Below are 144179 nucleotides of genomic sequence, written 5' to 3'. Positions count from 1 at the left end.
AACTCCCTCTTAAATATAGCCAATGAACTGGCCTCAACTACCCTCTGTGGCAGAGAGTTCCAGAGATTCACCACTCTCTGTGTGAAAAAAGTTCTTCTAATCTCGGTTTTAAAGGATTTCCCCCCTATCCTTAAGCTGTGACCCCTTGTCCTGGACTTCCCAAACATCGGGAGCAATCTTCCTGCATCTAGCCTGTCCAACCGCTTAAGAATTTTGTAAGTTTCTATAAGATCCCCTCTCAATCTTCTAAATTCTAGAGAGTATAAACCAAGTCTATCCAGTCTTTCTTCATAAGACAGTCCTGACATCCCAGGAATCAGTCTGGTGAACCTTCTCTGCACTCCCTCTATGGCAATAATGTCCTTCCTCAGATTTGGAGACCAAAACTGTACGCAATACTCCAGGTGTGGTCTCACCAAGACCCTGTACAACTGCAGTAGAACCTCCCTGCTCCTATACTCAAATTTGGTTTAATTTGGCATCCGGTTTGTCATGGACATTGCGGGCCTGTTCCAACGTTATACTTTTCTATGTTTCCTCATTGTATTTCACAGCAATTGTTATCTTTGCCAATTTTCTCCGCCATTCATTCTAAATTTGTCTCTATAACTTCCTCCATCTCGCCTCCTTTTAATTTTTCCTTAAGGTTAACCTGTTCAGCTAACTTTTCTATGACCCTTCCTAAAGTTTATCTTATCATCGTTGTAATCTGACTGTGATCTTTTGAAATACTTTGGCACACTTTGCTCCTTCACAGACTCAAGCATTTATTCAAATATTTCTGCCATTTTCCTTAAATTTGGAAACTAATTGTATTGCTTTTGCGGCAAGAAAAATGATAAAAAAATCTGCTTAAAAGTTTTGTAGCAAGATTCTCACATGGAATGTCTTCATTATATTAGTCAGCAATTAATTCTATCAGGATATGCAAAATGACAGATGTTTAGGTTTAAAGAACGGTTATTTCCTGTTTGTAACCACTGGAAATCTTACTCTAGATTACATTTAGACATCCAGTTATTTGTAAAACCTTCACACCTGCCATAAGTCAGAATGAACTTATTTCACACATTTCACTGTACCAATTAGTACGTGACAAATAAATGTATCTTGAATGAAAGGACATAGGGTGACATCTTACAATATTTAAACAATATAGGGAGGAGCAGCATAAAACTACAAAGCAGAAGACACATGTGTGGGGAGTTAACTTCCCTACGAGAAATAGCGTAAGTTCTGAGTTATCGAGGCACTAAATAACTCATCAACAAAAGACTGAAAACTTTAAGTCTATTCAAAACTAACCTTTTGAATAAAGGCCTTGTCTACTGTAACTTAAAACTATCCCTAATCTTTTCCAAATCCTTCAACAACTGTGCAAGATTTGTTGATCTGAGTTAAACCCCTGTCCCACGGTACGAGTTCATTCCAAGAACTCTCCCGAGTTTGCCCTGAATCGAACTCGGAGATTTACGGTAATGGCCACTCGTCGGTACTCGGGGCTCTCGTGGACATTTATCAACATGGTGAAAAATCTTGACGAGTCTTCCCGTGCTTACCTGCTGTTAGTGAGTCTTCCCGAGTACCTGCCGTTAGCGTTACGAGACGCTCAGAGACATCCCCGAGCTCCGACGTACCCGCTACGTTCATTCTCCGTGCTTACCACGAGTTTGATTTTTTTTAAACACGGGAGAGCTCTTGGAATGAACTCGTACCGTGGGACAGGGCTATTAGATAGTAAAGTTCATCTCAAAACTTTACTCAGAGATATAATTTTATAGCATATTCACAATTATAACGGACAAGATCATCTGAATTAACGTTCAGATGCTACACACCATGTTACATGCAATGCCTTATTGATGCGACTGAGTTTCATAGAACCTACCTACACACCATCTGACGAAGTGTTCAAGAAGGAACTGCAGATGCTGGAAAATGCATCTGCACCCATAGATGCTGCTGCACCCGCTAAGTTTCTCCAGCATTATTGTGCACCATCTGACCAATCCTTCTTTGCAGTGGTCTCATCTGCACAAGGAAAGTCACACGACCAGCCCTTACATGGCCATTAATGTTAATATTAAAGTCATCATCTCACTCTCATGTTCTGCACACCCCAATGTACAGCAGTTTTCCAAGTCTAGAGTTAGTTGGAAGGTACTTTGTGGTAGAAGTCTTCGTAGAGAAATCTCGCAGAATCAGTTGTTTGAACTGACTTCCAACACCAGACCACGTACTCTGCAACTTGCAGTTCAGCATGAGGTAGATATCCCACTTTATAATTAAAAACACAAAATGCACGATTAACTCAGTTGGTCAGGCAGCATCTCGGGAGAACATGGACAGGTGACGTTTCGGATCAGGACCCTTCTTTAACCTGGCAATTATAGAGTCAGCATTTGCCAACATCTGGGAAGGTGATTATAGTTATAGTCATACAGTGTGGAAAGATGCTCTTCAGCCCCACTCGCCCACACCGACCAATATGGTCTAAGGTAGAAAGAGGAGGCGCAGGAACAGTAGGAGGTGAGGAGAAGGTAGAGAAGGGGGAGATGGAAGAAGATGATATCGGGAGCCCCGTTTTTTTGTTGGAATGTCAGACTGATAGCACATCCCAAGGTGGCTTGACATGGTGGATGTGAAAGGACCTTTGCATTGTGGATGAGAATCTCTAATTAGGGGACACTGTTTAAAAAGAAGGAGTCATTCATTTAAGTCAGGGTTGAGGCAGCTTGGGGAACTTTTTTCTCTACCAAGAATAATGAGTTTTGGAATGTCTTCCTGAAAGGGAAGTAGAAACTCGGTAGGCGGCGCGACTCTCGTCAGCAGCGGCCTCTGCAGCCCGTCCGCGTTTTTATTATTTTTTGTCTATGTTTCTATGTAGTTTTTGTTATTTTTTGTTGGGGGTGTGTGTGTGGGGGGGGGTGGGGGTGGGGTGGGAGGGAGGGGGTAACTTTTAAATCTCTCCCTGCACGGGAGACCCGACCTTTTCTTGTCGGGTCTCCGTTGTCGTTGGGGCTGCAACGGGGAGCGGCCCCCAACAGGAAGACCGGGGGCTCTGGTGCTGACGACTCACCTCACCGTCACGGAGCTGGCCGAGTCCGGAGCGGGTGGAGCGGTGGTGGAGCGTGCTGCTGCTGCGGCCCGACCTCCGGAGATTCGGAGGCTGCAACTGCGGGTCTGGCGGACGGCGGCACCGGGAGCCCGCGGGTCCCTGGAGGGAGACCGCTTTTCAGGGCTCTCGCAATGGCGACTTCTCCCGCCCGAGTTGCGGGGTCGAAGAGCTCCTGGAGCGGGGCCTGACATCACCGCCCCGCGCGGCTTGGAATGGCCGCGGGACTCTGCGAGCGCACGCCGGGGGCTCTAACACCAAGACCCGGTGTGCGACCTTGCACCACCCGGCGTGGCTTTAATGGCCGCGGGACAAATCGCCATCGCCAGCCGGGGGCTTTGACTTTGACTCTGACATGGGGGGGGGGGGGGGGGGGGAGTGCAGTGGAGAGATAAGTTTTTTTGGCCTTCCATCACAGCGATGTGATGGATGTTTATGTAAATTATGTTGTGCCTTGGGTCTATTTGTTTGTAATGTATGGCTGCAGAAACGACATTTAGTTTGGACCTCAAGGGGTCCAAATGACAATTAAATTGAATCTTGAATCTTGAATGTTGAGAAACAGCAACCTTGAATATTTTTAATTCAGAGGTAGAAACAATGTTGATGAGCATGGGGGTGAAAGATTAACTGGGTCGGCAGGAATTCAGATTGAGGTTGCAATTTTTTTGAATGGCGGAACAGGCTGAAAGTGCCACTCTTGCTCCGACTTGGTTGGTTTGTATATCGGCATGTTCCTATCTTGTTTTAAGTGAGAAAATGCTTGAATTGAATTGAATTGCAAACATGAAGGAAATGGGGCCTCAAAATAGAGACATTATTCAGTACTGGACTCGTGTGACAAGTGACATATGCCCCAAGTTTGAAACAGTGGAGACACAGGAAACTGCAGATACTGGAATCTTGAGCAAAACATAAAATATGGAGAAGCTCAGACTAAAGAAGGGTCCCGACCCAAACATCATCTTTCCATTCCCTCCACAAATGCTGCCTGACCTTCTGAGTTGCTCCTGCACTTTGTGTTGTGCCCATATTTGACACAGTGCTTTATTTGTAGACAAAAAGATGCAGGTACACGTATTGGGTTAGATGTATCTCTTCGGGCTAAAGGATTCAAGGGATATGGGGGAAAAGCAGGAACGGAGTACTGATTTTAGATGATCAGCCATGATCATATTGAATGGCGGTGCTGGCTAGAAGGGCCAAATGGCCTACTCCTGCACCTATATTTCTGTTTCTATGTTTCTATTGCTCATTGCTGTTGTTGTCTATGGCAGATCATCGCACTATAAGCTGCTTGTGGGCAAAATTAATACATTTTACTTTTTCAATTTAGTCATCATTTTGTAATGTTAAAAATATTGAAAAATCTTATTTTTGACTTTTTTGAGGCACATACATGTGCACACTATCACATCAAGTCCATGTTGGAGACAATACTTGTTTCTTACAAGAAATAATGTAACTAACTTTCCTTGACATTCAACAGCATTAACTTTCATGAAGCCACGAAAGCAGTATTGTAGGAGTCACCGTTGGTCTGAAACTGAAACAAGACATCTATATAATTATTGTACAGGTAATTACAATGGTCAGTCAAAGGCTGTGTATTCTGTGACACTGATTTCAACTAACTTGCCGAGCCTTCCACCATCTACGTTATATAAGTCGGGGACGGCATGCGTTATTTTCTATTTGTCAGCACGAGTGCAGCTTCAACGACACAAGTACATTGGCATCACTGACAAAAGCCAGATTAAATGCACCCCATTCATCCACCTCACAAGATTAGATGCTGTTCAGAGCTGAACGCACTTCTCGGCATCTGCATACAATGGTGTCCGCCTTGTCGCTTCTTGTGCTTCTTGTGCGTGATGGTGGAAAGATTGGTGGAAGCAGGGCCGCGACGTGAACTCTCTTTCCTGGACGATGGTGTTAGTACCATGTACAGGTGTGCAGTCGTAGGTGAAGAGGGAGTAGAGGAGGGGGCTCAGCACACAGCCCTGTGGAACGCCGGTGTTCATGGTGAGGGTTGAAGAGGTGTGCTTGTCTAACCTAACAGACTGGGTGGGGTCTGGTGGTCAGAAAGTCCAGTATCCAGTTGCAGAGGGAGGGGTCGATGCCCAGGTCGATGAGTTTGGTGATCAGTTTGGAGGGGATAATGGTGTTCACTGCTGAGCTAAAGTCGATGAACAGCATTCTCACGCAGGTGTCTCTGTTGTCGAGGTGGGATAGATGCTGAAACACCGAGAATCTCACAAGCTAGTGATGAAACACCGATAATTTATGCAAATACATGAGTAGTTTCACGTTCATCAGCTGAGAAATGAGCAACGAGAAACTATTTGAGAAAAGAGTGAGTATTCCAACACATTATCCACTCCTGGTTTTGTAGGTCTTCTTTTATCAACCTATCACTCAGGATATCCTCACACCAGGAAGTCCACACATACAAGAGCGATCTCTGAAATCGCCAAGAACCACCTCACGCAAGTGTGTCTATTGCCCTTGTTCAAGGTGAAGGTCACCACCTCCCTGAAATACAGCCTCACAATTCTGCAGCCAGTAACTTATAAATCACTGCGGCATAATAAAGGTCAAAATATACAACCTTTATGGTGGGGAATTTTTGACTTTTTGGTTGATGTGACTTTATCATTCAGAGGGGGATCTGCATTTGCAACATTTCACAAAGCTCAGAGCACGCATTTGTGATCATACTGAAACCATACCATCTTAGTTTTTAGTTTTTAGTTTTAGAGATGCAGCGTGGAAACAGGCGTTTCGGCCCACTGATCCCGCGCCGACCAGCGATCCCTGTACACTAGCACCATCCTACACACTAGGGACAATTTACAATTTTTACCGAAGCCAATTAACCTACAAACCTGTGCGTCTTTGGAGTGTGGGAGGAAACTGGAGCACCCAGAGAAAACCCACACGATCACAGGGAGAACACACAAGCTCCATACAGACAGCGCCCGTAGCCAGGATCGAACCAGGGTCTCTGGCGCTGTAATGTCCTTGGACTAGGAAGATGCCTCCTCCACACACGATTCTACTCCAGAGAGTGTACGTTTCTCTGCCCCCAGGATATATCAACCCCTTCCCTCCCAACCCAGCACCAGAGAATTCAATCTTCCCTTGTGAACATTCCCTGCTGGCGGGAAAATTTCTCCACGCATTGTGGCAAGAATGTTGCCTGGGTTTCAGCACCTAAATTACAGAGAAAGGTTGAACAAGATAGGTCTTTATTCTTTGGAGCGCAGAAGGTTAAGGGGGACTTGATAGAGGTCTTTAAAATTATGAGAGGGATAGACGTGGATAAGCTTTCCCATTGAGAGTAGGGAAGATTCAAACAAGAGGACATGATTTGAGAATTAAGGGACAAAGGTTTAGGGGTAACATGAGGGGGAACTTCTTTACTCAGAGAGTGGTAGCTGTGTGGAATGAGCTTCCAGTGGAAGTGATGGAGGCAGGTTCGATTTTATCATTTAAAAATAAATTGGATAGGTACATAGACGGGAAAGGAATGGAGGGTTATGGTCTGAGTGCAGGTGGATGGGACTAGGGGAGAATAAGTGTTCGGCACAGACTAGAAGGGCAAGATGGCCTGTTTCCGTGCTGTAATTGTTATATGGTTATATGTGGCGTGACTCTTTAAAGGAAGTCAGAGGTGTAAGGATATATGGCAGATATACGAGGTTTGGGTAATAACGCCTTGTCTGCCTGCATGAAGCACAGCAGCATTTGATAAAATAAATCATCCCATAGTTTTCATGCAGGCACCAATAAACGCACTCCTGTCAGAAATGCTCAAAGCCACTTCACAGAGATCGCTAATAGTGATTTAACACTGAAAAACATTGTTGCAAAATCAATTCTAAGCTATTATTTTTACCATAACTTTTCTTTTATTTCTTAAAAACCCAGTAAAATGTCTTCAATAGATTTATTTTTAGTTTCCTCATATCCCTATTGTGAGAATTCAAGAAATATTTTTAACTGCTCTGCGGTTTTCTGATTTGCATTTAAAATGTCCCTTGCATCTGTCTTTGGAGGGCTCGATATTTCTTCAGCCACCAGCTCAATATACCTGTTAAACTTTTTAGTTTGTCCTTATTAATACGTAAGTTTTTTTTTTTACTTGTTAGTTTTTTCAGCCCATATTACTGTCACCATTCTTTGCATCTCACTTCATCTGTGGGTCTCTACTGCTTCTTGCACTGTTGTGAGCCAAAACTGGATTTATTTACTAAGAAAAATCATTGCAAGCTGTCCAGTTGTGGTTGGATGTATGTCTGAATTAATTTCAGTTGCGTTTTTTATTTTTAAAACTCCCCAATCAAAGGCAGCGGATCCAGCATCTGGTTTCTGTCTAAAGCTATGTCTTAAAATGGAACCGAAAATAGTTTGAAGCTAATTAAAGGAACAAATTCAAAAAAACAGGCAAAACACTTTGGTCTTTCATTTTGTGTGAGCACTCTGATCAGACTGCGTGTAGAGCCACAAGACAAACGGAAGATCAAAGAAGGTGAAGCTCCCAGTTATGAAGAACAAACAAGTACTGAAGCCTTTTGCAGCAATTCTGCTTTTCACAATTCTTGCAGCAGGTGTGGTGTTTAATTATGACATTTTTCATTGTTCAATGTGATGCATAAATATTTCCTGTTTTCTTAGCAATAGAAACCTCTAAAGTATAAAAACTAAAAAATAATGAAGACGTTTTCTTCCTACATAATGAGAAGCAACGACAATGAGTTGACTGTTTGTGGAGACAGTAGTACAAGCCTAGATTAGACTAGATGTGAATTGATTTGTGGACTGTACGAGCACTAGAGCGGCACAGTGGTGCAGCTGGTAGAGCTGCTGCCTCACAACACCAGGTTCGATCCTGACCTTGGGTGCTGTCTGTGTGGTGTTTGCACGTTCTTTCTGTGATCGCTCGGATTTCCTCGCGGTGTTCTGGTTTTCCCCCACATTCCAAAGACGTGCGGGTTTGTAGGTTAATTTGCCTCTGTAACTTGTCCCTAATGTGCAGAGAGTGGATGAGAAAGAGGGATAACATAGAACGTGTGATAGTCGATATATCGATGGTCAGCATGGACTCGAAAGGCTGAAGGGCCTGTTTCCATGCTGTATCGTATACTCATGCAGTCTCTTTGCAGATGAATATGATCGCCTCCGCATGCAGCGGTCCCAGTGATTTATGAATGATAACATTGTCCTTGCTGTGTATCCCGTGGCCATGAATGTGCATCTTTGGCATATCTTGACTTTTTTTAAATAGAAGTTACTAATTGTGTAATTCCTCCCAAATTTGAGCAACCACTTAAAATGAGTTTCTGCTACAGAGGTTTTAGTTTCTACTCACCATAAATTAACTCCAGATTACCGGTAGTTCCAGAGTCAATCTGTAACACATGGATCTAAAGAAAGGGAATATTAATTCCCAACTCATCAATTGAGGAGCTCGGATTCTTTATTTCCATTTAGTTATTTAAGCAAAGTGTCATAACAGGTCCTAAAGCATCCCATACTGATATCCATACCCAAGCAGATAGGACACTGCTATATTGGGCCTCCTTGACTATTAATTAAGACTTTTAGATATAAATAAAACTAAAATAAACTAAAAAACTTAATGAAAAGATTTAAAATTCAAGTAAAATGCAATTGTTGAATATAAATGTATAAATGAATGGTCAGATTCACAAAAGATGATTACAATTTTTAAAATCACATATAAAGCAAATTTAAAAACTGTTCTGTTTCCTAAAACTCTACTACATTTGAAAGACTCCAAAAAACATTATTTCATGATTTAATTCAAATGAACTAATAAATGAGTGTTAACTTTGATGGTACGTGCAATTTTTTTCATGTTCTTGCATTTATTACTTGACTACCCTCTACCTCAACCCGATCAATGCGAGTTGAACCCGGCGCCAAACGCATACTCACTGCCAAAAACGAGACATTTACGTTTCTAATGCCAGCCATTATAATACTATTTTTGAATAAGATAACCACATCTTTGCTCAGAGCGACGTCAGGAGTGCATGTTAAGTAATAAATGGAAGAAATTGAAAAAAGAATTGCAAGCATCATCAAGGTTAAAACCAAAAATCTAATTTTTAATATAAATGCATTTTGAAAAATAACACTACGAGGGAAGATCGTAAGAGATACCAGTGAGATTGTATTGAACACTAAGTGAACGGAGCACTTTTGAAATTAATATTTTATATCCCGAGGGAAATAAAATATCAACGACACAAAACAAAACGCAAATCAAAGGAAAATTGAATGAATGTAAATGGTAAAAGCTAAAGGAAAAACATAATTGATTTTTGGTAAATAAATCTTCAAGGCATGATGATTTTCACTGTAGGAATTTTTTTTAAATCTTAAGTATTGTAAAACAATTTATATCATTTTTCAGAGCTCTGCTATCACCACATTATTTTAGATGAGATAAACCAGATAACCACACATCCGTCAGCTTAGATATTATTCCGGTCCCCATGTTTGTGATGAATGTTTATGGCATGTTGGTGGGCCAGCACTCATCTGCCAGAAGGTACAGAGATCTGTGAAACAGAGTGACTGAGCAACTACTGTTCACATTCTATGTCCATTTAGATATCATGTAAAATCTCCACACTCGTACTTGCTACATCGCTGGGTAGCAATGTTGGTTGTGATGAGGGTGCAGAGGCTTCAGGAAAACAGGCAGGAACTGATTGTGGCAACATGTACATTTGTACACTTTGGTAGAAAAAATTGAAAGGTAGCGTCTTTTTAAGTAATTAAAGATTGAATGGCGTGATAGAGGAATCTGCGTGACCATTTACATGAATTACTAAAAGGTAGCATGCAGGCACAACATGTCTTGTGTTATGTTGGCTTTTATTGCAAGAGGATTCAAGTACAAAAATACAAATGGCTTAAAACAATTATCTAGGCTTACTGAGGCTGCATTTAAAATATTGTGTACATAGAAACATAGAAACATAGAAAATAGTTGCAGGAGGAGGCCATTCGGCCCTTCAAGCCAGCACCGCCATTCATTGTGATCATGGCTGATCGTCCCCTATCAATAACCCGTGCCTGCCTTCTCCCCATATCCCTTGACTCCACTAGCCCCTAGAGCTCTATCTAACTCTCTCTTAAATACATCCAGTGGTTTGGCCTCCACTGCCCTCTGTGGCAGGGAATTCCATAAATACATTCATACATACAAACATCAGGAAAAGAATAAAGAACAGGGGAGAGACAAGACTTTGCCTTCCATCACAGTGAGGAGGTGTTTGGAGATCCAATGTGATGGATGTTTGTGTAAATTGTGTTAATTGTGTGTCTTGTTTTTTTTTCTTGTTCGTACAACTGCAGAAACGACATATTGTTTGAACTTAGGTTCAAACGCCAATAAACGGTATTTTATCTTATCTTATCTTACCTTATAGTTTTTTTTCTGTACTCGCAAGCCAATTAACAGATGCATTCAATTTGCGCCTGGATTTGCTGGACATTGTAACGTCCACACTTATTATAAATGCTACTGATTCAGAAAGCTAATAACCATGTCTATTTTCTTACAGCTGATGCTGAAAGCCACCTTCTAGTTAAATCACAATGTAAATGCATGACTGTCACAGCCAAAACAGTTGTTTCTGCATTGCCTAATGGCGAACCTGTGGAGCAGCTCATGAGGGATATACACATTGTGTAAGTAAATGCATTTTTACATGTCAACTAGACCAAGTGCAGACCCGTTGGGTCTGTTTTCCCAAAGCGCGTTTGCAAGGGGGGGGGGGTCAATGTACCCACATGGTTGAAAACAAGAAAATACTGATTATTGGAGACTGTAGGCAATTTTGTGCTGCGGTTCATCCGATCCTTATCACTAAAAGGAGGCAATCAATATACATGTCGGAGTCAGACCATCTTCTTCCTTCGTGTGGCGTGCACAGCCTAAAGTTGTTGGACAACTTTTTCTATTTGATTTTCCATTTGTGTACGTCGAGTCGATTGCATTAGTCGAAACAGGGCGGACCATGTGAAGGTTGCAATCTTCCACCCCAGAGTCAGACCATAACACAACCCCTAACAACCATTCTGATTCCTTGCTTGAGTTATTTCCTGCTTGCTCTGTATTCCCCGAAGGCCCTGTCTGATTTCATCTTCCTGAACCTTACATATGTTTCCTTTTACTTTTTGACCAAATTTACAACCTCTCTTATCACCCAAGGTTCTCTTCCTTTGCTATCTTTCTCCCTCCTCCTTGCTGGAACATGCTGATCCTCAACTCTGATTAACTCTGATACTTTTTAGCTAAATACCAAATATCTGATGTGGACTTCTCCATAAATGCTGCTCCCAATATACTCTCCGAAGCTCCTGCCGAATAATGTTATACTCTGCTTTATCCAAATTTAGTACTTTTGTCCATTGGTCCAGATTTTTCCCTCTTCATAACTATCTTAAAACTTATGGAGTTGTGATCACAATTCCTAAAATGTTCTTCCACAGAAACACCTGGCCAGGTTCATTTCCCAATACAGGTCCATTATGGTCTCTCCACTAGTTGAACAATCCACAAATTGGTTCAAGAAACCCTTTTGGATGCACCTTACAAATTCTGCCCTGTCCTAATCTTTTGCACTAAGGAAATCCCAGTCAATATTGGGGAAGTTAAAGTTACTCATTATAACACCACCATTCCTATTGACTCTTCCCACAGTCTATCTACATATCTGTCCCTCTATCTCCTGCTGGCTATTGTGAGGACTATAGTATAATCCCATCAGAGTGATTGCAGGTTTCTTATTTTTGAGCTTTCCTCATATTACCTCAGTGGATGAGCCCTCTGTGCCATCTCTGAGTGCCACTGTGACATTCTCCCTGATTAGTAATGCAACTCCTCCACCTCTTTACCTCCCTCTCTATTACGTCTGAAACATTAAAACTCTGAAAACATTGTGCTGTCAGTCCTGTCCCTCTCCCAACCAACCAAGTCTCCATAATGGCCACAACATTATAGTTCCATGCCACTACGAGATGCATTATCCTGACATGCTCCAATTATTCGTGTTGGTGCTTATTTCTCTAAATAAAGTGAACACTGTCGCTGCACAAAGATAAACATTGAAAATAGTGGTATCCATAGTGAAGATTACCACAGAGAACTGAACATGTCTTCACTGAATGAAGAGTTAAGCCCCTGTCCCACTTAGCAAACCTGAACGGAAACCTCTGGAGACTTTGCGCCCCACCGAAGGTTTCCGTGCGGTTCCTGGAGGTTTTTGTCAGTCTCCCTACCTGCTTCCACTACCTGCAACCTTCGGCAACCACCTGCAACCTCCGGGAACCGCACGGAAACCTTGGGTGAGGCGCAAAGTCTCCAGAGGTTCCCGTTCAGGTTTCCTAAGTGGGACAGGGGCATAAGCTGTTGTTTTGTTTGCTGGGCGGGCAATTGATAGGAAAAGTAGTAGGGGTGGCACAGTAGTAGAGTTGCTGCCTTACAGCGCCAGTGACCTGCATTCGATCCTGATTACGGGTGCTCACTCTGTGGAGTTTGTACGTTCTCCCTGTGACCACGTGGGTTTTCTCCAGGTGCTCTGGTTTCCCCTCACACTCCAAAGTTGTACAGGTTTGTAAATTTAATTGCCTCCCGTATGTTGTACAAAAATTGTCACTAACATGTAGGATATTGTTAATACAGGATATGGGGAGATCGGCGTTTGGCACGGACTCGATGGGCTGAAGGGCCTGTTTTCTAAAGTAATGTCTAGTGACTATAAGAAGCACTAGGCTATGGAAAAGAATAGATGTATCTAATCATCTGTGAAAGACTAATCCATCCCTGAATGTCCTAACATAATGCAATACCTTTCTATTTCATTATGTGAAAGACAACTTCCTGGAATAATTTCCAAGAGATAATGAATTTACAAGCTGAATTAAAAAGTTCACTGCATATTATTTTCTGGAGCAACCTTATATCATCCAAAACCGACTCAGTTTCAACTTGGTATAGTCTTTATACTGGGTGAGGTTTGCTATTTAACGTGTACAATCATTATGCAGGATGCTGTTCTTTTCGATTGCTACAGTAATTACTACTTGGCCATAGGCAATAATCTTCAAATGATTATTTTAATTCATGACTTTCTTCCTTCAATTACTGATATTGCCTACTCACATCTACAATGGTGTGGTTCGACAATCACAGCTGTCCATGCTGTCAGCTGAAAGGTCTCCATGTGCAGAATGACTTCACGGCATTTGGCTGCCAATTTCTGGCAATGTTAAAATGGGTCTTAATTGTTCTTTTATTGCAGAGTTCCCACGAGGAGCAGAGAGAATATTTCAGATCCAACCTCCCCTCTTCGGAGCAAGTTTGTCTACAAAATTTCAGATTTGTATGATTTATATTTTTATCTCTTTTTTTGTTGCAATTTATAATTAGAGCAGGTTTCAGAACACAGCCTACACCTGACATCTGGGAAATAGATCTGGTATTCAAATTTTAATACGTGGTGTAATTCGGAACAACAGCTACAATCAGGCCTCCTTGAGCCATTTCTGAATATTCAGCAACAACTGAATAACTCAGGCTGAACAGTGGTGTCATTAGTAGAGCGGCTGTCTTCTGCTCCTCTGATCTTAGCCCCAGACCTCGGCTGCTGTTTCATGGAGTTTGTACTATTTCTCTGTGATTATGTGGGATCCTGAATATTCTGGTTTCCTCCATGTTTATAAATCATGAAGGTTGGCGGGTAACCAGGCCATTCTCTAGTACCGCTAATGTGTAGATGAGTGGTAGAATCTGAGGAAACGTTAATCGTGAATGTGTGGAGAATAAAACAAATTAGTGTTAAATAATTAGGATTTGTGTAATATCGGATGCATGATGGTTGCTGCTGACTAGGTGAGCCAACAGACCCATCTCCCTGCTGTTTTTCAATATGACTCCATCATTGTATGAAAGCTTCAGTTGGACATTTTGGCAAAAAGGAGATGTAAAGGTATATTCAGTATAGTTTTAGTTTTTAATATTGCCAGAAGAACCATCTTCTCAGATTGGGGGTTCAGTATTGATGTGGATAAAGAACTGGCTGGCAAACAGGAAGCAAAGAGTAGGAGTAAACTGGTCCTTTTCACAATGGCAGGCAGTGACTAGTGGGGTACCACAAGGCTCAGTGCTGGGACCCCAGCTATTTACAATATATATTAATGATCTGGATGAGGGAATTGAAGGCAATATCTCCAAGTTTGCAGATGACACTAAGCTGGGGGGCAGTGTTAGTTGTGAGGAGGATGCTAGGAGACTGCAAGGTGACTTGGATAGGCTGGGTGAGTGGGCAAATGTTTGGCAGATGCAGTATAATGTGGATAAATGTGAGGTTATCCATTTTGGTGGCAAAAACAGGAACGCAGACTATTATCTAAATGGTGGCCGACTAGGAAAGGGGGAGATGCAGCGAGACCTGGGTGTCATGGTACACCAGTCATTGAAAGTAGGCATGCAGGTGCAGCAGGCAGTGAAGAAAGCGAATGGTATGTTAGCTTTCATAGCAAAAGGATTTGAGTATAGGAGCAGGGAGGTTTTACTGCAGTTGTACAGGGTCTTGGTGAGACCACACCTGGAGTATTTCGTACAGTTTTGGTCTCCAAATCTGAGGAAGGACATTATTGCCATAGAGGGAGTGCAGAGACGGTTCACCAGACTGATTCCTGGGATGTCAGGACTGTCTTATGAAGAAAGACTGGATAGACTTGGTTTATACTCTCTAGAATTTAGAAGATTGAGAGGGGGATCTTATAGAAACGTACAAAATTCTGACGGGGTTGTGGACAGGGTAGATGCAGGAAGATTGCTCCCGATGTTGGGGAAGTCCAGGACAAAGGGGTCACAGCTTAAGGATAAGGGGGAAATCCTTTAAAACCGAGATGAGAAGAACTTTTTTCACACAGAGAGTGGTGAATCTCTGGAACTCTCTGCCACAGAGGGTAGTCGAGGCCAGTTCATTGGCTATATTTAAGAGGGAGTTAGATGTGGCCCTTGTGGCTAAGGGGATCAGAGGGTATGGAGAGAAGGCAGGTACGGGATACTGAGTTGGATGATCAGCCATGATCATATTGAATGGTGGTGCAGGCTCGAAGGGCCGAATGGCCTACTCCTGCACCTAATTTCTATGTTTCTATAAGTGAACGGGTAAAATAGTCAAAACAACTGAGTAAATCAGCAGAAAAAGACACAAAATGCAGGAGTAACGCAGCGAGTCAGGCAGCATCTCTGGAGAACATGGATAAGTGATGTTTCGGGTCAGAAGCCTTCTGCAGACCTTCTTGTATCTACAAGGAAATGAGCAGAATGTTTTCATATCGAGGGTTATCCAGATTAGTGATACATCATTATACATAATGTGAAAGAGCAACTTCCAATAACAATAGAAACTATATTTAAAGAGGACTCATTTGCAGAGTTTGGGAGAAAAAGGTGGAAGTGGGTATGAACTTCACATTTATGTTGAGACACCACAAACATGGCAGTCTGGATGATTTCCAATGTTCCAAAGTTGTGCTCAATGGCATATTGACAATGGTGAAAGGACAACAAAATAAGTGGTGATATGTGGTTTAGATTAAAACCAGAATGTTCCTAACAGTTCATGTTCTAATGGCTCAGATATAACTGATGGAAGTTGCCTTTAAATGCATAAGGGGATCTTTTATTTATTTGATGAATAGTTCCAAGACAATTCTCTGTCATGTTTTCATTCATTTTGCGTTGGTTTGACGGATTGACTTCAGGTGAAATGATAGGGAACACCTATATTTACACAGTTAAATATTTTTATGACTTTCTTCCAATGTAAGTATGAAGGACCCTTGGTTGACATGGGATATTGAGGCACTGGTAAGGAAAATGGAGGCATATTTCAGCTATAGGCATCTGGGATCAAGTGAATCCCTTGAGGAGTATAAGAGATGTAGGGCTATACTGAAGAAGGAAATCAGGAGGGCAAGAAGAGGAACTCCTGAATAGTAAGTTTGTGGACTACATCAATATTGATGATGTAGTGGATAATGAAGACAGTTATCTAAGATGACAACAGGAGTTGGATGAATTGGGGGAGTGAGCTAAGGAACTGCAGACGGAATTAAACTTTGACAAGTGCCTAATGCAAGTTAAACCTGGGCATGATGTACACAGTAAATGGTGGGACCCTGGAGAGCATTGTAGAATGCAGGGGCTTAGAGTTACACGTGCATTGTTCCCTGAAAGTGGCAACACAGATAGAAAGGGGGTGGGGGGGGGGGGATGAAGAAGGTGCTTGGCACACGTCTCTTCATTGGTTCGGGGCTATTTCCATTGACTATGGAAACGTGGACATCATATCACAGTTGTAAAAGTGGTGGTGAGACCACACTTGGTGTTCTCTGTGCAGTCCTGCTCGCCAAGCTACAGGAAGTATGTCATCAATCTGATAAGGGGATTGAAGAAATGTATGGGGATGTAACAGGAATTGGAGGGCTTGAGTTACCAAGAGAGGCGAAATGGGCTGGGATTTTTACCCCTGGATTGTCGGAGGTAGAGTGGAGACCTTATAGAGGTGTATGTGATCAGGAGGACCGTGAAGAAAGTGGATGATCACAGCATAGTCCCAGAGCAGGGATTCTAAAACTAGAGAGCATAGATTTAAGGTGAGGGGGGGGGGGGGGAGATTTCAAGGTACGGGAGGGATAGTTTTCATCCATGTAGATGGTGATGGGCTTAGAGAACGAGCTAGCAGAATGAGTTGTAGAGGTTGATATAGTTACAATGTTTAAAAACATTTGGACAGATAAGTGGATAGAAAAGATTCAGAGGGATAGAGGAAACTGGGCTGGCTCAGTTTGACATGTTGGTCAGCATGGGGGAGTTGGCATATTTCTGTGCGGCATAGGTCTATGACTGTGTTAATGAGAAATATATATTTGATTGATCGTATATTTTGTTGCAGCTGCAAGAATTGCAACCAAAAGCCAACTTTACCTGAAGAGCCCCAATGCAAACCCCCACCTCCCCCTGCAGACACCTGCTACGGCCGTGACATCTAGAGAACGCCAATACCGTAAATACACCATGGCAACCAAATTGATGTTGTGTGGAATCCCAAACTCCACTGGAATCCACAGCCTACAGCGCCCTCTACTGAAACAACACATGATTCGGCCTCCATGTCAGATGCTGTTCCCATAACTACATTGTGTTTTCTTAATGCATTTTTAGCTTTATATAGTTGCATTTGCTTTTTGTCTTCATTGAACATATAAAATGCTTCATTGCTCCAAAACTTGTTTTGTGCAAATCCCGTTCTTTGACTTGTAGCATCATTTCTAATTTGTCATAGTTTGCTTGTACTTTTTTTGATGACAAACAAACTGAAGGCCACATGTCAATGCAGCAGACCACCACTCAGTAGGTTTTGTAGATATAGAAATATCTTCACATATGGGCCTGAATCCTGTAATCAGCAGCAAAGCAAAAACACCCACTATTCCAGGGAATCGCTGGTAAGCAGGGTCTTCAAGCAGACAGATACTCATAAGTCTCAAACAGAATGCAAAAGGTGCAATTGGTGATAAGTGCTTCAAACAACATATAGAGCACAAATGCATCAGAGAAAAGCGTCAGTGAATTTTATAAATATTTTTTAAATATTGTTTTCATTATTCCTACGTATTCATACTTTCAAATACTTTGGAATAAACACAATCCAAAAATATAAAAGTAATTCTTAACAGGCAAAAGATTATTTTAGCAATCGTAAAGTTTACTATCCCATTAAAAATTTCATTATAACTTTTAATTTAAAAAACGAAACACGCTTGAGATACATTGAAACATAGAAAATAGGTGCAGGAGCAGGCCATTCGGCCCTTCGAGCCAACACCACCATTCAATATGATCATGGCTGATCATCCAAAATCAGTACCTCGTTCTGGCTTTTTCACCATATCCCTTGATTCCCTTAGCCCTAAGAGCTAAGTCTAACTTTCTTGAAAACATCCAGTGAAATGGCCTCCACTGCCTTCTGCGGCAGAGAATTCCACAGATTCACAACTCTCTGGGTGAAAAGGTTTTTCCTCATCTCAGTCCTAAATGGCCTGCCCCTTATTCTTAAAATGTGACCCCTGGTTCTGGACACCCCCAACATTGGGAACATTTTTCCTGCAACTACCCTGTCCAATCCTCTAAGATTTTGGTATGTTTCTATAAGATCCCCTCTCATCCTTCTAAATTCCAGTGAATGCATGCCCAATCGACCCTTTCTTTCATTATATGATAATCCCGCCATCCCGGGAATTAACCTGGTGAATCTACGCTGCACTCCCTCAATAGCAATAATATCCTTCTACATATTAGAAGACCAGAATTGCACACAATACTGCAGGTGCGGTCTCACCAAGGCCCTGCACAACTGTAGTAGGACCTCTTTGCTCCTAAACTCAAATCCTCTTGCAATGAAGGCCAACATGTCATTAGCTTTCGGCCAATTTCATCACTGCCAGCACACCCATGTCTCATTGCATCTCCACTTTTCCTAATCTGGCACCATTCAGATAATAATCTGCCTTCCTGTTCTTGTCACCAAAGTGGATAACCTCACATTTATCCACATTATACTGCATCTGCTATGCTTCTACCCACTCACCCAACCTATCTAAGTCACCCTGCAGCCTCATAGCATCCTCCTCGCAGCTCACACTGCCCCCCAGCTTTGTGTCATCTGCAAACCTAGAGATGTTACATTTAATTTCCTCGTCTAAATCGTTAATCTATATTGTATACAACTGGTGTTCCAGCAGTGACCCCACTAGTCACTGCCTGCCATTCTGGGAAGGACAAGTCAATTCTTACAATTTGCTTCCTGTCGGCCAACAAGTTCTCTATCCATGTCAATAACCTACTCCCAATACCATGTGCTCTAATTTTGCACACTAATCTCTTGTGTGGGACCATGCCAAAGACTTTTTGAAAGTCCAGATCTACCACAGCCACTGGCTCTCCCTTATCCATTCTACTTGTTACATCCTCAAAAAATTCCCAAATTAGTCACGCATGATTTCCCTTTCATAAATCCATGCTGACTTTGACTGATCTCGCCTACTGAGACTGCATCTAGAATATTGTGTTCAGTTATGGGCACCGTGTTATAGGAAAGATATTGTCAAGCTTGAAAAGGTTCAGAAAAGATTTATGAGGATGTTGCCAGGACTAGAGAGTGTGAGCTATAGGGAGAGGTTGAGTCGGCTGGGTCTCTATTCCACGGAGCGCAGGAGGATGAGGGATGATCTTATAGAGGTGTACAAGATCGTGAGAGGAATAGATCGGGTAGATGCACACAGTCTTTTGCCCAGAGGGGGGAGCGGCAAGAGAGGGTGTTGCAGAACGCTCGTCATTGAGAGAACTTCTCGTTTATTACATAGAAACATAGAAATTAGATGCAGGAGTAGGCCATTCGGCCCTTCGAGCCTGCACCGCCATTCAATATGATCATGGCTGATCATCCAACTCAGTATCCCGTACCTGCCTTCTCTCCATACCCTCTGATCCCCTTGGCCGCAAGGGCCACATCTAACTCCCTCTTAAATATAGACAATGAACTGGCCTCAACTACCCTCTGTGGCAGAGAGTTCCAGAGATTCACCACTCTCTGTGTGAAAAAAGTTCTCCTCATCTCGGTTTTAAAGGATTTCCCCCTTATCCTTAAGCTGTGACCCCTGGTCCTGGACTTCCCCAACATCGGGAACAATCTTCCTGCATCTAGCCTGTCCAACCCCTTAAGAATTTTGTAAGTTTCTATAAGATCCCCTCTCAATCTCCTAAATTCTAGAGAGTATGAACCAAGTCTATCCAGTCTTTCTTCATAAGACAGTCCTGACATCCCAGGAATCAGTCTGGTGAACCTTCTCTGCACTCCCTCTTGTTCTGGGACGTTGGCTCTCCGTCTCACCGCCCTGGAAAATCCCGGCTTCTCCAGTGGGGCCGATAACTCAAACACCTCGGAGCCACATGAGTGGCAAAGGTGATTTGTTTAGTAAGTTAGTAAAGTTAAATCAACTCGTGTTGAAACCAAAGTGCTTTACATAAAATAAATAATAAAGTTTTCCGTACATCCATTGAAAAATTAAAATGACACAACACATTATAGAATTCAACATGAACGTTCCCCCACAACAGAATCAACATTTTCCACTGTGGGGAAAGGCAACAAAAAGTTAAGTCCTCTTCCTCTGTGAATCACCTGAGGTCGGGGCCTATTTGTGGCCTCTGCAGCCAGTCCGATGTTTTCAGGCCCTCTTTGCCGGGAAGCTGGAACTCCGGCGTCGGGTGAACACTCCTCCGCGACTTGGAAAATGTCTGGAGCGGCCGCTCCCTCCCCGGAGACCGCGGCTCCCGTAGTCCTCAGGCCGCGCTGGTTGGAGCTCCGACTCTGTTGATCTTGGTCCCAGGCACCGCGGTGTTTTAAATCCAGCGCCGCAGCCACAGCGCCTTGATGTTGGAGTCGGCGGTCACAGCACTCCGGAGCCCTCCGCACGGCAACCCGGTAAGGCATCGCCCGCTCCATGATGGTGTCCCAGCGCTGCACCACTGCCAAAGTTGTAGTCCCGGCCTGTCTCGACAGGAAAGGCCGCTCCAGTCTGATGGTAGGCCGCGACGGAAGGGGCGAAGAAGCAGCTCGGAGGAAAGCTGCCTCTCCGACTAGGTAGGGACCAGGAAATAAAGTTTCCCCTTCCCCTCCCCCCACCCACCACATAAAAGACCTCCAACAAACATTTTGTTTTTAATAGGACTAAAAATAAAAATTAAAAAGGGTGAAAGGGCGGACTGCAGGCAGTTTAAAGATTGTTATGAACACTATGACACTATTTGATGGGGATACTGTGGATAGGGTGAGCTGCTTTAAATACCTAGGAGTCCACATCACAGAGGATCTGACATGGACATCACACGCTGCAGCACTCGTGAGTAAGGCAAGGCAGCGCCTTTACCACCTCAGGCAATTGAAGAAATTCAGAGTGTCTCTGAGGATCCTCCAGTGCTTCTACTCAGCGGCTGTGGAAAGCATCTTGTCCGGAAATATCACCATCTGGTTTGGGAACTGCTCTGCCCAGGACAAGAATGCTCTGCAGAGAGTAGTGCCTTCGGCCGAATGCACTATGGGAACTTCACTCGCCCCCCTGCAGGAACTATACATCAGGAGGTGCAACTCCAGAGCCAACAAGATCATGGGAGACCCCTTCCACCCCAGCAACGGACTGTTCCAGCTGCTACGGTCAGGCAAACGCCTCCGTTGCCATGCTGTGAGAACGGAGAGGATGAAAAGGAGTTTCTTCCCAGTGGCCATTAGGTCTGTAAACTCCTATCTCACCAGGGACTAACTTTACTGAACCATTTCTACTGTAGTGTGGTGTCTTTTTAAAATTGCTGTTTTGTTTTTTTTCCCTCCCACAAATATGTAATATGTGAATATGTGATTCTGTTCCATTCTATTTTGTAGTTTTGTTTTTTTGCACAAAGTCCGCGAGCATTGCCACTTTTCATTTCACTGCACATCTCGTATGTGTATGTGACGAATAAACTTGACTTGACATTATCTAATGTGTAGACATCGAGGATGTATGAAATGTTTTTGCACAGTATTTTGTATATATGTTTTATTTTAGGGAAAATAATCTGTTCTCACATTACAGGCATCACTTCTTTACAAAAATAAACTGGTTAGTAAAACATAAAGGGCTGGAGGAATGCAGCAAGTTCAGGCATAATATGTGGAGGTGGATTGACCAGGTGAAGTGTTGTGTCCTTTATCAGACTAATTGTCTAAATTATTGTACATGTGGGTTAATGAACAAATTAGAGAAAGTGAGTAGCAGACAGGTCAATGGCAGATCTTTTTGAAAACATGGCCAGATTAGCAGTTTGAGAGAAACGAGTGCTTAAAAACTGTACAACTTTGGGTGAAGGACCATTGCAACAACACGGTATCCTGGTGTTTTCAAAACACCAAACAAGGCCGTACCAATTGCAATGGCCAAAACAACATGATTTTAAAATGCACTCTCAATACATAAATCTATAAAGCAAAACATATTCTCATCTTCCTCATTTTTGTCTCGTCTTACCAACTTACCATCTGGCATCTAACGATGCGGCGGAGAGGTCAGTCAGGATAATCAAAGGAGCTCTCAAGCAACAAGTTCTTGAAGGGAATTCAAAATTCAGTATGTCACAGCAGCTAGCTAGTTTCTTACTGAAATATCGTACCACGCCACAAGCTACGCCTGGTGAATTTGTGAAAAGAAGGCTCAGAACTAGACTGAATTTGCTTCTACCTAACCTATCTCCTAAGGTTGAATGCAAACAATCTGATCAGAAACGTCATTATAGTGGAAGTCAAAAAGAATGTAGGTTCAATACATATGATCAGGTTCGTGTTCTCAGCCCCACTTACAAAGCAAATGGGGAGGTGGGAACAGTAGTGGAAGTGTGTGGTACCAGGAAATACTTGGTGGAAATTAGAGGACATGTTAGAAGTGTATGGCACATAAACCATATGATCGCAGTAAGGGATCGCTGAACTGGTACAAGAGCAAAGCCTAGACGAAGAAACAGATCTGTCAGAGCCTTGGTATTATTCCAAGTTCAGATGTAAGAGCAGAATCTCCAAACAAAGTAGAGACCAAGGTAAATAATCCTGAACTTGACTCTCCTTTAGAACAACAACCTGACACTCCCCCTAAACCACTCAGCAGATCAGTATGAGTGCGTAAACCAGTCGTCAGATTAAATGTATAAAATTATTCTTGGTTGTATAATTTACAAGTTATTTGACCTTCTAAGGGGAGAGCAGTGTGTGTATATAATGGTAACTGTTACTTTAAGAACTGAGTACTAGAATGGTATGATCTATGTCATGTGATATATTCTATATCTTATCAGTCTTGTGAATATGAGTATGTGCAGTGTACTTTTGTACAATAAAGACCGATACTGGCAACAGTGGAACTGAAAACCTGCGCTTGTTTCTATCTACAAGCTGAATCCGTAATATCTTACAAGACCTGAAATGTTGACCATTCCCCTTTCCAGATTCTTTGCTAATATGAAAATGGCTCTTTTATCCCAATTTAGAAACATAGAAATTAGGTGCAGGAGTAGGCCATTCGGCCCTTCGAACCTGCACCTACATTCAATATGATCATGGCTGATCATCCAACTCAGTATCCCGTACCTGCCTTCTCTCCATACCCTCTGATCCCCTGAGCCACAAGGGCCACATCTAACTCCCTCTTAAATATAGCCAATGAACTGGCCTCGGCTACCCTCTGTGGCAGAGAGTTCCAGAGATTCACCACTCTCTGTGTGAAAAAAGTTATTCTCATCTCAGTTTTAAAGGATTTCCCCCTTATCCTTAAGCTGTGACCCCTTGTACTGGACTTCCCCAACATCGGGGGCAATCTTCCTGCATCTAGCCTGTCCAACCCCTTAAGAATTTTGTAAGTTTCTATAAGATCCCCTCTCAATCTCCTAAATTCTAGAGAGTATAAACCAAGTCTATCCAGTCTTTCTTCATAAGCCAGTCCTGACATCCCAGGAATTTGTTAGCTAGTACTCAATCCTTGCTAATGAATTAATCACAATGCTATCAACTTTTATCATGTGCAGTTCAGGAGGGAAGTGTCAGCAAATTGTAATGTTAAAATGCCAACTAACACTATACATCAGAGCAATGTGTACTAAATCACTCACATTGCTGTACCGTGGAAACCCAGTGATTCTCCAATGCGTTGTTTAACCCACACCTACAGTAAATTTCTGTTAATCCAGAATGCTCAGTCTCGGGGGTGAACTAGTAGATTTTCTGGCCAATTGGATTTCTTTTTATTAATTCTCCGACACTTTCTTGAGACATTACACAGTAGAAGAATACATTTTCCAGTTAATAAGGTAAGTTCAAATGACACGGGAAACCAGGCCTGACCAAGTTTCAAAGGAGTGCTAAAAACCAAGCTGGGTGAGGTTCAAACGAATGCAGGAATAAATGCTGAGTTTAATGGGGGTGTTGAAACTGGGCACCGTCAGTGTAATTGGAGCGTTGCAACTGAAGTCCCACTGTGTGAAAGGGAGTGCATGCACCATGCCCCTGTGTGTGAAAGAGAGCATGGTAACCAGTGCTCTGATGTATAAAAGGGAGCTCAGAAAGTAGCTACCAGTGAAATGGATACTAACTCATCTTGATTTCTGAAGTGGGATAGCAGATAACAGGTTGACGCTGGGTTACGTAAGGTTCCATTTGATGAGGAACTGCATTTACTGATTTTTTTTTTAATATAATTTTTTTTGTCACTGCCCTTAACATAGACTTCCTATAATTCTTTTGCTTCATTGAATATTTTCTAGGTTCTCCTTAACATTTCCCATAATGTATCTGATGAAACATATACCGCATCCGGGTTATTAATGATACCATGAAATATATTACTATCTTGAAAAAAATCTTAAAAAATGAATGAGATAATTTTTCATAAAGGCAGATTTCCATAAATCAGGTGTTGCACAACCTGACCAGTCCCATTTCGGGGTTTTTTTTAAATCATAAGTGTCATACCTTCCCCCTTTATCCCTTGTCCCTGTCACACTGACTGCTATTCTCCAAGGCAACAGATCACCTTATCCCAGATACCAATATATTTATATTAAAAGAAGTTGAGAGAAAGTTTACTTGGGGTTGCCTTTGGAGGAGAAGTTGAGCAGATTGAACATACGCTCATTGGTGTTTAGAATGGGAGATGAACATACTGAAATGTGTAAGAGTCTGGGCTTGACAGTGTGAATACTGAGAGCGTTTACATGTTGGCGACCCAGGAACGAGGGGGAATTGCTCTAGATTATGGAGTCTATCTTTTAGTCTGGAGATGAGTGTATTTTCCTTCCACTCACGGAGCATTTGGAATTATTTAATAGTTCAATAATACTTTATTGTCCTGTGTACTGAAGTACAGTGAAATTATGTTTTTGGATACAATTCAGTGATGATTCCACTATACATTAGGCAACAATCTCATACTAAGTGTAACAGTGTAAGATAGACCCCAGTTAGACAGTACACTAGAGCCGGCATGTTTTAGTATCCTTCTTGTAGCTTTCAAATATTTAAAAAAACATTTACCCAAGGCAGCTGAGGTGATTGAGTCATTGAATATACTCAAGGTTCGGATAGATCACTTGGACATCAAGAGTTACAGTTTATGAACGGGTGACTTATGTACAGCCCATGCATACAAATAAACAATTGGATGACCGATTGTAGGTTTGGGTTTGCCAGCCGCTGCGGGGTACAGGCAACTTCAGCTGTGTGGGAACTCCGTTCACAGGCACATTTCCAAATTGTGAACTGTTGTTTACAGACAGTTTGAGGCACAGGACCCTGCCGCAACCTGGGGGACAACCGGTTCAGGGAATGGACAGCCAAGATCAGACGTTCTTATCAATGTAGATCACATTCAAGGGGTTATATCCTATGTTGCTGCTTATGCATGCGTCCATTTCTAAACACCCACTGACATCCATGTGCTCAGTTCTCCACCTTTCCAACTCCCACTGCAATCCACTAATGAATACGTGGACACAGTGGGAAAAGAATAAATACTAACTCTTCAAAGTTAGAAGATTGCTATCACAGAAATGAAATGAAATGAAATGAAATGAAATGATTCAATTTATTGTCATTGTCAGTGTACAGTACAGAGACATCGAAATGCATTTTTAGCATCTCCCTTGAAAGGGAGACACAGGGCGTCGCGGTGTGCCCGCGCCTGCCGCCGTAACACATATCACAGATCTCTCTTTGGGATGTTATGATGCAAAACTTCAATCACATTTCAATTAGTGTGATTTTACAAAGCATCTTGTATGTGAAAACTTGGCCAATAAACTTATTCATTCGTTCATCTATCTTTGCCATCGAGGCTGCAAAATTCAACACCTATCATTGTTCCATCAACCCCTATCATGCACGGTGGTGTAGCGGTAGAGGGCGGCACGGTGGCGCAGTGGTAGAGTTGCTGCCTTATGCCCCTGTCCCACTTAGGAAAGAAGCCTGAACGGAAACCTCTGGAGACTTTGTGCCCCACCCAAGGTTCCCGTGCGGTTCCCGGAGGTTTTTGTCAGTCTCCATACCTGCTTCCACTACCTGCAACCTCCGGCAACCACCTGCAACCTCCGGGAACCGCACGGAAACCTTGGGTGGGGCGCAAAGTCTCCAGAGGTTTCCGTTCAGGTTTCCCAAGTGGGACAGGGGCATTATAGTGTCAGAGACCCAGGTTGGATCATGACTACGGGTGTTTGCCTGCACGGCGTTTGTACGTTCTCCCCGTGACCTGCGTGGGTTTTCTCTGGGATATCCGGTTTCTTCGCACACTCCAAAGACGTATAGGTCTGTAAGTTAGTTAGCTTGGTCTAATTGTAAATTGTCCCTAGTGTGTGTGGGATAGTGCTAGTGGATGGGGATCACTGGTCGGCTCGGACTCGGTGGACCGAAGGGCCTGTTTCCACGCTGTATCTCGAATCTAGACTGTATTATTCAGAAATGAAACTGAATATTGACAGCACAAATCACCGTCCCAATTTTGCACACCGTTAGGGCCCAACTTAGATTGCAGTTTCTAACAGTTAATCTTTATAAAGCTTCATTAGGAAAGCACATTGCAATAAGTAGGCAACACAATCACTATTTGATGGGACAGAACTGACTTTTAATACTTGACTGAACAGGAGTTATGTGGAACGTGCAAATACTACAACACTTCATTTCAATTTACAGAGATACATCACTTTTGTTTACAAATGTAAGGTGATCTTAAAATTTGAACGTCCATTGAGCCGTTTAATAGTTAATGAGGGTGGATGCAGATGGAACGGTAAAAGAAAGCAATTACCATAGATATGTTACACAATGCCACCAGAGGGCGCAATAGACAAGGGGTGGAATGGACAATGAAGCCAAATTCAATCCTCAAATCCAAATGACCAAATTATGAAGACGAAAAAAAATAGACACTTTAAAATTGACCTCTTCAGGAGGTAAATCAGTCTTGTTATATTACACTAAACTCTAACACTTTTGCGGATGTGTAGTAACACCCCATGCTAATTGAATTACAAACAATAAGAGACTGGAATTCCTTAATCTGCCAATAGTAAAAAAACATTCATCTCAAGTAAATGGGGCAGCTTCAGAAGCAGTACCACCCACATTCAGTCTTGTCCGTTTCACAGGCAGTATGTGTGGCTGTTAAGAGATATAATGATCTCATATCTAACAAAAATATATATTTTTTTAGGTTAAAGTACCACCTGGAGAGAAATTTGGGTGTAACATAGCCCCATAAAAAACACTATAGAACGAGAGCAGGAAATGTCCTATACACCATTGCTCGGACAGGCACAGGCCTAACAAAGCAGTTGCAGACAAACGAGCAGCTTTCATGTTTAATGAGATCAGTAAAAAGCCAACTGCTGAAGAAACAGTGCAACATCCCCATATGCATACTAGCACAATATTCAATATAAGGATATCATTAACTACAAAGTGTGCGGCTGTTTCATGGCACTGCCTGTGTTCAAAATTCACCAGCCAACATTCGACATCGAATGGACTATCGTTGTGTTTCAGAGTAAGAACTCTACAATGTTCATCGGTTTGCACTCATGTGACTCCTCCAACATAGGGGCGACCAGAAAAAGTATCAATTCATATTGACTTGTCCCAGCTACATATAGTGGTCCCTTCGACCCTTGGTTCCAATCTCTATAGTCGTAATGAGCCCTTGGTGAAAGTGACTGAACACAATAGTTATCCCGTCCATGGAGTTTAACTAAGATATACCAATACTGTACAGAATATGCTATGCACTGTGTATTTATACACATTATTCATATCACAATACAAAAAATAAATTATTGTGCTGCAACTATGTAATCAAGTGGAAACTCCAGCCCACTCATTCGTCCACTAGTTTCTCTATACATTTCTATTCCTTAGCACCAGTACTTTCCTCCCTTAAAAAGAAAGTAGGAGCCCACCATAACTATAAATAGCCATCTTCTAAAAATTTGAAGATTTAATCTTGACATTTTAAAAAGATACATTCACCAGCTGCAGAGAGATATAAAGCTAGCTTAGCTTCTTGACATTTTCATGGAATGGATCAAAATCCATCACGGAGAAGCAGCACTCACACTTAATCCTGAAAATACCACGGATCGGTACTTCTTCCTGAGGAATTAGCAAATACGTCGCAACTTTACCAAACGCTGCTGAGATCTGGTTCGGCCTCTGTCGAATGGGATTATTATTTCCAAATTCAATTATCATTCCCCCCCACTGGATCTCCAATCTCTGCCTCTTGCTGCCATGTTTAGATGCGATAAGGCCAACAGGCTTTTTCTGTACATCAATGAATTTGTGAATGAATGGCAGGAGATTCATGTCTAAAAGGCAGAGCTGGTCCTGGCAGTTTCCTGCTCCATTTCTTGGTGCCACAAAGGATGGTTCACAAAGGGTAACTGATTCTTGCCGGCAAGACCCGGCATGTTTGACCAATGCAGAACACCAATACACACCAATGGAAAATCGAACTGCAGGCACACAAAGGGAGAACTTCCATTCGGGAAGGTCTACAAAGATTTTAACTTGCTACTGCCCTAAGCTCTACGTAATCAATAAAACATTTTACTTCCACTTCGATGATCTTTCTGGCGTTTTCTTGCTTCTAATGGAATCTGTGGCTGGAAGGTGTTTCTTTTCGGTTGATGTTTGCGAAGTGTTGTCGCCTGTGTAGGTGGACTGTGTTTTGCATGTTGGTGCCTTCTCCTCCTCTTCGGTCTTGCTCCCCAGTTTTTGGGTACTTGGCCGTTTCATGCTGGTATTTTCACTGCTCTTTGTATGGTTTGTCCCAACGTGCTTGGGCGTAGACTGCCTCTGCGAAGAGGTTCTGGTGAGGTTTGTTGCTTTGGCGGGCTGCGGAGACGTGCTGGGAATCGGTCTGGGATCTGTCCTCTGGCGTCGAGAGGAAGAGGCCACAGTGTTTCTGGCAAAGTTGGGAGTAAGCATTGGTGAGGCTGAATTGCTATTTCCTCCCGTGGACTCTGTTGTTCCGCCTGTATTTGTGCTGTGCCTGGGGAAGCTTCTTGTAACTGAGCGACAAATCTTACTGCTTTCATCGGGCTTTGGCTTGGGGAGATTTCGGACTGGCTTAGCGGCAGGTTTTCTGAGGGAGTCTTTACGCTTTGCAATGCTATTAGATGCGTTTGCCAAAGCAGCAGTCTCTTTTGTTGGCTTTTGTTCTGCCACTGGATAGCTGGACCTGCGAGGAGTCTTTGACAAACCGTCTCGCCACTTTGACCCTGAAGCCTTATGAGAGTGTTTTTGTTCATCATTACTTAATGCTTTTGCTTCTGGTCTTCTGACACTGTTGGATCTTCTACTTGACTTTGATATTGGCAAAACCCTCCTCATTTCCTCGTTATTAGGGTGGTTTGTTGTCCTTGAGGTTTTAGGAGGAACTGGACTGCTCAAACAATGCAAAGTTGATTTTGGAGTGGGCAATGCTTCCCCTCTAACCATACTAGGCTGCTTTAAACTGCAAATCTGCTTTGCTACCTTTGGTAAGTTCATTGTCTCCGAGGCTGCCTCAAGAGCACGGCCATTATTAATGGTTATATTTTTGGTAATGGGAATGAGAGAATTGTCCGACAAATCATTAGAAACTTCAGTGTGATCTCCTTTAGGGCTTCTAAATTGGTGTTGTGATTCTACTTGGATTTTCTGGCAGGCAGCTTTGACTTCACATTGCTCTGAAGGTTCAGAACAATCTCCACCTCCTGTATATCCCAAAACAAAAAACACCGTTCTGCTTTCCCTTGTTTAAAACAGAGTTATTCGCTGCATCTGAACTCTGGATGGATACTTCAGTGCCTTCTGTATTCTTTATTTTCTGTGGTAATGACCGAGAATCCGTAAAGCAGTAAGACTCACCATCAAATATCTTCGAGACCAGGCCAGAAAATGCACCAGAATCAGAGCTAGAGGATGTCTGAATGCCTACACTGGTGCTAGGCATCAGGGGACTCATATCTGTGTCACAGGCCTGCACACTGACATCTGTATCAGTAGTCTGCAGATTCTCCTCTGTACTAGGAGTTTGTACACTCACATCTGTACTAGGTGTCTGCACACTCACATCTGTACTGGGAGTCTGCACACCCACATCTATACTGAGAGTTTGCATGCCCACATCTGTACTGGGAGTCTGCACACTCACATCAGTACTCGGTGTCGACAAACTCACATCTGTAGTAGGAGTATGCAAACTCAGGTCTTCGCTGTACTCCAGGTCGGTTAGTGTAACATCATCACAGGTCGTCACTTGGCTAGAGTCAGTGGCACTGGTGCAATTGAAAATCTGTAAACCTTCAAGAAGCTCAAGCTGCTGTTCGGAGGCGATCATCTGGTTAAGGTTTGTGAGGTCTGTATACTTTGTGTGGGCATTATCCTTTATTATATTCTCATTGTTATTGTAGGCATCTTGTTCATGCTGACCAACTGCACTTTCAGTCTTTGTGAAGTTCTCTGTAGGAGCGGTCTCTGTATTCCTAGCAGTGCATGGCTCAGCTGAAGCCAAGCAGAGATAGCTGTCTTTTATAACTGTGGTATGAGCACAGCCCTGATTGGAGTCAAAGTGGGCACTATCTAAGCTTCCATCGTGGGTTTCTGACATCTTTTGCCAGGCTACCCTCTGTCTAGAGCTACGTGCAACAGAACGAGGGATACTGTTTGACTTAGCTTGTTCTTCTGTATGTGCAGCCTGCAAAAATGACAATAAATGGCTGTCAATAGCAGCACCTTCCGATGAGCGCAAACGTCTGCTTCTAGTTCTCTTCACACTCCCGGGGCTTTGAGATCTCGGATGAGTGAAAGCTATTAGGTCATGTAGTCCATCCTTGATGAGCAGTTTCACATCATTTTCGCTACTACTCCTTCCAAAGATACTCCGTTCACCAGCAGCCCACGAATGCCGTTTCTCATCCAATTCCTTTTGCCTTTGTTGTTGACAGAGTTCCTTAATTTCTCTGTCTCTGTTTTCCTATGGGGTACAGAGATTTGTTTTTCATTAATTCATTATTTTATTTTAATGCCAATTTCCCTTAAATAAATAAACGCAAAATCCCCACATTAACTCCCCGCTACCTTCAGGTAGAAGGTACAGGAGCCTGAAGACTGCAACGTCCAGGTTCAGAAATAGCTACTTCCCCACAGCCATCAGGCTATTAAACTTAACTGAAACAAATCTCTGAACATTAAGAGACCATTATCTGTTTATTTGCATTGTAACTGCTTATTTATTGATGTGTGTATATATTTATATAATGGTATATAGACACACTGATATGACATGTGGTGGACTCACTGTGGTGGATGTTAATTTGTGTTTATTGTATGTTTTGTTGTTTATTATTATTATGTATGACTGCAGGCATCGAAATGTCCGTTCATACCGAAAGGTGTGAATGACAATAAAGGAATCTAATCTAATCTAATCTAATCTAATATGTTCTGTATTTGTGCCTACTATATTCTGTTGTGCTGTAGTGCTGATGATTTCATTGTCCCGTCTGGGAATGAACTCTCTTGACTTGACTTGAACATTGAATGATACTTCTTGAATTATGTTGACATAGAAATTCAAAACAAAACTCCTGTCCAATTTGATGCACAACTTAAAATAAATCTTTCTAATCCTAGATTATGAATGATATTTTGGAGAATCCCTTGTGGCAAAAATGTCTGAAAACCACAAATACAATTCAGTTATTTTCTTCTTAGAATAATTTGTTTGGTTCAAACATCTCCCCTCTTCTGGAGAAAACATTGATATTTCCTGTATTAACTCTCAAAAGAGCCTATTATAACCATATAACAATTACACCACGGAAACAGGCCATCTCGGCCCTACAAGTCCGTGCCGAACAACTTTTTTTCCCTTAGTCCCACCTGCCTGCACTCATACCATAACCCTCCATTCTCTTCTCATCCATATGCCTATCCAATTTATTTTTAAATGATACCAACGGACCTGCCTCCACCACTTCCACTGGAAGCTCATTCCACACCGCTACCACTCTCTGAGTAAAGAAGTTCCCCCTCATGTTACCCTTAAACTTCTGTCCCTTAATTCTGAAGTCATGTCCTCTTGTTTGAATATTCCCTATTCTCAAAGGGAAAAGCTTGTCCACATCAAATCTGTCTATCCCTCTCATCATTTTAAAGACCTCTATCAAGTCCCCCCTTAACCATCTGCGCTCCAGAGAATAAAGACCTAACTTATTCAACCCATCTCTGTAACTTAGTTGTTGAAACCCAGGCAACATTCTAGTAAATCTCCTCTGTACTCTCTCTATTTTGGTGACATCCTTCCTATAATTAGGCAACCAAAATTGTACACCATACTACAGATTTGGTCTCACCAATGCCTTGTACAATTTTAACATTACATCCCAGCTTCTATACTCAATGCTCTGATTAATCTTATGGTCTTTGGGCAGGATGGAATTTACAAGTGTGATTCAGTGGGCCCTTCTCCATTCTATAGATAATAATTCATAGAACAGAACAGAACAGCCCAGGAAGGAACCCTTCAGGCCACAATGTTTGAGCCAAACATGATGCCAAGTTAAACTGATCACATCTGCCAGTACATGATCCATATTCCTTTATTTCCTGCACTTCTAAGTGTCTATCCAAAAGCCTCAAACACCACTATCATCTCTGCTGCCTCCACCACCACCCTTGGCCTTGTGTTCCAGGTCTTCCACCACTCTCTGTGTAAAACCTTGCCCCACATATCTTCATTATGGACACACTGATATATGTGGTGGATATACAAGGCTCATGGCCAATAGTGAAGAAAATCTTGGCAGTGAACAGGCTAAACATTACCCTCCCACCTTATAGCTATTCCCTCTAATGTTCATTGACCAAAATGTTATTTTAAGTTGTGCATTAAATCAGACAGGATGTTTGTTTTGATTCATGATCTGTAATCATAACTGATCTAGATTTTGTCCTTGAAGAATGTCTGTCTACATAAAATATTAGTTTGAGTCACTGATTAGCATCAGGACTGGAGACGATGGCTCCTTTCTCTCACCTGCAGCAAAGCCAGTAAAACACTGGAACTGCCCAGCTTGAGAAACCTCAGTCAACGCAGAGCGATGTCCAGTCGATGTTTCATAGTCGGTCCGATCCGGGGCATGCATCAATTGCAACATCAACCTCAAATGTTTTTCAAATGAAGGCTGATTTTTTGGTTGTCTGATACCGTACTGTCAAAGCTGCCACAGCCAGGCATAAAAACTGCTTTTTTTCCCCACGAGTAGTAGCTGTACTCAATAACCAAAAATCTGTAGCCTCCTTTTGCTCTGGTATTTTATTTAATTCACATGTTTAATCAATAGTGTTTTATTATTAATGTTTAATGTTTTATGTGCCATTCCTAACTGTCACTGTATGTCATGTTGTCACTTGCGGGCAGAGCACCAAGGCAAATTCCTTGTATGGGAATACTTGGCCAATAAACTTATTCATTCATCATTCTTATTCATAGGTTTACAAGGTTAATTCTTGGGATGGCGGGACTGTCATATGCTGAGAGAATGGAGCAGCTGGGCTTGTGCACTCTGGAGTTTAGAAGAATGAGAGGAAATCTCATTGAAACATATAAGATTGGTAAGGCCTTTGACACGCTAGAGGCAGGAAACATATTCCCGATGTTGGGGGAGTCCAGGGCCACAGTTTAAGAATAAGGAGTAAGCAATTTAGAATGGAGACGAGGAAACACTTTTTTCTCACAGAGAGTGGATAGTCTGTGAAATTCTCTGCCTCAGAGGGCGGTGGAGGCAGGTTCTCTGGATGCTTTCAAGAGAGAGCTAGATAGGGCTCTTGAAAATAGCGGAGTCAGGGGATATGGGGAGAAGGCAGGAATGGGGTACGGATTGGGGATGATCAGCCATGATCACATTGAATGGCGGTGCTGGCTCGAAGGGCCGAATGGTCTACTCCTGCACCTATTTGTCTATTGTCTACTCAGCTGCACTTACAATACATTTGGTTGTTATCTTATTTTAAGATTTGCTTCAGATTTTAGGTTTCAGAGTTATGAGAGCTTTCCTTTAGTTATTCAGTAAACAGCGCCATCTACTGTATATATTTGGTGACAGTGAGGCAATCAGAAATCCCTCATTCCAAAAGCCGACAAAATGGTTCACAGGCAGATCAGTGTAGTTGTGTTTAAGAAGGAACTGCAGATGCTGGAAAATCGAAGGTACACAAAAAAGCTGGAGAAACTCAGCGGGTGCAGCAGCATCTATGGAGCGAAGGAAATAGGCAACGTTTCGGGCCGACTTACCTTGACAGCTTTTTTGAATCTATCACAAAAGTCTTGGAAAATTTTGAAGCATTCTTCTAATTTCATTGTTTCTTTGTCTTCACAGAAGAAATCAATGAGGGTATTGGCTTCCCTCTGCAATTCCATCCGTTGTGCCTCTAATCTGTCCACTTCTCCCAAACCTTGCTGCAGGGTAAGATATACAGTACATCAGCAAACACGCAATGAACAGAAATAACATTGTGCCTTCATTCTCCATCGTTCAAAAAGTTCAAAGGTATTTTATTGCCATGTGTACCAATTAAGATACAGTGAATCTCTCACAAATCATTATCTGCAAACATCATACAGGTTACATTGCAATAATGTCCTAAAATCAGGTAATCTAAATGATGATGTTTTTGAAAAAATCTAGCTTTCTTGTTCTTCTAAATTATAGTTATTAAGATTTTAGAAGCAAACTAGACTGAGTGGGACCCGTTGGGTCCCATGTTCACACGGGAGGGCTGGTCCCCCGACGCAATATTCCACCTCTCCACCAATTACAATTCCAGGCTTTCTGGAGTGCTGGTATGGGTGTTGTGGGCTGAAGGGACTGGTCTCCCGAGGGCTAGTATGGACATTGTGGGCCAAATGGATTCTTGGGGTGGCAGCTCAGACCCTCAAGCCTGATGTGTTGGCAGCTCACTCACTGCTGGTGGGATGGCAGTTGACTCACGGCTATTCCTTGAAATTCCATTTCATGCAGGGTGCAAGGCCACCATTTCATGCAGGGTGCAAGGCCACCATAAAACCACACAAAACACCACACTCACAGTTCAGTAGACATTCAGTGTGTTCAGTTGATTCACAGCTCAGACAGAGTTGTGACCTCTCCCTCCCCCATCATGTAGGGACTGAGCCACACCCACACTTCCGTTTTTTTATAATCCCTCCCCCTCCCGCTGGAAAAGCTGTGGCCTTCATGGCGTGGTTGACAGGAGAGAGATTCTCAACATTTTTTTAAACACTGATAACACTTATTTTTCATTGACGGGCAGAATCCTCTGCACCTGATGAGCAGAAGGGGACTGAGTCAGATGGCCAAAAATCACAGCCATAAGTGGTAGCCTTTTATCTAAAATCAATATACAGTACAAACAGGAAGTTGTCAAGTTTAGACAAACAACCATTTGCAGTGCTTTTTACTTCAACACAAAACCCCCAAACATCCATTTGCATTGCTCTTTACCTCAACCCAAACCCCCACCAACTATTTGCAGTGCTTTTAACTTCAACCCAAACCCCCACCAACCATTTGCACTGCTTTTACTTCAAACCAACCATATTTTCATTTTCAAACCACATTAAGGACACTCAAGTTAAGTAAAACCACATTCACAGTTTAGTAGACATGTGTTCAGTGTTATTCACAGCTCAGACTGAGAGACGTGACCCTCTCAGTTCCCCCATCTTGCAGAGACTGACTGAGGCACAACACTTCCGGGTTTTATAGTCCCTCCCCCCTCCCACCAGCAGGGGCAGCAGAGAGAATTTCAACATTTATTGAACATTAATAACTCTTTTATGTTTCATCGATGGGAAAAATCCTCTGGTCCAGCTCAGCGGAGAGGGACGCTGAGCGAGGTGGCCAGAAATCACAGCCGTAAGTGGCGGCGTTCTTTCAGAAATCACGAAACAGAAAGTCAGAAAGTGGTCAAGATCTTAGTTTTAGTAATATATAAATGACACTAAATGACAGCCAGTACCTGTTATCTAGCGTGATCATTAATTTAATAATTAAAGCAAACAATGAGCCTGATGTATCTGGGTATTACTTTGGCCTAATGTGAAATAGCCTAGTACTTTCACTGTATCTATTCAGGGCCCTGATGCACACTTTACTTGTCCATGGACGAGTTAATGATCATGAGATGTGAGGAGGAGGGGGGGGGGGGGAGAGGTAAGAATGTCATTGTTCTATCTGGGACAAATGACAATAAAACACTCTTGACTTGACTCTTAAGAAGGAGGAGGTGAGGGAGTGGGGAAAATGAGGCAAATCATTATCTTATCATTATTAGATCAGCCACTGCCTTATTCAATAGTGGAGCCAGCTTGGAGGACCACAAGGGCAGCTCCTGATCCTATTACTTATGTTCGTGTTCAATGCGAGTTAAATTATTCAAGAATAAAATCACAAACTCTCCATCACTTTTTTTCGGAAATCCTACAACATCGAATCAAGTACCTCCAGGCCCACAGCCTTTGGAGGTTTTTTTTAACCACCTGTATTTTATGAGTACTTCTTCCCTAGGCATGTCTTACACATTATTCATTTCCCTACTGCTAGCAGAAATAGAATTCTCTATCAAACGCTCTAAATGATACATCCAGCAAAGGTTGAATAAGCAAAGATTCTGTCCTGTAGTTGGCACAGTTAAATCTTACTGATCTATCTTTGTGCTGTCATTAACAGAGCTACAATTTTCTAGCTCTATCATTGACCTAATAAGATTGGAATTTATCGTGTTACTTTGAATAAAGTCCAATTTTTAAAATGGCTGCCAAATTTTGTTAGCATAATAATCATGTTCTTTTTGGTCTCTTTCAAAAATTCTGAACAGTTATTTAATACTTATAATTATGCCAGAAACAGAATGTTCTTTGTTTAGGCAATGAATATAGATTTATTCCACACAAGGGAAGATGGCCACAAGTCACCAATGTATACACCAATTGTATGTCATTTGATCACCCCAGTTGTGGGATAAATATTGTACTCCAGAACTAAACTCTGAATATTCTCGATAAATTCAAACAAAGCGCATGAAGAACATTGGACATTTGAGATAGGTACAGTGTGAACATTAAGATTGCCAGCAGAGCAACAAACAGACCTGCATTTGTTAATTTTTCTAGCTCATGCAATCTACTGCAGAAGCTTAGAATGCCATGCTGTTTTTAAATAAACTGCAGTCATCTCACCATCTATATATATATAAAACTCAAATCAGTCCGCCTGCAGTACGGATCCCTTCCTGCCTTTCGATTCGTTGACGGCTGCTCCTTCCTCAGCTTCCAACACACTTCGAAACAATGTTGCAAGACAGGAACACTGAACTTTTCACTGCTGCAGCAGGCAGGGATTTTTTTTAAAGAGGCAGGGCAGTGCTGGAATCTTACTTTTGAGAACGGTTTCAGTTCCATTGGAGGAGACGGGTGCATGGTGGAATATTGGGTTGGGGGATCACACCATTGGGGGAGCAGACCCAACGGGTCTGCACTTGGTCTAGTAATAATTAAAACTCTACTCCATCTTGCTGTTATTTGGAAATGCACTAGTTTGTCTATTAGATACTGGCTCACCTGAATGAAATCCTCCATTTGATGAAATAGGTCAACGTCTTGCTTTAGATGTATTTGCATCGATTTTGTTCTACTGTCAAGTGAATGTAGGTCGGCATTAACGCTATCACTGGACAATCTGGAAGGAAAATATATGTTTAAAACATGTCAGAATTTCCAAATAAAAATGTTTGTTTCTGGATTGTCTCTCAACCTACAACAGATCCACAATGTAAGATGCAGTGTTTTAAAGGAAAGAACAACCAAGTCCATTGTTTAAATATGTCCATTGAGTAGCTATGGTGTTGTGTAGGAATCCCATTATGTAACCACAGCTAGCAATAATTATGCAAATGAATATATCTGTGTTTAATTTGCTTTGGAAAAGCAAGATTAGCCACAACAAATCAGTATTACTGTAATAAATAAAGGCAAGGATTGAACAATTCAGGAGTTAAAATGTTATCAAATGTTAACTAATCTGCTCAATGTTTTTGTTAATTTCAGAATTCCACTTCAGCATCTAAGTTACCTTTGAAAAATTTTGTTTTCATATTTTAATTTTTAAATACCAAAAATGTGATGTTAGCAACATGCAACACCTCCTGTCTTTCTTTTTGTGTAACCTTCTTCCCAATGACTACACAGATTAATGGATCACACAGTATGAGGATATTTGACATACTATTAAGTGTTTATATAATTTAAAGTATACTGTAATAAATTAAATTAGTTATCCTGAAATTACTGGACTCTGGAAATATTGTATGGTTAAATGTCAAAGCAGGCTGGAAAATAGAAATATCACAATTATGGGAAGAATATTAGATTGAAACCCCATAGGTTGCTATTGATTCCAGGCATATCTACCATACTTTCTGAAATGTAATGCGCATATTATGTCACCAAGCTCTCCAATGGCAAACATATTCACCTTTTTGACAATGATACAATCTCAATTTCCCACTATTTAATTCTTAGTCAAATTTACTCATGAATATTATTTATCAGCCAAGGAATGGTTTTCATTTCTATGGTCTATCTCATTTTTAGTTGTCCAGTTTTTTTTTAAATGTACGTTTTGGAACATGAGTTGCCTTTGTGAACTGGTGCTGTCATGCTGCAAAGGGTTATGTTGTAAGGCCCAAGTTTTAGACTTTGGTATAAGAGCAGTGATATATTCCCACGTCAGAATGATGTGCACTTTGGAGACTAACCTCCAGGTGATAGAAACAGGGAACTGCAGGTACACAAAATTACTGGAGAAACTCAGCGGGTGCAGCAGCATCTATGGAGCAAAGGAAATACGTTTCGGGCGACCCTTCTTCAGTCAGTCTGAAGAAGGGTTTCAGCCCGAAACGTCGCCTATTTCCTTTGCTCCATAGACGCTGCTGCACCCGCTGAGTTTCTCCAGCAATTTTATGTACCTTCGATCTTCCAGCATCTGCAGTTCCTTCTTGAACAAGGAACTGCAGGTGCTGGTTTACAAAAAAAAACAAAACACTAAATGCAGGTGTAACTCAGCAGGTCATATAACCATATAACAATTACAGCACGGAAACATGCCATCTCGACCCTTCTAGTCCGTGCCGAACACATAATCTCCCCTAGTTCCATATACCTGCGCTCAGACCATAACCCTCCATTCCCTTCCCATCCATATAACTATCCAATTTATTTTTAAATGATAAAAACGAACCTGCCTCCACCACCTTCACTGGAAGCTCATTCCACACAGCTACCACTCTCTGAGTAAAGAAGATCCCCCTCATGTTACCCCTAAACTTCAGTCCCTTAATTCTCATGTCATGTCCCCTTGTTTGAATCTTCCCTACTCTCAGTGGGAAAAGCTTTTCCACGTCAACTCTGTCTATCCCTCTCATCATTTTAAAAACCTCTATCAAGTCCCTAACTTGTTCAACCTATCTCTGTAACTTAGTTGCTGAAACCCAGGCAACATTCTAGTAAATCTCCTCTGTACTCTCTCTATTTTGTTGACATCCTTCCTATACTTAGGCGACCAAAATTGTACACCATACTCCAGAATTGGCCTCACCAATGCCTTATACAATTTTAACATTACATCCCAACTTCTATACTCAATGCTCTGATTTATAAAGGCCAGCACACCAAAAGGCCAGCACACCAGGTCAAGCAGCCTCCCTGGAGAAAATGGACAAGTGGCATTTCGGGTCAGGATCCTTCTTCCTGGTAGGAGTGGGAAAGAGAAAGCTGGAAGAGAGGAGGGGTGGGACAACGTGTGGCAGATAATAAGGGAACATAGGCATGAGGGGATGATAGGCAGATCTGTTGCCTTTCTCAAACCATCTGCCTATCAAACACCCCCCCCCCTTTGTCTGTGTTCACCTATTTATTACCTGCCACATATTGTCCTGCCCCTCCTCTCTTCCAGCTTTCTACCCACTCCCCCCACAATCAAGTGAACTGCTTTGCTCTAAATGGTGTTGAGCATCATCAGTACTGCTGGGGTTGCATACATCCAGGCGAGTGGAGTGTATTCTATTAAACTCCTGACTAACACCTGGTAGATGGGAGTTCACAGGTGCGTCACACTCTACAGCAGTGGTTCCCGACCTTTTATTGGCCATGCCCCACCTAATCACCTCTAAAATCCTGATGGCCCCCTCCCCATATAGTGATATATAATTCTTATCATTTAAAAAGTGAACTCCGTTTCAGCTGAAGAAGCTTAAAACGCCAATACCTTGGTTTAAACAAGAAACATAGAAACATAGAAATTAGGTGCAGGAGTAGGCCATTCGGCCTTCGAGCCTGCACCGCCATTCAATATGATCATGGCTGATCATCCAACTCAGTATCCCGTACCTGCCTTCTCTCCATACCCCCTGATCCCCTTAGCCACAAGGGCCACATCTAACTCCCTCTTAAATATAGCCAATGAACTGGCCTCAACTACCCTCTGTGGCAGAGAGTTCCAGAGATTCACCACTCTCTGCGTGAAAAAACGTTCTTCTCATCTCGGTTTTAAAGGATTTCCCCCTTATCCTTAAGCTGTGACCCCTTGTCCTGGACTTCCCTAACATCGGGAACAATCTTCCTGCAAGGGCTACAAGCTTCCTACAAGCTTCAAAAAATAACTACACAATAAAGACCTTTTTTACCCCCAAAAAAAGTTATTTACTCAAAATAACATCTGAAACATAAACTACATAAAACTGATGGAAAATCCAAAAAAATAAAAATTGAAAATTTGGACCCAGACCTCCTCAGTCGCGCTCAATTGACCCCCTGTGGGGCGTACGCCCCACGTTGGGAACCACTGCTCTACAGGATATATAAGGTGTGGGCTCCTACTGTTGCCTCGGTATTTATGTCGTATTATGTAGGAAACTGGTGAGCAAGTGCCAATGATACCTTCCATTGTCTTGCTGATGTCTGAGAGTAGATTGGCTGATAGTTACTGTATAGGAAGGAACTACAGACACAAAATGCTGGAGTAACTCAGCGAGACAGGAAGCATCTCCGGAGAGAAGGACTGGGTGATGTTTCAGGTCGAGACCCTTCTTCTTCACTACTTGAATGACTGCAGAGCTTTGACGTGACCCATCGCTAATGAAGTCACTTTGCCCTACAGCATGTTACTTGTGCTATTTAACACAGGCATTGGCCGACTTCAACTTTGTCGGGTTGGGGTCTTATATTTAGGTATCCCTAGACTGCTCTGGGCCTGCCCTGCTACACTTCTCATTGAACCAAGAATACATTCCCTGGATAGTAATGATGGAGCATGGGATATACAGGGATATGAGGATACAGACCATCAAAACAAAAAAAATTTGTAGATGCTGTAAATATGAAAGATAAACAGAAAATACTGGACGCGTCAGACAGCATAGAAACATAGAAAAATAGGTGCAGGAGTAGGCCATTCGGCCCTTCGAGCCTGCACCGCCATTCAATATGATCATAGCTGATCATCTAAAATCAATACCCCGTTCCTGCTTTTTTCCCCATATCCCACGATTCTCTCAGCCCTAAGAGCTAAATCTAACTCTCTCTTGAAAACATCCAATGAATTGGCCTCCCCTGCCTTCTGTGGCGGGGAATTCCACAGATTCACAACTCTGTGGGTGAAGAAGTTTTTCCTCATCTCAGTCCTAAATGGCCGACCCCTTATACTTCCATCAAGTATCCAAACCTAATTTTGATGCTGTTTTCGCTTATTTAAATGTTGGCAAATTAATACTGCTAATTAGTCACCAGTCCTTGTAGACAAGGTTTTCCTATGACCAGCTTATCTTGCAAGGATACTAACTTGTTTCCATTTTTGCTTTTTGCAGCCCCACTGTGGATCCTAAACAACGATAGATTATAAATTCAGCATCCATTACAGTATAACAATAAGGAAAAGCTAACATTTTAGTGATCTTCATTTTTAGGATATTATCCACTTGCACCACATTAGTAAACATAAACAAAGAGATGGTTAACTGAAAATTACATGTTATGGGTTAATCTGCAGAAAGGAATAGGAAGGTAGCCATCTGGGTCAAAGTCCCTTTGGCTGAACTAGGAAACTGCATGAGGAGCAGCACTACTCCTTCTGCCAGTTCCATTCCTACCATCTAAGAACACCAACAATCCTTTCAAGAGAGGCAGCCCTCCCAGTGGAGTGGGTGACGTTTCGTGTCGAGACTCTTCTTCAGTCTGAAAGAAGGGTCTTGACCCGAAACGTCACCCATTGTTTCTCTCCAGAGATGCTGCCGGTCCCGCTGAGTTACTCCTGCATTTTGTGTCCATCTTCAATTTTCTTGGCCTCGCTCTGGGAGTAGAAGTGGGGGCGGATCCGGACCGCAACGGCCGTGAGCCCCAGGCCGAGTTCGGCGATCGTTTGCCTGCTTCTGCTGCTGTTGGAGGTGAGACGTTGCGTTGTCTTGGGCCTGTCCCACTTTGGCCGTCAGTTCCGCGACAGGCCGTTGGCGCGCGAAGATTTTGTTCGCTACAAAAATTTCGGAGCCCCGCGCGATGTCGCTCACAACTACATACCCCTCCGCGCTTCTCAGTGGGACCGGCCCCGCGCGGCCACACGATGCCCGTGTGCCTCAACGCGACCATGAAGGTCGCGTAATTTGCGTGCCAAGGACACACAAGTGGGACAGGCCCTTTAGTCTCTACAACACCTATGCAATGGCCATTCTTGCCATCATACATAGATGGTCCCGCAACCGGTAGACTGATGAGAACAAAAGTAGGATTATCACTTGTTGACTACCTCCACAGATCCAAACGGGCAGGTCGATCCTTTAGTATTTAGCTAGCGTAGTTAACTCTGTTTTTACAGCAGAAGGGCGGTGAGGAGTCAACCGCAATGTTGTGGTCTACTTAAGTCTCCCCTGAGACACCGTGCCTCTCCCCCCCTCCCCCCCCACCAGCGTTGGGGTCCCACTTGCTCTAGTATAAAATAAGTTAAGATTCTGGAATTGAAATGCAACATCTCCGCATTGTAAAATTGAAATATCTAGCATGTTAACTTCTCTTGCTCATGACTCGACACATCTTGTTCATGACTCAGTGAACATATCAGGGATTGAATGAACATGTACTTTCTTGGCCAGACTTCACAAAGTGAATTTGTTAACAATGCTGAAGAGTTTATCCTGCACTAAAGTTGCTCAGATCTGAACCTGCAGTTTTCCAGCACAGACATTCAGGTAATAACAAAGCTCAGGAACACGAATGTTTAGATAGTAGACTGCAGGTACGTGATGGAAACAAAAAGATGTGACAAATACAAACATTTCAGTAAACTCAGCTGCAGGTGGGAAACTCTGTAAAGTGCGCCTGAACCAAAACAAAAAGGCGCATCTTCCAAAATCTGTTTGCAGAAAAAAAAAAATTCTGGATTCTTCAGAATATATTTGGGACATATTTATAATTTGATGATCATTCCCTACTGCTGCTGCCATCTTTGTTTTCCGACGTCTATTTTTGGTGCGTGAGAAGTGGGGAGGGGAGAAAGGAGATGATATAAAGACAACAAACACTCTTGTATTACCTGGCTGCTGCCTGAACATGTTTCAGCTTTTCGGGAAAAGTTGAAAGAGTTGCATCCTTTTTTTGTGCTTCCTGGTTGGAAAAAAAACACAATAATTGTTACTGCTACAACTGCTACAATTGTTGAATGTAAAACACACAATTAAAATGACATCTCATCTTCTATGGGAGTCAAAGAACTATTGTTATTTGCAATTAGCTATTCATATGTGCTGACAGAAAAGTGAATACAAATCTTCTGGAGATGGGAATGCATTCTATCAGCCATGAATTTTCAGTAATTCCTATTTTCTAATGGAAAATTATCTATTCTTGAACCAATTCCAGAAAACAATGAACCTACGAAAAATAGGAATCTATTCGCTCGTCTGTTAGAATTAAATCTATAAATGACTGTTGAAATCATTGATAGATAGATAGATAGATAGATAGATAGATAGATAGATAGATAGATAGATAGATAGATAGATAGATAGATAGATAGATAGAGAGAGATAGATAGAGAGAGAGATAGATAGATAGATAGAGAGAGAGAGAGATAGAGAGATAGAGAGATAGATAGATAGATAGATAGATAGATAGATAGATAGATAGATAGATAGATAGATAGATAGATAGATAGATAGATAGATAGATAGAATTTAATTGCCACACAACCAGGGTCGGTGGAATTTGGGTTGCCAGCAGCGGTACAGTAATAAAGAACACACAACCACAATAAAAATTTTACACAAACATCCACCACAGCATTCATCACTGTGGTGGAAGGCACAGAACCTGGCTAGTCCTCCTCCATTTTCCCCCGTGGTTGGGACCTCCACCCTCCACCGCCGTTGCTGCGGGCGTCCAGATGGTAAGGGACAAAGTCAAAGTCAAGGTGAGTCCAGGATCGGCTCTTCCCAACCAGAGACCGCGGCTTCAGGCTGGTGTAGGCCGCAGGCCGGCGGTCAAAGTTCTAAAGTACCTGCCGTGCTTTAGGTAATATTGGGAAGAATAAATATGGGGAAAATATCCAAATACTAACCAGAACGACAAAATGCAGCAAGTTCATTCCTGGCTTGTTTGCCTTTGTGTCTGCTAGTTTCAACAATGAAGATAGCTTGAACCCCACAGCATTTCCTGCATAACCTCCCTGGAGAGAAAGGAGAAGAAAACCATCAATAGAGAAGAAAGATACACAGAAGCTTTGTGGTATCAAAATGAACAGCACAGATCACTTACAGCATTCATGATGTTGCCCGCCTGTAGAACCAAATGTAAAACTGCATGAAGTTCTTCACAGGCCATCAGTTCTGCAAAATGTTAACAAAAGGTTCAAAGTTTAATGGGAGCTAAAAAAAAGAGCAGGAAACGCAACATGTGACATTCCACATCATATTTAGAACTTTACATGCAAATAAACTTATTTCTTATTCAACAACTTTGGACCCAAACCCTGAATAAATACCCAGTGTTCAGCTTCCTTCACCTACATTTCTTTGTGGGGTTTGATACTTGGGCATTGTGGTACCTTCCTTAAGTGAACATTATGTATGTGTGATTCTGTCAGAGTTCAGTTGATCGGCGACCACAGCTTCTTGGAGGTTCCGTTGAGATGACTCACCTTAATAGCCCTGTCCCACGGTGCGAGTTCATTCCAAGAGCTCTCCCGAGTTAAGAAAAAAATCAAACTCGTGGTAAGCACGGAGAATGAACGTAGCGGGTACGTTGGAGCTCGGGGACGTCTCTTAGCGGCTCATAACGCTGCCGGCAGGTACTCAGGAAGACTCGCTAACGGCAGGTAAGCACGGGAAGACTGGTGAAGATTTTTCAACAGGTTGAAAAATGTCCACGAGAGCCCCGAGTACCGAGGAGTGGCCATTACCGTCAATCTCCGAGTTCGAATCAGGGCAAACTCGGGAGAGCTCTTGGAATGAACTCGTACCGTGGGACAGGGGTTTTAGCTTCACTATACGCGAGACCGAAATTGAGCCCCGATGACAGGTCAGACCCGAGTCCGCGACAGCTCATATTTGAGCAATCGGACTGAACTTTCGCTGGAACGGAGATTTCTTCCTGTGTAGACTAGTTGAAGTACGCCATCACATTGGTCACTTTAGGGGGCAATCGCGGCACCAGGAAAGGGAATAGCAATTGCGACAGGAGGTTTGGAACCCCCGCCAATGGGCTGTCGAAGGTTCAAGTCTTCGACTAGGTACCTGTGGGCTGTGTCTCACGAAGAGTATCGGAAGGAAGACCGATGTGGGTAATGCCCCTGTCCCACTTAGGAAACCTGAATGGAAACCTCTGGAGACTTTGCGCCCCACCCAAGGTTTCCGTGCGGTTCCCGGAGGTTGCAGGTGGTTGCTGGAGGTTGCAGGTAGTGGAAGCAGGTAGGGAGACTGACAAAAACCTCCGGGAACCGCACGGAAACCTTGGGTGGGGCACAAAGTCTCCAGAGGTTTCCGTTCAGGTTTCCTAAGTGGGACAGGGGCATAAGTGTGGAAAGTTTACGTGTGAGTGTGAATGAATGTGATTGTAACTCAAATGAATGCCTAAAGGTTGTGGTGCTGTACAGCTGTCCTCACCCTTGTAATACTGTGATTGATGGCCGTCTAAAATATCAATGTGATCAATACAGCTCAGTGGGAGAAATCGTTCAGAAATGCATTCATACTTACACACACACTCACTCTCTGTCACACACACACAAATACATACACATCCTCTCTCACATACACGTTTTAGTGAGAACCAATGAATCACAGACAGAATCGATAACCACAGGAAATATTGCCCAGGAAAAGAAGACGGGTTTGAATGTGTAGGCTAATGTGGATCCAAGCCTCTACCATACAATGGATCAAATGTAATGTGCCATGTAAGAACATTAGTAATAGGGGTACCCAGCCTGCCATCAATAAGATCATTTCTGATTGTTTCTCAGTGCTATTCTCCTGCGTCCTTTTATTCCCTTAACATCTACAATTCTATTGATCTGCCTTGAATATACCCATCAGATGAGCTTCTATTGACCTGTACGGCCAAGACATTCAAAGATTCTGGTTGAAGAAATTTCTTCTCATCTCAGTCTTAAACGGATATCCCTTTGCTTTGAACATGTAACCTCTGATTTTAGATACTTAAGCTCCATCTTCTCTGTCAAGCCCTCTGTATTTTTTATGCACTCTGATTGTTCCATCTCTCAGCGTTTGGGACCACTCTACCTAACTCTGCACTGCAGAGGGTGGTGAAAATTGCCCAACGCATCACCGGTTCCTCACTCCCCTCCATTGAGTCTGTCCAAAGCAAGCGCTGTCTGCGAAGGCCGCTCATCATCGCCAAGGACTGCTCTCACCCCAGCCACAGTCTGTTTACCCTCCTACCATCCGGGAGGCGCTACAGGTCTCTCCGTTGCCGGTCCAGCAGGTCCAGGAACAGCTTCTTTCCTGCGGCTGTTACATTACTTAACTCTTCACCTCGGTGACTGCCAATCACCCCCCCCCCCCCCCCCCCCCCCCAACACTCCTTCCCCCAGAGAAATTGCACTACTACGACTGTATGTACGTATATATATTGATTGCTCATTATTCTATGTTCGCTCTTCTGGGGGAGATGCAACTGCATTTCGTTGTCTCTGTACTGTACACTACACAATGACAATAAAGTTTGAATCTGAATCTGAATTGAACAAACCTGTCACCCCAGGAATAAATCTGGTGATGTTTTACAGCAGTCCTCTCATAGGAAGTCTAGACCTGCACAGTGTATTTCAGATGCGTTAACACAAGTGCTCTATATAATTGGATCCGGATAGTTCTGCTCTTATACTCAAATCCTTTTACAACAAAGGCCAAGAACGATACTATTTGACATCCTAATTGCTGCACCTTAACTTTGCATACAGGAATACCCAGGTCCCTCTGAACACCATCATCTTTCTTTTTTTTTTTACACACTTTATCTTTCCATTTAAAAAATCAAATGTATGACTTTAACAATTTTTCCTGGGCCATGTCCTTTGACATTTCACCATACATGTCTATATACCTCTACAGCCTTTCTGTGTCCTCTTCTTAGTTCATCAGCCACCCAGCAGAAATATACAGCCATTTTACAGCCCCAAGTTGGCATGTACGGTAGCCGGTAGGCGGCGCGACTCTCGTCAGCAGCGGCCTCTGCAGCCCGTCTGCGTTTTTATTATTTTTTGCCTATGTTTCGATGTAGTTTTTGTTATTTTTTGTTGGGGGTGTGTGTGTGGGGGGGGGGTGGGGGTGGGGTGGGAGGGAGGGGGTAACTTTTAAATCTCTCCCTGCACGGGAGACACGACCTTTTCTTTATCGGGTCTCCGTTGTCGTTGGGGCTGCAATGAGGAGCGGCCTCCAACAGGAGAAGACCGGGGACTCTGGCGCCGACGACTCACCTCACCGTCGCGGAGCTGGCCGAGTCCAGAGCGGGTGGAGCGGTGGTGGAGCGCTGCTGCTGCTGCGGCCCGACCTCCGGAGATTCGGAGGCTGCAACTGCGGGTCTGGCGGACGGCGGCACCGGGAGCCCGCGGGTCCCTGGAGGGAGACCGCTTTTCAGGGCTCTCGCAACGGCGACTTCTCCCGCCCGAGTTGCGGGGTCGAAGAGTTCTTTGAGCGGGGCCTCACAGCACACAGCACCTCACCAGGGGCTCCAACATCAAGACCCGGTGTGCGACCTCGCACCACCCGGCGTGGCTTTAATGGCCGCGGGACAATCGCCATCGCCAGCGGGGGCTTTGACATTGACTCTGACATCGGGGGGGGGGGGAGAGAGTGCAGTGGAGAGATAAGTTTTTTTGGCCTTCCATCACAGCGATGTGATGGATGTTTATGTAAATTATGTTGTGTCTTGGGTCTATGTGTTTGCAATGTATGGCTGCAGAAACGACATTTCGTTTGGACCTCAAGGGGTCCAAATGACAAATAAATTGAATCTTGAATCTTGAATCTTGAACTTATGTAATGAATCATATCCATTACCTTTAGTGGCTGTCTGCATTGTATCCATTTCCTTGTGTAATGTGAAGCAGGCAGGTGTAAACTCTTCTTTAAGGATCATGGCTTCCATCCGAAGAGCATAGCTGCAAACCAACAAAAATTGTTCAAAAACAAAAGATCAAAAATGGGTATATTTTATTAGTACGTAGAAGGTGCATGACATTGCTTCCTTACCTTGGGACTTGTATCAATAGGATCATGAAGGAATCTGCCAGTGACAGTTTGTTCACATCATCTTTGAAGGCTTGTAATTTTTTTACCTTTAGGGAAATATCATTGAATTAGTGCCTCATTTTTGCTTGAGTTTACAAAGGAGAATAAACAAATCATTACATAGAAAATAGGTGCAGGAGGAGGCCATTCGGCCCTTCGAGCCAGCACCGCCATTCATTGTGATCATGGCTGACCGTCCCCTATCAATAACCCGTGCCTGCCTTCTCCCCATATCCCTTGAATCCACTGGCCACTAGAGCTCTATCTAACTCTCTCCTAAATCCATCCAGTGACTTGGCCTCCACTGCCCCCTGTGGCAGGGAATTCCACAAATTCACAACTCTCTGGGTGAAAAAGGTTTTTCTCACCTCAGTCTTAAATGGCCTCCCCTTTATTCTAAGACTGTGGCCCCTGGTTCTGGACTCGCCCAACATTGGGAACATTTTTCCTGCATCTAGCTTGTCCAGTCCTTTTATAATTTTATATTTGCCCATTTATATTAATATACATGTTTTACTGTTAATTTGGGGTGAAGACAACCGATGTAACAGCAGGCAGGACCAACCTGGGTCTCTTGAAAATGACTAACTGTGGTATTACAATAAATAAAATGGTGGCTACATGAAATAATCTTTTAATATCTCAATATATAGTAATGGAAACATGACAGAAAATTACGAGAAAAACAATATTGAGTTTAATGCAGAGATGTAAAAAAAATTAAGCAGGGTGAGAGTAATGGAAAGATTAACAGAACCAGTTGCCTTGTGTCACAGGGATATTAAAAAAATTGGGTGAGAACAGTAAATATATGAGCAGTCATTTTTCAGTTCACTTAATTCAGGAATCTTTTTGTAAATTATAAAATTCTTCCTATCACTCTTAATGCCTGGGCTGGGACGGTGTTCTGGCGGTGGTGGCCTGAGTCCGGGGTTCGGCCGCGGGCCAGCAGCTGCGTCTGCAGGACTGGTGGGCGGCAGCTTCAACCACCCCGGGCCGCGGTGTTTGAGCCGCAGGACTGTTCTTAACATCGCCCGGGGGGGGGGGGGGGGGTATCGCCCCAGCGCAGAGGGAGAAGAGGAGGGAAGAGACTGCAGACCTAAGACTTTTGCCTCCATCACAGTGAGGAGATGCTGGGTGGACTCACTGTGGTGGATGTTAAAATATGTGTTTATTGTTGTTTTATTGTATGGTATTATATGTATGACTGCTGCAATTTCGTTCAGACTTCGGTCTGAATGACAATAAAAGGCTATCTATCTATCTATCTAATTACGAAAGCTGAGAAACTGGGAAACAAAGGATCAGTTTCTGTATCAATCACTGCCGGGCATTTACTAAGTCATAAATAAGATCAAAGTGATTGCGTACGTGTATAGCAGACCAAAAAGACAGCATGGATTTGTAAAAGGCTAGTCAGGTTTTAGCAAACTCATAGCAATTTTAGAAGGGAAGACACAAAGTGCTGGAGTCATTCAGTGTGTCCGGCAGCATCTGCCAAGAATATGGATAGGTGATGGCTAGAGACCCAGGTTTGATCCTGTCCTCAGGTGCTGTCTGTGTGGACTCTGCATGTTCTTCCTGTGACCGTGTGGGTTTATACCGAGTGCTCCAGTTTTTCCCCCACATCCCAAAGACGTGCAGGTTTGTAGGTTAATTGACTTCTGTAAATTACTTTTAGTGTGTAGGGAGTAGATAAGAAAGTGGGATAAAATAGAGCTAGATTGGTGACATCGAGGCTACCTCCTGCACCCATGCAGAACTCACGGAATCGGTTAACTTCATTACTCATTTTCATCCTGCGTTAAAATTCATTTCAACCACCTCCGACATCTCCCTACCGTTTCTTGATCTCACCGTCTCCATCACAGGAGATGGACCATCAGCTGATATCTATTGTGTACCCACTGACTCCCACAGCTATCTAGACTACACTTTTCCCCACCCTGCCTCCTGCAAAGACTCTATCCCCTACTCCCAATTCCTACGTCTGTGCTGCATCTGCGCCCAAGATGAGGTGTTCCACACCTGGACATCTGAGACGTTCTCATTCTTCAGGGAACGGGAGGTTCCCCTCTTCCATCATAGATGAGATCTTCACAAGGATCTCCTCGATATCCTGCAACTCCGCTCTTGCTCCCCATTCCCCCCCCTCCAGTTGCAACAGGGACAGAGTCCCCCTAGTCCTCACCTTTCACCCCATCAGCCGTCAAATAGAAACATAGAAAATAGGTGCAGGAGTAGGTCATTCGGCCCTTCGAGCCTGCACCGCCATTCAATATGATCATGGCTGATCATCCAACTCAGTATCCCGTACCTGCCTTCTCTCTATAACCCCTGATCCCTTTAGCCACAAGGACCACATCTAACTCCCTCTTAAATATAGCCAATGAACTGTGGCCTCAACTATCTTCAGAGAATTCCACAGATTCACCACTCTCTGTGTGAAAAATGTTTTTCTCATCTCGGTCCTAAAAGATTTCCCCCTTATCTTTAAACACATACACACATAATCCTCTGACATTTTTTCCTCACCTCCAACGGGATTCGGCCACTAGCCATATCTTCCCATCCCCATCCATTTCCACGGAGACTGTTCCCTCCGCAACTCCCTGGTTAACTCATCCCTTCACACCCAAACCACCCCCTCCCTGGGTACTTTCCCCTGCAACCACAGAAGATGCAACACCTCCTGCATGACTCCGTCCAAGAATCCCAACAGTCCTTTCAGGTGAGGCAGAGGTTCACTTGCACTTCCTCCAACCTCATCTACTGTATCCGCTGTTCCAGATGTGGACTCCTATATATCGGCGAGACCAAGTGCAGGGGTCAGCAATCGTTTCTCTGAACACCTCCACTCAGTCTGCCTAAACCTACATGATCTCCCAGTTGCTAAACACTTTAACTCCCTCTCCCATTCCCACTCTGACCTTTCTGTCCTGGGCCTCCTCCACTATTAAGAGTGAGGCCCAATGCAAATTGGAGGAACAGCACCTCATATTTCTCTTGGGCAGTTTAGCCCAGTGGTATGAATATTGGCTTCTCTAACTTCAAATAATCCTTGCGTTTAATCCCCTCTATCCATCCGTCCTCCATCCCAGTTCTCCGACCAGTCTGACTCTCCTCCTGATTATATTTTATCTCTGCACGCTTCGTTGTCAACTTCCCCTAGCTAACAATGATCTACTCTACATTTCTCTTGATCCTCATCCTCATATCTCGGGTGTCTCCCCCTTCCCCGATTCCCTGTTTGAAGAAGGGTCTCGACCCGAAACGTCACCCATTCCTTTTCTCCAGAAATGGTGCCTCCCCCCACTGAGTTATTCCAGCATTTTGTGTCTATCTTGAACAGATGATCGATGGTCAGCATGGAATCGGTGGGCTGAAGGGCCTGTTTCCATTCTGTATCTAAAGTAAACTAAACTAAATATAGGCTATTCAGAAAGCATATCTTAATAGAAGGGTGTTATAAATGTGGAGATAGCTTATTCCAGCCCTCAATTAAAAACCTCTTATCAGATTGAAGGGGTGGACCATCACACTTCCTTTGTAACCACTTTGCACATCATAGGAAAAAAACTCATGTTCTACTGCCAGCTGTTGAGCTTTATCAGCCTTTGTCAAGCTGACCAGTTACAGCCCGTTTACGAGATTGTGTATGATATCCAGAATGAATATTTCAAATTAGTCCCCAACTGTGTAATCAAGTATTTCCATACGCTGAACCTTTCAAGGAACTAGTCCTCTTCAGCTCTCTGCGAAACAAGAGATGACAAGGGAGGGGCGTAACGTGAATCAATGTTTCATCTCCGAGACCAACATTGCATATATTCTAGAGTTAACTGTATGGGCAATTACATTGAACAGCAGAGACAGGAAGGTCCAGATGCTGGAATCTGGAGCAGAAATGAGGCACTAGAGAAACTCAACAGGTCAGGCAGTATCTGTGGAGGGGAATGGACGGACGATGTTTTGCGTTGTGATCCTCCTTCAGACTGATGGAGTAGAGGGGAGATAGAGAAAAGGGAGTGGGGCAAAACCTGGCAACTGATTGGTGGATACTGAGGGGGGGGGGGGGGGGTGTTGGTTGGGAGATGGGTGGAGTAAGTGACAACGGCAAGAAGTGAAAAGAAGACAAAAGGGAGCCAGATACGGATAAAATAGAACAGGAGTGAACTGTAAAACCAGAGGGAGGTATATGGGCGGAAGGAGACAGGGAGAGGAACAAAAATGGGGAACTCGGGGATGGGAGATGAGTGTGTGGATTGATAGGAGCAGGGTGACTAGGGTGGTAGGGGTCAGTGGGAGAAATCAGTGCGCATTGAGAACCCGGGTGGCAGGTGTAAACTAGAGGGTACAGGCGACCATTTCACTGATCACTTGCACTCTACAACCAAGGCCTGCTAAATCTCCCATTTTAACTTCCCTTCCCATTCCCATACCGACCTTCCTGTCCTGGGCCTCCTCCATGGCCACACACAAACGGGAAGAATAGCATTGTTTATTCCGCTTGGGTACCCAACAACCCAACAATGTGAACTTTGAATTCTCCAATTTCAAGTATTAGTATTAGGGGCATAGATAGGTGAGGTGGTGAAAGACGTTTCCTGTTAGCCGAGAGGTTTATAACCAGAGAAAATAAATTTAAGGCAAATGGCTTAGTGGAGATTGGATTAAAAAAAACATTTCGCTCAGCGAGCAGTTGGAATCTGGAGCACACTGACAGAGGAAGTTTGCCCTTGTCCCACTTGGGAAACCTGAACGGAAACCTCTGGGGACTTTGTTCCCCACCCAAGGTTTTCCGTGCGGTTCCCGGAGGTTTATGTCAGTCTCCCTACCTGCAACCTCCGGAAGCCACCTGCAACCTCCGGGAACCGCACGGAAACCTTGGGTGGGGCGCAAAGTCTCCAGAGGTTTCCGTTCAGGTTTCCTAAGTGGGACAGGGACATTACAATGCTACAACAGCAATGAAGTATTTAGTTGTGCACTTGTAACAATATGGCACGGAAGGCTCTTGATGGGGATGATTGGACACCGTGGGTCTCAAGGAATGTTTCCATGCTCTTTGGCTCTGGGAGTCTTTTGAAAGTTCCACAAGGATATTTGAACTTCCCCTTCAGAATATTAGTAGTCATCCATGTCAAATGCTGCTGACACTTGAACTGTACTATGTAAACGTTTCAAAGTAGGCACTAGGACACTTAAGAAGGCCTCCAGTGGCAAGCATAAGAATACAAGATGGGACACGATACTTTTAAAATACGATACTTAAAAGGTATAAGATGATCTCATTGTGTACAGCCTCCGAATAAATTGACTATTCTTTTTACAACTATAATCTTGGCACTCTTTCATTAACGTATGATTGTGCTTATGATTTTACTAGGCTGCGTGCAAAACAAAATATTTCATTGTATATATAGGTATATGTCACAATAAAGTAACTATTGAATTAATAAATGCTTCGGTAGTGTTATGATTTCTTTCCTTTTCCTCTAATGAGTATAGTACTTCAACTGGGGATTTTTTTGCATGTTCTTCATGGAGAAATGCATGAAGTTTTGAATGCTAACTACAAAGTTCTTAATGATCGTCATTTCTAGATGACAAGGTTTGGGTAACACTGCTCTGACGTTTGTTTGGTTAGCTCCTTCAAAGGTCACCTTCAATTTGACGATCATTGTAGAATGAATCATTGTGGCATCGAGGCAAATGCTTTACATTCCCCAAACCCCGGGGGAAGTTCTGAGGCAGGAAGCATTCTACAGGTGGTACAAATTTCATGTGAATAAGGGCAGTACCAATATCTTTATGAATACTAAAGGGAGAGAAGGAATGGAAACAATGAACGATCACAATCTGTAAAAGTATATCTGAATGTTATGGTGCAGGATAACCTGGAAGACGGTGGTTACAAAACAAACACCAATTCAGCAACTGAGGGCGGATTGTGTCAGGATGTGACACACAAAATGAAATAGACATAAATCAATTTAGGAAGCAGAAATGTGCGTTAAAACGTCCGTATGTCAAAGCATAGAGTTTTAAAACAAGATAGAGTTATAGAACACCTGGCTGGAGATAAAGGATTCACAGACAATTCACTCAACATAGGCAGGTTAAACATGCCCACTTAAAGCCCTGTCCCACAGTACGAGTTCATTCCAAGAGCTCTCCCGGGTTTGCCCTGATTCGAACTCGGGAGATTTACGGTAATGGCCACTCGTCGGGGCTCTCGTGGACATTTTTCAACATGTTGAAAAATCTTCACCAGTCTTCCCGTGCTTACCTGCCGTTAGCGAGTCTTCCCGAGTACCTGCCGTTAGCGTTACGAGCCGCTAAGAGACGTCCCCGAGCTCCGACGTACCCGCTACGTTCATTCTCCGTGCTTACCACGAGTTTGATTTTTTTTTAAAACTCGGGAGAGCTCTTGGAATGAACTCATACCGTGGGACAGGGCTATAAGACTTACCAAGCTGGAAGAGGGAAACGAGGAGTCCTTTTATGAAGGAAAACTCTATGTCAGGAGTGGCCACAAATAGGGCTGAAAATTGATAAAGATGAAACGCTGTAACTAGGCTAAAAGACAGGTGTGAAAAGATCCATGTCCATATGTATTTACCAGGGTCAACAACAGCAGCCTAGGTTTGGTAGCAAAGTGGTTAATAATAAGAGGCGTTGACTATCGGCTGCTAGAGGCAGGAGTTCAAATCCCACCATGGCTGCTAGTAAACTTAAATCCAAGTAATTAAATAAATTTGCAAATCTAAGATCAGGTTATGTTGATTGAAACCTCTGGATTGTTATAAAGGCCTAACTGCTTCTCGAATTTCATCCAGGAACATTTGAGGAGCCCAGAATGATTAAACTGGCTTGGCAAGAGGATGGTAGTCTGACAGGAGGGAGAGGAACAAAGGTGAAAGTGGGAGATTGAAATGTAGAAAGCAAAATAAATAGGTAAAAATAATTGAAATAGGAGAAAAGTTAAAAAGCCAAATATAAAGTTGCCATATCTAAAAGTACACTACAGCCATAACAAAATGGTTGAAATAAACAGCATAACTAGTTTCCATTACAGAAACATTCACAGTGTGAGCAAAGCTAGGAGCTAAATGTTCCAGGGCATTCAGCGTTTCAAAAGGAAATGTAAAAACAATATTAAGGACATGGGTCAGCATCGTTTATAAGGGATGATATCATTCGAGCAGATAGATGGCTCAGCATGGGAGAGAAGCAATGAAAAGTAACAAGGGATTGAGCTGTCAAAGTGAATCCCGATGTTATGGTTCAGAATAACCTGGAGGACAATGTTTTTAAAACAAACTCCAAATGAGCAAAAGTAAGGATGTGTTGTGTAAAGATATGAACGTATATTGAAATAGTAGCAATTTAATATTTTTCTGACCTCCTATGACAGGGCTCATAATAGTATGGCTGACTCAAGAAATCTGTGGTCAGGCATGAGAAAAATATGGGCTGGCAAATGGAATTGATTTTGGGCCTTAATGCTGGGAATGTTGGCCTGGCTATGGGGGTTGGTGTTAGCTTATCCTTCTTGTTAGCATTGGTGGTATTTTTCCAGTGTCCTGAGATGCCCACTGTACGTATTCCAGGTCTTAGACGTACATAGAAGACCAGCCAACACTCCTACCTTGTAGACTAAAGGGCCTGTCCCACGAACATGCGCCTACATGCGGCAAGCGCGACCTAAAGGGCCGGTCCCACCAGCATGCGCCTGCATGCGGCAAGCGTGACCAAACCAGAAGCGGGAGCCGCGCGGAGGTTGAGTGAGTGACATGGGCGTCGAGGCGGCTGCGGGCCGGCAGGCCGTTGCCGTGCGGAATTTTTAAATACGGTCAGTTTTTCGGAGCCCAGCGCGATGTCGGGACCAGCTCCGCACAACTCCATACGGCTCCGGCGATCAAAGTGGGACCGGCCCCGCGAGGCCGTACGGCTCAAGCGACCACGTTAGGTCACACTTGCCACATGGAGTCGCATGCTCGTGGGACAGGGCCTTAAGAGGTTTATGTCATGTCTGAGGTCCTGATCACATTTAAACTTTTCCTCAATTCATCCAGAGGCTTTAGGTTATCCTGACCACGCATTATGATCACTGTTGATTTATGTTGGCTTCAACTTGTCTTCCACGCCAGTTCCTATAACCTACAATTCTTCAATCTTTCATATATGTATCCATCTCCAACTTAGACAACAGACAATAGGTGCAGGAGTAGGCCATTTGGCCCTTCTAGCCAGCACCGCCATTCAATGTGATCATGGCTGATCATCACCAATCAGTACCCCGTTCCTGCCTTCTCCCCATATCCCCTGCCTCTGCTATTTTTAAGAGCCCTATCTAGCTCTCTCTTGAAAGCACCCAGAGAACCTGCCTCCACCGCCCTCTGAGGCAGAGAATTCCACAGACTCACCACTCTCTGTGAGAAAAAGTGTTTCCTCGTCTCCGTTCTAAATGGCTTACTCCTTATTCTTAATCTGTGGCCCCTGGTTCTGGACTCCCCCAACATCGGGAACATGTTTCCTGCCTCTGGTGTGTCCAAGCCCTTAACAATCTGATATGTTTCAACTTAAGTCATTCTAATTGTTTGATCTCCACCTCCTTACAGGGGGGAGAGAATCCATTGGTTTGCTACCCTGGGAGAGAAGACATTTCCACAAAGAGAAGATAGTTCTGAGCAAGCAAAGTGGTCCATAGTTCTGAAGATGTGGTCCACATTTGAATGAGTGGTGCTGCGGACCTTTACCAGCGGGGGGCAGTGTGGTGCACCGGGGGCAGCTGCTTATGGACCTTTGTCCTACAGATAGATGTATGTAGCCAGTGAATAGGTCAATAAAGGGCTTGGAGCTCTGCCTCCGAGCATGTTCACACACGCGTGGCCTGCTACATACACCTCCACACCTGAGGTTTCGTAAATCAAATAAGTACCTAGAATATCGAGGACAAATTCTTGGAACATGTGGGATGGGTTTCCTGATCACTATCTTGAGATGTGATAGAGGAAATAGAATGTTTCAATTCCGTGCTGTGTTGTGCATAGAGCTAATGTATAATCTCGCTGCAAAGGAGTTCATTGGAAAGATGACGTCAGGATGATAGCATTTCATGTTATGTATATTGTGTACTGTTACTTAATGTGATGTAGTTTGATGTTAAACTGCGATTTTCAATCTAATCAAAGGATTTTACAACTAATGGAGAACCAGGTGTAACATGCTGATTTTCAGTAGGGAAGAAAGCGAGTGTGGTTATGTTGAAGGGAATATAGAAAAGGTAAATAAATTATAAATCCAGGAGCTTGGGCACAGCCTGAGAGATGTTCTTCTGTGAGGATGAATGGATTAGTCTGGACTGTAAAGGGCCTGTCCCATGACTGCATGGGGCAAGCGCGACCTATCGTGGTCGCTTGAGCCGTACGGCCTCGCGGATGCGGGCCCACTTCGATCGCCGGAGCCGTATCGAGTTGTGCGGAGCTGGTCCCGACATCTCACGCGCGGGGCTCCGAAAAACTGACACTGTCCAAAAATTCCGTACGCACCGCCTCGACGGGCGTGTGCAGCATCTCGACGCAGTACGCAGCGTCTTGATGCCGTACATCACGCGCGAACATCCCGCGGACTTCGCTCGAACTTCACGTCACTCACTCGACCTCCGCGCGGCCCCCGCTTCCGGTTTGGTCGCGCTTGCCGCATGCAGGCGCATGTTGGTGGGACCGGCCCTGTACGGGGATCACTCAACCTCCGCGCGGCCCCCGCTTCCAGTTTGGTCGCGCTTGCCGCATGCAGGTCGCTTGCTCGTGGGACAGGCCCTTAACTCTCCAATTTTGCTCAATCCGGTCTGCAGGTGCGTTTTGTCCCTTCCATATTAAATGCCCAAATCAATGCCAGGAGCCCTAATCGGTTCGATTATTTGCGTATTTATGGTAGCGTTTTGATACAACTGATTAGCCCGAGACACAAGAGAGAAGAGTCAACAAGACTGCTGTTTTAAACAATTTTCATAATCACCATTACACCAGCTTATTGTTTCGGACTTATTTAGTTAACTCAGTTTAAATTTCGTAGCCACCAAGATGGGGCATGAACTTTTGGCTTAAAGTCCACGGCCAAGGTGGTGCTCCCTGCAAACATTTCATAATGACTGTGCAGAATTGCAAATCACGTGAAAGCAACCAATCCCTCTGGCACCTCACTAATGACCTCCTTCCTTGCAAGATCTAATTGTATCAGCCATGCTCAAGAGTTCAATATTCTTAGTTAGTATGACACAGGAGACAGCCATTCAGCCCATCAGATCCATGCCAGCTCCCTGCTGAACAATCCCATCTGTCCCATTTGCTGTAGCCCCAAAGGTTTTCTCTCACAGAGGCCCACCCTTGGATAATATTTCCAGTTATCTGCACAACGGTGTGATTTACAGCAGTCGATCAACACACTAGTACATCTCTGGCATGTGGGAGAAAACCTGAGTACACGGCAGAAATGTATAAACTCCACGTAGACTTTAACCAAGGGCAGGATTAAATCTGGGGCCTACCAATAATACAGTACCACTGTTCTGAACTGTGAACAGCAGAAATCTGGCACCATTAAGTCTGTAGAGAAAAAGGTGCACAGAGGCAATTTTCAAGAGCTCCAGATTCTGAAGTGGCTAGACAAATAATTGTTGTATGTTTGCGATCACACAAATTTGTGAACTATGATTACAAGTGGGAAGATGCACAGAGAGTATAAATATAATGGAGACATTGGGCAAAAGGAATGTTGGGTATAGCAAGACATATAGTACATAAAATGAACTGTATAGATCTCTAATGGGCCTGTCCCACTGAGGCGACTGTTTAGGCGACTGCAGGAGACGATGCGGTCGCCACATGTTCGTGGGTGGTTGCCGGGGAGTCGCCTTCGTGGCCGTGAGGAGTTCCCGCATTCTGGGAACTAGTCGCGGCCTCATTATGGTCGCCGTGAATTTTTCAACGTTGAAAAATTAGCGGCGACCAGAATGAAGCCGCCATGGAGAGTAGCGAGAATTCTCGTGCCGTAGGTGGGTCGGCAGGAGGTCCTAGCGGGTTGCCAGGAGGTCGAAGGTTCTCGTAGGTTGTAGCCGACCGGTGTTGACCGGTGAATTTCATTGGGGGAAAAAAACGTAAGCAGTAGTTTTCAGAACCAAGGATAACCGACCGGTAATGTTAAATGTCCGCCGAGCTTCACAGCCGTGTATCTCGGGCTTCTTAAAAGTTGGCTGGCTTCTTAAATGTTGGCTGGCTTCTTAAATGTTGTCTCCACTCCTTCTCCCCCCCCTCTTTTAAAGGACTTACCGTGCTGTAGCTGTCTTAATTACAACGCCAACCTTCCTGTTCATCGCGGTGTGTGTCTGTATCACCTTGGATTTGCACCGTGTGCACTACCCCCGCTTGCCCTGTCACCTGCCTACATAACGGGCTGCTGAAGGAAGCGATGTGTGTGTGTGTGTGTGTGTGTGTGTGTGTGTGTGTGAGTGTGTGCGTGTGCGTGTGCGTGCGCGTGTGTGTGTGCGTGTCCCACTCTGACAGTCGCCGTTCCAGTTGCCGGTTTTTTAGGCGACTGCTGGCAACTTGACAGTCTCCGGCAGTCGCCTGAAAAATCGCCTAAGTGGGACAGGCCCTTAAGAGATAGAAACATTGAAAATAGGTGCAGGAGTAGGCCATTCGGCCCTTCGAGCCTGCACTGCCATTCGATATGATCATAGCTGATCATCCAATTCAGTATCCCATCCCTGCCTTCTCTCCATACCCCCTGATCCCATTAGCCACAAGGGCCACATCTAACTCCCTCTTAAATATAGCCAATGAACTGGCCTCAACTACCTTCTGTGGCAGAGAATTCCACAGATTCACCACTCTCTGTGTAAAAAATGATTTTCTCATCTCGGTCCTAAAAGACTTCCCTCTTATCCTTAAACTGTGACCCCTTGTTCTGGACTTCCCCAACATCGGGAACAATCTTCCTGCATCTAGCCTGTCCAACCCCTTAAGAATTTTGTAAGTTTCTATAAGATCCCCCCTCAATCTTCTAAATTCTAGCGAGTACAAGCCGAGTCTATCCAGTCTTTCTTCATATGAAAGTCCTGACATCCCAGGAATCAGTCTGGTGAACCTTCTCTGTACTCCCTCTATGGCAATAATGTCTTTCCTCAGATTTCCTCAGACAGGAGGATGAAGACCTGACTTGGCAGCGCCAGATAAGTGGAATGTTTAATTTGATCATGTCCTGAACCATCCCATAGTCAAAAAACAATTAATCATCTGATAGGTTCTCGTTATGGAGCAGTAAAAAAAGTTATTGACCTCTTCTGCTTCTGGTAATATTTTGAGCAGTTCACGCAGTTTTTCAGATCCATAAGCCCCACTCCTTCCAGTCCGAATATCTTCAATGATACACTGATTTGACCTTAAAAAAAAAACAAACAGCAAAAGAAAAATTAACACTTTGGTGATTCACCTTTATTAAAGCAATTCCACAGAACGTTTCATCCCAAATTTCCAGGTTATTTGAAATTTTTAAAATTGTGTCTACTTTAACAGCAAAAATCATGCATCATAATTATTGATATAATCTCCCAAACTTGTATCTGATACATTAATTTCAGTGATGCCTTACCGGAGGCAAATTCTGCAAATTACAAGTCTCTAATTGACTGGATTGAAGCAATTTGAGGTGATGCGTTGTCAAAACAAGTTTGATATGGATTTTTCTCTAGAATATCTCAGTACGAATACTTTAAATATGCCTTCAAGCAAGGATATTTTGCAAACTAGAAATATTATTCTGACAGCAACAATGAACATCATGAGAATAAGATAAAGAGAAACATTTTTCCCATCATTTCTTCTTCTATGGCTGGAGATTTGCCTGTTCAAAATCTAAATATTTCCAGTGACTCAACTGCTATTTATGGTTATGTCTTTGACTTTCATCGACTGACAATGTTTCTACAAAGGTGACGCATCCTAAATCATAACATGTAATCCAGCGGCACAAGGCAAGAGAAAACGTTTAATCATTTAAGAAGCAAAGTTAAGTACAGACATTCAATAAAGTATTTAAATTGGATTCTAAAGTCTTTTCGAAGCATTCTTTGTCAATGCACTGGGTGTGATTTAATCAACTGATGCTTATAACCATTATATCAAAAACAAGTTAAGACACCAATTTCTCAAATAGACAAAACAAAAAGCAGCCTCCAGATTGAGAAGGGGAGGGCCAAAGAGAGACAATTGCTTTAAAGAATGCAGTGAGACTGGCACCATCTGCTAGTCACAGTGCCTGAAGTGAAAGGCAATTCATCTAAAAACATCTATCAGCGCAATAAATAATTAGTGATAAAGTCTGCGGAATTCCTTCACATTCCAGCCTCCAAACACCTTGCATGACTTTTTATTTTGAAATGCATCAGATGAGGTGACCATTTTAAAAGAGTGACTTTTTCAAATTCCCTTTCTTTTGAACAGTGCAATTCCCACACTATCTATCCTCCCAGCATTCAGTTCAATGGCAGCAAGTCTGTAGCTAAGCTCCATCTGTCCAATCAGGTTGCAATTTCCTCTCTCCCTAGTCATCCCCCCCCCTCACCCTTATGCCACTGTATTCTCAGGGAGAGAGCAGCCTGCTCCTTGGGGACTCAGATTAGATTCCAAACAAGTATGGGCTCCTAAATAAGGATGGGCAGAAAGAAACAAAAATATAAGTGCAAACTCTCACTCAAAAAAACCCCCATAATGTAGGAGTTTATGTTATGTTACTTGTTTTTAACCCCCAGTGGTTATTCTGTTTACCGTTGCTGTGGCAACTTGACCCACAGACACAGACATTTACAATGGGGAGGACCGGGGAGCCACTGAAGCTCAGTGCAATTACTGAAGCTCTTCAACCTCAGAGGCCAAGTGCTAACAGCTGAAATGAGCACTCACAAATGTTATTACCTGCTGGACTTGGGTTTTGTGTTTGATATCTGAAGTATCAGGTTTTTTTTAATATAAGGTTCTACATCTTTCAATAACCTCGTCTTCCCCCATAAGTATAACATTTAACAGAAAATTCTCTCTCTTCAAGGAAATATTTTTTTAAAAACCCAGATCATTTCTGCATTTATTATCATAAAAATTAGCACTGCTCTTTATTAGTAGCTTTTCTGAAAGGGAAAACCAATGTCACAGGGAGATTTTAAAATGATGTTTCGATTAGGTTTCAAAATTTATCAACTAAATTGTATACAGTTCAATTCTAATATACAACCCATTAATTGCCTCACATTCAACATACTTAAGTTATTTTCACCTAATCATAGGTACAATTGTGTTTATGATAATATCTCAATTAGTTCTATGTGTTCTTTTTGCCTCTCGTGTCCCTAAAATTAAAATTAGTAAAGTAATCTACCAATACTTGTAGTAGTAATAGTACTACAAGTAGTAATAGTCTACTAGTCTCTGATTGACTCATTTGCTTACTTTTTCTTCTAAGTTAATGATTAATTTAAAAATGGAGGGGATTCTGAGAGACAGGAACCACATGCATTTGGAAAGTGAAGGACTGATTGGGGGGTAATCAGCATGTGCTTGTGCATGGGGAATTGTATCTCGACAATTTGATTGAGTTGTTCGAAGATTGACCAGAAGGTGTCCAGAAAGATTGACAAGATTGCATTTGAGATAGTCTACATGGATTTCAGCAATGCCTTTCACAGGGTAACACATGGTAGACTGGTCTGGGAGGTTGGGACATATGGTATCCATGGTGAGCTAGCCAACTGGATTCAGAATTGGCTTATAGGTAAGAAAGGGGGTAGGGTTGTTTTTCAGACTGGAGGATTGTATCAACTGGTGAGCCACAGGGATTTTTTTTTTTCATACAGAGTAGGTATTAATGTTGGTGACATGCTTAGTAAATTTGCAAACGACACTAAAATCAGTGGCAGAGTGAGCAGTGAAGTAGGTTAATTATGATTACAATGGGATCTTGGTCAACTGGACTATTGGGCTGAAAGAATTATATTCAGAAAAATGCAAGGTGTTGCATTTTGGTAAGACAAGGAAAAGCAAGTCTTGCACAGTGATGGTAGGGCCGTGAGGAATGTTGTAGAACAGAGAGATCTTGGAGAGAAAGTACATAGACAGACGCTGGCAGGTAAGTTGTACTAAATCATTTAGGTCAACATGGACAAGTTGATCCAAACGGCCTGCCTTTAAGTCATACAGCATGGAAACAGGCCCTTTGGCCCACCTTGCTTGAGCTGACCCACAAACACCTTGTACACTAGCACTATCCTACATACTAAAGACAATTTACAATATACAGAAGCCAATTAACCAGTCATAGGGCTAGAAACCCCACGTCCCTGAATGATAAGATGCTCCCCACCCATCAAAGAACTTGTGCATCCACAATTGTGTACCTTAGTCATCAGAAAATCAACCAAGCCTGATGGACATCATCTCAATCCAGAGGGACTGCCTACGACGGAACACTGCAAAAATGTATGATTTGGGGTTTAAACCTGTTTGAAAGATCTTGCTGTGTACCATTAACTCCTACATTAGCTTACTTAATACAATTAATTTGCGGCTGAGTATTTGTAATTTTTAAGTCACAAGATAATTTAGGAATGCGCTGTATTTACTATTTCATTTTTTTTGCAAAATGGCTGTCGCTCAATACATTTTGCATCACAATAAGCATCATCCTGGCCCCAAGATCACTGTCGATATAGGTGTTCAAAAATGTCAAGTTGGTACAGCAGTACTGCAGCCTCACAGCTTCCAGGATCTGAGCGTGATGGTCACTTTGGATGCTGCCTGCATGAAGATGCAAGTTTCCCCCGGGACCATAGATGTATCCACTGGGTGCTCCAGTTTCCTCCTACATTCCACAGGTATGCATGCAGGTTAAGCGGCTAATGTAGGTTACCCCTTGTACATGAGTGATAAAGTCAAAGTAACCTTTATTGTCATTCAGACCTTGCGGCCTGAACAGAATTCTGTTGCCTTGCAGTCATACATATAGTAAAAAATGACAAAAACACACAATAAACACAATTTTAACATCCACCACAGTGAGTTCACCAGACACCAGACACTGTGATGGAAGGCAAATGTCTTAAGTCTTTGTCTCTTCCTTTCTTATTCTCCCTCTGCGCCGAGGCGATCCAGGCTTCGGATGTTGTGACACCGCCAGGTGATAAAGGAACCAAAAGGAGAATTGTTGGCCTCATGAGAGAGAATAGTTTCAGACTACAGAGGAACTTGACTGACAGGATTGCTCTACTGGGAGCTGGTATGGACCTCATGGGCCAAATAGCTACCTTGAGTGACGTAATATGCATGTCTATAAGCATGCCTTCTTTTACTATGTCTGGTGAGCTGCCAGCACTCAGCAAGAATGGGCAGAGATTTATAATGAAACTATAACTACCATAATTGCAGTGCACCCCATTTATTGCCATGTACCAGAAGAGAATTATAGGATCAGAGCTGTACAGTGCAGAAACATGCACTTTGACTCAACGTGTCTATGCCAACCAAGGTGCTTAAGTGAGCTAGCCCCATTTGCCTGTGCTTTGCCCATATCCCTCCAAATCTTTCTTATCCATGTACCCATCCAAATGCCTACTAAATGTTGTCATTCTCTACTACTCTGTCTCTACTACTTCCTCAGGCAAATATCTACCAACCTCTGTGTGTGAGAAAGTTACCCCTCAGGTGTAGAAATCTTCCCCCTCTCACCCTAAACCTTGGTTTATACCCCCTTACCTTGGGAAAGGAATCTGGCTATTCACCTTATCTATGCCCTTCAGGCATCTATAAACATCCGTATGATCACGCCTCAGCCTTCTATGCCCCAGAGGAACAAAAAGGTGCAGCCTATCCACCCACTCTTTAGAACTTAAACCATCCAAATCTTTTTTTGCATCCTTTTGATGACATTAGCAAGGGTGTTCAGAACCATACACTGAATGAGAAGAATCTACTTGGAAATAAAAGTCCCCTGGACTGGAGCGTGATCATCCTTGATAGTCTCTGCATTGTGTGTGTCTGTGACTCCCTCTGAATATATTTACCTCCAGCGCATCAGGAAAGTTGTAATACCTCTCCTCAGCGACTGTTAATTAATAAAGAATTTTGATGTGGGCAAAAAGAAAACTTTGCTGATATTCGGGGCATTTGCCAAAACCATATCCCAGATCCATAAATGTAACACAATTTTCATGCTATGTTAAAATACTCAACAGGCAGAAACATTTAAAAAAGGGTATTAAAATTATGGCCAATCTGTAAAATTTACATTAGTATGACTTAGAAACATAAAAATAGGTGCAGGAGGAGGCCATTTGGCCCTTCGAGCCAGCACCGCCATTCATTGTGATCATGACTTAATGCATTTCGTTGTCTCTGTACTGTACACTGACAATGACAATTAAAATTGAATCTGAATCTGAATGACTGATCGTCCCCTATCAATAACCCGTGCCTGCCTTGTCCCCATATCCCTTGATTCCACTAGCCCCTAGAGTCCTATCTTACTCTCTCTTAAATCCATCCAGTGACTTGGCCTCCACTGCACTCTGTGGCAGGGAATTCCATAAATTCACAACTCTCTGGGTGAAAAAGTTTTTTCTCACCTCAGACTTAGAATGAGGTGTAGCATTGGGCCCAGGAATTAACAATTGTTGATAGGTTTTCAGTGGGGGGGAAACTTGCTTATCTGCCTCCATAGACAAGAACTTAATTGACTGTGCCCAGTTTGAGATACAAAAATAAGCAGAGGATGAATTTAGTGCAGTTGTACGTCATACCTGATCGTGAAGAGGTGGCGGTTTTATAATGAGCTTGTTGTCTTTCAGCCATCCCGGGTGGCCATCTAAACAGCGTGCTGAAGCAAATGGCGTATATAAATAAGGGCCTTCACCTTCTGCAAAACGGGATTGTGGAAAAACCTGATTTGTGGGTTATTTGATTTGTCAGTGGATTGTTAGTAATGTGCTTGGTTGTGGCTTTGAATACATTTCCTCTTCATATCAGTGGAAGCTCTGAGACATTTTGTGACTGCTTCTGCTGTTTATTGTGCTAAAATGGGCGAGATGCAGGAGTATCAACAAGCAACCAAGAACAGTAAGAAGTAAGAAGAATAAGAGAAACCAGCTTGTGCAAGAAGCAATTTGCACACACGTCTCTCACAGGATCACTGTCATTCTTCATCCAGGTGCCCAAGAGTTACAGTGCCCTCTATAATGTTTGGGACAAAGACCCATCATTTACTTATTTGCCTCTGTACTCCACAATATGAGATTTGTAATGGAAAAAAAGCACATGTGGTTAAAGTGCACATTGTCAGATTCTAACAATGCACCTATTGTCTATTGAGGGGGTTAGGAATAAGGTGACGACACAAACTTAAATTTCAGGTGGAAGCTAACCATGCGTTGGAAGAATCGTGTCCACAGCTAATAAAAGATCAGGAAGGTGCTCATTGTAGACTTCAGGAAGTCCAGAGGCGGCACGCACACCCCCATCCACATTAACAGGACGGAGGTGGAACGTGTTTCTAGCTTCAGGTTCCTGGGTGTTAACATCTCCGATGACCTCTCTTGGACCCACTATACCTCAACTCTGGTCAAGAAGGCTCACCAGCGTCTCTTCTTCCTGAGGAGACTGAAGAAGGTCCATCTGTCTCCTCAGATCCTGGTGAACTTCTACCGCTGCACCATCGAGAGCATCCTTACCAACTGCATCACAGTATGGTATGGCAACTGCTCTGTCTCCGACCGGAAGGCCTTGCAGAGGGTGGTGAAAATTGCCCAACGCATCACCGGTTCCTCGCTCCCCTCCATTGAGTCTGTCCAAAGCAAGCGTTGTCTGCGGAGGGCGCTCAGCATCGCCAAGGACTGCTCTCACCCCAACCATGGACTGTTTACCCTCCTACCATCCGGGAGGCGCTACAGGTCTCTCCGTTGCCGGACCAGCAGGTCCAGGAACAGCTTCTTCCCGGCGGCTGTCACTCTACTCAACAACGTACCTCGGTGACTGCCAATCACCCCCCCGGACACTCCTCCCACAGGAAAAACACTATGTCTGTATATATGCTAATGTAAATATTTATTCAAATCATATGCCATGTCGCTCTTCCAGGGAGATGCTAAATGCATTTCGTTGTCTCTGTACTGTACACTGACAATGACAAAGTTGAATCTGAATCTGAATCTGAATCAGAAGCGGAAATGGGGCAGTCGCTGTATCTTTGGTGGAAAAAAGCAAACTCGGTGATGGATGGATGGATTGGAAGCTCACCTGAAGTTTAAATCTGACAACAGGTAGCCAATGCTCAATTTCAGATATTATCGAGAGGATTGGGGTTGATATTGAGGGATTGGAGTTCACTGAAGTGAACAAGTTCTAGCCTGAATATTTAGTTTGAAATAGTTCCTGTTCACCTATTGATGAATGCTCAATAAACAATTACGATAATAATCAACGAACAAGAAAATGATAAAAAAGATAAAAATAGATTTTATGAAGGAACAGGAAGAAGGAACCAAACTTTATCTCCAGGTCCCAGAATCTAATTCATGTCTAATGCGTTTTGATAGGACCTTTAATGCAGAAAAAACATTTCAAATGAAGCATTATAATGCCAAGCCAAGGAAGGAAATGTTGTAACTGGAGAATACAGAGGTATTCGGAGGTACAGATATATACAGAGGTACAGAGATTTCAAAGGAGGTGCAGAGGGCCAGTGGGGTGACATTATTGTGCCTTATTAAATGAGGCATATAGACCTATTCTGTTCAAATTGCTTCTTACAAAACAATCTTTTCACTCATGAAATCAGCCGCTTGGGCTTTCGCTGCACTTTCTCTGCATCTTCTCAGTGCATATTTTCTTGGGTAAGGAGATGAAAATTGTCTAATAATAAATGTCCGGCTGGATTACTGCAATGCACTGTATCTGGGGGTTAGTCGGTCCTCCATCGCCCGTCTCCAGATGGTACAGAATGCAGCTGTTGGTCTCTTGACTGGCACACGAAAGCATGATCATGTTTCACACTTTTGGCCTCTCTCCACTGGCTGCCTGTTCAGTATAGAATTCGTTTTAAAATTATTTTATTTACTTTTAAATCCCTAAGTGGTCTTGCCCCGTCCTACCTATCTGAGCTTCTTCACCCTTATTCGCCCTCCCGCTCTCTCAGGTCAGATGATCAGCTGCTCCTGATTGAGCCAAAGACTAAGCGGAAGCTCAGAGGGGACCGTGCCTTTGCTGTGTCGGCTCCGAGATTGTGGAATGAATTGCCTCTACACGTTAAACAGGCCCCTTCTCTAGCTGTTTTTAAGTCGCTCCTGAAGACATATCTATTCTCCATGGTCTTTGTAGACCAGTGAGGTGTCGAATTGTTTATTAACTTTATTTGCTTGGTTTTGCTGCGTGGTTCGTACTCGTGTTTTATGTCTTTTAATTTATTGTTTGGATTTTCGTATGTAATTTATGCGCCTCGTGTTAGTTGTATGTTCTGTTGTTCTGCCTGTTTTATGATGTCTTGCTTGTTTTCTTTTTTCTGTACAGCACTTTGGTCAGCTTTGGTTGTTTTTTAAGGTGCTTAACAAATAAAGTTATTATTATTATTATTAATATTTCCCACACCCTCGTCTATTTAAGCTTATACCATTTAAATTAGATCAACATTGTGTTTGTAATCAAAATGCATTACTGCATCTCTCCACCTTGAATTACACTTACCACATTGTGCACATTTGTACGCTTTTCCTTGCATGCTCCCATCAACCTATGGTCCCAGCACGCTTTGTTTAACAGTCCACTAATCTAATTAATAGTCCAAAAACGGATTCATATACCCCAATAGTTAGAGCTTGTGAACTCTAAAAATACCCATTATTTTCATCAGTTAGTTCTCAATCCAACAATTCATAATTCAGCATTGTGAACATATAGCACCATCTTGAATACATGTTTAAATGCTTTTAAGCTACATGCACTGGTTCTCTCTTGAAAATTTCAAAACAGAAATGTCAAGTGTGATTTCCTAGCATAAATCCATACTTATGTAACCCAAACAGGGCCTGCCAACAAGTTTAAGAAGGAACTGCAGATGCTTGAAAATCGAAGGTACACACAAATGCTGGAGAAAGAAGGGTTTCGGCCCGAAACGTTGCCTATTTCTTTTGCTCCGCAGATGCTGCTGCACCCGCTGAGTTTCTCCAGCATTTTGGTGTGCCTGGCAACAAGATCTCTCCTGCTTCTGATATCATGCTAATGAGACGTTAGCTTCCTGATTATCTTTCTCCTTCCTTTCTTGAGCAGCACTATTAGTTCGTTGTTTTTCCAATTTGTGGGGGGGAAAAATCCAGAATTAGGGAATTCTGGAAGATCGAAACCAATGCTTTCACAATTTCCTCTCAAAATCCTTGGCAATAGGTCACCATACTTTTAATGCCCTTAATTTCTCATCCTATTCTTTGCTGCCTGTGTTGTGAAGAGTTTGCAATTTCTCCGTGACACATGGATATCCCCGGTTTCCTCCCACATGACACATGTATGTCAATTGGTAGGTCGATAGGTGACAGTTAATCCCCCCCCCCCCCCCCCATCTCCTCCCCCCCCCCCTCCCCTCCTCGTCCTCGTCCCCCTCTCCTCCTCTTCCCTCCCCCCTCTAAGCTTGGGTGGCTCAGAGTTTGAGTGATGTTGATAAGACACATGTGAATGAGTAGGTTGAAGGGGAAATTGTGGGGAATTGCGATTGCCCCAAAAGCCAGCAAAGTCACGATGGGCCAAAGGGTTCCTTTCCTTCAATGCGTTTGAAGAATACGAATCTAGGGTAACACACAGGAGCTGTAGATAATGTGACTATCTTAGCTCTAGTGATCTGTGTTCCATCAATCAATCAATCTTGAAGTCATCCAGTCAGACTGCAGTACCAATCTGGAGACATGCTTTTGAATCGCAGTACAACAGTTGGGTCACTTAATTTTGGGTCATTCATTATTTTATGCCAAATGTAATCAAAGCAGAAACAGTGACCCCCATTAAGCCACCAGACTGTTGCAGAGATGTCTTACCATCTTACCGAACCTGAAGTACTTCTCCCATAAAGTATTTGTTTCTCATCCATTTCCTTGATCTGCTTTATATCAGCCGTTTCCAGCTCTGAGGAGCCCACATCTCTGCCTGACCTCTTCCACTTTAATATCCATAAAGTCTTTACAATCTGTTTTTAAGTGTTTTCCGATAATTTGCCCTCAGTTCTCTCTGTAAAGTTTCATATCATCTTTTGCCAAGTTCCAAAATCCTCAATGACGACTCTTTTTGACAACGTAATAAACTCAACTTCAATCTAACATTAGCTTATTAGTCACAGTTGGATCACTTTCCTGAGATTTTTTTCTTTAAAACTTTAACAAAACAGGCTGCTGTGATAAAAAAAATAATCATTTGTTAAATGCTTGCCATTGCTTATCTACCTTGAAGATCTTTTGAGCTACTTTCCCAAGCCAACTCACCCTTCATACCTACATAGTTTTCTTTGTTCAGATTTAATTTCAGTTTGCGTAACACAAAAGCAAAATGCTGTTGAATGTGGAAACTGAAATAAGCTAGAAAATGCTGGAAATACTTAAGCCAGGCAGCACCTGTGCAGCATGCTAATATTTCCAGCAAATGACTGAAGTTCTTATGAAAGGATTCCTCATTTTCACTTTAGACATAAGCATGTGGCTGCTTTGACCCCAATTTTTTCCTTGACTCTAATCAATCATGAACTTAATGTGAATTTAAGTTGTGATACGTTTCTGTATATCTCTTGAGTACAACTTTATTAATTTATTGTGCTTGTTTTAAAATAGCTTCTACCCTCATCAAAAATACTCACAAAACGCTGGAGTAACTCAGCGGGTCAGAGAGTGTCTCTGGAGAAAAGGAATTGGTGACGTTTCGGGTCAAGACCTTTCTTCAGACTGAGTTTGAAGAAGAGTCTCGACCCGAATCCTTTTCTCCAGAGATGCTGTCTGACCTGCTGAGTTGCTCCAGCTTTTTGTGTCTATCTTCGGTTTAAACCAGCATCTGCAGTTCCTCCCTACACATTTCTTGTCCCTTCACGAGTGGGAAATAGGAAATGGAAACCCAGCATCTTCCAACGTGGTCCAACCACCAATTAACCTCCAACATTTCCATCGCCTCCAACATGATCCCACCACCAGTCCCAACGTCCCAACTCCATTCCTTTCCGCCTTCCACATAGACTGCTCCTGCCACAACTCCTTGGTTCACTCATTCTTTCCCATCCAAACCACCCCCTCCCCAGGTACTTTCCCACGCAACTGCAGAAGATGCAACACTTGTCCCTATACCTTGTCACTCGCCTCCATCCAGGGACCCAGGCGTCTTTCCAGGTGAGATAGTGGTTCACTTGCACTTCCTTTAACTTAACCTACTGCATCCATTATTCCCAATGTGGCCTCCTGTACAATGGCGAGACCAAGCATAGACTTGGCGACCATTTCGCCGAACATTTGCGCTCATTCCTTCAAAGCGTAGATCCTGTTGCCAACCATTTTAACTCCACTCCATTCCCGCACTGACCTTTCTGTCCTGGGCTGCCTCCATTGCCACATGAAAACTGCTGTAACAGAATCTCATATTCTGCTTGGGTCGCTTATAACACAATGGTATGAACATTGAATTCTCCAATTTTAGGTAACCTCTAACAACCCCTCCCTCCCCTGTGCCCCATTCGGACCTGTACCTATTTTTCTCCTCATCCTCCCTTCCCCTCCATTCCTTTCCCTGGCTTCACAATCCACAATTCTTCAATCTGGGTCTCACACCTTCTGCCTTTGTTCCAATAATTTGCTTTACTGTATCCACCTATTACCTACCACACTTGATCGACATCTCCTCTCTTCCATCTTTCTATCCCCTCCCACCCACCTACAATCAGTCTGAAGAAGGTCCCTGGGCCAAAACATCACATATTGATAGTGCCCAGTGATACTATCTGACCCATTGAGTACATATAGCATTTAGTGACCTTCTGCGCAAACAGCATCTGCAGTCCCTTGTTTCCACACAGCGTTTTCTTTGCATTTTAGGATAGAATTTAACAGGGAAAATCATAACACTCTGATAGTGAGCAGGAACAAAAGGGCACCTCAAAGCTGTGTGCACAGTCCCTTGCCCTACTTTATGTCAAAGATCCTATAGCGAGCAAGATGGTCAACTCGACGAAAAAGACGTAGTACGGTCATGGGCAGATTCATGGCTAATTTAAGGCCCCATTTCCGTAAAACCGGCTTCCGTCTCCGCACCAAAGATCCCATAGGATACTAGTGCGTAGACGGAAGCCGGTTACGGAAACATCCTCGTAAAAATAAAAGTTATTTGGTAAAAATCTTCTCCTCATTTTCGTAATTTTAATTTATTAACACAAACTGTTCCCCCGTAACGTTGATTACACTGCAGATCGGGTCGGGTCCGGTTACGGAAATGGATGAAAAAAAAGGCCCACGTTCCGTTCCGTTGCGTACTACATGTCAGCCCATTGCATTTAGCAGGAGTGGTCTATCTTGCTCCGCTATAGGATCTTTGTTTTATATACCCATATCAGTGAGGACAAATACAGCTCCAACACCATCTTTAAATCAGCCAACTATACAACCACTGTAGAGGGATGAATAACGGGTAATGATGAGTTAAGGGCCTGTCCCACTTAGGCTATTTTTTAGGCGACTACAGGTGACTAGGCTGTCACCACATGGTCGCTGGAGTGTCTCCTGTATGGCCGTGAGTAGTCTCCTCAGTCGCCCAAAGAGTCGCAGTGTCGTTCTGGTCGCCGCTGGATTTTCAACATGTTCAAACATTTTCGGCGACAGTGGGTTGGCCCAATGAGCGCAGCTTGACTTCTCCTGACGTAGGTGCTGTCGCCGTGTGATGTAGGCTGTCGCCGGTGCTGACTTTGGTGAATTCCATTGGCGACTACCTGCGTTAACGTACGTCAGGTACCGGCGACAGAATTGTATTCAGTTGTTGCCGACAGGGCCGCAGCCTGTCGCGGGTGGACGTAGGTTGACCTCAGTTGTCGCCTGTGTGATCTTAGGTTGTCATAGGTGTACGTCCTAATGGGTCGCCAGTTGCCGGTAGCTTGCCGTAGCTTGACGTCGACTAGGTGGTATATTGTTGTAGCTTGTCGTATACATTGTCATAAGGGGGTCCGTATTTTTGGCAACCTGCTACGAGTATGACAGTCGCCGGCAGTCGCCTAAATAATCGCCTAAGTGGGACAGGCCCTTTAGAGTCGAGTAAGGAGATTGATAATCTCACTCAATGGTCTCAGTACAAAAATATAGTTGTCAACATTGACAAGTGCCAAGGTGTTGATTGCTGATTTCGGCACAGGAAAGTCGAGGATCCATGAGCCTGTTTTTGACGGCTGGATGGCAGTGGAGAAAATTAAAGGGCCTGTCCCACTTGCATGCGACTGCATGCGTTTGGCGCGACCAAACAAAAGCGGAGTTCGCGCTAAGTACGCGGTAAGTATGCGGTAAGTACGCGCTGATTTCGCGCTAAATTCGCGCGTGATGTAATTTAAGTCATACTCACCAATCAACTGGGCAGGAGGCGGGCCGATTGTATTTGGACGTCGCACGCCGTCGGGTGGTGACGTCATCGTTCAATGCCACGCGCTAGGCGTACGCCGTCAAGATGTTGCGTACGCCGTCAAGACGCCGCGTATGCCTTTAATGCGCTTGCGGGCCGACAGGCCGTTGGCGCGTGGAATTTTCGGACAGTGCGGGATTTTCGGAGCCCGTGTCGGGACCAACCCCGCGCAACGCCATACGCCTCCGCGCTTGGAAGTGGGACCGGCCCCACGCGGCCCTTACGCCTCAAGTGACCACATTTGGTCGCGCCAGAGACACATGCAAGTGGGACGGGTCCGTTACAGCTTCAAGCTCCTGGGGGTGCATATCTCTGAAGATCTGTCCTGGGCCCACCACATTGATGCAGTAACAAAGAAAGTTCATCAACGCCTCCCACTTCCTCAGAAGTTTGAGGAGATTCAGCATACCACTGAAAAGTTCTACAGGTGTACAGTGGAGAGCAGATTGCCCTTACTGTGTAGAGTGAGTGGACTTGAAACTGGGATAACATTGAACTAACGTGAACATTGATCAATGATCGGCGTGGATTCAGTGTATCTCTAAACTGAAAAGACTAATTCCATCAATGCCGTTACTTATCCTTTATCCCGTGTGACTCTGCAACTTATCTCTGACGCACCCATCAACACTCCTCTGGTTCTTTTGGAGAACCCCATGAAAACCCATATGGCCACAGGAAGAACGTGCAAACATCACTCAGACAATACAAGAATGAGATCTTAAAAATTGCAGAAGCTGGAAATCAAATATAAAATCCGTAAACGCCGGAAGCATTCAGCTAATCAGGCTATGGGAAACAGAGTTAAGGGCCTGTCCTACTAGGCCTTCATTTTCGCGCCATTTACGCGACCTCGTCGTCGCGTTGAGAGGCTCGGGTAGCATGTGGGCCGCGCGGGACGGTCGCATGGAGAAGTGCGGAGGGGTATGGAGTCGCGCGCGGTATCGCACGGTGCTCCGGGATTTTGTAGGGCACAAAATCTTCGCTCGCTTCTGGCGTGGCACATCGCGTACGCACGCGGGCGTATTGTGGTCGCAAGCAGGCGTCCTGACCTCGTACGTGTAGCGCGTGGTGGAGCACGATTACCGAGCGCCGCCCATACGCAGTCGGCCACAATGAGAAAATAATTTACGCCGTAAGCATCAATGCTTTCAGAGTAACACCTTAAGCAGTATTTTTGAAACATCCTTAGTTAAGGATGTTTCAAAAGTTAACATCCAGGTAAGGATTGCAGATTATATATCCTAAAACGACACTAGTAACGAAATTAGTTGGGGTTTTTTAAACCACCAACAATTTTACTAACACCATTTTTTTTTAAATGTGCAAACTAATTCTTAAGCTGAGTTCAAACCCTCAAACTGCTCTAATTGAATACAAGTCTGTGTTTGTTGGGAGTAATTCAGAAAGTTTAAAAGTAAATTAATTTTTCCAGCAAACAATAATTTTATCAATGTTTCACTTAACAAATAATGTCAATACGCTGACTAATTCTACTCGCAGAGGATAAAATATCACTGATGGGGTAACCTGTAAACAAAGTTACCTGGTCAAGGTGGGGATGGGAGCAATTAGGGAACCCAAACAAAATAATGTAGAAGACACAAGGAACTGCAGACTGTGTTCTGGAAAAGAATGTATGAGTTGTGGAATGCTGGAAGACAAGCCTGACAGGTTAGGGCAGGCAGGTCCTCCTCTTCTAGAAAGGAAGAGAGGAAAAGAGGGGGAGAAAAAAAAACACAAGTTGGGTCAATATCACAGATGGGCCAGTGATCAAACCCAAATATAAAGCTACCTGAAGTCGTAGAATTTAATAGAGGCTAGAAGGTCGCTAATTCTCCTGATGGAAAATGAGGTGCTGTCCCGCAAGCTTCCACTGGGCCTCAGTGAGAGGTCAGTCGGAGTGGAATGGAGAATTAAAGTGACAGGCAATGGGACACTCATGGTCACTCTCCCAAAAACGGGTACTCCGCAAAGTGGTCTCTCAATCTGCATTTGGTGTAACCAGCATAGAGGAGACTCGCTCTCTCACTGCTCCCATTCACACAGCCCACGGATGACTGACTGACTGACTGTGTTTTTCCAGTATTTTCTATTTTTTTCCAATTAAACAAGAATGACACATTTAGCTCCTCTTGTTCTTTATAGCTGTGGGGGAAATCTGCCCAGATTATTTCTTTGTTGCAGTTGTATGGTAAAGGGCCTTTCCCACTTACGCGACTTTGGCTCGCAAATTACGCGACCTCGTGGTCGCTTGAGGTGTACGGGCACCGTATATGGCCGCGCGGGGCCGGTCCCACTTAGAAGCGCGGAGTTGTGCGGGGCTGGTCCCGACATCGCGCGGGGCTCCGAAATTCTTGCAGTGACCGAAATCTTCGCGCGCCAAAGGCCTGTCGGCACGCAGGCGCATTGCGGTCGTACGCAGCGTCTTGACGTCGTATGCAGCGTCTTGACGTTGCGCGATGACGTCACCGCCCGACACCGTGAGATGCCCAAATTCAGTCGGCCCGCCTCCTGCCCAGCTGATTGGTAAGCATGACGCAAATAACGTCACCCGCGAACTTCGCGTGAACTCCGCTTCCGTTTGATCGCGTCAAACGCACGCAATCGCATACAAGTGGGACAGGCCCTTAAGGATGGGAGGGGATGAGGGGTTGAATTGAGAATCACATGCCTTTGACCCATGGTATGCTCTATAACAGTAGATTCCTTCACCTTTCGCCATGCATCATGGAGCAGTAACCTATAGAGAAAACCTATTGTTAAACGTAAAACTGCAGCCTTTGCTGGTTTCCAATCACTGGATTAAGTAGGCTGTGTGCCAACCATTGTGCAAAAAGCTTTCCCATGCAGCAGATAAAAATTCAATAAATTTGTCCACAGCAAGATCTAAAACAATGGAACCCAAGTAGCCCTGCCCCTTCATCTCCACAGGGCCGTGTCACTGTGCCTCCGGGCACTAATGTCGTATGGTAGGTTGCCAACTTTCACGCTCCCGAGTAAGGGACAAAAGGTCAAAATATGGGACAAATTCCCAACTGCATAAAGTACAGAAAGACTTTGTCGAGTCACCACTGACGGACTTAGCCCACGTTTTTGCTTCCCTTTGCTTGTTATAGCTGCAGTCTTTCTTTGTTTGCAGGTTTATCCGTATTTGCACACGGCAAACCGACCGAACACCAGACGTTGCTGAAACGTTTTGTTTTGGCAGGAATTGGCAAAATATAGCGTACAATTGACGCGCATAAAGGGGCCTGTGATTGGATGACGGGTGAATCACTCGTGTGTGTGGCATCAACAGTACATGCAACACGCACGCATGCTGTTGTATCAGATCTAGGATCTGTCTGTAATCTGCCCTCTGGTGATTACAGAGTACAGATGCTTCTCGACTTGCGATGCTTCGACTTACGATATTTGGACTTTACGATGGTGCAAAAGCGATACACATTCAGTAGAAACCGTACTTCGAGTTTTGAATTTTGATTTTGTCGACAAATCAGGCGTGCAACTTAAAAGGGCCAGTCCCACTTACGCAACTTTTTCTGCGACTGCCGGCACCCGCCATATGTCTTTACAGGTCGCCGGGTTGTCGCCTGTATGGTCGTGAGCGGTCCCCTAGTTACCCAAAGAGTCGTAGCGTTTTTCTGGTCGCCGCTGAATTTTCAACATGTTGACGGGTGCCGGCAGTCGCCGAAAAAGTCACATAAGTGGGACAGGCCCTCGATGCACGAAAAGTGACAGGACGTCCACCAAGTCACCAGGTCCAGGGCAATTCGTTGACCGACTCAGTCGTGGCTGGGTGAATGATGAGTTGGCCCGGGTGTGGGACTGCACACAAAGCCCAACCAGTGGGCCAGCTGAGGAGTTGTCTGGCACCCGGGCCAAGACTCTGGCCTGCCGGCTGGGTTTTGTGTTCGGCTGCATGCAAAGTCCAGCACCCCTTCCAACTCATGAACCGATGATCGGCCATGAGAAGGAGGGGTGGTGATGGCGGAGGTCCCACAGTCGGTCAGCTGGCCGGGCTGCCGACTGACGGGGCCAGGGGCGAGGAGCTGCTGCTGCACTCCATGGGCTGCACTACGTTGGGATGGGCGAGGTGGGATTGAATGCGGCGCTCCGACCCGATAGTCCCCTCAACCCGAGTAGCAGCAGTCAAATACGGGACATGGGCGGTCCCGTACGGGACAAACCAATTTAGCCCAAAATACGGGATGTCCCGGCTAATACGGAACAGTCGGCAATCCTAGTTGTATGCATTCATGAAATGTTGCCAGAACCTTCAAACATTCACCATTTTGTCTCCTTTCTGTAGTTCAAAGAAAAGCATGTCACATAGTAAAATAATTAAGAGGGGAAATTAATGCTAGCTCCGCAGGAAGATGGCAGCGTGCTGGTATGTAGGAAGTGACAACTGTTATTCTCACATATACGATGACCAAAGGTGCGTGCTCCCTCTTAGATTTATCCCCACCATGTTACTGTGGGAGGCAATTCGGACAAGGAGCTCTACTTACTGGCAGCTGAGAGCTAGATTATTTAATCGGTTCAGATCCTTAATCTTTAATGGTGCACATTGCCGATTATCATGCATTGGTGACTAGGGTCGGCTACAGTAGATTATTAGCATGAACAAACAGTGAGAGGTTTAGCAGAAATTTAGCAACATCATCAAGGTTGCAGCCATAAATCTGACTGACTTTCAGGATCTTTCCAGAATGGTCAAACCCGTGACCCGTCAGCTCCCACGTCCACACCACAGCAGCAACAGCCTGTTTGCCTGCCGTGTCAGAATTGAAATGTAGATTTATCAGTGGTCACACCCAGCTTTGTAATGTAGAACACATAGGTGCTCTTTGTATCTCTTCCATGCAATGACTACCAGCATTCATAATTGCCAGCCGTCTCTGAAGTAACTTATGCAAAGTAGACTCGTTGAATAAAGGAAGTGTTTCAGAGTTTTTAAAAAAACTCCCAGGTTCATCATCGGCAAACGTCAATTACCAAAACCTCAAAAGCTGTGCGAAAGATCTTTAGAAGTGCAAATAATGAGATGGCAAAATTAGCTTATCTACGGCAGATCTGCTTTCCACTCCCACAACTTCACCCCCAGCCCACAATTAGAACATTCATCTTCTTCCCTCCCTTATCAGGCTTCTGAACAATCCTTTCATAAGTTAGGGCACTGTTTAATCCATCTCTGCCTCATTGCGGGCAATGGACCTTGTCTCTGGAATTGGTGTGTTAAGGGCCTGTCCCATGAGCATGCGGCACCATGCGGCAAGCGCGACCTAACGTGGTCACTTGAGCCGTACGGCTTCGCGGGGACGGTCCCACTTCAATTGCCGGAGCCGTATGGAGTTCTGCGGAGCTGGTCCCGACATTGCGCGGGGCTGTGAAAAACTGACACTGTCCAAAAATTCCGCGCGACAACGGCCTGCCGGCCCGCAGCCACATTGAGACCGTATGCACCGCCTCGACGGGAGTGCGCAGTGTCTCGACGCCGTACGCAGCGTCGTGACGGCGTACGCCTTCGCTCGAACTTCGTGTTAACTCGTACGGGATCACTCGACCTCCGCGCGGGCCCCCGCTTCCGGTTTGGTCGCGCTTGCCGCATGCAATCACGTGCTGGTGGGACCGGCCCTGTACGGAGATCACTCGACCTCCGCGCAGCCCCCGCTTCCGGTTTGGTCGCGCTTGCCGCATGCAGGTCGCATGCTCGTGGGACAGGCCCTTTAGAATGCAGCAAACTGTACTCTACACTCTGGATCTTACCCCCTGCTCCACTTGTTGTGCTCGACTTTGGCTCGATGCGTGGTATTATCTTATGCGTGGTATTATCTGATCTGATTGCATAGCATGCAAAAGGAAAGCTTTTTACTGTACTTCAGTACACATGACAATAATAAACCTAAACCTGGAGCAATAATTCCAGCATGAAGCCCGACAAGGCAGGTGGATACATTTCTACCAGATCAGGAGCTTATCAAGGAAGTGAACTTGTCGGAATGGCACAGCACCACAGTCAGGAGTTTCCATTGCTTTTACAATTGTGCCAAATCACAGGGAAGAGTCATGTGGTCTGAGCTGACGTCATGTGGCCTTTTCCATGATGAGCCATCCAAGATCAAAGACCCAGATAGTGGGGTAGCAGTGATGCTGATGAGTCGTGCTGCAATGTCATTTAAAATGGCAATGGGGAAATAACCCAGGTGTATCCTTCCGAGCAACACATTTTGTAATTAAATATAACATAGGCGCAGAACCACAAATGCAGCCTACTTGCCTCTAAATAATTAATGGTAAATGGATGCATTTGAAAACAGGGAGCAGGAAATGCATAATTAGATAGATTGACGAAAGAACAGCTCTATAACATCAAGGAGAATCCACAGGGTGTAATTTATACCTTATGAAAATGAAAGCACCTGATCAAGGACCCTGACTCTACCTGGGAACAAGTTGGATTGCCTTTTATTGACAGCTAATATACTTTTATTTTGGTAAATGATACACTGAAAGTGAGTCACCTAGATGTGTCACAGACACAAGATATGGGGAAGCATGGCAAACCTAGGCTAATCTATCGATGAAAGATCTTCTGTCAAACGTGGCACCAAACAACATCATGTCAACAAACAACCACAGGCTGCACGGTCAAGTCCAAGCTTAACTGCTTGAGCTTTAAACTACAGACCGATAGCTATAAATATTTTCATCATTTCATGTCATAGGAGCAGAGACAGGTAATCTGGTGCATCGAGTCTACTCCACCATTCATCAATCGTGGCTGATCTATCTTTCCCTCTCAACCCCATACTCTCCCCTTCTCCCGGTAACCTTTGACAGCCTTACTAATCTCCGCATTAAAAATACCCAATCTTGGCCTCCACAGCCGTCTGTGGCAGTGAATCCCACAGTTTCGGCACCCTTTGGCCAGAGAAATTCCTCATCTCCTTTCTATAGGTATGTCTTTTTATTCTCAGGCTGAGCCCTCTGACCCTAGATTCTACAACTAGTAGAAAAATCCTCTCCACATCCTTTCATTATTCGGTAAGTTCCAATGAGATCCGTCTCATTATTAAGTATCTCTAGTTTAATGAGTATATAGCACATATGGGGGAGCAGGGGCGGTGCAAATCATGTCCCTTGTGCACTATATACACCAATAAAGTTATGTGTATTATGAAAGTTAATGAATACGGGGTCAATGCAGGACAGTAGTACATTATTGGCCATGACCTTATTGAATGGCAAAGCAGGTACAAGGACTTCTATTTCTTGTATTCTTAATCAATTTTCACCTTAATTTATTCTCTGGATGGCCAATGGTTATTTACATGCTGGCTATTCCCAATATCAGTTTCCATGGTGGCCCTCCCAGCATCCAATGCACATCATCAGTTTTGATGCGTGCACTTTTTTCAGTTGGTGTCAGCCTGCCAAACGGTGTTGTCCATCCCGAACAGGCAACTTCATATGGATAGAGTAATCTGGAGCTAGAACCCTGGAAGTTGTTTACTGGCTTAACCAAGGATTAGCAACCTCCTCGCTAGTCCCTGAGCGCAATGGGATAGGTTAGCTTTCATTGCAAAAGGATTTGAGTATAGGAGCAGGGAGGTTCTACTGCAGTTGTACAGGGTCTTGGTGAGACCACACCTGGAGTATTGCGTACAGTTTTGGTCTCCAGATCTGAGGAAGGATGGAGGGAGTGCAGAGACGGTTCACCAGACTGATTCCTGGGATGTCAGGACTGTCTTATGAAGAAAGACTGGATATACTTGGTTTATACTCTCTAGAATTTAGGAGATTGAGGGGGGATCTTATAGAAACTTACAAAATTCTTAAGGGGTTGGACAGGCTAGATGCAGGAAGATTGTTCCCGATGTTAGGGAAGTCCAGGACAAGGGGTCACAGCTTAAGGATAAGGGGGAAATCCTTTAAAACCGAGATGAGAAGAACTTTTTTCACACAGAGAGTGGTGAATCTCTGGAACTCTCTGCCACAGAGGGTAGTTGAGGCCAGTTCATTAGCTATATTTAAGAGGGAGTTAGATGTGGCCCTTGTGGCTAAGGGGATCAGAGGGTATGGAGAGAAGGCAGGTACGGGATACTGAGTTGGATGATCAGCCATGATCATATTGAATGGCGGTGCAGGCTCGAAGGGCCGAATGGCCTACTCCTGCACCTAATTTCTATGTTCTATGTTTCTATAAAGAGCTTAAATCTGTATAATCTCATTCTTACCCTTAAGGCCCTGTCCCACTTACGCGTTCTTGGCACGCAATTACGCAACCTCATCGGGCATCGTGTGGCCGCGCGGGGCCGGTCCCACTGAGAAGCGCGGAGGGGTATGTAGTTGTGCGCGGTATCGCGCGAGGCTCCGAAATTGTGTAGCAAACGAAATCTGTGCGCGCCAACGGCCTGTCGCGGAACTGACGGCCAAAGTGGGACAGGCCCAGGACCCTGGCGCGATGCAACGTCTCACCTCCAACAGCAGCAGAAGCAGGCAAACGATCGCCGAACTCGGCCTGGGGCTCACAGCCGTTGCGGTCCGGATCCGCCCACACTTCTACTCCCAGAGCGGGGCCAAGAAAATTGAAGATAGACACAAAATGCAGGAGTAACTCAGCAGGACCGGCAGCATCTCTGTAGAGAAGCAATGGATGACGTTTCGGGTCGAGACCCTTCTTTCAGACTGAAGAAGAGTCTCGACACGAAACATCACCCATTGCTTCTCTCCAGAGATGTTGCCGGTCCCGCTGAGTCAGTCCGGCATTTTGCGTCCATCTTCAAATAACATCACGCGCTCCAGACGGCTGTGCGGGCACGTGAAGTCGCGCGCGACCTTCGCGGAACCGTCGCTCCTCAACGCAACCACGAGGTCGCTTAATTAGCGTGCCAAGGACACCTAAGTGGGACAGGGGCTTTATTTACTCAGAGTTCTTCGCAACCTATAAGGTATTTTAATACTAGTAGTCGATGTTGGAATATAGATGGCAGCTACAGTCTGAACATTGAAATCCCACAAAGAGCAATGAGTATTAAGAATAGTGCTGTGATGTTGACTGATTCATAAACATGGATGAAGACAGCAGGAAAACCACCCTGCACCTCCACAAATAATGTGAGGGGATCTTTAACATCCACGTGATGTAACAGACCGACCTTGGAGGACATGTCCAAAGATTCTTTATGGTAACCTGTCAGTAAGGTGGAAAAATGCTTTACTGTATTAGCAATGGCACATGTGATTAGGGTAGGAAGGTTATGTTAGAACAAGGTGAAACATTAGTTAAGCCACAATTTAAAAATTGACTGCAATTGCAGATACTGCAGTTCAGGCAAGGGGCAACCAGCCACACAGGAGACTGTGCAGCGGAGAATTCAGATTCTAACCAGGACTGGACCATTTTAGCTGCAAAGGTCAGATTCAGCTGGTATTGTTTTCTTTCACGGTAAAAGAGGCAAGTACAGCAACATTTCACATCTCACTCCAAATACAGCACAAGGGACATAATTCTTTGACACTTGCACTGAAATAGTAACCTAAATTGTATTGGTCTCAGCTATGGTGACATACTTGCTCGCCTCCGATCGGAAGCTTGGGGGTTCAAATCTCTCCCCAGAGAATGTAACACCAAAATATAGCAGGACACCACATTACAATATAGAGTCAGAGCTGCAGATGTCGACTTTAAGATTACATATTAACTGAAGAAGTTCAGAGTGCTCGTTTAATGAAGTACGTGTGGTATGTCCAGCAAGTGCATGAGAATCACCCCCAGTGTCCAGCATCTCAATGGCATTATTAAAACACACTATCCAGTCTTTATTATGGTACGATGCATACATATCCTTTGCAATATGTTCCCTTCATTACAACAATGATTACACTTCAAAACCAATTCACTGGGTCCAAAGTACTCTAGTGCATCCTGCAATGTGAAAGACTTGAACAATAATTTCCACTTGGCTAGTCGGTAAGAGTAAAAAGCAAACTTGACTTAGGCAGAAATAAAAGGGGAAAAAAATGATTAACAGGTCTTGTGATGGATCATACAGACCTTAGATGGCATGTCCAAAGATTTGTTATGTGGCTGGTCAAACAGTACAAAAAACAATCCTTTATTTGCTAATACTATTAAAAAACACTTTATTAGCTGAGGCCTTATTAGCTAAGGCGCAGAGGATTGGGGTAGTGAGGTTACCTTAGAACAGTGTACAATATTTAAGCCATAACTTAAATATTGGCTGCAAGTCCAAAACTACGTTTCAGGAAAGAGACACACACACTGGAGACTGTGCAGAGGAGGCTTATGACAATCTTACCAGGACTGGAACATTCAGGTTACAAAATTGGATGGGCTCTGGTGAGAATGAAATCTCTATAAAATTGAAGTGCCTGGATAAACTCGAAAGCTGGTATTGTCTTTGGTGAAGTTTGTCAAAAACAGAGGCAGAGACTTCAAATGTAATTGGTAGAATAATTAGAAGGAAAATTAGAAGGTCTATAATCATCGGGGCAGAAACACTCACATTTAAAAGGCATATGGACGTGCACATCTAATGCTAAAAGAAGGGATTCAGCTTGGTGAGGTCTTCTTCATCTGGTTGGCTGAATAATCGCCTTCTGAGTAAAATTTCTATAATGCCACGGTATAAAACACAAGATCTCCTTTCTATTTGCCCTTCAAGGCTATCGGATGGAGCGTAAATGTATAACCAGAGATCTGGGCATTATCATCGATCCAAATTGGTATATTTCCCCTCAGGAACTGTAAACTCCAAATAGATCCACAAGTAACTTTGAAGTTGAAGGAATGGGGTATTTCAAAGCAAGGTCTCACAAAAATAAAAATCTGAATGTCAAGCTTTTTGCATAGGCAAAATAAAAATTAAAAGTTAAACGCTTGCAGTTGTTGCTAAACAGCAAGGAGGTCAGAGAATTGTAGAAAAACTGGGTACACACTGGTACAAATACCTCGCTGTTTTCTGCTTTTTTTATGCTGAAGTGGATTAGTAAATTAGATCAAAGATTTTGGACAAATCTACTTTTGCTTCTCAATCCTTTGTTAATGAGTTTTTAAGAGAAATATGTGGCAGTCTTCCACAAGGGGAAATTAAACAGCCAGCTAGAAATGAATTTACTCAGTCAACTGGAATTAATTCAATGTTGAATTCAGCCGAACTTTGGTAAAGGATATTTTTAGACGGAAACCTCAACTGCAGATGGAGAGGGGTCACTGTGGAGGATAATTGCCTCACAAATCAACACAGGTATTTAACACAAATGGCACACTCAATCTGCAGCCCAACCACACACTTCATATTTTCTCGGGGAAAAAAAAAGTCAAGGATCAGATGGCTACAAAGTTTATATTATAACTACTTTCTTCTGCAGTTGTACAGGGCTCTGGTGAGACCACATCTGGAGTATTGTGTACAGTTTTGGTCTCCTAATTTGTGGAAGGACATCCTTGTGATTGAGGCAGTGCAGCGTAGGTTCACGAGATTGATCCCTGGGATGGCGGGACTGTCATATGAGGAAAGATTGAAAAGACTAGGCTTGTATTCACTGGAGTTTAGAAGGCTGGGGGGGGGGTCTTATAGAAACATATAAAATTATAAAAGGACTGGACAAGCTAGATGCAGGAAAAATGTTCCCAATGTTGGGCAAGTCCAGAACCAGGGGCCACAGTCTTAGATAAAGGGGAGGTCATTTAAGACTGAGGTGAGAAAAAACGTTTTCTCCCAGAGAGTTAGATAGAGCTCTAGGGGCTAGTGGAGTCAAGGGATATGGGGAGAAGGCAGGCACCGGTTATTGATAGGGAACGATCAGCCATGAGCACAATGAATGGCGGTGCTGGCTCTATGGGCCAAATGGCCTCCTCCTGCACCTATTTTCTATGTTTCTATGTTTACACAAGCAGAAAATACAAATGATTTAAAAAAATGAATCAGTTTATTTTCTGATTCCGAACTAGGCTCCAGAAATAACAGTGTGTTATGTTGCTCAACTCTATATTGCAGTTGTATGACTATTGGGTGAAAGGCACGAAATGAGTACCAGTGCTGGTCTCAAGGGCATAATTTTGCTGATTGTGCTTACAGAATTCTGTTGACAAAGTATCCTGTTAAGAAACTGAATTAATTAGCAAATTCCGTGGCGTGTCTTAAAATTAAATAAAAATGGGAGTAAAATACCACTTTCTGCCACAACAGCACATTTTGCAAATCGCCATTGGGAAACCAGATTTCACAAAGTATTCAGACTTGATTTTCAGCTCAGGTACCCACTATTTGTAGAAAATGTATCTCATTGCATGCAATGAGTATTTTTTAAAGTGTGGACCTTAAGCTTTCCAATTATTTCCAAATCATCAACAATTCTCTATTCTGGAGCCAACTGCATCATCACTGGGATAATCAGGTTAGGAACATGTTCTTTTTATCTCTGCTGACCCATAGAGAAATCCAAGTGACTGCAGATTATTTTACTCTTCAATCATCTCTTCCACCTCATTTTCCAAATCTAAATGAATTCTGGATCTCTGCATATGTAAATAGATTTATTTATTGAGATTATATTCCATGTCGCTCTTCCAGGGAGATGCTAACTGCATTTCGTTGTCTCTGTACTGTACACTGACAATGACAATTAAAGTTGAATCTAAATCTGAATCTGATATGGAAACCTGCAGTATACCAACAAAAAAAAGCATGGTTTTCTGCATTTCAACTTTCTCCCCAATCTCTTTGGAATTATCACGTGCTTCCAGAGATAGTGGTAGCCAATAATACATCTTGTTCCCGTTTACATTCTGTGCATTAATCCAAACTGCCGCAAATAAGAGGGCACTGTTTCAATCCTCCTTCACTGCCCAACCTACTATCTTAGAACGTACCTCAGCATCTCAATCATGCCCCCCCCCCCCCCCCCCCCCCCCCCCCCCCCCCCCCGCCTGAAAACAACTAATAAAACAAAGCATATTAGACAATAGACAATAGGTGCAGGAGTAGGTCATTCGGCCCTTCAAGCCAGCACAGCCTTCAATGTGATCATGGCTGATCATCCACAATCAGTATCCCGTTCCTGCCTTCTCCCCATATCCCCTGACTCCGCTATTTTTAAGAGCCCTATCTAGCTCTCTCTTGAAATTATCCATAGAACCGGCCTCCACCGCCCTCTGAGGCAGAGAATTCCACAGACTCACAACTCTCTGTGTGAAAAAGTGTTTCCTCATCACTGTTCTAAATGGCTTACCCCTTATTCTTAAACTGTGGCCCCTGGTTCCGGACTACCCCAACATTGGGAACATGTTTCCTGCCTCTAGCATGTCCAAACCCTTAATAATCTTATATGTTTCAATAAGACACCCTCTCATCCTTCTAAATTCCAGCATATACAGGCCCAGCCGCTCCATTCTCTCAGCATATGACAGTCCCGCCATCCCGGGAATTAACCTTGTAAACCTATACTGCACTCCCTCAATAGCACAAATGTCCTTCCTCAAATTTGGAGATGAAAACTGCACACAATACTCCAGGTGTGGTCTCACTAGGGCCCTGTACAACTGCAGAAGGACCTCTTTGCTCATATACTCAACTCGTCTTGTTTTGAAGGCCAACATGCCATTCTCATTCTTCGCTGCCTGCTGTACCTGCATGCTTACTTTCATTGACTGCATGCTTACTTTCATTGAACAAGGACACCCAGATCCCGTTGTACTTCCCCTTTTCCCAACTTGACACCATTTAGATAAATAATCTGCCTTCTTGTTTTTGCCACCAAAGTGGATAACCTCACATTTGTCCACATTCAACTGCATCTGCCATGCATCTGCCCACTCACACAACCTGTCCAAGTCACCCTGCATTCTCATAGTATCCTCCTCACAGTTCACACTGCCACTCAGCTTTGTGACATCTGCAAATTTGTTAATGTCACTTGTAATCCCTTCATCTAAATCATTAATATATATCGTAAATAGCTGCAGACCCAGCACCGAGCCTTGCGGTAGCCCGCTACTCACTTCTATTGTTAGAAGGTCTAATATATAATAGTCATAGAGTGATAACAGTGTAGAAACAGGCCCTTCAGCCCAACTTGCCTACACCGGCCAACATGTCCCAGCTACACTCGTCCCACCTCCCCGCATTTGATCCATATCCCTCCAAGCTTGTTCTATCCATGTACCTGTCTAACTATTTCTGAAACTGCCAGCTTCAACTACCTCCTCTGGCAGCTTATTCCATACATCCACCACCCTTAGTGTAATATTTGAAATAATACAGCTTGCATGTTACAAGTGAGACACGCCAAAGATAAGGCGAACCAGAGAAGGGCAGAGTCCAGGGACAATGAGAAGTCATAAAAAATGAGCTCACACTTGAGAAACTTGCAGGCCTACAAAGAAAACTTGTTTGTGCAAAAGGACTGAAGATTAAATAGCACCTGGAATCATTGCAAAAGCATCTTCAACAAATAACAAATTAATGAATAGAAATAAATCAATCACAATAATGCTTTATTAGCCAAGTAGGTTTTGCAAAAATTCTGTGGAACTCTCTGCCTCAGGGGGCAGTGGAGGCAGGTTCTCTGGATGCTTTCAAGAGAGCTAGATAGGGCTCTTAAAAATAGCGGAGTCAGGGGATATGGGGAGAAGGCAGGAACGGGGTACTGATTGGGGATGCTCAGCCATGATCACATTGAATGGTGGTGCTGGCTCGAAGGGCCCAATGGCCTACTCCTGCACCTATTGTCTACTGTCCATTGCATCCAAAATACGACACGCTGAAAATGCAGATCTCCTCTGGTTCAGCACTTGAGCATTGGCCTAATTTTTTGCAGTCACATTTCAAGCTGGGCTTGGACAAGAACTTTCTGAATCAAAGGCATGAGAGCCACCACTGCCACAAATTCACAGGATTAGTGGCACAAATGATCACGTCAGTTTTGTTTGATTTCAGTGCAGCCGAACCAGTGGGCAACTGGGGAAAAGCAGGAGTTACCCTGCAGAGGCGAGGCCCGGAATTAACTCTGTCATGCAAGGAGATACTCGTTTCCCTAATGCACAGCTGCAAACACAAACCAATCAATTGAGTCGATGAAGCTTTGGCAGTTAATCTAACGAGTTCCATATATTATTTATTGCATGGTGCTAAACTGGATCAATATTGAAAGACCAACAAAATTGAATGTGCACGATTTACACACGTCAGTGTTGTTTTGTTGGTTGACAAGTCAATAATTTTCTTGTTTATTTTGGAGCTTTCGCCGGGGGAATTGTGCCCAAAATTACTTTGCGAATTCATCACAACTAACTTTTAACTTGGTTGGAAAAGATGCTCAATTAGAACCCTGCTGCATTGTTTTCTGCTCCCAACCACAGTTCAGATAGGTGATCCTGGAAACCGTAACTAATATTGCTGTCTCGGAGATGCAGGCGCTATCTTATTTCCTTCACCTCTACGCACCAGAAAATATTACAATAGGATGTTGTACTGCTCATGTTTCAATTATTATTCTCTAAAAGGATCTGACCTTTTAACAGACAATGAAATGGCAAATGTTCTGTAACGGCACATATGTTAAAAGGAATAGGTTTTTGAAAATGAGGATTTTTGGAAGGTAAAAGATGACTAATCGCTCATCAGAAACACAACATATTTATTACGCTGAAGCCAAAACAGTACATTATATATTTCTGTGTGGGTTATTTATTGCAGTTAATTAAGCTATGGGATCATAAGCAGCTTGGGAAATGACTCATTAAACATTTGCAGAACTAAAAATTGGGCCCTTGAGTCCTTGGTTCCTGCTAACAATATTAACACATAAGCCTGGATATTGGCCATACAGAGAGGCATTAAGAGGGCACATTGATAATTACCTCTTACAACCAGTTTGCTGATATTAGAGTTGTCCTGACTGCATGAAGGTGGCAAATTCATGGAGAGATATGGCCCATTGTTAACACAAGAATGAGGCAAGAATAAATAATTCATGAAGCACTGCTTAGAAACATAGAAAAATAGGTGCAAGAATAGCCCATTTGGCCCTTCGAGCCAGCACCGCCATTCAATATCTATTTTAATATATAAAACTCTCGTGCCATCCGACCGGCTGCCGTCCGGATGCCTTTCTGCCTTTTGATTCGTTGACGGCTGCTTCTTCCTATCAGCTTCCAACACACTTCAATACAAAGTTGCAAGACAGGAACACTCTGAACTTTTCACTGCTGCAGCAGCCAGGGGAGGTGCAATTGGAATTTTTTTTAAATCCACTGCTGGAGACAGGGGAGTGCTGGAATCTTACATTTGGGAACGGGTTCAGTTCCATTGGAGGAGACGGGTGCATGGTGGAATATTGGGTTGGGGGATCACACCATTTGGGGAGCAGACCCAACGGGTCTGCACTTGGTCTAGTGATCATCTAAAATCAGTGTCCCGTTCCTGTTTTTTCCCTGCTGATTTCGCACTAGGCTATTTGTTGTAAGGACTACAAAAATTGGTGGGTGGGGGTTGTGCCAGTTGGTACTGAGACTAGCTACCCCTATTCAGTTAAACCCTATCCAGTTAAAGCCTGACCAGCCTCACATCAATACTGATCACCAGTTAGAGTGAACCAAATTATCAAACAATGTCAAGAAATCTATTTGGAAAATTGAGATAAAGAAACCAAAAGCCAAAGCTGATTAGAATGTTACAATGCCCTAAAAAGAGATTATACATTGGCAGACGATCTCTCAACTCTTAGAGACAAAAAGCAGAGATAGACCCTCACCAAATACAGGTTAAGTGACCACTATTTGGCAGTTGAGAAAGGAAGACAGAAGAGATTCTGGCAACCAAGAGAAAATAGAATAAGCGGCCACTGTTTGACAGATGAGGTTGAAACAGAGGTGCACTTCCTCCTAAAATGCAATACATTTGACAAAACAAGGAAAGCATACTTTGACAAACTCAGTCTGGCAACCCCTGATTTTAAAGAACTAGATGATACATCAAAACTTAGAATAATCCTTGGTGAAGGAAATACGGCACATCTTGGTGCACAATACGTAACAGCATGACATAACCTGAGAGACGGTGAATGACCAATATGCACATATGCACGCACACACTAATTGACATTAACTGACACTAAGAAATTTATATTGAATTGCTAAACATTCTATTCTGTTGTACTGCTTACAGCTGCAAGAACACGTATCAATAAAGGGCTATAGGTCTATTGCGAGTTTATGTACAGGGACATATCTATCCATGCACTGTATACTTGTATTTATATTTATGCATTTTAAATATGTATGTCATGTTTTATACTTTGGCAATATAACGATGTATTTTATCATGCCAATAAAGTTTTTTAATCGGATTGAGCGAAAGAGAAAGAGAAAGTGAAAGAGAAAGCAAAAGAGAGATAACGAGAGATGGAAATAGAGAAAGAGAGAGATACTCCTGCACTCCAAGGAATAGAGACTCAGCCTACATAACCTCTCCCTGTAGCCTTTGACCCTCTAGTCCCGGCAACAGCCTCGTAAATCTTCTCTGAACCCTTTCAAGCTCGACAATATCTTTCTTATAACATGGTGCCCAGAACTGAACACAATACTCTAAATGCGACCTCACCAACGTCTTATTCAACTGCAACACCTCCCAAGTTCTATACTCAAAACTCTGATCGATGAAGGCCAATGTGCCAAAAGCCTTTATCAACCTACGACTCCACCTTCTAAGAACATGCACATGCATCAGGGGGTATGGAGAGAAGGCAGTTACAGGATACTAAATTGGATGATGAGCCATGATCTTATTGAATGGTGGTGCAGGCTCGAAGGGCCGAATGGCCTCCTCCTGCACCTATTTTCTATGTTTCTAATATATTGGCTTCATGTATGGAAATGTTACTGATTACAATAATAAATGTCTGCCACTGTGACCTCTGCAGATTAAAGCAGCTGCCTTGGAAACATCTTCTCCAAAGTTATCATCTCTTAAATTCTGGGATCATAATCAGGACATAAACGACGCTTCAGGAATTGTGGGAAGAATACAAACACAGGAAGAGCTGATGGACAGGAGAGGAAACTGAGAGAATTCTTGGTTACTAGACAGACCACATGCACCAACAGCAAGGGAAGATGAAAGACAATGAACTCTCAGTTTAAATCTCTTCTAAGATTCGCTGTTGAGACGATAAGACGATCTTTGTCAGTTTGATTAATTAATCACTACCCGAGTGTGTACAGTAACATTTTCAGATAAGGAATCTGAAGCAAGAAAGGCATGTCACAACGGTTAAATTCAGATGCTCTGCCAGATGGCTGGGCAGAGAATCATACATCCAGCACAACTCTCTCCCACCGAGGCCCCGATAAACGGCTTATACCGTAAATCTTAAACACTGGATTGGATTTGACAAATCTCAGATTTTGAAACAAGTGCTGTTGATCTTTTTGTTAGACTTTGAGTGAAAGGCAAGTTTGAACCATGATAAATTTACAGTTCTTGTTTAGGTCACATCCTTTATTATCTTTTTTTACCTTTCCCATTTGCCATTATGCCTTAATTACAATGCTCTGTGGAAGTTTCTAAGTCACAGTCCATTGATGCAAAGAATGCGTAGAATTCTTTAGTGTCTCTTTTTAAATAATAGTTTTTTATTTCCCCTGATTGCAGATTTTTTTTTAAATTCGTTTGCTCCCAGTTTACTCAAGTGAAATATTCTTGCACCCTGGCACTGCACCATGGATTTTTAATTTTTTTTATTTTTATAATGGTGATTAAGTCATGGGGTTGTGACAGGAGGCTTCTGGATTACATCCATGATGAAATATTGCGAACCGTGCCAAAAAACAGTAATGACAAAGTTCAAGGGTTCTTCAAATCTGGTACTTTGCAGTACAGGAGAAATGGAGGAGGTTGTATGTGAAGTTGCCGTTCTTTATTTAGCTGTCATACTGATCATTGCCCATTTATTTTTATTTCCCCTCCACAACCTTCCCAATGCTGGCTCAAAGAGCATAGGACTCCTAATCTGAGGAAAGACATTCTTGCCATAGAGGGAGTACAGAGAAGGTTCACCAGACTGATTCCTGGGATGTCAGGACTTTCATATGAAGAAAGATTGGATAGACTTGGTTTGTACTCGCTAGAATTTAGAAGATTGAGGGGGGATCTTATAGAAACTTACAAAACTCTTAAGGGGTTGGACAGGCTTGATGCAGGAAGATTGTTCCCGATGTTGGGGAAGTCCAGAACAAGGGGTCACAGTTTAAGGATAAGGGGGAAGTCTTTTAGGACCGAGATGAGAAAAACATTTTTTTTACACAGAGAGTGGTGAATCTCTGGAACTCTCTGCCACAGAGGGTAGTTGAGGCCAGTTCAGTGGCTATATTTAAGAGGGGAGTTAGATGTGGCCCTTGTGGATCAGGGGGTATGGAGAGAAGGCAGGTACGGGATACTGAGTTGGATGATCAGCCATGAAGGGCCGAATGGCCTACTCCTGCACCTATTTTCTATGTTTCTATGTTTCTAGGACCAAGTGTGACCTTTGGAAGACACTACTAACCTTACATGGAATCAAAAAGCTGTTTTTAAGGTTAAGCTAGATTTCCAATGCATCAGCAATCAGACGTATAAAGAATTATGAATGTGTTTCGCAGAAGATTCTCAGACAAAAACTTCAGTACAAGCCATCTGAGAAAGAATGTGTTACTTTATATGGTGGCTTTCACATACCCCAGGATCTCTTTGAACCCAATGAAGGAGTTTTTTGAAATATCATCTCCGCGGCAAGGCAAGAATCGCATGATCCTATTTGTGCTGTTCATCGGAACTTGCTGTGCAAGTCAAAACAAGGCAATTCCTTTCAGGAAATGTTGCTTGAGGGAATGTACACTAGCTGGAGCATGCGGGAAAACTCTTCTTGGAAAAGATCGGTTACATTCAGCGAGGTGACAGGATCTGGCGATAACTTCCCAGCTGAAAGATGGCACCACCAGAAATGTGGCACGTCCATCACACCGCAGTGGAATTCAGTGCTCAGTGGCCCAGATCCAGTGCTCTGTGGCCCAGATCCAGTGCTCTGTGGCCCAGATCCAGTGCTCTGTGGCCCAGATTCAGTGCTCAGTGGCCCAGATTCTGTGCTCAGTGGCCCAGATTCTGTGCTCTGTGGCCCAGATTCTGTGCTCTGTGGCCCAGATTCTGTGCTCTGTGGCCCAGATTCTGTGCTCAGTGGCCGAGATCCAGTGCTCTGTGGCCCAGATCCAGTGCTCTGTGGCCCAGATTCTGTGCTCTGTGGCCCAGATCCAGTGCTCTGTGGCCCAGATCCAGTGCTCTGTGGCCCAGATCCAGTGCTCTGTGGCCCAGATCCAGTGCTCTGTGGCCCAGATTCTGTGCTCTGTGGCCCAGATCCAGTGCTCTGTGGCCCAGATTCTGTGCTCTGTGGCCCAGATCCAGTGCTCTGTGGCCCAGATTCTGTGCTCTGTGGCCCAGATTCTGTGCTCTGTGGCCCAGATCCAGTGCTCTGTGGCCCAGATTCTGTGCTCTGTGGCCCAGATCCAGTGCTCTGTGGCCCCGATTCTGTGCTCTGTGGCCCAGATCCAGTGCTCTGTGGCCCAGATCCAGTGCTCTGTGGCCCAGATTCTGTGCTCTGCGGCCCAGATTCAGTCCTGACCTTGGATGCTGTTTGTGGGAAGTTCAGACCTTTGTTTTCCTTTTGACATCACGTGCATCACGCTAGGCGGCTCAGATTCCCTCTCGCATCCAACGGAAATGCTCGAATGTTACTCACTCACTTCTTTCTATGTTCCCGATGTTTGGGGAGTCCAGAACCAGGGGCCACAGTTTAAGCATGAGGAGTAAACCATTTAGAACGGAGACGAGGAAACACTTTTTCTCACAGAGAGTGGCGAGTCTGTGGAATTCTCTGCCTCAGAGGGTGGTGGAGGCAGGTTCTCTGGATGCTTTCAAGAGAGAGCTAGATAGGGCTCTTAAAAATAGCGGAGTCAGGGGATATGGGGAGAAGGCAGGAACGGGGTACAGATTGCGGATGATCAGCCATGATCACATTGAATGGCGGTACTGGCTCGAAGGGCCAAATGGCCTACTCCTGCACCTATTGTCTATTGTTACTAAGAATTGCTCTGGCATAGGTGAGGGAGAGGAGGATCAGGGTAAAGCATGTGAGGAAGAACAGGATACAGAGAAAGCAGAATGCGACTCTGAGAGATGGCATAGACTTAGATGGGTCAAATGGTTCCCTTCCATATCATGACAAAATCCAAACAATGTATGGGACTACCTCTTTAACTAAACTTATTTTTCAGGAATATTTTAGAGGAGAATGAAGCAAAGAGATTCAAGTAAGGAATTTCCAGAACTTATCTTCTAGTCAGATGGAAGTAAAGCCTTTGACATAACAATGAAAATTAATTATAAGTAAGAAGCCATAAACCGGGGGAGCACACATCTTTGAAAAGCTCCATGGTTAGACATAGGAAATGGTGCGACCTTAGAGGGCTTAGAAATGGTGGACATGACGATCAGGAATTTAACTTGGAGCCCTTCCTGAACCATCAATCAAAGTGATTCTGTGAGCACGTGGGTGGATAGGAATGGCAAGTTAGGAAGGGAGTGGCACCAGCAATGGCTACCTCGCCAACAGTCTGTCTGTCCCTTCCTGTCCCTTCCTTCTTGTTGTTTAAATAGTATGTGTTAAATGTATGTTTTTTGTGTTCTTTAGCTTGTTTTATGTAGGGGGGGGGTTGGGGGAAACTTTTTCTAATCTCTTACCTCGACAGAGATGCTATTTTAATTCTGTCCGCACTGCGGCCTAACATCGAGGAGTTGGCGGCTTTAGCTGGAGTCCGATTTCGAGAGCTCCATCGTGGGTACCTGGAGGACCTACCATCGTGGAGTCCGCAAACCCTTTGCCAGGGATCGTCCTCGGAGCTCCAACCACGATTGCCTGTGGACTTAACATCACGGAGCTCACGGTCTCTGGTCAGAGACCGATTTTCGGGAACTCCAAGCCGCTGGATTTTTGACTGCCCCAACGCGGGAGCTTCGATCCCCCCCGAATACGGGTGGTTCGACTGCTCCGACCGCGGGAGAATAAAGAGGAAGAAGATTGGACTTTTTTGCCTGTGTCATCAATGTGAGGAATGTGGGGAATCCACTGAGGTGGATGTTTATGTTCATTTTTATGTAGTTGTGTGCATAAATTTTTTTTTCCATAATGACTGTATGGTAATTCGCATATCAGTGTACCTTAATTGGTACACCTGACAATAAGAGACCTTTGAAACCTTTGGGTGCCAAAATAACTTTAAACGGCCAGTGATCAAACGAGAGCTTCACTCGAAAACCCTTAGAAACATAGAAAATAGGAGTAGGCCATTCGGCCCTTCGAGCCTGCACCTCCATTCAATATGATCATGGCTGATCATCCAACTCAGTATCCCGTACCTGCCTTCTCTCCATACCCCCTGATCGCTTTAGCCACAAGGGCCACAACCAACTCCCTCTTAAATATAGCCAATAAACTGGCCTCAACTACCTTCTGTGGCAGAGAATTCCAGAGATTCACCACTCTCTGTGTGAAAAAAGATTTCCCCCTTATCCTTAAACTGTGACCCCTTGTTCTGGACTTCTCCAACATCGGGAACAATCTTCCTGCATCTAGCCTGTTCAACCCCTTAAGAATTTTGTAGGTTTCTATAAGATCCCCCCTCAATCTTTTAAATTCTAGATTCTAAATCCTTCAGGGATGTTTGTTTGCTAGTTTGTCTGGAGTAAATGGATTCACTATGTAAGACAGACCTCCAAGGTAACGATGAACTAGGTGTAACATAGAAACATAGAAATTAGGTGCAGGAGTAGGCCATTCGGCCCTTCGAGCCTGCACCGCCATTCAATATGATCATGGCTGATCATCCAACTCAGTATCCCGTACCTGCCTTCTCTCCATACCCTCTGATCCCCTTAGCCCCAAGGGCCACATCTAACTCCCTCTTAAATATAGCCAATGAACTGGCCTCAACTACCCTCTGTGGCAGAGAGTTCCAGAGATTCACCACTCTCTGTGTGAAAAATGTTTTTCTCATCTCGGTTTTAAAGGATTTCCCCCTTATCCTTAAGCGGTGACCCCTTGTCCTGGACTTCCCCAACATCGGGAGCAATCTTCCTGCATCTAGCCTGTCCAACCCCTTAAGAATTTTGTAAGTTTCTATAAGATCCCCTCTCAATCTCCTAAATTCTAGAGAGTATAAACCAAGTCTATCCAGTCTTTCTTCATAAGACAGTCCTGACATCCCAGGAATCAGTCTGGTGAACCTTCTCTGCACTCCCTCTATGGCAATAATGTCCTTCCTCAGATTTGGAGACCAAAACTGTACGCAATACTCCAGGTGTGGTCTCACCAAGACCCTGTACAACTGCAGTAGAACCTCCCTGCTCCTATACTCAAATCCTTTTGCTATGAAGGCTGAAGATGTCTGGAGCTTAGGAACTGGTAGCTGTAGGCTATCAGCAAGCTTCAAATGATAGTTCCAGGGCTTCGGGTAAGCTAAGATAATTGCAGGTGATCAAATGGCTGCATTCAGCACCGTGAATGAATTGACTTGATACGACTGAAAAGGATGATATATCAAGATGATACTGTTGTAGATGTCAATGATTACAGGGAAAACTTCTTAAGTCTTTTACAGAATTATAGGTAGTGAGTTTTAAACTCAGATCAAGGCATTAATTTGGTGCTCTGGGGCACAAGAATATTAACTTGTAACAATATTCCTCTAGTTTCGTAAGATGATCCCTAAAAATGGACTTTTCTGGGATTTCAGATCTTATCCAATATATTAAAATTACTGGTAAATGCAAAACAAAAATAAGAGTATTTCGTCTAATACCCACCTCCTAAAGTTTAAGCAAAATATTTGGTACACTTTGTGGCAGATTAGCAAGGATCCAAGCTGCACAGGAAAAAATAAAACATATTGCAGAGGTTCAAAAGAGTCATACCTTTTGAATTGTTTCAGAAATATTCCAATGTTCATGCTTCTTTTTGAATCTAAAATATTAATCTGTAATGGAGGGATAAAATAAGTCAGAACAATAAAATATTATTGTACTAGAATTCTATTTGCCATTTATAAATACAAGGGAGACATGATCGAGAGAATGGCCTGCATCCAATGAAACAATAAAGACATTAGACCAAAGTAATTGTATTGAATTGTGCAATGTAGTTATAACATATATATAGTGCCAACTAAAACGAATGCATAGATTGTAGTTTAGTTTTATTTAGTTTAGAGATATAGCGTGGAAACAGGCGCGTGGGCTTACCGAGTCCGCACCGACCAGTGATCTTCGCGCATTAACACTATCTTACATACAATAGGGACAATTTACATTTATACCAAGCCAATTAACCTACATACCTGCACGTCTTTGGAGTATTGGAGGAAACTGAAAATCGGAGAAAACCCACGCGGTCACGGGGAGAACGTACAAACTCTGTACAGACAGCACCCGTAGTCGGGATCAAACCTGGCTCTGTGGCACTGCAAGCGTTGTTAATACCCCTGTCCCACTTAGGAAACCTGAACGGAAACCTCTGTAGACTTTGCGCCCCACCCAAGGTTTCCATGCGGTTATTGGAGGTTGCAGGTAGTGGAAGCAGGTAGGGAGACTGATAAAAACCTCCGGGAACCGCACGGAAACCTTGGGCGGGGCGCAAAGTCTCCAGAGGTTTCCGTTCAGGATTCCTAAGTGGGACATGGGGCATAAAAAGGCAGCAACTCTACCACTGCGCCACATTGCCGCTCCATAGTTGACAACTATGCCTAAGGTGAATGACGTGTGTTGGCACAAAACTTCAAGTCAGGCAGCGCATGAATTTGTAAACAAAATCTGATTAACTTGTCTCCGACAGTTGCCTTTTATTAAAAAAAACATTTGGCATTCCCCCAAGTTCTCAATTTTAATTATGTTGTCCTTCCTTATTTATTTTTCTTACAGGATAGCCCAAAAATGAGCCATGGTAAAAAAAAACCTTGGGGTAAAGACACAAACCTTGAGTGACTTTGAAATGTCAGTCATCTCTGCTGCAGAAGCGGCAAGAGGGTGCTGCTTATACAAAACATTCCTCAATCTTTGAGCCGTTTTCTTTCCTATAATAAGGTAATCACTGCACTAAGTAATTTGCTTAAAACAAAGCACCAGCAGGAAATCCCACAATTATAAACTGAAATAGAGAATTATGTATTTTTGTTGGGGGGAGATTGTAATTTTGTTAGAACGCTGGTTTTAATTTGACACATTCTTCAAGTTGCTTCCAATCGGGCTAGGAATAACATTTGCAATTTTACCAATTATAATTTAGATTTAGGAGGTCATTTAAAAATAATGTTTTCTTCCCCACAGAGGAGAGCTACACTTCTATTTGTGCAATGCTTCCTAGCTCTTCTTCAATGCAGGTTTGATAAGCAAGATAGGGTACATGTGAGATAAAAGGCAGCTGAGAATGTTTTCTTTGCAAATGTAATCAGTTTGTGTCCTCCCTCCTCATTTAACAATCGGGTGAATAAGTCTCCTTAAAAAAGTCGCCACCACTAAAATGACAAGAACTTCAAAAAACACCTCCACTAAAGTGACAAGAACCGGCATGAGCATGGTAGGTGGCATTAACGTTTATAGGTGATATCCAATTTGATATTCTTGCCGATTGAGAAACATCGCAGGAAACATTTGCGGGAAAAATCCATCAAGTCACTGAGGCAGGAGACATTGTAAAAATAATCAGTGAGAAGGATTCACTTCCAGTTACAACTTGTAGGATTGACCTGTGTAAACAAACTAACTACATCAAAGTTTTAGGTGCCCAAGCAAAAACAAGACATTGGAACCACGAGTTATCCCAAGGGTGTGGTAGAGCTCAAGAGAGAGAGAATGGCCTGTTCTCGCTCTTAAATCACTGACAGGCATTTAAATACCAGTCTGAAATCAGATGTCCTTCCACTCACTCTCACCACAGTAATTCTCCAGGGAACAGGAGAGAATTATCGGAGCCACTTAGTGTTTACGCTACATCAGTCGGCATTCTAGGGACCTCCTGCTTATGTTGTGAAAAGAGATCGGGAGAATTCCCTTCACTTCCCCTGCCCCACTCCCACATTTAGTTTCAGGACCACCAACATTTTCTGCAACTGAGTTACTCCAGCATTTTGTGTCCACCTTTAATTTAAACCAGCATCTGCAGTTCTTTCCTCCCCACCTAATCTTAAATCATCACTTCATCCAGTGGGCAACATTCAGTTAAAAACAATGTGGAGTTCTCAGAGCAACATATATGCTGTAGAATAAATATAATTTAACTGCAATAGTGCCGTTTTCAAAGGAAGTCTGTTAAATAAACCATGACACTTATTGTTATTTCCTAATTAGCGTCACCTTATAGGGCACAACGTATTGGAAAACCTTGAGAACCTTAATGAGCCTACCAGGTCAAGGATGTAATGGGATAATCATTTTAACACATGACTCACTTTGTTTAAAAATGTGCGATGTATGCACACTCAGTACATGTATACTGAACCAATTGCAGAGTTGGAGACCGTGAATTTTCATTCTCCTTTTCCTTTCCCATTATGTTCAGCTCCACAATTATTCTCCCAGTTCATCCTCTGGCACACTTAATCCTTTTCCCCAACATTGTTACTCCTTGTGCAAGCGACATCTAGGCAGCTTTTCCCTTATCTGCATTCTAACCCCCTTCACCATCTTTTTCTCTCGTTCAAATTTGCTTAGTCCTGATCTCCCCAGCCCTGCAGCTCCAGCATATTATGAAGGGCCAGTAACCAAACAGTGGGACTTAGACTACAAATATTGGAATAGCGTCGTGCCTTTTTAAAGCCAGCCATTGTAGGTCAATGGTGAGAAATGTAATTGGTGCAAGGGTGAGAAAGAAAGTTTACCATGTTTATGAAACTCCATTCAGCAGCCAATTCACCTCAATGCTAGTAACATGAGCTTCAATCTGAAGGTCACATTTCAACCAGTTAAAACAAATACTCCAGGGGAAAATTTTGTTTTTTAAAAGAGAAACATAAAAAAGCAATAATTACACCTAATGTACAAAAACAGTCCGAAAAGACTTGGTTGCTAACTTTTACCACATTTTTTCATTTCCCTGCCCTTTCTTAATCTATCCGAGTCCCCGATTGGCAGGGAATTCCTCTTAAACCTTTACCACTTTATGCTGCCCCAGGGAATTGTCAGATAGCTTGTACTCCAACTCCCACACTGGCCTCCCTCCTTGCTGAGCCCCCCTACGAAAATTAGGAATTCAAGGCCAGAGAGCAATGAATTCACACTGAAGTAATAAACTTATTTTAAACTCACACTAAAATAAACTTATTGTCTCACCCTTGCACCAATTACATTTCTCATACTTTGCACCAGAATGCATAAACGCACACCTGCGCTTTGCGGTAGGTAGAGAGAAATTGTTTTAATTGTATACGTTTTAGTTGTACATCCCAACTTCTGAGTATAGAAGTTGGGATGTAATGTTAAAATTGTACAAGGCATTGGTGAGGCCAATTTTGGAGTATGGTGTACAATTTTGGTCGCCTAGTTATAGGAAGGATGTCAACAAAATAGAGAGAGTACAGAGGAGATTTACTAGAATGTTGCCTGGGTTTCAGAAACTAAGTTACAGAGAAAGGTTTGAACAAGTTAGGTCTTTATTCTTTGGAGCGCAGAAGGTTAAGGGGGGACTTGATAGAGGTCTTTAAAATGATGAGAGGGATAGACAGAGTTGACGTGGATAAGCTTTTCCCACTGAGAGTAGGGAAGATTCAAACAAGGGGACATGACTTGAGAATTAAGGGACAGAAGTTTAGGGGTAACATGAGGGGGAACTTCTTTACTCAGAGAGCGGTGGCTGTGTGGAATGAGCTTCCAGTGAAGGTGGTGGAGGCAGGTTTGTTTTTATCATTTAAAAATAAATTGGATAGTTATATGGACGGGAAAGGTATGGAGGGTTATGGTCTGAACGCAGGTGTATGGGACTAGGGGAGAATACGTGTTCGGCACGGACTAGAAGGGTCGAGATGGCCAGTTTCCGTTCTGTAATTGTTATATGGTTATATGGTTATATTGTCTGACCGCCCTATGGTCTTTTTGCGGTTCTCAATTATAAAAGTCTGTTCCCACAAAGAGCCTTGCCAGATGGACAGCTGGATTGCAAACTGAGCATCTGGATGGCCATACTTTATTTTGAAAAACCCGATTCTGAAGCGATTAACTTTAATGACCAGTGAACGAGGAGCACCATAACTTGGGTTAAGTGTTCTTCTCTACATCTTGCCAGTTCTCTAGATGGCCAAGATTGCCTGTGGACAGAGTCACCATGATCATTTTATTTTTTTATTTTTTTTGCAAAAGTGGATTGGAGCTCAGTTGCTGGCAATTCCTAGAAATTGTGCATTACTGGGGCCAACTTCTTTTTTTAAAAGAAAAACGATGGCTCACAAATCAATCTCGGTACATTACCTTCACATTAATGCTATTGAAATATCATTGAAGTGCCAGAGTTGTGTATAGGTGAGTGCTACTGGGGGAATATTGTGTTGGGGGGAGGGGGGCCCCAACGGGTCCACGCTTGGTCTCGTTCAGGGGTGTCAAACTCATTTTAGGTCACAGGCGAGATTGGGCAAAATGCGTCTTCATGCGGGCCGGGTCAGTTGTCCACATGCGAACGCATGCGCAGATGCTCCCACTACTTTTGTTGCCTTTGTGATTTCAACCTGCTCTCATGTGCCTCAGTCTCTGCTATAACTACAAAGTGGTTCACTTTGCGGATTTTGTTTCTTACGAAGAAGATTGCCGAGCAAGCATTACTTTTATGATTGGTATTAACTTGCAGTCAGTCGTGGGATACAAGAAAGTTGTGATGAGAGAGAGAGAGAATAAAAGATGCTATTTTGGCTAGGATTGTTTTGGGAGCCGCACCCTCTTCCATTGAAATAAACCATTGAAATAGAACATTAGCAGACACAAATGTAGACCTAACGAAACAAATTGTTGATTCGTTACGTCTACTTCCCCGCCACCATTCCGGGTTGAGGCCTCTCTCCCGGACAATACGGGTTTCTGGGACAATCGGGAGACTGGGATGGGCCTAGAATAGAGACACTTTGTGTCAGCTGACCTCTCTGCTCGGCCATGCTGCTCCACCGTGTGAAGAGAAAAGTATCCACCACACACCCTGCAGCGCACCGCTACAATGTTGTTTCTTTCCTCACAGCATTCGAACCCAGACTCTCCACGCCACATAACACAACCCCGCTCAGCTCCCTCCTCGTTGGACACAGCTGACTGCCCAGAGGGTGGTAACCACCCTTCTATTATTGGACCAGCCTGGTGTCAGTCACGTGGTTCTTGGTCCTCCAAAACATTCCAAATGGAATTTCAACTGGAGATGGTACCTCATGGTGGTACCCCATCTCCCCCCTCCCCCCCCCCACCTCTCTCCCCCCCCCCTCCTCCTCCCCCTCCCCACCCCCTCCTCCCCCTCCCATCTCTCCTCCTCCCCTCCCCCTCTCCCCTCACCTCTCCTCCTCCTCCCCACCCCCTCCCCCTCCTCCTCCCACCCCCCCCCTCTCTCTCCCCCACCCCCCTTCCCTCTCTACCCCACCCCCTTCCCTCTCTCCCTCCGCCCCCTTCCCCCTACCCCTCTGTCCCTCTTCCACCTCTCCCCCTACCCCTCCCTCCCCACATGGGATGTCGGCCAGACCATTTGTCTGACCCTCCCCACCGAGCGGCATCTGCGGTTGGTGTGGTCGGCTCCGGGGGATGCCCGGACCCCCCCGACATCGAGGACATCTGCACCGTGGACAGCTGTAGCCCGCGGCATTGGGGAAATCATCCCACGGTAGTTTAAAACCCCTGGTCCAGTTTACCACCATTTCTCTTGGAACCCCCAGCAACCTATCGCGGAGCCCTAGTGTTCCGGGGATCCCCGGCTGAGAAACGCTGCACTAGAGGGTACAGCTTTAAGGTAAGAGGAGCAAAGTTTAAAGGAGATGTGTGGGGCAATATTATTTTTCACATAGAGAGTGGTGCACGGTGGAGGAGGCAGATATACGACAGGAGGCTACGATAAGAGGCTTCTAAATAGTCACATACTGTAGATATGTAGGAAATGAAGGGATATGGATGGTGTTGAGGCAGAGGAGATTAGTTGAACCTGGCACCGTGTTCGGTGTGAATATCGTGGGCTGAACCACCTGTTCCTGTGCTGTACTGTTCTATGTTCTAGCTAGGGCAGACGGTCAACATCTGATAGACGCCGTGCGCAATCAGTACATTTGAAATGTAATAACATTATCCAGCATTCTGACTGGGCAGTGGATGAAAATCAATTCACTCTTTGGCATAACCAATAGCATTCTCTGATATCATGTTAGGAACCTCTGCCAAACCAAAATACATATCCTGATTCATTGAATTGTTATTCAAATATTGAACTATAAACATTTTAAAAAGGCGGTGGCAAATGAAATTTGGAAATTTCAGATGGACACACGTTCCTTGGTCATTTAACTTAAATATAGACATATCGATCGATAAAATAACAAGTGTATATCGACAGATAACCAAATCAGCACAGATCATTTAGATACATTGCTGAGCAGTTGGTTAAGGGACATAGATGAGGGCTTGACAAGAGATCAGCTGGTTTTTGAGAGAATAATGCAGCAGGAACTTAAAAAGGGAGTGAACATATGTAAAACAAAAATCATTTGTCCATAAAATGTTAATTTCTCCTTTGCAAAGCTGATAGTTCCTCTAAATAGTTTAAACATTTGTCATTTTCCATTTGTATGCGCAAATTATTCAAACAGTTCAATATTTCAAATGGTCAGAATTCATACAATTTTAATAAAATATTTTAAAAATTGATCATTTTTAAGTCCCCCCCAGTTTGCCAGTCACTGGTTGATTACAAAAAAAATCTAATCAATTGCTATATGTTTCTTAAATGATGTATAAAATTAAAATTAAAATAACACACATAGAAATGCTGGCAACACTCCGCAGATCAGGCAGCATCAGTAAAGCAAAAACAACTTTACATTTTTCATTCAAAAACCTCTCACCCTTTCTGACCTGCTGAGTATTTCCAGCATTTTCGTTTTTTTATCCTAAGAGGTCTCAACGTGCTTTAGCGAAAGAGAGGAACTTTGATGCACTGCCACTGTTGCAAATCATGGAAACATACTGTAGGAAGCAGTTCTACAGAACAAGACCCCATCAGGAAAAAAATCCCATAAAAGAACTAAGTACTAATCTCTGCCAGCGATATTGATGGGGAGATAAATATCACAATTTTTTTTTTTTAAAGCAATTTTTCAGAATATTGCCTTGGGACCCGTTATGCCACCTTGGGATGCGAGCTTTCACTGCCAACTCTGTGGGATCTACCCAATACTGCACTGGGTCATGTGTTAATGCCTCTGGAAATGGAACTGAAACTGGCAATCTTCAGAAAGTCAGAAATTAGAACGTTATCACAGAACAAAGTTTGGCAAGTAATTTGAGAACAATTCAAACCCAGCAATAAAGCACATAGAAAATGTATAATCTTATTTTACCTCTTTGCTGCTGCTTTTAAATGAGGATCTTGAATTTGCCGTGCCAAATTTATTTTTAGCGTCATCTTTCTGACCAAACAGCTCCTCAATAGTCCGAGTATCAATCTTGTATGAGTGCTCTTTTGCGCTAATGGTCCAAATATTTGTTTTTCCACGAATGTGCTCCTCGGGGATGGTCTTCCAGAAGAAACTGCGGATTCGTTTTTGGTGCCCGGCCCGGGAGCCCGATGCTGGATGTGGCGGAGGGGGAAGTCCAGGCGGTAGAGGGGGAGGAGGTGGTGGAGGTGGGGGCGGAGGTGGAGGTGGAGGAGGAGGAGGTGCTGGAAGTGAAGGCGATGCTGTTGGTGCTTCAGTGATCAAACCGGAGACTGATGGAGAAGTGGCATTCTCTTTGTCATTTACAAACGACAGGCAACTCATCACTTGCATTGTAATCCAAGAGAAGAAAAAATAATTTCGGCTTTTTCCACCCCCTTGTAAGGTCGTTCAAGGCTGGGGCTAATTCACGGCCATTGTTCCAACATTTGCCGATAAACTCATCTCATTCACCGGATTTTCTACATACAATCCACCGAAGAGCATAGTGTCCCGGAGTACTCATATTTTATCATTGTTCATCCATCCACCAAAGCACCAGAACCTGTTAATCAAAACAAAAACTCTCCATGTTAGATAATGGAACAACCAAATAGCACAAGTGTATCTCTTGCAAAAACTGATTATTTAACTTGTTACAAAGGGTCTTGTTTTTTTTTTTGGGTGGGTGGATGAGGAGTAAACACGGGCGAGGTCTCCCATCCAATGCATTTACCAAAGTACTTGAACTAGAAAGGGAAAATGCAGGAGACACTCAGCTGGTCAGGCAGCAACCGTGGAAGGAGAAACAGAATTAACGGCAATCAGATGCTGACTGACCTGCTGAGTGTTGTCAGCACTTTCTGTGTTTTTTTTATTTCAGATGCCCAATGTTTGCAGTTCTTTGATTTTCAAAAATGTTTTGCCGAAATTTCACGTAGCTACATAAATCAACGATAAAAACAGTCAAATGTAAGCAGCTTCAAAATCGTGGATGCAAAGATGTTCTCTCTCTGATTTCTTTAATGCAGACTTTACATGCAGACTTTTACATATTGGATGTACCTTCATAACTCACCTTTTCCCTGTGAAGGAAACATGAATGGAGATAACCATTGGGCAATTTGCTTTTGGGATCCTGGAATGCAATCCAGCATGTATGCCTAAGACACTGAGGCATTGAGCAGAATTAATTGGAAAGCATTTTGTATTAGGCAATGGATAATGTGCTTATTATTGCAAGAGGTTACCCTACTTCTCATCAAGTTTACATCTGCTAATTATGTACAGATGACAGATCATATCTGGTACATTCTACAACCCCAGTTATGCCCCTGTCCCACTTAGGAGACCTGAACGGAAACCTCTGGAGACTTTGGGTCCCACCCAAGGTTTCCGTGCGGGTTCCCGGAGGTTTTTGTCAGTCTCCCTACCTGCTTCCACTACCTGCAACCTCCAGCAACCAGCTGCCACCTCCGGGAACCGCACGGAAACCTTGGGTGGGGCGCAAAGTCTCCAGAGGTTTCCGTTCAGGTTTCCTAAGTGGGACAGGGGCATTAGGATCCAACCACTTGACAAAGTGGAGAGTTCTAAATTATTTATTTTTGTAACACATGAACAACATTGAAAAAACTCTCTACTGAATGGGAACAGAATGATAAGTTCAATATTAACATTTATCAAATATCCGTGACAAGATAATGCTGTACTTGAAGGGAGTGTTGAGTTCGTAACCAAATTACATTAAGAAAAAGATATGAATTGTGCATACCAACTAGCATTCTCCTCACAAATAACTCTTAATTGCTTACATGAAAAATGATCAGTCTCTTTCAATATGAGAACAATGTTCTTTGTGGTAGGCAAGAAAGGGCGCAAGTTCCCACATGATTTATTTAATTGACAACAAGCTATAAGAGAGGGAGAGGGAGAGAAATGGGTTTATATACAGGCACTATAGAAAATACATAGTTCATGAGACAAGGATATTACATTACTCAAGCATTTTTTTAATGAAAGACCGGCATCTGCAGTATGGTTGTGAAAAGACAAGATCTATTTATTGAAGAATTTTCATTGAAAAAAATAGTATGAATTTTGATAAGTTGTAAATGAACCTTTTAAATCTCATGAATGTTTTTGAGTTCACAAACTAGTAACAAGAGCGTTGAAATTCCTCATTGAAGTTGCTCAGGCAGGGCTTCCTTTTATTAAACCATAAGATTCAGATTCAGATTCAATTTTAATTGTCATTGTCAGTGTACAGTACAGAGACAACAAAATGCATTTAGCATCTCCCTGGAAGAGCGACATAGCAAATGAATTGGTACTAAATGCTATACAGATGATCTTCAAGTTTACTCCAAATAATCAATTCCATTATTTTACCCACATGGTAAATTAATAATGTCTTCATGACTGTTCAGCCTATCATGTTACCTCTTTGAACACAGATACCATATTACCTTGCTTTCAACCCTCTTGTCCCAATGGTGTCAAGTGACATCTAAAACGATTGACACATTTCAACACGTACTAGTTAGTCACTGGAACACTTAACCAATGGCATCACTCCCACAACCCCAAGTCAGAGTAAAACTGTTGCAGAAGAAAAAGTTCCAGGGAGGAGCAATAAAGAAGATTCTCAGCCTTAAAAACCATCAATTAAGATTGACTTAGAAACTTGATGTACGGTGCCCTCCATAATGTTTGGGACAAAGACCCATCATTTGTTTATTTGCCTCTGCACTCCACAATTTGAGATTTGTAATAGAAAAAAATCACATGTGGTTAAAGTGCACATTGTCAGATTTCATTAAAGGCCATTTTTATACATTCTGGTTTCACCATGTAGAAATTACAGCTGTGTTTATACATAGTCCACCGCATTTCAGGGCACCATAATGTTTGGGACACATGGCTTCACAGGTATTTGTAATTGCTCACGTGTGTTTACTTGCCTCCTTAATGCAGGTATAAGAGTGATCTCAGCATCTAGTCTTTCCCCCAGTCTTTCCATCACCTTTGGAAACTTTTATTGCTGTTTATCAACATGAGGACCAAAGTTGTGCCAATGAAAGTCAAAGCAGCCATTATGAGTCTGAGAAACATGAATAACGCTTACTAATCACAAAGGGACTGGCAGGCCAAGGAAGACCTCCACAGTTGATGACAGAAGACTTCTCTCTATAATAAAGAAAAATCCTCAAACACCTGTCCGACAGATCAGAAACACTCTTCAGGAGCCAGGTGTGGATTTGTCAATGACCACTGTCCGCAGAAGACTTCATGAACAGAAATACAGAGGCTACACTGCAAGATGCAAACCACTGGTTAGCCGCAAAAATAGGATGGCCAGGTTACAGTTTGACAAGAAGTACTTAAAAGAGCAACCACAGTTCTGGAAAAAGGTCTTGTGGACAGATGAGACGAAGATTCACTTACATCAGAGTGATGGCAAGAGCAAAGTATGGAGGAGAGAAAGAACTGCCCAAGATCCAAAGCATACCACCTCATCTGTGAAACACGGTGGTGGGGGTGTCATGGCCTGGGCATGTATGGCTGCTGAAGGTGGTGGTGGCCGTCGGTAACGACGATGGCGGGTTGTGCAGTCTCGATGCAGGGAAGAGGGCTGCACAAAAACCTGTGTGTGAATGAGTTTAAGGTAGAGAACCTGTTGCACTGTAACAACCCCACCCTCTCTGGCCACAGATGTCAGTGTCCAGTGATATGAAAAATCATCACGGCTGGAGACTTCTTGGCTGCAGTGGATGGCCATGTCGTCTTTAGTGATCTGACTGGCCCTTAGCATTCCGCAGTGTGTTGCTGCGTCGCCTTTCCAGCCTTTGGTTCATAAAGATCTCTTCCGCCTGGTCCGCCAAAGCAGACTTCCCATGAAGGATGAGCATGTCCCACAGGTTGAACTGGGCTACATGGTACCCAGTTGCAAGGCTACGCCGTGACCTGACAGTACCTGCTGAAGGCACTGGTTCACTTATCTTCATTGATGATACAACTGCTGATGGTAGTAGTGTAATGAATTCTGAAGTGTACAGACACATCCAATCTGCTCAAGTTCAAACAAATGCCTCAAAACTCATTGGCCGGAGGTTCATTCCACAGCAAGACAATGATCCCAAACATATACTGCTAAAGCAACAAAGGAGTTTTCAAAGCTAAACAATGGTCAATTCTTGTGTGGCCAAGTCAATCACCCGATCTGAACCCAATTGAGCATGCCTTTTATATGCTGAAGAGAAAACTGAAGGGGACGAGCCCCCAAAACAAGCACAAGCTAAAGATGGCTGTAATACAGGCCTGGCAGAGCATCACCAGAGAAGACACCCAGCAACTGGTGATGTCCATGAATCGCAGACTTCAAGCAGTCATTGCATGTAAAGGATATGCAACAAAATACTAAACATGACTACTTTCATTTACATGACATTGCTGTGTCCCAAACATTATGGAGCCCTGAAATGGGGACTATATATAAACACTGCTGTGATTTCTACATGGTGAAACAAAAATGTATTAAAATGGCCTTTATTAAAATCTGACAATGTGCACTTTAGCCACATGTGATTTTTTTTTTTCTATTACAAATCTCAAATTGTGGAGTGCAGAGAGCAAATAAATAAATGGTGGGTCTTTGTCCCAAACATTATGGAGGGCACTGTGTTTGGTTTTGTTTAGATATGCAGTGCAGAAACAGGCCCTTCGGCCCACCGAGTTCACGCCGACCAGCGATCCCCAGAGATCCTGGAGAAAACCTCACAGGGAGAATGCACAAACTCCATACAGACAGCACCTGTAGTAAGGATTGAACCTGGGTCTCTGGAGCTGTTCGGCAGCAACTCTGCTGGTGATGAAGGTTTTGCTGACACCATCATGAACCACAACTCCTGAACCCCATCAACCTTGGTGAAAGGCATCTTTAATTCATCTCCCAAAATTAACAGAATCACTTCCTTAGTTATATTCCCACATCATTTCCCTACCCCTCTACCAATAGTTGGTTTCACCCAGCAGGGCTTGCAAAACTTTACACATTTAATCAAATCTCCTCAGCCTTCTTAGTCACAAAGAAAACAAATGTAGCCTGGTCATTATCTCAATACTAAAATTCCACAGCCCCAGTAACATATGGTATTCATAAGTCTATTACATGTTCTCTAGTGCCTTCATATCCTTCTGTGTACACTGTGGTTATCAAATTACGTAACCTAGGTGTGGTCATACTGATGCATTAAACTGTTTAACATGACCTCCCTGTTCTTATATTGAATGCCGTGCCAATAAAAGCAAATATCCTTTTATGCCTTCACCTATTATGGTACCTGCAGAAATACATAGGCTCACACTACAAGATCATGTATTGTTTTAACGATCTTTCCCAGATCAAATTCTATCTGACACATCACCGATATTCTATTGCAGCGTACAATTTTCTTGGTGATAACAGCCAATTTTGGTATTATCCACAAGCTTCCTGAAATATAGAGGGCATGCAAAGTCCACAAGATACATACCAGTAAAAGCAGGAAGACATTCACTGAATTCTGTGGAAACCCACAGCCACTAAAACTTGCACTGATCATTACCATTTGGCTGGGATGCCAAATGTTCCCGAGTGGGAACATCTTGACCACCATTCTCTTTGGCTCCCTTAGGATTTTTTAATGTTTCAATAAGATCACCCGTCGTTCTGCCAACTCTCTCACCCGAGGAATTTCCTACCTAATCTATTTTGCTCAGTCCTCATCGCTATAATATCCTTTCTAAATAAATTGCCAAAACTATACATGGTAATTCAGGTACACAAAAATGCTGGAGAAACTCAGCGGGTGCAGCAGCATCTATGGAGCGAAGGAAATAGGCAACGTTTCGGGCCGAAACCCTTCTTCAGACTGATGGGGGGGGTGGGCGGAGAGAAGAAAGGAAAAAGGAGGAGGAGGAGCCCAAAGGCTGAGGGATGGGAGGCAGAGACAGACCTCCTTTTTCCTTTCTTCTCCCTGCCCACCCCCCATCAGTCTGAAGAAGGGTTTCGGCCCGAAACGTTGCCTATTTCCTTCGCTCCATAGATGCTGCTGCACCCGCTGAGTTTCTCCAGCACTTTTGTGTACCTTCGATTTTCCAGCATCTGCAGTTCCTTCTTAAACACATGGTATTTCAGGAGTGGCTTCATTCACTATTACCCTGTACAATAGTACTCCAACACTCATGCAATAAAGGGTAATCTGCCATTTGCCTTTCTAACTACTTGCTGCACCTGCTTGCTAATATATTATAATATACAATTAGTACACAAGACCACTTTGATTATTCTAAACCTGCAATCTTTCTGTTTTTAGATTCTCTTTTCAAAGTTTGTAACATCACAGGAGTATTGTGTGTGGTTCAGGTCACCCCGTTTGAAAGGATGTAGAGGCTTTGGAAAAGGTGCAGAGGAGGTTTACCAGAAAGATGCCTGGATGAGGGGTTATTAGCTGCAGGGAAAGGTCGAATAACATTGGGTTGACTTGGATTGTTTTCCTGATAGAAGTAGATAAAATTATGAGAGGCATAGATAAGGTAGAACCTAAGATAGAGAGCCCAAGCCCAAAATTATGAACAGGAGCAACGTGTGAGGCAAGGGATGCAGTTGGGGAGATAGGGTTTGATGAGGCCTGCTGCACCCGCTGATCATGACCACACCATCAAGGTCAATAACTCTCTTGTGGTACTGAGTCCACGCCCTAGGCATAACGATACCTGTTCATCGCAACTACCATTTCCCTGCACTGCCACTTCATTCTCTGTTTGTACAGTTCCCAGTCCTCCTTTGGGTACAAGAGGACTTGGGTCTCCAGAGATTTAATCAACACGAACAAGCTCAGCCTGATGCTAGCCACACATAAAATTGAGCACTGGGGTGTTGTGCCGAGGCCTGTAGCAGCGGCAACGTTACTGCTGATTGATCACTGAAATCACATTCATGAAATTGCAACGCAAGTTGCTTGTGGCTCTGCTGAGACCACACGGGAGTGCGGTATTCTACATACAAATTAGACTAAAAGACCACTAAACTAGTATTTGGTTGTTTCTGCCTCTTGCTCACCCATTAGTATTGGTTCTGATCTAGTCCACCATCTTTAGGGTTGCTGAACACAAAAACAAATTGTCAAGTGCTGTGTATTTTGCAAATTATCTTTATTTTTTTTCCCATTCAGTTTCTCATTTGGTTCCGTTTCCTGAGCTTGCTTTATATTGACCAAATTAACTGGAAAATGTCTTATACTACTGAACACATGTAAAACTTCAGTAAAATTAAATGTGTTTGGGTATTTTAAGAATAAGGATTAAGCCATCTAGAATTTCAGAATAAGGAGTAAGCCATTTAGAACGGAGACGAGGAAACACTTTTTCTCACAGAGAGTGGTGAGTGTGGAGTTCTCTGCCTCAGAGGGCGGTGGAGGCAGGTTCTCTGGATGCTTTCAAGAGAGAGCTAGATAGGGCTCTTAAAAATAGCAGAGTCTGGGGATATGGGGAGAAGGCAGGAACGGGGTACTGATTGGGGATGATCAGCCATGATCACATTGAATGGCGGTGCTGGCTCGAAGGGCCAAATGGCCTACTCCTGGACCTATTGTCTATAGTTCATAGAAATAACATCCCATAGTTGAAAAATCTGCTAATCCAGTGCCAAAGTCCCAGTGGTTCCTCCAGATTAGGAGATATTTCCTGCAGGGCCTTTTTAATAACACCCTAATTTTCCTTTTATTTTAACTTCATAGTTTCCTTTCCTTCCATTACTGATGGCACTATAACACTGAAAAATACTCCATTCAATTCATGCATGACTTTACTGCCTGAATGTGCCTTCCTGTCTAACTCAATAACTCCATTCCTACCAGGGCTTTCACATAACACTGTTCCACCTGCTCTCACATTTTAATGTGTTGGTCCATTTAAACTCTTGTTTGTTTTGACTCCGTTTATTGGTCAGGGAACATTATTTATTCCAAAGAAGGGACAAACTTTTGAAAGAGTCGGATTTTATATGTACTAAAGTGCTTTCGCATCTCCCATGTCCTTCTTTTTTACGACTGTTCCATTATCTCACGGAAATTCCCTCTTATAAGGGTATAGATCCATCTATTAGATTCATGCATCTCACACTTGGATCTGTTAAACCTAAACTCTCTGTGGTTGCTCAGCTAAACAAGAACGTTACAACTTTCACTTTAACTTTTACATTTACTACACCATGAGAATACCAGATCAATATCAGCATTGCTTTTTATGGCTCTTGTGATGCCATGAATCAAGGATCCATGCACATTATGCCTACTTCTTAAAACATAACCATATAACCTTATAACAATTACAGCACGGAAAACAGGCCATCTCAGCCCTTCTAGTCCATGCCAAACACTTATTCTCCCCTAGTCCCATGTACCTGCACTCAGACCATAACCCTCCATTCCTTTCCCGTCCATATACCTATCCAATATATTTTTAAATGATAAAATCGAACCTGCCTCCACCACTTCCACTGGAAGTTCATTCCACACAGCTACCACTCTCTGGCTAAAGAAGTTCCCCCTCATGTTACCCCGAGACTTCTGTCCCTTAATTCTCAATTTATGTCCTCTTGTTTTAATCTTCCCTACTCTCAATCGAAAAAGCTTATCCACGTCAACTCTGTCTATCCCTCTCATCATTTTAAAGACCTCTAACAAGTCCTCCCTTAACCTTCTGCGCTCCAAAGAATAAAGACCTAACTTGTTCAACCTTTCTCTGTAACTTAGTTGCTGAAACCCAGGCAACATTCTAGTAAATCTCCTCTGTACTCTCTCTATTTTGTTGACATCTTTCCTATAATTTGGCGACCAAAATTGTACACCATACTCCAGAATTGGTCTCACCAATGCCTTGTACAATTTTAACATTACATCCCAACTTCTATACTCAATGCTCTGATTTATAAAGGCCAGCACACCAAAAGCTTTCTTTACCACCCTATCTCCATGAGATTCCACCTTCAGGGAACTATGCAGTTATTCGTAGATCCCTCTGTTCAACTGCATTCCTCAATTCGTTACAATTTACCATATTTAAAAAAAAATTACTTAGATTTCCCCATTAAGATGATGGGAAGATATGATGGGGCACCAGAAACGTTGATCCTCGCAACACGAACATCTTGCCATTGGCAGAGGTGGAAATATCCCAGGGTGGAAATGTCAAAGGCTCGAGGGCATAACTTTAATGCGCATGGGGCAATTGATGAGTGGGGTGTTTTTTTTATGCAGAGTCTGCAACCTGCTGCCAGGTGTGGTGGTGGTTGTGGAGGCAGATACGATAATGGCATTTAAGAGGCTTTCGGATAGGCATGGGAAAATACAGGGAATGGAGGAATGTGGACCACATATAGGCAGAGGAGATTAGTTTTCAGTTGGCATCATGTTCAGCATGAACATTGTGGGCCGAAGGGTCATATCCTGTGCTTTACTGTTCTGTGCTCAATGTATCCGTAAAATGACATGGCCCACCAGTGGCAAATGCCCAGCAGCGACCACAGACAATGACAACAGTGAAAAACATAAGCTGCACTGGGCAGAACACATCACAGAATTGCTGTACAACCACTGGAAGAGGAAGCACAGCCCACAGACAAATGAACACAGTATTAATACAATGCCCAAAGGAAGAGAGCAGTGAAGCCATCAACATTGGGAAATGGGATATCTGCTGGCAAGAGTAACATTGCATGGAGAATTGCTAAAGTTAAACCCAATTGAGAAGCATCTTTTTTTATTCCACTGCTCACATTCTGAGAAGGGAATAGAGTACCAGAAGAATGGGGCTAAGGAGTTGCGGTGAAAACATCCAAGAAAGCACCACCTTTATGCAATGGTACACTCTTATGCAATGCTTGTGTTAGTGATCAAGCCCAAGCGTATATCAGAGGCTGTTAGCAGCATTCTCAGAATACAACCAAGGAAGTGGATGCAGAGACCAGACCGTGACAAAGATAATATAACAACCAAAATGACTTCATATTTGACTGGGATGGGCACATTGAGCTCAATGGCTTCCTTGTCTGAATTTTTTTTTTTTTTTTTTTAACAGCTATTTCCCCAATTTTACCATCAGCATTGATCACTTTGAGTGCAGTCTTGAAATCATTTCAGGAATGTGTTGAAGATGTGTCATGTCTGCAATTATCTTCACTATCTGGGTAATTTGTTGTAAAATTGAAGATATAGCGAGCTATGTCACATGGATATGAATTTGCAGATGAACCGTTGCTTTACTTTCATATACTCAAAAATACCTGGCACATTGCAGTCAGACTGCAAATTAACCACAAGAGAATCTTTAATATTGCTGCTCGTGAGCAGTGCGAACAGATGATCACATCCTCGCTAATAAAGAGTCAGGTGACCTGGAATGAGCCGGGACATCTGAAGCAGAATTAAAAAAAATAACAGCATGTTCAGTAGTTTAAATAAAGTCTGGAAATCGTCAAAACCTAAACTAAGCTTAAAAGCAAACTAAAGATTTATCAGAGTCTCATATTTTGAACAGCTGTCTCTTGTGCTAAATGCAGGAAATGACAATGTACATTACGTTCAAACAGTCTTTATTTCATAAATGGTGTCACAGAAAAATCCTCCCTATCTTGTATCTCAGAACTACCTTACAGACCTATTTTATGGTGCAACCAATGAGATATGAAAGCGTTGTTATTACCAGGAGGTATTGAGAATAGACTGATCACATGGTTTAGATGAACTGAAGACGTAGCGATGTAGACACTTGAAGGAAAACTAAAATGAGACCACCTGAAAAATACATGGATAAGTTGTGGAAGCTCTTGGCTGCCAAACCCGGGGTGCCACTGGAACCCTTGCCGGGGAAACACAGGGGTAGAAGAGCTTCATCACTGCCCAAAGCACCTGAAGCAAAATGGGCAGCAGGTAAATTTATGAATGAATGCAGAGTTTACCCAGTGACTAGACCAAGTGCAGACCCGTTGGGTCTGTTCCCGCAACGTGCGGTTGTGATTTGGACCAATTTGTGGCTTCCGCCAGCATGACAGCGCCAGGCCGGGTGGGGGGGGGGAAGTGGAGGAGAGCCGGGCGGCAGCAGCCGTTATGGTTGCGTGGGGGGGTGAAGGATTTTATTAAAAATGTGTACAGAAAAATGACTGAATTTAACGAGGAGTGGATAAGCAAATGTAAAAGTAAAATCGCTAGCGAAATGGTAAAAATGTTGGTGTTTATACGTCTGGTTTTCGCGGAGTAACGAATCAAAGGCAAAATCAAAATGACATACACACACACACCACACACACACACACACACACACACACACACACACACACACACACACACACACACACACACACACACACACACACACACCACACACACACACACACACACACACACACAGTTTTAAAAATATATATAGATATTCACAGAAAATGGTGTAAGTCTTTATAAATTCAAGTGCCACAATTTAAATATTTATTTTCACAAAATTGTGCTCATGACGATATTGTTCATGTTTCTTTGTAGTTGAAATGGATTGCAAATTTATAAAGCAAAAAATAATGCAATGGGAGGAACTCAATAGGCCAGGCAGCATCTGTGGAGAGAGAGAGAAATGGTCGGATATGTCGGGATTTGAAAGGCCCCAACACAAAACGTCATCTGTCCATTTCCCACTACAGATGCTGACCCCCAACCATTTGCTTTTGCATCTGTGGACTTTTGTATCTTACAAATGTTATAAAGATAGATTTCCAGAGTTTCATCTGGGAGATTCAAAACTCCAGAGTGTGAGAAGCCGTGGCTTGAAAGAAGGAAAAATACATCCATGTTTCTCTCTCCTTGCATCCTGCCTGATCATCCAGTTGTGATAGTCAATATTCTTCTTTGTACAGTGGATTTGATCAAAATGGCTCACTTGTTTTCCATGACATAATGTTTATTTATCCAATGGAACGAACGCATCAGCAAACCTGAAATTAACTGGCAACGATAAAATTGGGCGGATTAAAACTAAAAAAATGTCAATATGAACATAACAGAAAATTAGAGTAACAATTATATGATCTGTAAGGAGATTCTTGATAAGAAAAACAAAATGGGGGGATCATTCACACGGCAATCGGTCTTTATGTTCTAAAGAACCAAAGCTTCTGATGCTTTAATAAACAAAAATCAATGATAAAAGCTATAGTTAATTTGCAGTAAAGATTGAGTATGTGTTCAAATGTATCATTCAGGTGTACGGGGGAGAGAGTGACAATATGTCATTTAGACAGATGATCAGCCATGATCATATTGAAAGGTTGAGGAATTGAATGCCCTATCCCACATCCTATTTTCTCTGTTTTTCTCTATTATGTGCCTTTTAAGAGCTTTGATAATATTTTACTTTTAACAAAAATTCCAGTCTCCCTCTCAAACCTTGATTTAGGACAGTTTTTTTTTTGGACCAGAGACAACAAACCCTGCAAAGTGAGCAGGTGCAATCTCCACGGTTTTGGAAGATGCATCTGTTACTGAGGAGAGGGAAATAGAAGCAGACGTTTTAACACCCAACACAAGCAATCCATAGTGCACCCAAGCAGATTTAGAAACCATAGAAAATAGGTGCAGGAGGAGGCCATTCGGCCCTTTGAGCCAGCACCGCCATTCATTGTGATCATGGCTGATCGTCCCCAATCAATAACCCGTGCCTGCCTTCTCCCCGTATCCCTTGATTCCACCAGCCCATAGAGGTCTATCTAACATTTCTCCGCACAAATGGACTAGTCAACTCGTCTTTATGTAATTATACTTTCAGTTTGTGTGTTTTTGCAAGCTATAAAATGAATGTATTTTCTTTTAAGTACAAGTCTGAGGTGAATTTTCTTTGATGGAACCCAGACACTGCCTTGCGTGGATTCCTACATGGGGCCGTTTCTGTACAGTCACACCCTAACAAAATCATTTTCAAAATCCGATCCAGGTGAGCAGCTGTCCACAGACTTTTGATGACTTTGATGGCTATTGCTAAAGAACATTCATCCAGCAGTGCTCTGATCTTTGACAGGAATGCTGTTGAGATTCCCATAGCGCTTGGCTGCATCTGTCCTTCAATACACAAGCCCTTTGCCTCAGAAAGGATGAGCTCTGCTCTGGGTACATCTCTGAACATGAAGTTAAGTGTTGAGAGTTTGGATCAAGGTAGGAACTTTAGTTAAAGTGAAACAACAGCAGGGGGATGTCATTAAACCAGGACTATCGCAAGAACACTGGTGTTAGAGGATGATGGACGTCACATGGTGTAAAATTACTTGAAGGGGTTAGATAAGTAATTGAAAAGAATATAAATAACTTACGGAAATGAGACTGAAGTAGGCATTTGGCTAAGTTGGCATGAGCATGAGACTGCCGAGGCAAACGCCTGTCACTTTTCAGGATTTCACAAATGCTGCTTGGGATCATAGAAACATAGAAATTAGGTGCAGGAGTAGGCCATTCGGCCCTTCGAGCCTGCACCGCCATTCAATATGATCATGGCTGATCATCCAACTCAGTATCCTGCACCTGCCTTCTCTCCATACCCCCTGATCCCTTTAGCCACAAGGGCCACATCTAACTCCCTCTTAAATATAGCCAATGAACTGTGGCCTCAACTACCTTCTGTGGCAGAGAATTCCAGAGATTCACCACTCTCTGTGTGTGAAAAATGTTTTCCTCATCTCGGTCCTAAAAGATTTCCCCCTTATCCTTAAACTGTGACCCCTTGTTCTGGACTTCCCCAACATCGGGAACAATCTTCCTGCATCTAGCCTGTCCAACCCCTTAAGAATTTTGTAAGTTTCTATAAGATCCCCCCCTCAATCTTCAAAATTCTAGCGAGTACAAGCCGAGTCTATCCAGTCTTTCTTCATATGAAAGTCCTGACATCCCAGGAATCAGTCTGGTGAACCTTCTCTGTACTCCCTCTATGGCAAGAATGTCTTTCCTCAGTTGTGCGATGCCTGCTCAGAACACCGTGAGGCTAACATTGTCTTTCATAGGGATTAACTTCACTGGGGAAATAAGTGTAAAACTGTTTTTGGACCGTACATCTGATTCAGCACGCTGGAGCCAGTGGAAGATGGTTTGATATTTGTCACCCTTTACACTCTGCTGATTCAACAACTGTTAATTAAATTCATCATGGGTTATTGCCTAATTGAGACGGAGGGAGGGATTATTTTGCCCAAGAGATGACACTGGAAACCTGGTTCATAAAATGGAGTTCCACTGAAGCTGAGAATCTGTCCGATTGAAAGGCGTAATGAGGTAGAAACTGTAGAACGTACAAGATTTCAAACATCACACTCAGATCGATGGGATTGCTGGAGATAGGCAACACTGACTTGACTGTGGACTGAAATATTATTAGACCTTCATCTTCTTATTCTTCTGTCGTGTGTCTTTTAGACCTGTGGCTCCGTGGAGGTGAGCCAGGCCAACGTGTCATCGTCCAGTCAATCAGTCCTCGTTCACCATTCGGTGGCTGGTGTTTGGGGCAACTGGTGACTATGTGCTCCACTGTCTGTGTTGGGTTCCCACACTCGCAGGAGGCTCTCGCTGTCCACGAGGCCCCGCCTCTTCATCGCTGCTCCATGGCGTCCGATGCCTATCCTCAAGCGGTTGAGGGTTGTCCACTGCTTTCGGGGCAGGTCGTGGCCAGGGACGTCCATGGGGTCATCGATGTAATGGTGTAGCCTAGACGGTTCCGCTGACTTCCATTGGTCTCTCCATCTCGTCTTGACCCAGGCGGCCTTGGAAGCATCAGCCGGTGTTGTGCAGAGCAGCTCTTGGGCTTGCGTGGCAAAGGGGCGCCGTGACTTGAGGCGCACGGCACGTCGTGGTGTCTCTGTGACGATCTGATGGAGGAGGTGGGATTCATTGGTATTCAGTAAAAGCGGATGACACGTTGGCTTTCGAGAGACTGAGGGCCAGCGTGGCTGCTTCTCGTCTGATGTTGGTCGGGGCGATGCCAGCGAGGACGGGCAGTTGGTTCACTGGGGTGGCTCATCTAATCAATTACGGTAATCCACAGATGAGACCGAAATACATCCATAAGAGATACAAAGGCAAATTGTTCACATGGCAGATGCTGCTCTTCCAATTAAAGAGCCTGCCCAGCTGTTTAAAGCAAAGAGCAGTCAAACCTAGAACATTCGGTCCAGATCTATGCTCAAGTAACAAATCTTATGTTGGGAATGAAAGAGTCACTGCGGTGATCCTCATGGTGGATTGACTCTGACTACTGGGATATTATAGCCCCAACAGAAACATGGCTGGGAGCACAGCACACTGGCAGCTCAATATTCCAGAGTATAGATGCTATCGGCGTGATAGAGAAGTGAGTAAGGGAGGAGGCAGAGTTGTCTTTTTGATCAGGGAGGGTATAACTAGTGCTCAGCGGGGACGTTCTGGGTGATTGATCACCAACCCCCAATACACACTACCATAAGTCACAACCCTCCAATCAGAAAAACAACCTCCCACAATTACCACTTGACTCCTTCCTCCAAGCCAATTTGAGTCCAATAGACTTGCCCGATTTGGAATCCATGCGTTCTAACCTTCCAGACTAGCCTGCTGTGCGGGACTTCGCCAAAGGCCTTGATAAAGCCCATACAGACAAGGTCCACTGCTCTGTACTCATCAATCATCTTGGCGACCTCTTCAAAAAACTCACCAGATTTGTGAGACATGTTTTATTTTATCCGCCTTAATCTGCTTTAAACTCCCTCCCCCCCCCCCCCCCCCCCCCCCTCCCCCGCCCATACTTCCTCTTTGATAATGTGTAAATGATCGAAGACATCACAACTCCTATACCTGGATTCCCCAGCTTCTGTGGTCTTCCCCTCAGTAAAAGCGGATGAGAAATATTCCTATTCATTTAATAGCACCTCATATTCCGCTTGGGGAGTCTGCATCCTGGGGGCATGAACATTGAATTCTCCCAATTTTGTTAGCCCTTGCTGTCTCCTCCCATCCCTCAGCCCTCGGGCTCCTCCTCCTCCTTTTTGCTTCCTTCTCCCCGCCCACCCTCCATCAGTCTGAAGAAGGGTTTCGGTCCGAAACGTTGCCTTATTTCCTTCGCTCCATAGATGCTGCTGCACCCGCTGAGTTTCTCCAGCACTTTTGTGTACCTCCTATTGATTTAATATCACCCTGGCTATCTTGTGGTTCGACACATAGATGCCCACGCTGATCCTTGTGGGGACCTGTTTTCTTTTCCTTTCCACCCTTTTACTCTTGGTATAATTGTTTAATTGGCTTAACAATGGAACAATGTATCAACAATGGAACAATGACATTCTTACTTGCAGCAGCTTAAGAGGCCCATAAACCCAATACACCAATAATACATAATAACTTAAAAATGCAATAAATCAATAACTATAATATTTGTGCAAAACACCAGAGTCCATCAAGAAGCTGCACAATGTGTTGCTGAGACCACATTTGAGCTATTGTGTGCAGTTCTGCTCACAGCTGAAGGAGGGATGTTATTAAGTTGGAGAGGGTGCAAAAGAGAGTCAGTAGGATATTGCCTGCGTTTGCGGGAGACGTTCGATGGGCTGGGACTTCTCCCTTTGGAGTATAGGATGCTGAGGGGTGACCTTATTGAGGTGTATAAGATCACGAAGAGCATGGATAAAGTGAATCTTCCCCGTCTTTTTTCCAGGGTAGATGATTCTGAAGCTAAAGCCACGGTGGGAGAATTTTAATTGGGACCTCAGGCCAAACGCTTTCACTCAGAGGGTAGTCCATAATTGGAATTAAATATAAGAGGAAGTTATAGAAACAGATACAATTCTGACTTCAAAAAGACATTTGGACTAGTCTGTATGAATAGAATGGGTTTAGAGGGCCATGGGCCAAATGCAAGCAAATGGCACCAGCCCGATATGCCAACTTGGTCAAACAGCATGGACATTTTAGGTCCGGTGGCCCATTTCTGTACTGTACAGCTGTATGACCCATTGCTTCTTTTGTTAAAGCCAGTGGGTTTTCACGAAAAAAAACAGATCTTATGAAAATGTGGACAGAATTATGTTAAGGACAGAAGACAGCTTAAGTGATAATATCATCACAGTGAGGTAACCCACCAAAATTTCACACGGTTATTTCCCGGGATGGCGGGACTTTCATAGTTGAGAGAATGGAGCTTGTATACTCTGGAATTTAGAAGGATGAGAGGCAATCTTATTGAAACATATAAGATTATTAAGGGTTTGGACACCCTCGAGGCAGGAAACATGTTCCTGTTGGGAGAGTGTCGGGAGAGTCCGGAACCAGGGGCTACAGTTTAAGAATAAGGGGTAAGCCATTTAGAATGGAGACGAGGAAAAACATTCTCACACAGAGAGTTGTGAATCTGTGGCATTCTCTGCCTCAGAAGGCAGCGGAGGCCAATTCTCTGGAGGCTTTCAAAAGAGAGTTAGATAGAGCTCTTAAAGAGAGCGGAGTCAAAGGATATGGGGAGAAGGCAGGAACGGGGTACTATTTGTGGATGATCAGCCATGGTCACACTGAATGGTGGTGCTGGCTCGAAGGGCCGAATGGCCTACTCCTGCACCTATTGTCTATTGCCAGATACCCTTATGTGAAGAACACTTCTTGAACATGTTACTGAAAGATGTTCAAGGAATATAAACCAACCATGAGATCAGTGCTTCCTAGTTGGAAACAACTTGTAGAAAAATGAAATGGCAATAATGGTCTCCAAATTTAAGTTAGAACAATCAATAGGTATTATTGATTGAATCATACAATATTTATGATACAGAGAGAAGCTGTTTGTGTTTGAAAAGGAGCTCTCGAGCACATTACACCATGCTGCATGCAGCTCACAACTTTTCTGCGACTACATTCCCAAATAACTTCTTAAATATAAAATCACACAAAATGCTGGCGTAACTCAGCGGATCCCAGCATTTTGTGTGATTTTGTTATACTCCATCATTTTGTGCGCTTTTATTGTCTGCTGAGCTATTCCAGCACTTTGTGTGTGTGTTTTTTGTCAATCAGCATCTGCAGTTCCTTGTGTCTACTTCTTAAATATGATGAGGGATTCTAACGCCATCAAACTTTCAGGGTTCAATTCACTCCTTGCCAACAAATAGGTGTAAAAATATTTCCAATTCTTCCTGTTCACCCTGTTGTCAATTACTTTAAATCTATGCCCTGAGATTTTATTTATCTATCTATCTATCTATCTATCTATCTATCTATCTATCTATCTATTTGTCTATTTATTTATCTATCTATCTATCTATCTATCTATCTATCTATCTATCTATCTATCTATCTATTAGAATGGTTTTTATTTATTAGAAGTACAGTAAATTACAATAGTACCAGCCAGATATATCTTATTACATTTATCGTACCCCTTCATTTTTTAAGCTTTAAGGAAAGGTATATATAAAGAAAGTAGAGAAAGTGAGGGAAAGAAAGGTGTGTTCGTGTAAAAGAGTGATCAATGAGAAGAAAAAAAACAGGGACCCATTGGTTAGAGAAAAGAATTAAGAAATAGACCTTAGAAAAGAACAGAGGAAAAAGGAAAAAAAAACAAAAAAAACAAAGCTCTATTATAAAAACCGTGCAAAAGGGAAATACCAACTTCATTTTTTTTTTTTAATTCCTTCTATGGGAAAATAAGATAAATAAGAAGCCCCTCAAATACATTGCAACTGTCTTCTCTCGGCTTTCCCCGTTCTGAGGAAGCCAACGTTACCTAATCTATAGTTTCTCATAACAACATGTCTCCATTTCTGGCAACATCCTAATTGTACTCAGTACTCAAGAAGAGATCTACTATTGTAAAGGCATTTCTATATTATGGTTCAGCAAATAAAGGGAAGCATTGTGTGTGCCTTTCCAACAATTTGTTGACCTGTCCTGCTACCTTTCATGTGCGCCAAGCCTGCAGCAGAGAATGGTTTCTAATTGTCTTGGAATTCTTTGTCACTCGACCCTCTCATGTGTAACATTAAAAGAATTTGTGGACCGCTAACCACGCGCCATACCTACTGATATTTTCTAGATTTAAAGTCTAAATTATCAAAAGATAGTACAAAGTGTAAGAGACTGAGTATTGAGCACTGTGAAACCCTAGCCCCTGTGAAACCCGCCTGTCACAATACTGCTGACAGCCATTCCACTTTGCTTCCTGCCACTAAACTTTCCATTTGGAAATTCTCACGTGGACCCTGGGAGCTTTTACTTTCTTCGGTCAGTTTGCTATGTGGAATACAACCTCAAATACCTTGCAAAAAATATGTAAGAGATATTAAATGCGCTGAAATAAAAAAACAGTAATTGCAATAAAAACAGGTCAAGTGGCATCTGTGGAAAAAGAAATGGATATATATTACAGGTCCAGGAATTTTCATTAGACCTCAACATTGATTTTTTTAATTAAATGCACTGTCCCTATTGAGTCCCCTCTTAACAGCTAGGATATATTTCACCCAGACATAGTAATTTATTCACTTTCAAAGATGCTAATCTGCCTAATACTTCCCCATTATTTGCATTCACACTCATCTGCCACAGCTACCATACAGGCATTGTTTCCCTCTTCAGAAGACTGTACAGTATTCATGAAGAACCTTATGCAGTCACACAAAGATTGTTCCTCTGCTCCTCAACTGCCCCAACTTTTTCATTCATCGCCTCTTACTCTTTTTTATTATAAAATATATTTGCATTTGTTTCTTTGATTAGACAGTTATTTTTACTGTACGCTTTTTCCTTTCCAAATTTCAACATTAATTTTGCTTTAACTTTTTCTATACTGTTTTCTGCTGTATTAAGCTATTAGCATGTCACATGCTCCCCTGTTTTAGCTTATACATAGAACAGAAAGGTACAACAGAGGAACAAGCCCTTCAGCCCACAATATTTGCCGAACATGATGTCATGTTAAACTAATATCCTGTGCCTGCACGTGATTGTATCCCTCCATGCCATACATATCATGTGCAAATCTAAAAGCCTCTTAAACACCACTATTGTATCTGCCTGCACCACCATCCCAAGTAGCACATTCAAAAGCACCCACCACTCTGGGAAATCTTTTAAGACCGAGATGAGAAAAACATTTTTCATTCACAGAGAGTGGTGAATCTCTGGAACTCTCTACCACAGAAGGTAGTTGAGGCCAGTTCATTGGCTATATTGGTTAGATGTGGCCCTTGTGGCTAAAGGTATCAGGGGGTATGGAGAGAAGGCAGGTACAGGATACTGAGTTGGATGATCAGCCATGATCATATTGAATGGTGGTGCAGGCTCGAAGGGCCGAATGGCCTACTCCTGCACCTATTTTCTATGTTTCTGTGTAAAAAAAAACATTATCCCACACATCTCCTTTAAACTTTGCCTCATTTTAAACCTATACTCTCCAGTACTTGACCTTTCAGCTCTGCGAAAAACATTCTGACTGTCCACTCTAATTATTCATCTCGGAATTTTATCTTTCTATCAGGTTTCCGCTCAACCTCCAACGTTCCGGAGAAAACAATCCCAGTTTGTCCAACCACTCCTGAAAGATAATACCGTCTAATCCAGGCAGCAATCTGGTAAATCTCTGATGCACCCTTTGCAGATCCTCTAAACATTTCCTTTAATGGGGCAACCAGAACTGAACACAATACTCTTCAACGCTCTTTGCTATCTGGGAGAATCTGGACTTGGAATTCTCACCATTTTTCTAGGTGGAAACACATCTTTAATTGTTGAAGAAGGAACTGCAGATGCTGGAAAATCGACGGTAGACAAAAATGCTGGAGAAACTCAGCGGGTGCAGCAGCATCTATGGAGCAAAGGAAATAGGCAACGTTTCGGCCCGAAACGTTGCCTATTTCCTTCGCTCCATAGATGCTGCTGCACCCGTTGAGTTTCTCCAGCATTTTCGTCTACCTTTAATTGTTGAATTTCCTTTTTAAATGTTTCCCATGACACACAGATTGACCTCTCATCAAATAGCAAGAACCAGCCTCCATTAATTATATCCAGCCTGCCTAAACTATATCCGGAAATGCAAATGCACTTATGCACATTGCATTCTGCAAGATCAAAAACAACCCCTACCCTCACCACCAACATTGCTGCTACAGACATTGACCAAAACATTGCAAGTCCAGCAAAGGTCCTCATCTCTTGGTCTTCATTCACTTGGCCTTTGCAGGAATGTTCTGCAGTCGTTCTAGTAATATTTTTGATCCTGGCTTCCTGAAGGTAATATACCAACCTGAAACCATGTCTGGAGCTGCAGAGCACCTAACTATGGAATCTCTATGTTGTTTAAGAGGGAACTGCAGATGCTGGAGAATCGAAGGTACACAAAAAAGCTGGAGAACCTCAGCGGGTGCAGCAGCATTTATGGAGCGAAGGAAATAGGCAAGGTTTCGGGCCGAAACCCTTCTTCAGACTGATCGGGGGCGGGGGTGGGTGGGGACAGGAAATGTGGATTTTAGGGAGAAGGTAAAATCGGGCTGTCCCCACCCACCCCCGCCCCCCATCAGTCTAAAGAAGGGTTTCGGCCCGAAACGTTGCCTATTTCCTTCGCTCCATAGATGCTGCTGCACCCGCTGAGTTTCTCCAGCTTTTTTGTGTAACCTATGGAATCTCTATGTTGACTTGTGCCCTACCTCTCTCAACCGTAGAGCCATCCATGGTGATACCGTCTTGGCTAAGGTGTACGTCCCACAAGAACTCTCATTCCATGTTAACATTCAGAACTCAAACTGGATAGAGTGGATGTGGAGAGGATGTTTCCACTAGTGGGAGAGTCTAGGACTACAGGTCATCAAGAGAGAGAGCAAGAGAGTTTTATTGTCATGTCCCCCATAGGACAATTAAATTCTTGCTTTGTTTCAGCACAACAGAACATAGTAGGCATGAATACTGAACAGATCAGTGTGTCCATATACCATTGCATAAATATATACACACATGAATAAATAAACTGATAAAGTGCAAATTAACAGGTTATTGGCTATTAATGTTCAGAGTTTTGTCCGAGCCGAGTGGCTGTGGGGAAGAAGCTGATGGCTGTGGGGAAGTAGCTATTCCTGAACCTGGTCATTGCAGTCTTCAGGCTCCTGTACCTTCTACCTGAAGGTAGCGGGGAGATGAGTGTGTGGCCAGGATGGTGTGGGTCTTTGATGATGCTGCCAGCCTTTTTGAGGCAGCGACTGCGATAAATCCCCTCGATGGACGGGAGGTCAGAGCCGATGATGGACCGGGCAGTGTTTACTACTTTTTGTAGTCTTTTCCACTCCAGGGCACTCAAGTTTCCGAACCAAGCCACGATGCAACCGGTCAGCATGCTCTCTACTGTGCACCTGTAGAAGTTAGAGAGAGTCCTCCATGACATACCGACTCTCCGTAATCTTCTCGGGAAGTAGAGGCGCTGATGTGCTTTCTTTATGATTGCATCAGTGTTCTCGGACCAGGAAAGATCTTCGGAAATATGCACACCCAGGAATTTGAAGCTCTTGACCCTTTCCACCATCGACCCGTTGATATAAACGGGACTGTGGGTCACCATCCTCCCCCTTCCAAAGTCCACGATCAGTTCCTTGGTTTTGCTGGTGTTGAGAGCCAGGTTATTGTGCTGGCACATTATGGACAGTTGCTCGATCTCAATTCTATACTCTGACTCGTCCCCATCAGTGATACGTCCCACAACAGTGGTGTCATCGGCGAACTTGATGATGGAGTTCGCACTATGTCCGGCTACGCAGTCATGAGTATAGAGTGAGTACAGCAGGGGGCTGAGCACGCAGCCTTGAGGTGCTCCCATGCTGATTGTTATTGAGCCTGACACATTTCCACCAATACGGACAGACTGTGGTCTGTGAATGCGGAAGTCGAGGATCCAATTGCAGAGGGATGCGCAGAGACCCAGTTCTGCGAGTTTGGTAACCAGCTTGGAGGGGATGATTGTGTTAAATGCCGAGCTGTAATCAATGGATAACAGCCTGACGTATGAGTTTTTGTTGTCCAAGTGGTCCAGAGCGGAGTGGAGAGCCATTGAGATCGCATCCATCGTTGATCTGTTGTGGCGGTAAGCGAACTGCAGTGGGCCCTCTGCAGTTCATAGCCTCAAAACTAAAGGATGTTCTTTTAGGAAGGAAGATGAGGAGGAATTTCTTTAGTCAGAGGGTGGTGAATCTGTGGAATTATTTGCCACAGAAGGCTGTGGAGGCCAAGTCAGTGGATATATTTAAGACAGAGATAGATAGATTCTTGATTTGTACGGGTGTCAGAGGTTATGGGGAGATAGATCAGCCATGATTGAATGGCGGAGTAGACTTGATGGGCCAAATGGCCTAACTCTACGCCTATCACTTATGATAAGGTGATTTCAGATTCTCCCAGTTTCATTTGTCTGTTTGACAAGTACCCAAAACCCCTCTGCCAGAACTCTCAGCTGGCAGAGTGACCACCTCCCAAATTTGCTGTCCATGAAATACTTACAAATGCACCAGTGATATCAACTGCTGCCCAGAACTGTATCTCTTTCAGCTAACAACACTTCTGAATCTTATTTCAGATATGACGCCTCATAGATTATTAGAGGATAAATTACTCCAAGCTGTTCAACCCACATAAATGTTCAACAAAAACATCACATAGGCCACATCTAACGGGGGCTCCAGACCAATCCTTTCACCATCTATGTGAAGGGAGACCAAGGCAATGGAATGAAATTGAACTAAAATACTTTTATCAAAATTTAACTGCATGATTTGAGGTTTAAATATATGGCACAAACTTAACAGGATCTGTCAATCAAATATTCACACAAACAAAGCCGACAAGATGGAACTGAATAGCGTGGCCCCTCCCTCAAAATGCCAGGGGAACAGTGTCTATACTCTGTGGCTATTGTGATTGTGGGTGCGGATGAGTTTAAAGGATGAACAATGAATGGTCTATTCTGCGAACAATGGCAATTGTAATAGTATTGCTTGTTGCACCACAATTTCTCTCTCAAGAGTCAACGTTACCCGCAGTTATTCTTCAGCACTGGCTGAAGTTTCACCCATAGTGGTTTGATCGCTTCAATTTTATTTTTAACTCATTATATGCCGCGATGGAAACTGTGAGCACATAATGCTTCATTGTGTGCATTGTATTGGGCCAGGGTGGGCAAGCAGTGTTGTCAAAGTGAAAAGCAACTTTCTGCTTCTTGTTATTCCTCATTAAAAATCTTGTCAGCCCACCTCGCTGTACCCCATGGGCCTGCATTGCCAGCACCCATTGTCCACTAACACGTTTTAAACATTTGCCTTTGTGGATTGGAGCGATTCTTTACAACTCTCAGAATAGTCATTCTCTGGAGTAAACGTTAGAGCAAGTGAGGGTATCATTTCTGAAACCCAGAATGCTGTAAAATGGGATTAGTAATCTAACCACTTTTTAAAATGTAAAACTCACTGAGATATTCCAAGGTAGCCTATCTTTCTTGTTTGGCATAAAAAGATGATGTTGCACAAAGATATTTTCCATCAAAGATTAACCAATAACCATACTGTTATGGATTAAATAATAAAAGGTTGAGCAACTACTCAGCCACTTGATTCTTAGAAAATAAATTGCTAAAACGTAATCAAAGCCATTAATACCACGATGTTAATCGAAACAAGTAACTTATTATCGATCGTACTAAACCCTGCCTTATTTATTTTACATGAAAGCTGCACAACCAACAATTTATTTTACTTTTGGAAAATTTAATGTGATAACATTTGCAAACTAACAGCTTGCTCTTTAACACTGACACAAAAATGTACAAGATATTGAAGATGCATTTCAATCTAACTGGCCAGTGTTATAGTTGACCGCCACCAATATTCCTCTGTTGATTTTCCTACCAAATGTTTTTCAGCTGCCTTGAAATTACTGTTATCTTCAGTCTCCACTACCTCACTGAACTGTTCATTCTAAATATTGACCTCCCTTTGCATGAAATAGTGTGATTTATCCACTCATTGTCATTGGCATTCTACAGTCCACAGTAAATAAGAATGCTCTGGTCAACACTCACAAGTAACTAACTATAAAATCTTAATAGAATCTCCAGTCCTTTCCAGTGTAAACAAATTGTGGTCATAGCCTTTCCTGGTGACTGGGTAGCTAAAAGCTTTGTGGGTGGCCCATTCTGCACCTTTTGTAATGGTGGGATATCCTTCCTGTAATAGTGGCTTTGCACACAGCTCTTCCAGCAGAGACATATCATTGTCTACACAGATTCAATACCATTTCGGTAATTTGCCATATACAACTGGAGAACTACTGACATTGTTTACCACTGTCACACATAATGCGATTTATAAAAACATCCAATGTTACACATCAATCATTTGCATCTGTTGTCGCCTGCAAGTAATGCCATTAATTAATGCTTACATGCTTTATTTCTGTTCTCATTAACACCAAAAGCTATTTGCCATCTCCTGACCCAATTTTCTAATCTATTTGGGACTGTACTATTTACAGCACAGACACAAAATAAATAAGTTCCTAACACTGCTACTTCCCACAGTCCCTCTACTGCCATTTTCTGCCACCCCACTGCAGCTCTGTTGCACTCAACTGATTCTATCTCTTTCCACCATACCATCCAAAATCTCCCATCTCCAGTTGTACTTTGCTGAGATCGGGATAAACATAACCTTTTCTTGGCTCTCTGCACCCTAAATATGTCAAGCATAATTTTACCCTTATAAAAGGCATGATCTTCAAGAACATGTTTCTCTAAGAGTTTGTTCATAATTTGTCACAGTTATCCACAATATTTTGCTCAGAGATATCAGACTCATCCACAAGCCATTTAAAAGGAGTTCTTTTGATTTGAAAGAGGCAGAACTAATCTAAAACCCTGCTGGTTGGCTCAATCCAGCTGAAATATGGATGGTTCAGCGTGAGGGCACCTAATTTGCACAAATCAAACAGTGTAACTATGAACGCATCTTCAGTAAAATCAACATATTTCCCTGCATTACAAAAGTACTTTATTGGCTAAAAAGCCTTCTGTGATGCTCTTTGTGTCCCGAGGTTGTTTACAGTGCTATATAAATGCCAGTTCTTTACTTCCTTTGTTCTTATGCAAGCTTCTAGTTATTCTAGTTATCGTATATAGGAACCACTTGTGTTTGTGGTTTGCATATATTGTATTTGTAATGCGCTTTTCCACAACCTGTCTCTCTAATGATCCCAGTCACAGTCCACTTCCATTAACAATATCATCTTTTACTTAAAAATGAAAAGCTGTTTCAATAGAGGTGTGTAGCAACAGACCTAAAAGAGTGTAAATTATGTCGATACGACCAAATGCATAGATGTCATTTATTTATTCTCTCAAAGTTTTCCAATATCAAGAACCTTTGCTGCCAAATTCATAAGATCAATAATTTCAGAAAAGAATTGTAACTGTTGTGGAGCTTGTTCCAGGTCAGATTGAAATATCATTTCACCCCCCAAAACCTCTAGAAGTGGGTGGTATAATGCATAACAAAAACAACTCATTAGGTTTTCCCCAAGTGGATAATCCATTAAAACGTTACTGTCATTTTTAAACGGCACTTGCGTACCAAACCAAAATTAAAAACATAAATAATCAACTTTTAAAAAGTGCGGAGCCCCGTAGCTTCAGATAGCATACAGGAGAGAGACTCGCCCCATGGAGACACTATGTATCTAGGGCAGGTTTGGGTTCTGCTAAATTTAGCGATTTTCAGGACTGCAGCACGAATGTATTCTTAAAATAAATTTAAACACAAACCTATCGGCTCAACCGCAATGCGGAGCATAAACTTGCTATTCCTTTTACCCCCCCATCATTTCTAACAGCGTGTTTAGGAAGCAAGTAAAAGGAAAATAACATTTAACAATGAGCGAGGGTTTATATTTTACATCTGACCTGCCTGATTCCCTGGGTCTGCACTTGCTACAGAGATCAAAGAGCGAGCAGTGAGCGGGGAAGCTGGAGGGCGGCAGCGCTACACTCATTCGCTCATTGCAACTTGGTGTGTTGGATGTCTGTTTGGAGGCACGGCTGTTGCCTGTTTCTTTGAGAGGTCAACGCATCTTGAATGTGAAATCTGATCTCCACACACACACACACACACACAAACCCTCAGCAAAGCGACGCTGGGCTTCCTAGCAGCCGTATCCATGCTCAGTCTGGCTCCACTCCCTCCCTTGCATCTGATCGGCCCTTGTTTGACAGCCTAATTACCCCGGGTGATCTCCGTCCTAAACAGCAGCCTTTTGTCCCCAATGAAAGGTGGGTGGGGGAAAAAAAAAAAAATAAAGTGACACAAACCACCAATCGTGTCCCCTTCCCCCGGTGCAGAGCCTTCAACGCCCTACCTGCCACTCGCCACATTATTCTCAGCCAAAATCATCTCCCCGGGCTGCCTTTCTTTAAAGAGAAAAGACGAGAGAGGCAGCAGCGGGATCAATAAATAACCAGCGGAGCTGCTGTGAATGCGATGAGCGAGGCCCCACTGCTGCACCCAGCTGGCAACCCACGTTATTTATTATTGGTACCTACAGTACAACCTTGATGCTCGATCCCAAATAACTCCAAAAAAACAAAAACAAAAATCATGCTTCAAAATCAGTCTGCTTCAAAATCAGTCTGCTTCAGACGGTCGCCGGTTTCACGTCTGCCTTCATCTCTCGCTCTCTTTCTCTGTGTGCAGATCCTGTAGCCATTAGGGTTACACTGGCTTTGAGGTGAGCAGAGAGGGAGGCCGGTGTGAGATCGGCCGGCAACCCAGCTGTTCCTGGAGACCAGCAACCGGCAGCTCCAGAGCCCACACTCGGTGCAGAGAAACCCACATAGTCCCCTCCGCACGCACACGCACACACACACACACACACACATACACACACACACACACACACACACACACACACACACACACACACACACACACACACACACACACACACACACACACATACACACATACACACACACATACACACACACACACACACACACACACACACACCCGTCCCTTCCAGATCTCAAAGACTATCCTTGCAAATAAACCACACAGTAGAGGTGGGGGAAAAAACAAAATTGCAAACTTCAGATTCAGATTCAGATTCAGATTCAATTTTAATTGTCATTGTCAGTGTACAGTACAGAGACAACGAAATGCATTGCAATTGCAAAATTGCAAACTTAAACATATGCATGTGTTTAAGAGGGAACTGCAGATCGAAGGTACACACAAAAAAAAGCTGGAGAAACTCAGCGGGTGCAGCAGCATCTATGGAGCGAAGGAAATAGGCAACGTTTCGGGACGAAACGTTGCCTATTTCCTTCGCTCCATAGATGCTGCTGCACCCCGCTGAGTTTCTCCAGCTTTTTTTTGTTTTTGGTGTACCTTAAACATATGCATGCCCGAGCTAGAGAGAACACACACACACACACACACACAGTGGTGAGATTATCTGAAACTGATTCAATCACCATTGAAACAACCGGTTGCACTGGCAGGTTTCCCCACACAAAGTCCATCGGCACACAGTGCAAATGGTGCAGCACCACAGATCGCCGGCTCTCACACACACACTTACCTGCTTTTGCTTTCAGCCAGCGCCGGCCAAGTTTCTGTATAATATATCCTCTCTGTCTCTGTATCTCTCTCTCCCCCACTCACTCCCTGCAGCCGCTGATGCCCTGGGAAGCTCGCGCTCCGGGCCCGGGCGCATGCGCGGCGGCTGCAGGCAGGCAGGCTAGCAGGCTCCAGGTGATCACTGCTCTCATCTGCTGCTGAGAAAACCCTAGCAGCAGCATCCACCACACACACACACACACATCAATCAATCCTCTGAGGCCCCATTCTCCACCTCTGTAAAGTTATTGCTCCTTTAAAAAAAAAGGAAAGGTATGCAAATTACTTACAAAACATTATTGCATCATAAGAAGATGTCAGAATATTTTGACTATCAGAATATTTTTGACTATCAGTTAAAATGTATGCAGTCCTCATAAAAGACTTTCATAATCAATGTGGCGCATGTTTTGGTGTGACCATTGTTTATGATATTGTCCTTGATGCATGTATACACAGGGATTTGGTTTGCAAACCTGACTCACTTCCTTATTGGAATTAGACTATGACTGGTTAATTAATTTGATAAATAATGCAAATAGGACTGGAGTAATGTAGTCACAGAGTCATCGCATCAAGAGCAACGTCTATCCAGATGACTGGGAAGCAAATAATGCTGCTTTAAATATTTTCCACCTGGTTTGTTTATAAATAATATCAAGGTCACCATTTTAAACATGAGTTCAGCGTCAAAAGAACTGCAGTTGCAGGTTAATGCACAAAAGGACACAAAGTGGTAGAGTGACTCTGCAGGTCAGGCAGCATCTCTGGAGAAAAGGAATAGGTGACTGTTTCGGGTCGACCCTTCTTCAGACTAAATTCTGTAATTCTTCATAAATCTACGCAAATTATTCCGATTAGCATTGTTATTGTGCCTTGATATATATTCAACAAAGTCAGGTGGAATAAAACAAAATGTGATGGCTTAAAAAGGACTAAAAGTGTTAAAACATGTTAAATAAAGAAGATCATGGAAACACTCAACAAATCAGGCAGAATCTGTGAAAATAAAAAAAGCTTTGAATGTTTCAGGCCAAAGCCCCTTCAACACAACTGGAAAGAGAGTAGAGCAGCTGGTTTTAAGTTGCAAAGAAGGACGGTAGACCAATGTAATATCCGTGATAGAGGCCAAGATTGCTATAGGGATCAGTTGTGGAGGTCGGCTGGTCCATGGCTTATTGGGGGCCGTTAGAAAGAGGAAATACAAAAAAATGTTATAAGATGCAAAATGCATGCAAGCATTCAGACCTAGACGGAAGTTCACATGGACCTGATAGACAGTGGCGGACTGGGTCTAAAAATATTGGTTGCCAGGAGACAAAGGGGGCCCACTTCATCAGGGGCCCACTTGATATAGGGGGCTCACTTCATCAGGGGCCCACTTGCCATCTGGCAAGCTGACACCCTGGCCAGTCCGCCACTGCTGATAAATCATTGACAAGGTCCTACATGGAAGGACTTTTGCCTCCACCACAGTGAGGAGGCGTTTGGAGGACTCACTGTGGTGGATGTTAATTTGTGTTTATTGTTGTTTATTATTGTATCATTATATGTATGACTGCAGGCACAAAATTTCGTTCAGACCGCAAGGTCTGAATGACAATAAAGGAAATTCAATTCAAGACTGGTCCAAAAGGTTAGAGCTAATTGAATCTGCGTTGGCAAATTAAATCCAAGGTTGGCTTGCTAATATGAAATAGAGATGGTAGAGGGTTGTGGTTGTGTTTGGAAGCTTATGACAGGGATTGGGTTTGAGCCCTTATTGTTTGTCATATATATTAGTGATTTGGATATGAACATGAGAGTTATGATTAACAATTTGTGGATGGTGCAAATAACTGTGTTGTCGGTGAGGAGGATAATCTTAGGTTACCGTACAATATGGTTCAGCTACCTGAGCAAAACAATGGCAAATTGAATGTAATCCCAGTTAGTGCAAGCCAGCCACACTGAAGAAGCTTGATATGATTCAGGAGGAAACAGCTGGCATGATTGGCACCCCACTCACCACTTAAAACAATCATTCCATTCACCAACATCATAGTTTCATTGAGTTATACAGACGCTGACAAAATTCACTGCAGTTACTCCACCCAAATCCGTGGCCTGTAACACCAAGAAAGGCAGGGCAGTAGATGCATGGAAATATTTCCATGTGTAGGTTCCTAATGATGTACAATATCTAGGCTTGTAAAAAATATTCCCATCACTCCTTGAAATTCTCTTCCAAGCACATTATTTGAGTGCTTTCAGTGGAAGAGTTGCAAGGATCAGGGCAGTTAGGGTGATCTTTGTCAGCCCTAAATTAATAAATTAAAATAACCTTTCCTAGCTACTGCAGGATGACGTTTCGATGGGTTGCCAGTTCTCACATTTGCAAAGGTGCGTCAGGAAAGTAGAATGAATGAATCATGAACAAACATAATCTTTGTATTGATGCAAAAACAGTTAGAACAATCACAGTGTCATTATGGATTTTGGCATTCTGATGGAAATGATGCAAGATAATCTGGATTTTTTTTCGTACTTCGTAGCCTGGGCAGATGGCAAACTAAAACTGCCATGATTTCTAGCAGTGTGAATCATGGTGACAAAATCCCACTGATGTGAGAAACATAGAATAAAATTGTTGTAGGCAGTTGCCAGAAGCACTCTGCCACCACCCCATCCTTCCAGTGGCTCATTTTCCTAAAGTGTGGACAACCATCAAAGTTAGGAATCTTCAAGAATTATTCATTAATCTGAGTTTCTGATTTTGGCCAAGTTCTGGTAGGAAGCAACGGATCACATCTTAAGGGGTTGGACAGGCTAGATGCAGGAAGATTGTTCCCGATGTTAGGGAAGTCCAGGACTAGGGTCACAGCTTAAGGATAGGGGGGAAATCCTTTAAAAACCGAGATGAGAAGAACTTTTTTTTCACGCAGAGGAGTGGTGAAATCTCTGGAACTCTCTGCCACAGAGGGTAGTTTGAGGCCAGTTCATTGGCTATATTTAAGAGGGAGTTAGATGTGGCCCTTGTGGCTAAGGGGATCAGAGGGTATTGAGAGAAGGCAGGTACGGATACTGAGTTGGATGATCAGCCATGATCATATTGAATGGCGGTGCAGGCTCGAAGGGCCGAATGGCCTACTCCTGCACCTAATTTCTATGTGTCTATGTTTCTATATCCTCAACTGCCATCCTCATATCCTCGCAAACTGGGAGAACAGCACCTCGTATTCTGCTTGGGTGGCTTACAGTCCAAAGGTATGAACACTGAATTCTCCAATTTCAAGTATTACCTACAAACAACCCCAGTCTTTCCCTTGCTCCCACCCCCAAAGGTGCACATTTCTTGGTTTCTTGGTTCTTGGTCCTCCAAAATATTCCAAATGGAATTTAAACTGGAGGTGGTGGAGGAAGGACTTGTTTTGTATACTTGCTCGTCAGCTGAATGATTTGACCACCATTCAGATGTGGCATCTTATTTCAGTTGGGAGTGGGTGGGGGAGATTCTTTTAAGAGGGGGAAGTTCCTGAATGTATTTTAAAGGTAATCTTTGCCAGATAGACAGGGCAGCACAATGGTAGAGCAAGCAGAGCCACTCCCTCACAGTGCCGGAGACCTAGGGTAGATCCTGACCTCTGGCGCTGTCTGTGTGGAGTTTGCACGTTCTCCCCGTGACCTCGTGGGTTTCCTCCGGGCGCTCTGGTTTCCTCCCACGTCCCAAGGACGTGCGTGTTTGCAGGCGAATTGGCCTCTGAACTTTCCCTGGTGTAGGGAGTGGATGAGAAAGTGGGATAACAGACCAAGTGTGAAAGGTAATCGATGGTAAATGTGGACTTGGTGGGCTGAAGGACTTGTTTCCATGCTGTTTCTCAAAACGAAACCAAGATGGTGTTGAACTGTAATGGTCAAAGTGCAGGCACGTGACGTCACGTCTCTTCAGCTCATGGCATCAGTATCCTAAGCGTCAGGCAACGTTGGTTTGGGCACGCTGACAAAACATGCGTACGTTGAGTCACACTTGGTCCTGCAATGGTTCTTGGCTTGGCCTTGGCCTGCAGGCAGAGTGGGCGATGCCACATTGCATCCATGAGTACAAGCCACAGATACATGGAACGAATGGTGGAGATCTGGAATAAAGGTATCCAAGGGGTGACGCAACAGTGGAGGCAGCACAGAAAGAGCTCAGGGAAACAATGCCAACCCTAGTCATCCTGCTTCTTTCCCCTATATAAAATCATCTCCTATCCCGAGTCCAGTATTTCCTTTTTATCCCCTCATTTCCCCTCCCCCTCTCATTAGACAATAGACAATAGGTGCAGGAGTAGGCCATTTGGCCCTTTGAGCCAGCACCTCCATTCAATGTGATCATGGCTGATCATCCCCAATCAGTACCCCGTTCCTGCCTGCTCCCCATATCCCCTGACTCCGCTATTTTTAAGAGCTCTATCTAGCTCTCTCTTGAAAGCATCCAGAGAACCTGCCTCCACCGCCTCCTGAGGCAGAGAATTCCACAGACTCACGACTCTCTGTGAGAAAAAGTGATTCCTCATCTCCGTTCTAAATGGCTTATCCCTTATTCTTAAACTGTGGCCCCTGGTTCTGGACTCCCCCAACATCGGCAACATGTTTCCTGCCTCTAGCGTGTCCAAGCCCTTAACAACCTTATATGTTTCATTAAGATGCCCTCTCATCCTTCTAAACTCCAGAGTGTACAAGCCCAGCTGCTCCATTCTCTCAGCATATGACAGTCCCGCCATCCCGGGAATTAACCTTGTAAACCTACGCTGCACTCCCTCAATAGCAAGAATTCTACCCATAACCCACCCGACTACTCTCCATTTCGCACTCTCCTCACCTGACACCCCCTTTGTCTCCTTTCCATCGCGAGTCATTGTAAGTGATTCCGCCCATCTTCCCCCCCACCCATCTTCCTCCCCTATATCCACCTATCATTTGCCAGGCATTGCCCCATCCCACCTCTCTTTTCTAGTTTTCTTCCCACAATTCCATCTGTTTGACAATGGGCCCTGACCCAAAGTATCATCTGTCCATTCCATCCACATATGCTGTCTGACCCACTGAGTTTCAACAACCGTTTGGTTTTTATCCTCACAGAAGTTATCTTATAATAATAAAAATTATTTATATAGCACTTTTCATACAATTGAATGCAACCCAAAGTGCTTTCCACAAAAACACAGGCCTAAACAGAAATACAATTTAAAACAGTAATAGGCAGTGAATAGCACAGATTTATATTAAAAATATAAAACATAAAATATCTTGTGACATTGCTGCTGGTATTTGAAACAGTATCCATGGAGAATAGTTATTTTGCTGATCTAGAATTGCTAAGAGCAAGCAATCTAACACCATGTCTTCTGTGACCGATATCTACGAATTCTTCACAAACAGAGATCAATAGTGACAATGTTTAGATTTATATAATTCAGTATTTAGCAGAAGACTGGAAAAGTGGGAGACATGCCTCGGGTGGAGGCAGGTTCTCTGGATGCTTTCAAGAGAGAGCTAGATAGGACTCTTAAAAATAGCGGAGTCAGGGGATATGGGGAGAAGGCAGGAATGGGATACTGATTGGGGATGATCAGCCATGATCACATTGAATGGCAGTGCTGGCTCGAAGGGCTAAATGGCCTACTCTTGCACCTATTGTCGATTGTCTATGGTCTATGACAAAAAAGAATAGGCTCAAAGGCAGACAGGATTAAATAAGATATGATGATGTGATTCAAAGCTGGGTGATAATGGAAGAACTGGGAAGCAAAATACATTGAAAATGAAAACAAATTGCAGATGCTGGAAGTCTGACATAAAAACAGGGATTGCTGGAAACACCTAACAGATCATACAGGAAATCTGGAAAGAGAAATCAAAAACAGATGTTTCAGATCAAGATGTTATTCAGGAGCTACGAATGGAAAACCATAGAATCATAACAGTTACTGCATAATTAAAAATATTATCTTTATGATCTCAAACTGTTGAACATGTTGAGTCCTGAAGATTATAAGATGTCATATTGAAAGATGAGATGTTTCTAAAAGTTTCTAGATTCATAGAACTGTGCCAGCTCAGAGGTAGGGCTTACAACGCTAGCTGCCTATGTCCATGCTAGCTGTCTAGACCAAATTCGAGAGTCTTACTTCCCACTCTTTTGCCATAAATCCAATTCCCCTTTGAAAGGCCTGACTATTTCTGATTTTTACCACTCCTATAGACAGTGAACTCCAAATCATAAGTCTGAAGTCTGAAGAAGGGTTTCGGCCCGAAACGTTGCCTATTTCCTTCACTCCATAGATGCTGCTGCACCCGCTGAGTTTCTCCATCTTTTTTGTGTACCTTCCAAATCAAAACTACTCTGGATTACAAAAAGGTTTATCCTCACATTGCCCATTTTTATCCCTAATCGACCCATCTATTTTTCCTTTCCCACATACATTTCACATTGACTTTTAGACTCAATTGCCATTCTGCTCTCCTACTCTTTCATTCTTTGCATTATTTTCCTTTTCACTTTCTTCTCCAATTTATTATACTCCAGCTGGTTCTCCACTGGAGTTAATTATCCTCATTCCTTGTTTTTTAATGGTGATATTTGGCTTTGGTTCTCTAACCCATTGCTTCTTTGTGTATCATTTGCCTGCATTTTGAAACATCTGTTTTGTTCTGTTACAGTTTTAACTACCGTTATTTGACTCACCTGGACAACTTCCTTCTCAATTTATTGCAGGTATCCTTCTTCAGTTTAGAAGTTTTACTTTACGTTTCCACTTGCCCCTCTCCATTATTATTCTAAACCATATGATCAAATGATGACACGCCCCAGTTCCCTCCTCACCCCCGTGTCCAAGCCCCCCCCCCCCCCCCCCCCCCCCCCCCCCCTCGTTTTCCACAACCAGATTTTAGTGTAAACGTCTAATATAATCTGGAAACTCAGAGATCTGGGTCAGTCTGAATACACTTAAGGAGATTTCCCCCTCTTTGGCCTTTACTGTAATATTGCTCCTGTCGTTGTTCAGGTTGTTGAAATTGTACAATATATCCTCACTACAGCTCTTTCACATTTCAATAGACAATAGGTGCAGGAGTAGGCCATTCGGCCCTTCGAGCCAGCACCACCATTCAATGTGATCATGGCTGATCATCCCCAATCAGTATCCCGTTCCTGCCTTCTCCCCATATCCCTGACTCAGCTATTTTTAAGAGCCCTATCTAGTTCTCTCTTGAAAGCATCCAGAGAACTGGCCTCCACCGCGCTCTGAGGCAGAGAATTCCACAGACACCACTCTCTGTGAGAAAAAGTGTTTCCTCGTCTCCGTTCTAAATGGCTTACTCCTTATTCTTAAACTGTGGCCCCCGGTTCTGGACTCCCCCCAACATCGGGAACATGTTTCCTGCCTCTAGTGTGTCCAAGCCCTTAACAATCTTATATGTTTCAATGAGATTTCCTCTCATCCTTCTAAACTCCAGAGTGTACAAGCCCAGCTGCTCCATTCTCTCAGCACATGACAGTCCCACCATCCCGGGTATTAACCTTGTAAACCTACGCTGCACTCCCCCAATAGCAAGAATGTCCTTCCTCAAATTAGGGGATCAAAACTGCACACAATACTCCAGGTGTGGTCTCACTAGGGCTCTGTACAACTGCAGAAGGACCTCTTTGCTCCTATATTCAATTCCTCTTGTTATAAAGGCCAACATGCCATTCGCTTTCTTCACTGCCAGCTGTACCTGCATGCTTACTTTCATAGATTAGTGCTACGATTTTTCGCCAGTTCACTCACCGTTCTCCTATGCTGCGATTGCACCGAGTTTCGTTCCGAGTGGTTCAATGTCGTAAAAGTTAGCAAGTTTTAAAAAATCTTAAAAACCGCGTGTGCGCAGATTGATCTCTTCTCTTGTTGTTCAGCGCCGCGAGCATTAGTCTCGTCCCGTCACTCACCGGATTCGTCCGCCCCTTCGTGCTCCATCGCGTCTTTACTGGAGCTGAGGATCGCTGGCGGAGGTTTCCAACCGGACACAATTTTCGGAGGGACCCGAAGCAGCCCAGCCCCAAGCAGCCCTGCCCCAAGCAGCCCAGCCCCAAGCAGCCCAGCCCCAAGCAGCCCAGCCCCAAGCAGCCCGGCCCCATGCAGCCCAGCCCCAAGCAGCCCGGCCCCTAGCAGCCCAGCCCCAAGCAGCCCAGCCCCAAGCAGCCCGGCGCGGGAGACCCAGCCCAGCGTCGGAGACCCAGCCCAGCCCAGCGTCTGAGATGTCGCCGATATAGCCAAATGGAAAGTGGGGACTCTGATCCTGGCGGAGGAGAATGACCAGCGACCAGTGCTCGCTGTGAGTCCCCATTGCACCGCCAATTCCAGCCACTACCCCTCTGGTCCCCCTCGTTGGCTACATCCCAACTCACCCCCTCCCCCGTGATACCCCCTCTTGACCATGGCTCTTCCCCCGTCTTTTCGCCGAGCTCACTCCTCCGCTCCCCCCCCGCCCCCACAACCCCCCACCCACACACCCCATCCACACCTGCCCTGCCCCCGTCTCCGCCCTCAACCCCCTGTCCCCACACACCCACTGCCCCCACATCCTGCTCCTTAATTCCGCATGTTTCTGTTATCACTACTACATGAAAACACACAACTGGATATTTTTTTTATTTCTGGAGCCACACACAAACTCAGTCTGAAGAAGAGTTCTAACCCAAAACATCACTTGTCCATTCCCTCTCCAGGTGCTGCCTGACCTGCTGAGTTACTCCAGCACTTAGCGTTTCTCATAGGATTCCACAACTTCAGTTCCCTGTGTT

The 144179-nt window shown here is 43.5% G+C and overlaps 2 protein-coding genes across 2 annotated transcripts; one reads left to right on the top strand and one right to left on the bottom strand.

Annotated features, from left to right (window-relative positions):
* Positions 1-7569: 7569 nt before the first annotated feature.
* LOC129704060 (immunoglobulin J chain-like) lies at positions 7570-17597 on the top strand. Its single transcript, XM_055646932.1, has 4 exons — positions 7570-7728; positions 10720-10846; positions 13462-13542; positions 17131-17597. The coding sequence occupies exons 1-4, from the start codon at positions 7665-7667 to the stop codon at positions 17225-17227; spliced, it is 369 nt and encodes a 122-aa protein (XP_055502907.1). The 5' UTR covers positions 7570-7664; the 3' UTR covers positions 17228-17597.
* A 9313-nt stretch (positions 17598-26910) lies between these two features.
* On the bottom strand, positions 26911-135545 carry fhdc1 (FH2 domain containing 1). The gene is given in 13 exon segments (XM_055646922.1): positions 26911-30099; positions 30101-31324; positions 34646-34810; positions 37973-38090; positions 43989-44059; positions 45012-45119; positions 45209-45279; positions 48973-49073; positions 49165-49250; positions 61545-61647; positions 98945-99006; positions 106588-107227; positions 135336-135545. Coding segments are annotated over 12 exon segments (3726 nt in total). The 5' UTR covers positions 107017-107227; positions 135336-135545; the 3' UTR covers positions 26911-28911.
* Positions 135546-144179: the final 8634 nt, after the last annotated feature.

Source organism: Leucoraja erinacea, chromosome 1 (assembly GCF_028641065.1).
Source record: "Leucoraja erinacea ecotype New England chromosome 1, Leri_hhj_1, whole genome shotgun sequence".
NCBI lineage: Eukaryota > Metazoa > Chordata > Chondrichthyes > Rajiformes > Rajidae > Leucoraja > Leucoraja erinaceus.
This window is presented reverse-complemented; position numbering and strand designations above follow the sequence as displayed.

Excerpts from the sequence above, each read along its gene's own strand:
- LOC129704060 (XM_055646932.1), top strand. The coding sequence starts at position 7,665 with ATGAAGAACAAACAAGTACTGAAGCCTTTTGCAGCAATTCTGCTTTTC. Across the intron at positions 10,847-13,461 it reads ATGAGGGATATACACATTGT|AGTTCCCACGAGGAGCAGAG; the intron begins GTAAGTAAATGC and ends CTTTTATTGCAG. Across the intron at positions 13,543-17,130 it reads GTCTACAAAATTTCAGATTT|CTGCAAGAATTGCAACCAAA; the intron begins GTATGATTTATA and ends ATTTTGTTGCAG.